The 144,179-nt window shown below is 41.8% G+C and overlaps 1 protein-coding gene across 1 annotated transcript; it reads right to left on the reverse strand.

Moving 5' to 3' along the window:
* Positions 1 to 24,103: 24,103 nt before the first annotated feature.
* LOC124722547 (bone morphogenetic protein 2) lies at positions 24,104 to 78,104 on the reverse strand. The gene is made up of 3 exons (XM_047247689.1): positions 77,917 to 78,104; positions 51,946 to 52,090; positions 24,104 to 27,421 (listed from the first exon to the last, which is right to left on the reverse strand). Exons 1-3 carry the CDS (start codon positions 78,076 to 78,078, stop codon positions 26,580 to 26,582), a joined length of 1,149 nt encoding a protein of 382 aa, XP_047103645.1. The 5' UTR covers positions 78,079 to 78,104; the 3' UTR covers positions 24,104 to 26,579.
* Between the last annotated feature and the right edge of the window lie 66,075 nt (positions 78,105 to 144,179).

Genomic DNA, 144,179 nt, shown 5'->3' on the forward strand with positions numbered 1-144,179 from the left:
GGCGTTTGCCGCCACTGGCATTGCCAGTGCCACTTGTTGACGCTGATGGGTGCGCTAGCACGCACACATGTGAGCGAGAACAACACAGTCGACCTGACCCAACCACGGAAAATAGCAGAATGAGACTGACTGCACTATGACAAGGGTTTATACAACCTCCACCCCCTCCACCCACCATTTTACCTGGGAGCCAATAGGACTGCGGCATTATGCCCTAGCTGCAGATTACGATTACGCCAGGATGGCTGCGCCAGCAGCCAACTCATTGCTGCTCGGTGTGAGCCGCTCTGCTCTGCCGGGAGCCGTAGGCTGTCTCCGCTGCTGCTTCTTCCTTGTTGGCATAGCTGAGAACGCGCAGGCAACGTCCGCCCTCGATCTGGCGTCCGAATCTGCAGCCCTCGCCTCGGAAGTCACTGGCGCGTGTCGGGAGCCGAGACGACTGCCCGCGGTCGCGAGCCGAAGAGTGGTCCATCGCTGGCTGGCTGCGGACCCTGCGTCGGCCTCAGAGGGTCGAACCGACGACCCGCTGTGGACTGGGACACTGGCGCCCCATCTGTTGCTCCGTGTAGCCCAGGGGTGTGACACGTGCCGCCGTCCAGGAGAGCTGCCACACTTGAATGACTCTCGTTAGAAAACAACACCTATTTATACTCGACTGCGTGCTTCTGTTTTCCTAACACGCCGCTTCACGTCACGTACGCATAACACTTAGGTTGGCCAGTGGTCCTATTCTGCCTGTGACTTGCGCCATGGAAACTGCTGTGTGCACCCTCTCCGGCAGTTTTATGCCCCCGCGGCCTCTATTTGCCTTCGTAATTGATGGTATGCGTAACTTACTGCAATCTGGCCCGCATCTGGCTGTAACTCGTGCTCCAAATGGTTCAAATGGCTCTGAGCACTGTGGGACTTAACTTCTAAGGTCATCAGTCCCCTAGAACTTAGAACTACGTAAACCTAACTAACCTAAGGACATCACACACGTCCATGCCCGAGGCAGGATTCGATCCTGCGACCGTAGCGGCCGCGCGGTTCTAGACTGTGGCGCCTAGGACCGCTCGGCCACCCCGGCCGGCACTCGTGCTCCGAATATCACACAAATCTAACTTTCCCTATCCTAAGCGGTGGTGCCGCTACGTTATTCCCCTCTTTGGAAAGACCCGGTCCCCGGGTTGTCCTTTACCTAACTCTTTAACTTGTTTGGATTGGCACTTATGGCGTACTTACTTACTATTAGAAAACTTAACTGTGGTCTAGTACCCCTTAAAACCATGACACGAAACAAAACGTAAAAATTCCTTACTGGATGACCAGTGCTCGATCAACCCATTACCTACTCGTCTCACGCCCTCGGTATCCAATCCAGTGGGACTTGGACTACCCTTGGTTCCCTCTTTGAATTAGCTCTCCGCCTGATCAGAAAGAAAGCAACACATAACAGTTAAGGCTGCAATGATACTTGGCACAGAGGTGCTCACAATGATCGTTATTTGCCGTTGCCTTTCCCAATACTGAGCGACATGTTGAACAAGCTGTTCGGCTGATATGCGCCCCTCTTGCTCTAAAATGAACTGGTTTACGGATCTCAACAGACCTGGCTCCAGATTTTGATTTAACAATGTCAGATTCTGCCTTGGCAAAAACTCTAAAGTGGTTTCTGGCCAGTGCAGCTCTGGCTGTGGAACATTCAATTGTGCGACTCCTGAAACTGACGCTGGCAGATGGAAGGTTGGTCCTATTATGTTACACTTAGTTCCATCGATTAAAATTCCGCTCCCCTTGAGCTCTATACGTTTCGCTTCTGCAACTACTCCCTGCTAAAAACAACTTGCTACTTCCCTGCTGAAAACAACTTGCTACTACTACCAAATTCTCGTAGGTGGAGAAGATCCAGTGCATCCCGACCCGTTGCAAGTTCAATTTTGGTTCCACAATGTCCCTTGGACAGTCTATTCCTTTTCCCCTGAGTAAAAATAAATGCACCGTGCATGTGTCCCATATTTATAGCTTCATAGATTTTCCTCCAAATTTCACTATTTTATATCCAAACTCAACACCGATTGTGTGAGTACTTTCATCCTTAAATTTACGTTGTATGAACTGGTGCAATAAACACGACTTTTCTGACCCAGCACTGTCGATAACTAAAAGTTTAAACAGGAAATCGTACGATTCTGACATCGTTCAACACATATTTATTACGGCTTTGCCGCAATATTTACTCCGACACATTTATTTCTCCATAATGCGTTCTATTTCTCATTCAACAACACTCCACATATGTCAGACGCTACACTTCCCTTTTCAGTGACCTGAGGACAGGGATCAGGACTGCTGCCTCTAGCAGGTTCACAATGCTCGAAAACACATATAAAATACAATGCCTAAGTAATCTACGCGCCCCAATGATACATGACACTGAAACAAGAAAAAACTACAAATAATCTACTACTTTCTAGATCGCAAAGCATACAGTACTTCATGCTGTACTCTATCTTCCTGGTTTTCTCCGTGCTTACCACCTCTCTTCACTCTCCTTTTCTTCCTCTTTCCTTCCTGTGACACGCCTGGAATCAGATCCGGGCAACCCTTAAATGGCCGTAGTCGCCCAATGTGTACTATCGTTGTTCTCGTTGGTATCTGAAGCTTAACATTAACGGGAGATGTTGTTTCAACAACTTGGTATGGCCCTTGATACTTCGTGATGTTTCCGTAGGTGTATGGTGCCTGCTATGTACGAACTTCAAGCCCGATAACGGTTCGGAAATAAAGATATTTTCCTAATAATCCTATAAAATGATCGTCGGCAGCCGAAAACGAATATGAAGGAACATTGACATCTTACGAGGAAATAACCATCACGATCAGTGGCTAGAGGGGATGTAACAGTCTTACTGCAGTTCACTACCGCCCCTGGTATCCTTCCTCTTGCACACAGAGGTCATGGTCCGATGTTAGCTTGTATTGCTCACATGCATGATAATAGTGCCCCTTTGCCTTGACGCCATGTCTCTAGAATGCTCTTTCCACTATTAAGGTATGTATTTGTAGCATCAGTCTACTCCCCTCTTCCAGAACACGCAATTTTATTGATTACGTTCAGTACTCATTTCGTGGTATTGTTCTTTAATTTTGTGTATTCTCAGTCGATTTCCGTAATTTATCGGGGATTTCGCGATTTTAGATATTTCATCGTATTTTCCTCAATTTTTACGTATCTCACATCAGTTTTTCATAATTACACCAAGTTTTTCTCGAATTTTACTGACTTTATGTAATTTTTCATGTGTTTTCCACAGTTTTCCATATATGTATGGTCATATTGCTGACATACCCACGTGCTGTTTGATTTTCTATCAAAATATTTGCGCGTCTTATACACCACCCAATCCTAAGACGTGTCCTCTCCCCGATGATCTACATGCATGCATTTTGGATAAGATGAGCGTGAAAAGTATAGTAACAGTCGTACCTATATGTAACTCATATTTACATACAAGATGTGACAGAGAAATGGAGTATTTCACATACATCTTTGTTCGTCTGGAGGAGCGTGTTGAAATAGGCTGTTAACGATTGCAGGTAGATCCCGCTCTAAGTCACACACAGAATACGCAATTGAATACCAGCCGATCGCAAGTTATACCACATAACTGATGCATCCCGAGAGAACAACGAAAAAATGATGAAACTCGTGATAAGTGACTTGGAGCAACATATCCGTCTCAAGGATGCAACATTAGTTTACCATTAAATCGTGCCTAACTACGACCCCTCTCTCCATCTACTTTCTATCATCCCTTAACGCTGATCCCTGTCAATTGAGAGAAAGATGGTTCTCTTTTCCATAAAAGCATCAAAGACAGCAGTCAACTTGCATGTATCACTTTTATCTCAATATACTTACTGTAGAATGTTGTTAAAAGCCATATAGCTACTGTTGTGTAAGGTGCTTGTTAGCTGACACCCAATGATTGTGATTGGTGGAGTGTACAGAGAAGCACATTGTAAACACTGATTGTTAGGTTTTAAAACACCTGAACAATCTTGCACAGGGCCAAACACGGGATGCATTCTGCAGTTGTATATTGCAGTCGCCCCAGCTGGTAATGCAACGCTATTTAGCTAATGACACTGAAATAAAAATCTATAAAGTGGTTGCCGATAACTTTGGGATCACACCTGGGCTTGTGCTCCGACATATATTGATTTATTGCTCTACATCTGGTCGTCATCCACGTTAAACCTTCTATTCCAACCGTCTTACCACTATCGACGAGAAATGACTGTTTCCCTGGTTACCACTGCTTCCATGTAAATTTTTTCTTGTATTCCTGTTGCTGTCGCATTAGCGTTCCCCTGTACAAGAATTTTCTTCCACCAAGCAGAAGAAAGGCAATTACTCCCTTATTCATCCTCAATTTCCCCCGCATTTTGGCGTATTTTCCCTCAGTTTACATGTTTTTTTTCATCATTTTTCGTTATTTTATCAATTTTATGTCACATTTGCACATGTGATCATCACATCACTTGTTAGCACATATTCTAAAATTACTTGTAAGTGTAGTACAGCTGTCAACACCTAGCGCAATGCACTTTTTTGTGGTTGGACAGTATAGCATAGCACTGTACTCGACTACATCCAGTCACCTCCAACCACTTATTTCATACTTGCTGTGCATTTAATCTGTTTTCTGTATTTCTGTGTCAGTGTTTGTGCTGCAGATGGCTCCCATGACCTAGTCCTCCCGCTGTTGGATCCACTTTGAGACATAGAACACATCTCCAGACTTAACATCTGGTAAACTTCGCAGCCCAGACAAGAAAAAGAAATTCAACGCCACTGTATTGCTGAGGTGATTACAGCTGCATTCATCAGTAAAGATTTACGACCCTGTGCAAATATGCGATGTATATGTCGGACAGTTAACTCCCTGCACATCTTCTGAGACAAAGTCGGATGGATGTACCACGCTACAATCTATCTTCGATCACAGACCTGCAACACTTGACAACGAACTTCGTTCTTTTAGAAATACTGAGTGACCAAAATAGCACATCTCCATGTGAATGCTTCCACCGTCGTCAGCTGGACAATGCCACAGATCTACTGTCGCGATGTCTGTCCATAAAACACGTGTGCTCATCTCTCCTATAATGACGTTGATCTCAGTGGGTCACATGTGCCCATGTTGCTAAACCTCAAGAGACAGTAACATAAGAAATCCACTGGAGATCTTGGATGTCCTACGTACAACGTAAATCAGTTGTCCTACTTTTCTTTGCTTCAAAGAGTAGGTCAGCGGCTAATCAATACAATATTCTGTAATTTCCTTCCTTTTCTAGTTCCTCTAATTCTTTATATTTCTCTTTCATCCATGTCTTCGTGCTTATTCTGTTTCTCTTCTTAATTCATTATTCAGCCTTCTGTACATTATTTTCTCTTCGTCTGTCTTCCATTTCCTTCTATCTTCCATCCTACCAAGCATTGTGTTTGTTACTCACTCTTTCCTTATACTTTCGGATTTCCTTACCCCTACAATTTCTTCTGCAGTAAGGATTTGTTTCATTCTCTTACATTTTTCATTTGCAAGTCTACCTGGTTATCTGAGCGGTAGCGTGTTTGCCTAACATGCAATGCGCCTGGTTTCGATTCCTAGCCAGGTTGCAGATTTTCTCTGCTTGTGGAATGGTGTTGAATTGTCCTCACTGACACCCAAGTCGCTCAATGTGGCGTCACCTGAAATAAGAGTTGCAACTTGGCGACCGAACTCTTCTGAAAGGGGACTCCTGGCCATCAATGCCACATGATCATTTCCTTTTCTTTCGTTTGCATTCTGTTTCTTGTGCCCTCTATCCTTTTTGACATCAAAATGGTTTCTAGCTCAACATCCTTACATTCTTCCTTTAGCCTTTGTAGATCAAATTTCTTTCTTAGTTTTTCTCTTATCATTCTCTTCAACCTTATTTGGAAGTCCGCCACCACCAAGCTGTGGTCTGCATCTGCGTCTTCTCCAGCTCCTCCAGGGTATGCTCTGGCAATATTTACGCAGTTTTTGTACCTATTGTGAACTATAAGGTACTCAATTTGGTATCTGTCGTCAGTCAGTCTAAGTACCCATGTGTATCTTCGAATTCTGAGATGTTTGGACAATGTGTTTCCAATCACAAGAGAATTTTCTCTGCAGAAATTAACCAGCCTTTGACTGCTGTGATTCCTATTTCCCAATCCAAATCTTCCAACCACACCTTCTTCTCATCCCTCTCCTACCACTGCATTCAATTCGCCTCTTACGATGATTCAGGCACTTCATTTTTCTTTACCCATAATTTCTTAATTATTTTCATAATATTCCTGCACTTCCTCATCAGTGTGTTGACATCTTTGCGTGTATATTTCATCTGTGTACTCCTCTTTCGATACGTTTTGCATCAGCCATTTTCCTATCACAATTACCACACCACACGCCCCTTACTTCCCTATCACACTTCATACATACATAACACACACATCAAAAAAAGTTTCGAGTCACCTCGGTTCCGAGAGTTCCGGAACCTGTACAGAAAATTGGAATAGAGATCAACATAAACTTCGTTTCCGCCCCTTTTACTGCTCATGAGAACTATACATTGCACGTTGTACCACCATACAGCGAGACCTTCAGATGTGGTGGTCCAAACTGCTGTACACACCGGTACATCTAATTCCCAATATCACGTTCTGTGGCACTAATACATGCCTGTATTCGTCATGGCATACTATCCACAAGTTCATCAAGGCACTGTTGGTACAGTTTGTCCCACTCCTCAACGGCAGTTCGGCGTAGATCCCTCAGAGTGGTTGGTGGGTCACGTTGTTCATAAACAGCCCTTTTTAATCTATCACAGGTATGTTCGATAGGGTTCATGTCTGAAGAACGTGCTGGCTATTCTAGTCGAGCGATGTCGTTGTCCTGAAGAAAGTCATTCACAAGATGTGAACGATGGGGCCGCGAATTGTCGTCCACATACTGCCGATATGGTTGCACTATCGGTCGGAGGATGGCATTCACGTATCGTACAGCCGTGACGGCGCCTTCTATGGCCATCAGCGGCGTACGTCGGCCCCACATAATGCCAGCCCAAACCAGCAGGGATCCTCCACCTTGCTGCACTCACTGGACACAGTGTCTAAGGCGTTCAACCTGACCGGGTTGCCTCCAAACACGTCTCCAACGATTATCATGTCAAGGCATATGCGACTCTCATCGATGAAGAGAAAGTGTGCCAATCCTGAGCGGTCTATTCGGCATGTTCTTGGGCCCATCTGTTCCGCGCTGCATGGTGTCGTGGTTGCAAAGATGGACCTCGCCATGGACGTTGGGGGTGAAGTTGCGCATCATGCAGCTTATTGCGCACTGTTTGAGTCTTAACATGACGTTCTGTGGCTGCACGTAAAACAGTATTCAACATGATAGCGTTGCTGCCAGCGTGCCTCCGAACTATAAACCGTAGGTAGCGGTCATCTACTGCAGTAGTAGCCCTTGGGCGGCCTAAGTGAGGTATGTCATCGACAGTTCCCCTCCCTCTGTATCTCCTCCATGTCCGAACAAAATCGCTTTGGTTCACTCAGAGATGTCTGGACACTTCCCTTGTTGAGAGCCCTTCCTGGCACAAAGTAACAGTGCGGACGCGATCGAACCGCGGTAGTGACGGTCTAGGCATGGTTGAACTACAGACAACACGAGCCGTGTACTTCCTTCCTGGTGGAATGACTGGAACTGATCGGCTGTCGGACCCCGTCCGTCTAACAGTCGCTGCTCATGCATGGTTGTTTACATCTTTGGGTGGGTTTAGTGACTTCCCTGAACAGTCAAAGGGACTGTGTCTGCGGTACAATATCTATAGTCAATGTCTATTTCAGGAGTTCTGGGAACTGGGGTGATGCAAAACTTACTTTCATGTGTGTACATACAGTCCATTTTTCATCTTTCCCCGTTTGGCATTTTCCAGCTTACCAGCCAGTGTCAGCACATTCCATGTTCCAATCTTTAGCTTCCCGTCCTTCTTCCTGCTCCATTTCCTCTTTCCTTCTTCATCCTCCTCCAGAGGTTCTGTATTTCATCTCGATATAAGCCGCTCCCACAGATCCAATTGAGGGCAAGTTTGGCCCCCGAATTCTTTTACAAAGGGAACCATACCATGCGTTCCCTGGGAAAAAATAATGTGGTAATATCCCATACTTGCCACATAGTCAAAGGGCTACCCAGCCGCTCAATATGACTCAGACGCTGTTTGTACCCGCCTCTCTGAGAACTGACATTATAATTTCCCTCTTCCATGCTCGACGCCGTACCGATGACCATCATCTCCTCCGTCTCCGACGTTAGAGGTAGATACTGATAGTGATAGTGGATTTCCGCCAGTATTATGACTGGTTTGATGTGACCCGCCACATTTTTCTCTAGCGTGTTAACCTCTTCATTTCAGAGTAGCATTTGCACCAAACGTCCTCAGTTAGTTTTTGGATATATTCCATTATCTGTTTGCAGTTTCTTATTATCAGTATAAACCAAGTTGACTATGGACGGGATGGCTGTTGGGAGCGCCGGCCGGTGTGGCCGAGCGGTTCTAGGCCCTTCAGTCTGGACCCGCGCGACCGCTACGGTCGCAGGTTCGAATCCTGCCTCGGGCATGGATGTTTGTGATACCCTTAGGTTAGTTAGGTTTAAGTAGTTCTAAGACCTCAGATGTTAAGTCCCATAGTGCTCAGAGCCATTTTGAGCGGTTGGGAGCGACCGCGAATGGGAAATGAATTTACAATCGCTTCCATTAGCAAACGCGCCGAGTGTCAACTTCGTTTGGGTGGATAATAAACTCTTCAGCTGCATCACATAACATGGAAGTTATTTCTTCATGTCTGATCAGTATCCCATCATCCTGTCACTTCTTCTTGGCACTGTTTTCCCGTTGCTCCTCTCATCGACGGTTCTGCACGGAACCACCTTATTTCTTATCTCAAAATTCTATTTAATTTTCAACAACCTTTATGGAAGGGGAATGATGTGTAAAGTGGCCACTCTAACGGAAACTGATTTTCACCAAACAATGGTAACTGATACAGGTTTGCCTCTTACGCATTTTGAATCTGTGTATCATGAAGTATCACATCAAATTTTTTAAGTAAAAACGAAAAAAATATATAGAAACTGTACACATTTTTCTGAAGTCTTACATAGTGGGCACTCTTCCGTACGAAGGGCGATAATGTGGCCAGTGCCATTGCAACAGTTTGCCCTGTTTGTTACTCTGATTTCTGGGTGCATTTTCTAGAATTATTGATGTTCTAGTATCTGAAACAATACGAAGCGATTGGAGCAGACGCCTTCCCAATAGGATTTTTGTGTTTGTCTAAATATAGGAAAAAAAGATGATTTTAAGTAATATACATTAATTAATTAAGATCGCCACAAATGGACAGCAAGACGGATGATAACTATGTATGTAAAATGGTATAATTCTCAGTATGATTTCTAGTGCTATGCATGATATATTGAAGTAACTTACTCTTACTGGAGTAAGAGTAGTGTGGGTACTTTTCTCAGTCAGAAACCATTTCACCATTAATGGATCTCTGATGAAATCATCAAACCAAAGGAAACTACAGTGAACCAAATTTGTAGCCAAAATACATTGTTTACACTTTGAACAACTGAAAGTCCAGAAAGGAATTACGACAGTGTTAAGAAAAGGATAGACGACTTCTACTCAGTTGAGTTGCAATGGGCTATATGATAATACCGCTAAACATTTAAGCTTCTGCCCAAAAGGCCTTCTTCAGAAACAGAAAGCAAACACACACTCATACAACGACAACTCTCACAGACACAACCATTGTCTACAGCCACCGTGGCCTGATTGTCAACTGGAGTTGAATGTCACGTGAACAACGATTGGGGTTGGTGGTAGCTGGTGTAGGTATGTAGGAGGCATGATACAGCAAGGGGAGGGATATCACAGTAGGTTCGTGTACAGGAACATGGTGGTGACAGGTTAGGGCTTGTTAATGCAGAGTTGGAATGCTGTGCTTGGTGAGGGTGGGGGTGGGGGGGGGGGGGGTGAGAGGGGGTCACAGACAGAAAAAGGAGAGGGGATAGGAGAGAAGTAGAGAAAGGGAAAACACTGGTGGGTGCATTGGTGGAATAGGAGGTGTGTATAGTGCCGCAGTGGGAGCAGGGAAGGGGTCAGGTAGATGGAGGACTAGGACAAGGAAGACTGAGTGCATGGGGACGCAGGTTAAGTCATGTATTGTAGGGGGCTCTCACCCGAGCATTTCAGAAACGCTAGTGTTGGTCAGAAGGATTCAGATGGCACACGCTGTGAACCTATAACTGAAGTGAAGACCATCATATTGGACATCATATTCAGCAACTGGGTGGCCTAGCTGTCTCTTGGCCACAGTTTGGCAGTGGCTATTCATGCAGAGTGGCTGTGGCTTAGTTTGTAGATTGCGTGGCAGCTTTCACAGGTAGCTTCGCCTTTGATGGGATAGGAGATGCTTATATCAGGACAGGAATAGGCTGTGATGGGAGGATGTATGAGACAGGTCTTGCAACTAGGTCTATTGCAGCGATATGAGCCTTGAGGTAAGAGGGTTAGGAGCAGGCGTGGTGTAGGGATGAACAAGGATACTGTATAGGCGTGAGAGGGACAGGAATACCACTGTTGGAGGAATGGGGAGGATACTGAGTAGATACTTTTCACATCAGGGCATGACAAAAGGTAGTGGGATCCGTGGCAGAGAATGTGATTAATGGTCTTCAATGCTGGGTGGTACTGAGTTGTGAGATGTGTGCTTCTTTGTAGCTATACGCTGGATATGTGGGAGGTGGTAAGTGATTGGAGAGACAAGGCATGGGAGATCTGCTTCTGTGCAACGTGTTGTGAGGATAATTTCGGTCTGGACAAACCAGTTGCTGAACACGCTGCCCAATACGTTGTGTTCCACTTCAATGAGTGCTTCACAGCTTGTGCGATCTGGGTTCTTCCTGCCAACACCAAATATTTTGAGCTGTGCAGGTGGGAACTCTTCCTACAACATACCCTTCGTTCCCACGACCTGTCTGGTCTCAACCTTCACTAGTCCACTCCTCCACCTGTCCAACCACCTTCCTGCTCCCTCTTCAGCGTTATACACACCTTCTGTTCCACCAACACAACCAGCAGTCTGTTCGCCTTCTCTACTTCTCTCCTGTTCCGTCCCCCTTTATCTGTACTTCTCCCCCTCCCCCTCCCAAACCCAGCACAGCATCATAAATCTGCACCTAGCAGCCCTATCCTGTCCCCATCACGTCCCTGCCCGTTCTCATAAGCAGCAAAACACCTTCCCCCATCCCTATCCTGCTATCCTGACCCCTTCTCTCACTATGCCACCTCCTTACCACAAATACCACCCCAGATTCCTGCTCACAACACATGCATTTCCAATCCACAGTTATGCTACAATGGCTGGAAACAGGGACCATGTGTGTGATAATTGTGCTTGCATGAATCTGTATGTTCTTTCTATTACCAGAGAAGGAGTTTTTGCCAAATGCTTAAATATTTCGTACTCTTTTCATTCTTCCTTTATGTGACTCAGTGCCTCACTAGAACTAGCTTCCTCCGACAAATTCACTGACAACAATGACTGTATATATCCGAACTAGTGTGACTGATTCACAGCAGGCAACAGAATTGTTGAAGGAAAAAAGTAGTCAGTGACTACTCTTCCCACCCTGGCCACATTTCTCCACCTTCCACATACCACATCACAAGCCCTCCGATTCTTTTCTTTTCCAGTTATCTCTCACTCCATGATTCATTTCTATAAAATGATATGCTCCAAAGTACATTTTAGAAACTCATTCCTCACATTAAGACCGATTTTTGTGGTGATAGGATTCTTTTATTCAGGAAGGCCCCCTTTCCCAGTGCTTGTCTGCTTTTTATTTGCTCCCTGCCTACTCCGTCATGTGTTACACTGTTCCCTAGCTAGCAGAATTCCTTCACTTCGTGGTTCTCCCAATTTAATGTAAAGTTTACCTCTAATCTCATATCTGCTACTACTCACTGCTTTCTTTTTTCTTCAGTTTACTCTCAGTCTGTAGTACATAGTCATTAGACTCGTCATTCTATTCTACAGGTCCTGCAGTTCTTCCTCACATTCACTGAGGATAGAAATGTCTTCAGCGTATCTTACAATTGACATTCATTTACCCTAAATTTTAATTTCAGTCCTGAACCTTTCTTTTATTTTCGTCTTTGATTCTTCAAAGTACAAACTGACGAGAAGGGGCGAACTCTACATCCTTGTGTTATATCCTTTCTAATCCATGCATTTTCTTCTTGGCATGCCATTCTTACTTTTACTTCCACCTTCTTGTACATTAGTATGTTACCCAGCTTACCCTAAAGCTTTGACCTAATTTCCTGAGAAATTTGAAGACTGTTTTTCACCATTACAGTATTCTTTACTGACATGTGCAGTAACCACGAATCTAGTATCTTCAGTTTAAATTCCATCCATTACATACCAGTGGTGGAAGTGACAAACGCTGACTTTAGCTGTAAACGATCACATTCTTTTTATTTAGTTTATTAATGTCGACATCTGGTATGTTTTCGGAACCTTTAACCACCTGAAAATGATCTAAGCTCGAAATTGTAATCGTGGAAATTTTAATAAACAGTTCAGACTGAAGCAATTATGATGTCATTTAAAAATTTATGAGACAGTGATCTCACAACAGATATAACTGAGTGTTAATGTAACTGAAAACTTAGTCATCTGAAGATGAGCATGATAGCTTGAAAGTGGCTATTGCATTAAAGCAAAGCTTTTAAAAATAATTTGTGACTGGTTGTCTTCTTCACCAACAGGAGAGTTATGAATTATAATGTGGCAGAAATAAAGTAAGGCACAATAAATTCAACATAAAACCAAGACAAAGAACTATAGAAGTTCCTACATATATATATTGTCAACATATTTCATAAACACTGTACAGCTTACCACGAAATATAATTAAAAACCAAAGTGTAAATATAATTATGTGAAAGTTTCTCAGCTAACTGATGTATCATTTTGTTATTTAGTACCGGAATATTCCCAACAACCCTAAAAAAATCAGTAGTAATGCCACTTCACGAAAACGTTAATACACAGAATATGAAAAATTTTAGATCACTCCTGCCTAGATTTTCTAAAAGAAAAGAAAGACACTTCATACGTTTTTAATAAAAATAAAATTATAGTTAATGCTTATAACAATGTCAGAAAAAATGAAAGTACTGAACAATTGTCTTTGACCTCTTGAGGCAAGCATGAAATTTATAGACTAAAAATAATTTTACTGCTTCTAGACCTGTCCAAAGATCGTGATCCGAATAATTATGGTACATGGCTTAGGAAATCTTATTGGTTGAATAAACAAATAAATAAAACAAAGAAACCTAGTTCAAGTGTACCTCTCTGAGTGGCAACGAGTGGTAGAAATATGTTATTAAAGTAAAAGTTAAATTTTATGAAACAAGAAATTTAATTGTGGAGTGCCTCAAGGCTCTATATTAGCCCCTCAGTTCTTCTTCATTTTTTAACTGTTTGCCGTACCACTTGTTAGCAGAAGCGTCAGTGTTGTTTACAAATGATACTAGAATTTTTATCGAAGGTTACAGCGAATCTGATTTCCAGCTCTGTGACGAAGGAATAAACAGGATAATGATTGAGAGACGATTTCATGGTGGTCGATGCCCACAAAACAGCATGGATGGACTTTAGATACACAAGAAAAAAAGCTGGAACCAACAAAATCCTAGAATTATGGGAGGTAGCATTGAAAAAATAAGTTACATAAACATTCCAGGAGTTTCATTTGATGATCATTTAACACTGGAAAAAAACATATTGAACTATTTAACAAATGACTAAGTAAATACTACTATGTCTTAAGAATGCCTAAAGAGTTCTGTAACACTGAAATAATAGTGTGCACTAATCATGCAATGCGCATAGCGTAGAGACTGTTACAGAGTGGTCTGATGTCCTGGGAAAATGCAAGTTTCGGGAAGGGGTTGGAAAAGGTGTTAATGTCCAACAGCTTTTATAAAATTGAGGAACACAAAAATTATTCATGGTAACTCATGCCCGCCACATCGTTCGAGAATAGACATGACATGTTTTACTATGACTTTCACATGAAGAGAGTTTCTCCTGTTGCTTCTCTCTCCTGATTTTATGCAACAGTCAGGCACCCGAAAGCTGTTGAAGCGAGCTTGGCAAAGAATGATAATAACTGCATGTATGAAGTGGTTTCGGTGGTGTGGACTCAGTGTTGTTTGTGTGTGTGTGTGTGTCTGTGTGTGTGTGTGTGTGTGTGTGACTCGAGAAGTGATAAGATATGCATTACAATGTGATATTTTCGAAATATTTGTACATTATTAAGACAAAAGATTGTTTCCATATAATCTTATCTAAATTCTGTATCTTTCCTCCCATGTGACTTCCCCCTATTACTCTCCAAAATTATCAGATGATGAATAAAAATAGTAGTAATACCACTCATTATTGTTATGTAGAGGAATATCTTCAAATGTAAGAAGTTTAAAGCAAACGGCAGAAACTGAAATTTTTTGGGAATCGATTCCAGGGAATACTTTCGACAGATCAGTCAGATAATATGACAACTGCATTGAAATGGAATTTGCTAAAGTAGACGTTTGTTAAAACACCTGAGGAAGTAGTCAAGGACACAAATAAAGTGAAGAATAAAAATAAATGACTTACTAAAGTAACGATATAACTAACTGCGAACAGAAAAGTACTGAAGTTGAGAGGATTACAAGGAACTCCACAGTACCGCAAGTTGCCAGTGATAACACAGAGAGGTTGCCTAAGGGCCAAAAATAATTATATCAATGAAACACGTAAGATAACTGAGATTTTTCCGGGGTTGTAGTGAAACAAAATGCATTGTCAATTAAATAAAGAAAGTAACTGAATCCCTGAAACCAAAAACATCGTTTCTAAGAGATGAACTAATATAGAACTAGGTGCTGATCGATTGAGAACTCCTACAAGCAGTAAACGGATAAAAATCGACAACTTGGTCGCTTAAACACACCAGTAGAGAAGGAAACTACCACCTTAAAATAAGAGGTCCGAAAAACTGTAGCTGAATTGAAAAATAACAAGCCATCTGAACCTGACCTTATTACCGCTGAAACGATCAAAGCATGCGAACATTTAAATTTGTAAATCATGCTTGAAACGGATAACAGAATATAGAATAACGGAATAGGGACAGAAGACTGAACCATGTCGTCAAGCTATGATGTGGAGTTTTCAACAATTGCAGAAGTGGTCCCTGTTTTATTCACAGGACTCTACTTACACACAATATTTGTGGTACCTAACAGATAAGCTGCCAAAATTATTGAAAGGCAGTACACTAGACGTAAGTGGGTGCATGTAATACCATCCTAACAGACGGTCGTTTCACACCGATAATTATAGATCTTTTTAACAGAAAATTCGAAGATCGTTGAAAAGATCTTTAAAGAACCGTAATACACTCTGACGCTCGCCAGATTTAACTATACTGTGGGGAGAATCCAACGAAGATCCCTAGAAGGAAACACCAACAATTACCGGAAGCGTGAAATACCGTCTAACATGAGGCTGTGGTGGAACAAGTCTACATAAAAGCCGGCCGGAGTGGGCTAGCGGTTCTAGGTGCTACAGTCTGGAACCGCGCGACCGCTACGGTCGCAGGTTCGAATCCTGCCTCGGGCATGGATGTGTGTGATGTCCTTAGGTTAGTTAGGTTTAAGTAGTTCTAAGTTCTAGGAGACAGATGACCTCAGAAGTTAAGTACCATAGTGCTCAGAGCCATTTGAACCATTCTACATAAAACTCGACGTTTAGTATTTTCCTTTTAGAATTCCTTTGTAGCATGTATCACTGCTCCTTTTGAGCACTCAAAGTAAGTGCCATGATAATAAACACACGAACCGTATCTGATTTATGTGTTTGCTAGCATTTGTAACAACAGAACGGACCACTGAGGGACCTCATCTCCTGACTTCCGGGACAGTTGTCTGTAACGTTGTTATCATGTTAGTATTTCACCAAATTGCACAGAAAAAATGTCGTCGAACACCTCTTTGAAAGCTCTTTCCTGTGGTACACAAAAACATATATAGTCCCAATAAAAAGACAGTTGGTGCAATAAACGTTAAAATTATTTCATAAGTCAAAATATTTTTATAGTGTCCACTGCAACTTATCGAAAACCGCATCTCGACATGTTAACTCGTATTCGATACATTTGGAGTGACCCATCTTAGGTGCCTCACCCTGCATCTGCCACATACTATACACCCTCGCATTGCATGAAGAACCCGAAAAATCCAGTGACAAATAGGCAGGTATGAGTAGGGGAAAGCATTGAACCTAGAAGATATTGCACCTTGAAGCACACGGCGTCTTTCATGTTTTTAAATCATGAGAAGGAAAGCGTACTAGAGATCGCTATAAGCTATTCCGATATTTTCTGCAGTTTCTGTTATCGTTAAATATGAGTTATGTTTTGCAAAGCATTTGTAAATATTTAACTTCTCACATTTAAATGCTGTAGAATACGTTAAAGCTAATTGTAATATATTGCTAACGTTAAGGTACAGAACTTTATGGTGAGTAAAATGCTATATATTTTTAGAACTATTTCCACACATCAAAAAAAGTTTTGCATCACCCTGTTTCCCAGAACTCCTGAAGATAGATGTTGACTGTGGATATTGTACCGTAGACACAGTTCCTTTGACTGTTCAGAGATGTCATTAAACCCGCCCAAAGATGTAAACAACCGTACATGAGCAACGCCTGTTAGACGGACGGGGTTCGACAGCCGATCAGTTCCAGTCATTACACCAGTAAGGATGTACACGGTTCGTGATGTCTGTAGTTCAACAATGCCTAGACAGTCAATACTGCGGTTTGATTGCATTCATATTGATACTTTCTGTCAGTAAGAGCTCTCACCAAGGGAAGTGTCCAGGCATCTCTGAGTGAATCAAAGCTATTTTGTTCTGACATCGAGGAGATACAGAGAGACAGGAACTGTCGATGACATACCTCGCTCAGGACGCCCAAGGGCTACTACTGCAGTGGATGACCGCTACCTACGGATTATGGTTCAAAGGAACCCTGACAGCAACGCCACCATGTTGAATAATGCTTTTCGCGCAACCACAGGACGTCGTGTTACGACTCAAACTGTGCGCAATAGGCTGCATGATGCGCAACTTCCCTCCCGATGTCCATGGCGAGGACCATCTTTGCAACCACGACACCATGCAGCGCGGTACAGATGGAAGCAACAACATGCCGAATGGACTGCTCAGGATTGGGATCACTTTCTCTTCACAGATGAGGGTCGCATATGCCTTCAACCAGACAACCGTTGGAGATGTGTTTGGAGGTTGAACGCCTCAGACACAGTGTCCAGTGAGTGCAGCAAGGTGGAGGTTCCCTGCCGTTTTTCGGTGGCATTATGTGGGGCTGAAGTACGCCGCTGGTGGTCATGGAAGGCCCCGTCACGGCTGTATGGTACGTGAATGCCATCCTCCGACCGATAGGGCAACCAGCATATTGGCGAGGCATTCGTCTTCATGGACGACCATTCGCGCCCACATCGTGCACATCTTGTGAATGACTTCCTTCAGGATAACGACATCGCTCGACTAGAGTGGCCAGCATGTTCCCTAGACATGAACCCTATCGAACATGCCTGGGATAAATTGAAAAGGGCTCTTTATGGACGACGTGACCCATCAACCACTCTGAGGGATCTACGCCGAATCGCCATTGAGGAGTGGGACAATCTGGACCAACATGCCTTGATGAACTTGTGGACAGTATGCCACGACGAATACAGGCATGCATCAACGCAAGAGGACGTGATACCGGGTATCAGAGGTACCGGTGTGTACAGCAATCTAGACCACCACATCTGAAGGTCTCTCCGTGTGGTGGAACAACATGCAATGTGTAATTTTCATGAGCAATAAGAAGTTTGGGTATGATGTTTATATTGATCTCTATTCCAATTTTCTGTAGAGGTTCCGGAACCCTCGGAACCGAGGTGATTCAAATAATGGTTCAAATGTCTCTGAGCACTATGAGACTTAACATCTGAAGTCATCAGTCACCTAGAACTTAGAACTACTTAAAACTAACTAACCTAAGGACATCACACACATCCATGCCCGAGGCAGGATTCGAACCTGCGACTGTAACGGTCGCGCGGTTCCAGACTGAAGCGCCTAGAATCGCTCGGCCACTCCGGCCGGCCGAGGTGATTCAAAACGTTTTTTGATATGTGTATATTGTTGATGGACAGTTACGCTATACTTCGTTCGTTGTTTACCACCTTGTACCTCGAAACAGGAGAAAGTTTTCTATCATGGAACACATAATACTTGCATGTGAGCACATTTTCCTTACTGTCCTAACAGTTTTATCTGTCTTAAAATGGAAATTTTTGTTAATTTCCTATAGCACCTGTTTCAATATATATATATAACTTGTGACTGATTTTTGATGACACATCCTCTAAATTTGATTTCGTTTGCTGATTATTGGTTTGTAGTAAAGGAAAAATGTAACAGACAGAATATTAATTACAGTACAGACAAGATTTTATCGAATGCAGTGCTTTTAAATATCTGTCGAATATTTGCTTCTAGGTAAATGAGCATGTTGTACCTTGGAAGATGTTACATACGAAAAACCTTAATTTTCCAGAGCAGTTTTTGTAATTTCAGAAAAAGACTGCAGCACATAAATACAGAGTGCCATCATTTAAAAACAGAATATGAAAATATATTACATTTCTGGTCAGAGGCGAGAGCCTGAAAAGTGTACTGACGTACAACACTCTCCCCTACTGTCGAACAGTTTAGTACATCATGACTCCAAAATACTAGCACGAGTTTTTTGCACAATAATAGAACCACTGGGAGTACCGACGAGGAACCTAACGAAACATTTGTAAAGATAATTAAAAGTCAATTCAGCTACACAGAATGGATAGAACCTTTTCAAGTGATTATGATATGAGAAAAAAACGACAATGTTAATGCTGTTTAATCGAAATAAATCAAGCGTTAATAAGTGGATTCCATTACGAAATAAGAAACCAACAACAGTACAAGAGCTTTGCTATTTGGGCAGTAAAACAGCTGATCATAGGAGAAACCAGGAGGTCATAAGATGCAGGCTATCACAATGTGAAAAGTTTTCCTGAAAAACGGGCAACTTATATAAAATCTAGTATTACTTGAATTGTTAAAAAGTCTTTTCTGAATGAACTCTTGTTCTGTGGAGCATTAGGCAGAAGTCAAACGTCGACGATAGAAAACAGAAAAGAAGAGAATAGGGCGAATTTAATTGTGGTGTCACAGAATAATACAGAACAGAGTGTCAGCAGGTCAGATAACTGATAAAGGCATACTAATTCGAATCGTGGAGAAAAGAAATATATGGCACAACTTGACTAAAAGTAGGGATCGGCTGATAGGACACATGCTACAGCGCTAAGGAATAGCTAAGTTGCGAATTCAGCACATGTGACCGGTTTTCGGTTATATTATTTGGTGCCATCACATGTTTCAAAAATGGTTCAAATGGCTCTAAGCACTATGGGACTTAACATGTGAGGTCGTCAGTCCCCTAGACTTAGAACTGCTTAAACCTAACTAACCTAAGGATATCACACACAGCTATGCCCGAGGCAGGATTCGAACCTGCGACCGTAGCAGCAGCGCGGTTCTGGACTGAAGCGCCTAGAACCGCTCGGCCACAGCGGCCGGCCATCACATGATTATTAATTTCAGATTCATCAGTAGCATATTCATTTTGCTTCTGTGAGTTTCTAACAATTCACATAAATCCCTTGTTCCATGCACTGTATGCCAAGATCCTCAACCAAATCTGTTCACCCGGCAGTGCTATTCTCACGTATGCTGCTGGAAAATCTGTGGCCACAATGTTTGGAAATCATGGGGGAAACATCAGTGATAATGAAATATATAGTCAGTAGCTGCATCCAGATAGACTACTAACAGGAGGTGGGTGACTGGTGACGTAAAGCGGGAAACATGGGTTAATTTTTTAAATCATGAACACATTTGCTTTCATTGTACCTTTACTGATTTCGTACTAATTTATTCCATATTCATGTCATTTCTGCGAGTTTATGTCTACCATTCTCAAGCATGGTGCAATACTTTAACAAATATTGGTACAAAAAAAATGGGAAATAAAGAATTGTAGGGCTATGTGGCTATACGAGGATAAATGATCAAGAACAGACAGTAAATCGGTTTAATTTTAGCCAGAATCAGTCTGTAACTGACATCTAATACAATAATTACATCTACTTGCAATTTGGGCACGGATCTCTACAAACAATTGCACATTAAGTCAAATATACTACATATTGCAAATTCACATTGCGCAAGCAGTAAGTAAAGTCAAGGAGAAATTTGGAAAGTGGTTTAAATCTCAGGGAATAGAAAGGGAATTTTGAAGTTTGTTGCAGACATTGTAGTTCTGTCAGAGGCGACCAAGAATTTAGAATGATACCTGAACAAGTGGATAGTGTCTTGAAAAGAGATTATGAAATGACCTTGAACAAAAGTAAAACAAGGGAACAGAATGTAATCGATTTGAATCAGACAACGGTGAGGGAATTTGATTTGAAAATCATACTCTGAACACAGTAGATGAGTTTCACTGTTTGGGCATCAAAATAACTAATGACGGTCGAAGTAAAGAGGATATGATGTGTGGACTTGCAATGGCAAAAAAAATATTTTTGAAAAAGGTACGTATGTTAGCACCGAATGTAAATGTTAGGTAGTCTTTTCTGAAGGTAGTTATCTGGAGTGTAGCCCTGTACAAAAGTGAAAAGTAAAAGATAAACAATTCAGACAAGGTGCTATAGAACAATGCAGAATGTTAGATGGGCACATCAAATGAAAAAGAGGAGTTACTGAAACAATGTGGCAAAAATATTTATTACAAAACTTGACAAAAAGAAGGGATCAAGAGTTTAAGACACATCGTGAATTAGAGTACACGCTGGCGATTTACAGTTTTTTTTCTGCAAAAATGACCAAATACTTCTTTTAAAAATTGCTTTGTTGTATAGAAGGAATAGTTCAGAAGAAACCTCATTATTTTACATTTGAAAATAATTCTGCTATCTGTCAGACATGTTATTTGCATGGTTAGATTGTCAAACGGTTATATAGCTGTGTACTTCACCTCTTTCTGAGCCAAAAGATAATTTTTCCTTCTGTTGTTGTACCTGTGATTATCTCTGTTAATCTGAAACTCAGATGTATTGTTGATAACAAATTTCACTATTTAATAAATGTACTGTGAGACTGTGGTTAACATTTACAGCTGCTTAAAGAGTTAACTGTAAGATACTTGTAAGTGAATACCACTAACAGTTGTCATTGCATTATTTTGGATAGCGAATGCTTTTTGCTTAAGTAAGGAATTACCCTAGAATATTATCCCAGTTAATGACAATATAAGTAAATCATTTTAAGTTACTTGTTTCTATACTCCCAAAGTTGGCAATTATTCTTAGAACAAAAGCATTAAAATCTAAAAATTTAAAGCATGTCTGCTATGTGGTGTTTACAGTTGAAGCTTTCATCAATGTGCACACTTAAGAACTTAGTATTTTATACTCTGTTGTATCTTCGTTTTTAGTATACTGCTTAACGTGGAGGTGGATTATTTTTTTCTGTACAAGAATGGATGAGCTGCAATTTTTCAAAGATTAAGGGGTAATCGATTTGCTTTTTACTGATTTCTTTCTTAATGCTTCTTGTTGTCATCAAGAACGGAAGTGTGAAAATAAAATTTGTAGAAGGAGAATGAGGCCTGAATTCATTAAGCATGTGCAAATGGATATAGGACACAACAGTTATGCAGATATTTGCATAGGACAAATTAGCTTGGAAGACTGAAGACAAGAACAAAAACAAGAAAAGATTAAACATAAATAGAAGTAAAGGATATTTAGGACCCAGGAACCAGGAAATTGACATCACTTCAGTACTGACCGTCACCAAATTAATACTCGTTCAGAAAGGAAGTTCAGGTGCAGGAAGAAGTCTGCTGTAGAGCACTGAAGAAGTCGAAGAATACCTGAAGATTCAAAGAAAACAGTTTAAGTAGTACAGACAACAGTCCTTGACATGCAAAACCTATGTAATCAGCTGGACAAAATTATTTTGATGACTGCAGGAATGCTTAGTGGCACTTCAAAAACAAGTCAGTCTCTTGGGAATATTAGGTGCATAATTGAAAAGAAAGGAATATTTAAGTCAGAGATTTCATAGTGGGAACAACAAGGTTTTAAATGCAGAGTTGTGTAAGTTGACAGGAAGGATTTAATGAAACTATTTACAACAGAAGAGTAACAATAAAGTGAGAGCTGCACTAGAATGAAACAGCTCCATAAAATACCAGACACACAGCATAACAGGAACTGAGTAGTTGGGATGTCCTTGAGGCCTGAATGATATCCTCCAAGCAGGAAGAACTGACATTTGGAATGTAAGCAGAAAATTCCATCATGATGTGTAACGTTATGGCACAGCTGAAGTGTAGAACACATGGATTGAAGAGAATAAAATTTTTGATATTCTATCTTCATCAGCTGAAGCAATACAGTGTAAATAAAGGATTTAAAAGTAACAATAAACCTACTGTAAATAGAATAACATTTGAAATAACAAAAAAGACCATACTTTAAATCTTCCACAACCCTTAGTACTATATGCTAAGGTTCTTAAGACAAAAATATTTCCCTCCATCTATTATTCACTGACATTATCCTTCTATACAAAGTAGATACCAAAACTGATACACATATAGCACTGAGCTATCAGTTGTATCTCTCAATTTAATAAACAACACATGAAAATAAATTAAAGTATAATGTTTTTAGCAAACCAAGATGAAAATCAGTCCACAAGAGGAAATGGTTTCCAAAACAAATATTCGACACAGATCAATATATATAACTTTTATCAGTCACATATCTGCCATTTATTTTCTGCTTTAAAAAATGTACTTCATATCTTATGTCAGTGATGTAAACCTAGAAGTAGTATTAAGCTAATGAAGAGTGTATTTGTCAATAACATAGACTAAATTATTCCAGCCAAACAACAAAAAATTGGTTTTTATAGATGCCTTCATCTCTTCTTTTTTTGCATCCATACAAGTGGCACATCACAACAGCAGTGCAACAAGTAAAATCCCAAGGTATTTCTGAAGAAATTCTGCTGTTTTCTGCAGTGTAGAACAGCTATAGGAAATATTTGAATAAATTAATTAAGCGCTCAGTTCTACACATAAATCTAACAAGTCAGATCTAATGACAACTGATCTAATAGGGACAGATAAGATCTTTAAAAAACTCCAAGTTTAATACATGCAGCAATTTATGTGGTGACAAGGACCTTATCATCAGTAACTATCAGCATCTGGAGACTGATACCCTAGAGGACAGACACCTGGGAAAGTAATGAACCTGGGTTTTACACTGGTTCTCTACTTCCCTGTCTATGCAGAAAAAGATTTAATTTTTGTATCATTTCTGTTTTCAAAAATAATTCCCAGTGATGAACTTTAAGTTACTTTTTATTTTTCATGTTCAGCTATGTAATTTCACTTTGAAAATAAAAAACTGTTTCTAGTTTTATTGTCAGTTTACAAATACCTCTGAAGAGTATACCTTCACTGTGCAGACAATATGTTCCAAAGTTTTAAATGTATCAACATGACTGCAAAGCATAAATTGGAAATGGATAGGAAAGGTGAGTACTGTAATAGATAGTAGAGGTGGATACTGTAGTTAATAACTGCAGAAATATTTTGTAGACATTCAATCAATAATTTATTAAAATAAATATAATATCAGTATGAGGAATAAAATTTATATATCATCTAAACTCGACACAAATTACGAGAGAGCAAGAAGAGTGCATCATAAAAAGTAGTAAACAGTCTTCTTTCATTAAGTTATATTAAAAAGTCCTGTGAAACACATTACATTTTAATATCTTATTCACAGTTCCCATCAGTTTGACGGGCTTATACAACAATTTCTAACAGCTTCATATTAAATAAATTTATATAATTACTAAAACTGTTTCACAGGACTTTTCTACATTAAATTCTTATAACACATTATCTTCCACATCACTAATTCTTACATTTCTAATTTGCGTAGTGCACAGATGTACACGAGCATTCTTTCAAAGAACATCTTTAAATAAATCAGTCTGCAGTAAACATGTTTTCATTAAAACAGTTATTACTCAGTAAAAATGTTATAATAATATTTGACTGAATGTAGAGTGGAAGTTATGAAAATGTTGGACTTTACTGATCACATTCATCATTTTTGTCATCTCTTATATCTATTAATATACATAGATCATTATACTTAAAATTATCACTATCACTTAACAGTAATGTACAGTTTTTGTTGTATATAAAAATGATTCAATGAAAAATACCTTAATGTGGAGGACTGAAATAATTGAAATAAACTGGGAGAAAACACCTGAAATTATGTGAATATTACTGAAAAATCATTAGATACAACTTGTAAAATTTTGGAAATATAGCAGGACTTTACTGACCCCTATTTTAAATTCCTTTATAAATACTTGTTCATTAATATGTGTATTTCTCCGGAATGTAATGTAGTATTTCACGAACACAAGAGAGTTTAAATCATTAAATAAATGTTGCTTGCATGAGATCTAAGTTTAAAGAATTAGTCTGGGTCTTCTACATATTGTACTGTGCCATCTGCCCTATTCTTTTTTATAATTATTGTATTTCAGGGCAAGTTCTCCTGAAGACATGTTTTATTAAGAAATAGTACCTCCCATGGTATGATGCTTAGTCTTATACAGAACTACAGTAGCTCAATGAACACCACTATCAGTGGGTAACTTCGATGACCTGTCTTTTGTACTACAAGACCTGTGTTGCTGAATGGCAGTGCAGCAAAGCCATAAGGTGACATTTTCTATATTTGACCATAATTCTGTTACTAACATGATTCAAATTTATGTAAAAAGTATAAATCGTCATAGATCAACAAAAACTTTTTTGGGGTTCATAACCTGTTTTTGCTGATGCAAAAATTGTTTCTATGATCTTTCGTATATTTTGTGGTGCAGTCAAAAATGTATTATTTACCACCAACAGATAGGATTTTCTTGATATAGCATGCACACTTTTGAAGTCTGTTTCACTGCATGAATAATTATATTAAACCCACTGTTTTCGTACCGTATATGCAAAAGTTTTGAAGTTCTGATCAAACAGTGAAAATATTGCCTATCGCTCCATCCAAAATTTTGAGAATTTTCTTGCAATTCCCTGTCGTTTAGGAAGCACTACGAGCAAATATACAATATCTGTGGAAGATCACATGACACGCAGTTGCACATAAAATTCCATAACCACTCGTTGTCTAAACCAGCCATACCTCTAGTTAATTTTTACTGCTAACATAATTATCTCGAATTAAACTAATTTTACTACACATCAGCAGCCACTTTAAATCTTCGATAAGCTATGCAATGTGTACACAATATGCTTCATAGAAACCTTGGATAAATTTCGCTTTGGCAATGATACAGGATTATGTTGACAATTTTATTATTTCTGTAAAATTTTACTAGAATAATTTGGAATATGAGCTCAGTATGACTTCAAAAATCTAGTAAAAATTTTCAAATTCAGTAATACACAGCACTGCATACTAATAAAGAATTCCACTGCCAGCCGTTTCTCAGACATGTGCTCTCTGTCCACAACTTCGTGTTCTGAGCAGTATCTGTGTTTTATGGTCACAGATATTGTTTCACTACGAATTTACTAAATACGAATGTATGGAAGATGACCGGTTTTTATTTGAGAAAGGAACTTAGAGACGTTTTTAAAGAAACTGGTGGTGCAGAGAAGACATACAGTATCACTACAGACGCCGCTACAACTTATAAATAATAATGGCAAGATATGTATAAACGTTCACCATAATAAATCCTGGCCATCTTAAACATTATTTGTAAACAGTTAACGCGTAAACGTATAGTGTCGCTATTGCATTGTGATCCATTAAAGCTTACTACGCAAATATCACAGTTAAGCACATTCAGTATATTGAGTTATAGGTAATTTTTAATTGAACTGACACAATTTTGCAGCTGTCAGAATAACATTAATATTAACAGACTATTTACATCGCTTTTCGTAACTAATACATTATCGTAAGATACAAAAATTGTTAAAAAAACATATAGTAAATTACAACCCGTATCGACATAATTCGTTTCTGAAAACAAAGAGCCTCAAACGAACGTATCCACAAAATGAAATCTTTGGTAAGAATCACTACTACAACACAGAGCAGTGTGAGCTTCAGTCGCTGGCGCCAGCGCCGGTTCGTTCACGCGCACGCGCACTCGATCACTCTCATATCGTCCCAAACTACGCGCTTCAGTTTCTTAGGATCGTGCTCGTCCAAGTGCAAGATCTCCAAGGGTTCGAGTCTTTTAGGCGCGCAGCACGGCCGCGGCACACCGTACTTGTTATCGTGTTTCACTTTCGACCAGAGAATCGACTGAAAGAAAGCGTGGTTGTTCACTGGATTGAACTCGCGCGGGCACCTCCCTTTGCAGTAGCCCAAATCGAAAGTGAGCGGCTGGCGGATGAATTCGAATCCGATGTCCTTGAAAACGACAGGCATAATGTGCCTGCAGCAACGCGGCTTCTCTTTGCGGCACTTCACCTGCCGGAAGTTGACCTTCTCGTACTCGACGACGTTGCGCTTGTGGCGCGCCGACGCCCCGTCGGGGAAGACTTCGGCGAGGATGTGGAGCGCGGGCGCGTCGTCTCGGAGCACCCCGAACGTGAGGTTGCGTTGCGCGCAGCCGGCGCACTCGAGCTGCAGCCGCGCGTCGCTCTCGCCGACCTCGAGCCACGAGGCGGCGGCGTGCGTCACGTCGAAGTCGGCCCACTTAGGCGCGTCGGCCGCCAGGTGGACGCGGCGCTCGTCGAGCAGGCGGCGGCGGCGCAGCGACGGCGCCAGCTGGTAGGCGCGCACCGTCACCGGCTGCCCGTCGGCGGCGGCCGACTCCGCGGCCCGCAGCAGCACGTGCAGCGACGCGTGCGACACCACCGCCGTGTGCCGCTCCGGCAGCGAGAACTGCAGCCACGCCTCGGACGACGACACCCTCCGCCTGCGCTGGTGGCGCCAGCGACGCACGGGGGGTTGCACGTCGCCGCCATCTGTCCGACACAGAAATCACTCTCTTAACAGAGCCCACACAACCGGTTGTAGCAAAATTTGGCCAGGCGTCATGCTCGTGCTAAGCTCGAGACTCTTTAAAGAAACGTGATTGTGCACCAGGACCTTTTTTTCAGGCGAATGAAACAGAACAGTTACGGTCACAAAATGGTTCAAATGGCTCTGAGCACTATGGGACTTAACATGTATGGTCATCAGTCCCCTAGAACTTAGAACTACTTAAACCTAACTAACCTAAGGACATCACACAACACCCAGTCATCACGAGGCAGAGAAAATCCCTGACCCCGCCAGGAATCGAACCCGGGCGCGGGAAGCGAGAACGCTACCGTACGACCACGAGCTGCGGACTACTCTCACACGTTAATCACTTAGAATATAGAAGACTGACGGAAAAGGGAAGTGTTACACTGTGAAACACATATGTTGTGAGTAGGCTGTTTAGGTTTTTATGTTGGTAGTAAGTAGGCTGTTTAGGTTTTTATGTTGGTAACGTCACCCCAGCTCTGTTTGAAAATCACTGGCTGTGCTGTGTGCAGTCTGTGGCTGGTTGGCATTGTTGTAATATTCGCTATTGTAGTGTTGTGCAGTTGGAGGTGAGCCGCCAGCAGTCGTGGATGTGGGGAGAGAGATGGCGGAGTGTTGAGAGCGGATTATCTGGACGTGTGTCCATCAGGGACAGTAAATTTGTAAGACTGGATGTCATGAACTGATATATATATTATGACTTTTGAACACTATGAAGGTAAATACATTGTTTGTTCTTTATCAAAATCTTTCATTTGCTAACTATGCCTATCAGTAGTTAGTGACTTAAGTAGTTAGAATCTTTTATTTAGCTGGCAGTATTGGCGCTCGCTGTATTGCAGTAGCTCGAGTAACGAAGATTTTTGTGAGGTAAGTGATTCGTGAAAGGTATAGGTTATTGTTAGTCAGGGCCATTCTTTTGTAGGGATTATTAAAAGTGAGATTGCGTTGCACTAAAAATATTGTGTGTCAGTTTAGTGTTGATCAGAATAAGTAAAGAGAGTAATGTCTGAGTACGTTCAGTTTTGCTCAGCTGTTTGAAAAGCAAATAACGTAAGAGGTTTATCAGCACAGTAATTCACTAATTTTTCTAAGGGGTCGTTTCATAATGTATCAAACTTTGTGGGGATATTCATCTCGTAACGGCTATTAAATGACTGAAATTTCATTCCGTTCGATACTAGTATGGGTCATCACTCCCATAGGCACGAATACACTCCTATATTCGTTGTATCACGGAAAGCAAACAGCTTACCAGTGTCATCGCGACAAATATTTCTTGGCATCCCTGACACACGTGCTATGCCAGTTCCTGAACATTGCCAGTCGGAGACTGGTATGCAAGTACACTTCTCCTCACTGTTTCATTGTGTTTCATTGATTTTCTATGGGTGCCAAGCCAGTCAGGCTAGTCAGGGATCCGTACATTCTTCGAAGTGTATTGTATGTGAACCACAGTGTGGAGTCTTGCATTACACTGCTGGAATATACCCTTTGGTTCCTTGGTCATATAGGGCACGACAACACGTTTACCATTCTCGTCACACACTGGTGGCCATTCAGCCTGACTTCAACAGTTATACAATCAGTCCTGTTGTCATATAAAATTGTTCCCCGCGCCTGGATTCTAGGTATTGGTGAGATCTGCACTTCGAGAAGTACTGCTTCCTTTGACCTTTCACTATGTCGTCTACGGACAGACTGGCGTCCATCTGACCACCACAAACAGAAGCGAGACTCGTCGCTCAGCATCACAGGATCCACTCAATGTTCCAGTTGACTCTGGTCTACAGCACATAAATCTCTCCTGTCTGTGCAAGTGTGTCAATGGTGAACGATGCTTGGCAACTCGAGGTCTGACTACAGCTTTCAGCACTCTCTTCTAGGTCACAGGTGATGACACTCTGCTTGTTAAATGTTCCCCGATTTCAGGTATTGTCACTAGTCTCATTGTCAGAACCAGTCCGACGATCTCGTAATGGTTTAATCCTTCTGAATGGACCTGTGTCTACTATCCTTGTCACACTGCTGTCCTGAGCCCACCTCGCCATCACTTATTTTGCATTCACTGAACTACAGCCAACTGCCAGTAAGATGAAGCTCCCAAGTCCTGCATGTCAGTGATCCGAACTTTCTCAAATACCGCACGATAGCAATAGGCTTCATGCGCACATTTTCTGGACATCTTGTGTTGCTATCTCCACTAGGGAAGCTTCAGTAACGTTAGACATACCCAATAGCCACAATGTACTCACAACGTCCTTTATTTGCAGGACGATTCTTTCTACACTGAAAGCACAGGAAATAAGCTCGCATGAGGATGAAATTATAATAAACGTATCCAACAGGCATGGAAATACCGGCGAATCAGCTTGTTAGCGTTCACTCAAGCTGTTCATGATGTAACACTTCCCATTTCCGTCAGTATATTACGCTAAATTTTATGGTACACCAAAGAATACACTTGTAGGCGAAACGAACAGAATAATATCTCTGACACTGAGAACACATTATGTTGCTAAGCCGTCACGTGCAGCAATCAGGACCTCGAAACGTTGCGACATGGAATGAAACACAGGCTTGTTACGGTGCTCCAGAACCTTCTTCCATTTGGTTTGTGGTCGTAACCGAGTCCGCAACTATCAATAGTGATTTCTGAAAAACAATGATGATCTAATTTCTAGCTAACCAAAGTCTAGAAATATCTTCTCAGCAGGTGCAGTTGTCGAACTGTACATGGAGGTAGTGGCGTAGAAAGGGTATGACAGTACGGATACATGCCTTGAGCACCGTTCCGTCAGGGCGAATTTTTTGACAGGCGAAAACAATGACGACGAGGAAAAGAAAAGGGGAATGCAGAGGGCGAAGTAGAAAGGGAAGAAATTGTAAGTACGGAAATGATTGGAGGGCACCAAAATGGGGAGAGGCCATACATGTACGAAAGGAAATCACGAGGAAATTCGGTTAGGAGTAGGTTGTGCTACAGTTCCAGAAGACTTATTTCTCCTTATGGGTACTAAATGGAGTTACTCACGTTATATCAAGTGAGCCAACGCAAGGCTGTTGTAGAGAGTAGATTTCATTTTATCTTTTATTTATTACGGCTTTCCATCGACCGATAATGAAACAATGAAAGAGCAATCGAGTTTCTGTTGCAAGCACCACGTTAGGATTGTGTTATTCAAAACTAGTTATTGAGATGTACCCCTTTTAGTCTAATTTGAATTCGTGAAGACCTCAATAAAAGAATAAAGAAGCTAAACAGCGATTAGGATTACACAAGAAATGGACAGTTCTCATTTAGGGCAGGGTTGGGTGTAAAGTCGAAAATTTCCCTTGTTACCCCACGTTTAAGAAAGTCATTTTGAACTAACTGACTTCTTGCGACTTGCTTCTATCCACTGTTTATACATAAGCCTGCCAGTCAATGCAGTATATCCTGTGCGATCCTTAATATCGCTATATGAGAAAAAACATTTCCCGCATACCAAACACCGTATCTCATTCAGAAGTGACTGACTCATGGGTTTTGCTTATTTTGACCTCCATAGGGGACGCTGGTATTTTTTTTCCTACATTGTTTGACGGCTCGTATCTTCCTGAGCTTGGCATAGCATTGAGCCATCTGGTGGCAAAAGGCAGGGTGTTGTTACGCTTACGTGTAGACCACCACTTCATTGGCCATTCGTTGTTGTATACATTCGCTGTGTTTGGATTCAGTCGGAAGATTGTTTCTAGGAGATCAAATTTTAGAAACGTGCAGTTGTCATCTAAGCATTTCCAAATGCGAGGAAGTGTTATCCGATAGAAACTGCACTAATTTCTTGTTGGATATTGACTAAATATCCGCCTGATGTATCATCCACTTACCAGCTTTTAATACAGAGCCATGTAAAGCTCTACAGTCTTCTAAAACTATAATATGTGGTAGCCTTTGATTACAATCGTATCATATGGTTACCTGATCATAAAAATTTCTAAGAGTCTGACTGATGCCCATTTGTAGGTAAAGTGGAAGGAAAACTTGGTAGGATAATGAGACACTGGCTTGTCTTAAAAGAGTTTCCTTATATGAAACTTGTACGGGTGTTACTTACTACACTACTGCTCTAGTGTGGGTTTCATATCAGGTCACCGTATGACCCATATGGAAATTGCCAGAGCAGATACTCGCAGTCTTAAATGTTTACGTACCTTAACTCGTAGACGCTCGTACGAATGCGCTATAATCTGCTTATAAAATTCGAAGAACTGGCCTTTAGTGCAAAAACTACGAATACCCTTCAGACCTCTATGTACAGATCCCATAGACATCCTGTAGTTAAACTTAGGCAAGGATCAGCCAGTTCGGGGGCGCACATTAAAATATAGTTCTCATGGTCGGTCAAGCAGCGGAACACAAAGACGGCTTAGTAGATTAAAAATAAGTAGTATCGTTCTCCATGCTCTTCTAAGTGTCACGCTGTGACTGCAAAATTTCTGGGGAAACACATAGGATGTTTCAGAATAAAACGGAAGTATGACAGGAAACTTTATCAAGGAGAAATATGCTTATGTTTCATTGTTAATTTTATTTGACAGTTAATTTTCAAAAACGCCTCAATCAACTACACTGTTGCAATTCATGTAAATTGAAGTAGTGTCCATATTCCTACAATTCCTCTAAATTATTCTCTAATGGATTCCGGGGCAACTGTGTAGCGCTGTGTACTTGGGAGGAGCCACTATTTGCCCATTCGAATGTGTTTCTCGTGGTCCTTTTATAATCTTATAAAGCATTCGCCGAAATCGCTCCTTTCAATAAGAAACAGCCGATTTCCTTGCTAGCTGTACAGCTGCATCACTAAAAGATGTCTAACCATATATCTCATTTATCGTTGTAGTCTAAATGTTCCCAGAGATGCCCCTGCTGTCTACTGTCTCCAGTGCCCATGGTGATGATGATAGTAAATTGACAAGTCATTAATTTTTTCATTTCTTTTTACAACTCATGTTGAAACACATTATAGTAAGCTTCAGTAAATGTTAGAGTTCATGTTCGCATATATTGTGATGCTAACCATATCATGTGAAGTGTACCTCACTCTTTAACGCATACGAAACCTTCAGTAAAAACGAGAAGGTTCTTCCCCGTGTAAAAAACCCATGAAGTAGCTCGCCAAACCCAATTTCACTTGGCGTGTTCTTTTTGTAACAGACCATATAAAACTGTGTTTATTTACACGAGAAAAGTTCCATTAGTTACACAGAGCGTTTCTCCTGCATCACGAATCCACGAATTTTGTTTATTTAATTGAGGTGTAGCAGCTATTGACGAAGGGAATGGTGACCCATGCCCCTACAACGGTGACACTTTATTGCATTCGATGCTGAAATATCTGCTTTAATCACAAACGTGAAACGAAATTTTACCATATTATTGCAACATTCTGAATAAAAAATGGTTCAAATGGTTCTGAGCACTATGGGACTTAAGTTCTGAGGTAATCAGTCCCCTAGAACTTAGAACCACTTAAACCTAACTAACCTAAGGAAATCAAACACATCCAAGCCCGAGGCAGAACTCGAACCTGCGACTGTAGTGGTCGTGTGGTTCCAGACTGTAGCGCCTAGAACCGCTCGGCCACCCTAGCCGGGCTTCCGAATTAAGAAAGACTATAGTTCGTACATCGTGTGTGAGTGAGAGAGATTGTTAAGGATAGTGGTAACATTACACTTAAAATCCTCTAGCTGCTCGCCTTCAGGTGTGTGCTATGCTGTACATTTTATTTTCTCAATCCCTTTCATACCAATGTTGGTAGTAGCCAGACACAATTAATCGTTTAAAATTCGGCTGTCGCAGTCAACTATAGCATACAGCTATGTGTATAACACATGTTACGCCAGTTAAGATAATATAGGTCAACTTTATTAAAACTATTTCCATGAAGACAGCGCGCAGTTACTGCAGTGTTCGTATCAGTCACTGACAAATACCTAGTACGTTAGAACATAAAACTTAAGTGTACATGGATACGTGGAGAAATCGAAACGTGTAAAGAAATGATAAGCATTCAGGAATGCAAAACTGAAATGTCTAACCGATCACATACAGTGGTATACAGAAAGCTGTAAGATGAGAGATGAGATACTGGGGCAGTGGTAAACTGTACAATTTTAAATCTATAACTACTAAAATGGAAGTCGAAGATAACGAAATGGAAGTCGCTCGTAAGTATATATGTGTGCTTCGAAAGATGTACTGTTAAATGCTGGGCAAGATGTAACAGGGACCACTGTGTGACATGAGAGGTTACAGAGCGTAGGTTATCTGCACAAAGGAGCGACCAGTGGACTGCTGATGCGTATCAAACTGCCTTTTAAAAAGTTTTATCGAAAGAACCTAGCCTATTCGAAATTACGCAGAGACTCAGCACACAACTCTACGATCGTCATCAGTTCATTGTGTGTTCCACTTTTTCGAGCTGCGGAAATGCTTTAGACTCATAACAAAAGCAACAGTACTGCGTCACGGGCTTGTTTGGCGTCTGATTTCAGAAGACATTCATATGACAGTTAATCTGCGTCAACAACTTGGCCCACTCCGCAATCAGTTTCAACATACTGAGATAAGGCGGCTGCCAATGATCCTAGAAATTGTTCACTTGCCCCTACTTAACTGACACATTGGTGTCCTCTCAAATGTGAAAAAAATTTCTTCATATAGTAGTATTCTCTCAAACAGATTGAGCGACGCTAATAGTATTTGTTGAACAGGCAATGTCTCGCAGTAACTGCTGCCAAGCAATGTATATCATATACAGAGAACCACACGTGGAATACTATGGACCATTAGTGACAACGAGCGCGAACAAATCACGGCCTTGGCCATTTATTCTTGAGGTAGTGAACTTGTTCCAAGCTGTTTCACCCCAGCGGAAACTCAAATAGCGATCGTATGTGTCATCATTTTTCAAATCTATTGCGGGAGACACTCGACGAGCTGAACTGTGCTTTACCTTATCTTCATCACTCATCAAGTAACAAGTTTTGTTTTTGAAATTCACCAACAAGGTGACAATTTCCACAGAAAACTTGTGGCTACCTCTTAAAATTTCCTCTGTTTCCGACTGTATTTCCCGAAATGAATTATTTAACTGTTGGCTGTTTAAATCGGTTGAAAATTTCGCGTTTCTCATTATTTAGAGTATTTACCATTCCATGGTGAAGTGCTACAGGCAGTTGTCAACTGACTTCTGTATACGTCATTCAAGAATGGCGGTTGTTATCTAAATGTTTCCTTCAGTGACCAAACTTGTGTAATGCGTAAAACGAAAGTAACATTTGAATCTCCACTGTATGTTAAAAAAAAGAAACGGTCGTAATATTTATGTCGGACTATGTGGTACTTGCTATTAAAAATAATTTCTGATCCAGTGTTTACTTGATAACTATAATTCACATTTGAACCTCACATGAAGTATTTTTGTTCACTTTCATTACAATGGCGTAAGCGACTGTTGTTAATTATTAGGATGAAACTGTTTCGAAATGGTCCTCCACAAACAAACCATAGTTTCAGTTCTAAAGATAAAACTCAACGATATGACAAGTAATGACCCCTTCATCGTAAATAGAGTTGAAATATTCCAATAGCATAATCAACGAAGGTAAAATTGAACTACGAAACTATTTGAAAATGATCTTCTGCTAACAATTAATGAAATGGGTTATAACATTAAGTTCAAGGGTATGACAAAAGATAACCTCCTCAAAGTAAATAGACTCGAAACTATTTCATCAGATTACATGAGTCTTAGAAGTACAATTTATGTTCAACTGATTTATTGTATTGTATGTGTAATGCACTGTATGTAGTACACTCTTCGCCCTTCTCAAACGGACGCTTGGAATTATTCATCCGAGAATGATTGATCACTGAATGTAGACAGAAACACAGGGAACAGAAGTGTATTACGTCGTATTTAACGAGCCTGCGTAATTGGAGCGCGCTGCACCATAAGGTCGAGACTATTACAAGCTTACGCGTGTTCTCACGGAATGAACAACCGCTTTAAATTCATTCTTTATTCCAGAAACAGGTTCTCGGGCATGTTCAGTAGGAAAAATCACGTTGACCGAAAGGGAGAGAATGCGGAGCTGTCAATTAATCAACGCGATGAGGAAACAGAGCTACTCAATAACAAATAACGCCGAAATTACGGCGGAGAAACGTTGATGGATGGCAGCTGTCGAGTAAGAACACTGGGGATACGGTACATACAGCTCGTTCACTCATTAAACTTGACTAACACACTGGCACAGTTGCGCAACTCGTTGCGAGAAACGAAGTTGCGTGAGATTCTGGTAACAGGGGCTGACAGTAACAGGTCGCTTTTGCTGCCAGTCCTTTCTCAGTAAAAGCTTGACGCGTTTTTCTTTTCGACTGGCTAATATTATTTGATCTGCAATTGCCAGAGTCAGCTCTTTAGTGCTTAAATTCGCCTGGCGTCAGCTACAGCATACTCAGGAATGTTTGCATTTGAGAAATGTTCGTAGGTGATATCAGAAGCATGACTCATGCAAATTCATTATTGCTCAATAAAGTAGCCTAAATTCAGGACTACAAGCATGGGCATTCGAGTTCTGAGAGAACCGCAGTAACAATGTATTAGCCGGTTCAGAAAGTGTTAGAATATGCGTACCACTGTCAATTAAGAGTCTGGGAAATATCTCAAAGGTTCAGTTTACGATTCACATTTAGTAAGTAAATTCTTTCAGGTGATTGCTTTTCAGCGCTATTTATAGTTTTATACGAGAATCACATTACAAATAACGCGTGACGCGGGCGCCTTTAATAGACGTGGTGAGTTAGGTTTGCACTAGAAACGCAGACGCATTTAATATATTTACTCGCACTAAAATACTGTGTAGTCCTTATGAATCTGGTTGATTACAAGATGTTCACAACAATATCCGCAGAGTAAACAAGCCACTAAAATCGTGACATGTAACAGAGCAAAAGGGCCCAAACCTCCGTCAGCCCATCCAAATTCCAGTTCTACAAAGTTGTTTTTATTCACTCTACATAAGTTAGAATTACTTTCTTCAGTATGATCGCAATGAATTTGCTCTCTAATGAAGCTTGGTTAATGTTCCTTCTCTGCAGAGAGGAAGTTAAACACAACTGGTGCATTGGTTAACGTACAGTCTTTGCGGTTACTAAAACGGCGTTTTCGAAACGATGAAAATACGATACCAGGAGAGCGACCCCGATCAGCTAGAAAGTCCATGACTAACTGTCTGCAGTGGGAATGAGCACGATTATTTAATGTGGAATCACGTAAGGGACTACAGTAAGTCTCTCTGATACAAAGCAAACTGTCTGTCGACAATACAAGCGGAGATTAGATGAAACGCCCCTGATGTTAAACATGAATGTCAGGTAAATGGTATACGTTATTTCATGGCTGACATTTTCTCCATTGCACATTACGTGTTCCAGCACGTCAATGGTCAAAATTACATGGACAGTATCATGCCACGGTGCGTGTGCACTTGGTTTCATAATTCATCAAATGTCACTTAACACCATCACGAACATGAACCGGCTACATATTTCGGGCTGTGTAGCAAGGACTCGTAACATATGCAACACAATATTGATTTGTATGTCGTAATCTATGTTCAGTTGACGCCTACCTGTAACCACTGGAGTATTTAACAGGTCGTTACAGAAGGGAAAACGCAGCACGGCTAATTGGAGTAAATGCTTAACAGATGAACACAATTAAAAAATCACGTCAAGTTAAAGAGCAGATGCCATCATTTGGTGAAGAACGTCTAGTGAGGTTAATTTCGATGTATATACGTTTTTAACACTTCCATGCCAACCCGTTACTCGTTAAGGTAATTTCCCTTTGTATGCTCCTGAGTCAAGAAAAATAGTTACAGAAAATACTTTGACTGGTATAATTTGTTACCACTTCTTATCTTGATATAAAGTGGTTGAACAAACAGTTGGGAAATTTTTTCTTTGTTTACAAAAGAAAATTAAGTCCTCATGTTGAACAAAACCTTGAAAGATGGAGAAATTGGTTTTGGTAACCATGAACGTGATGTACATTTCAAGTTGTTGGAACTGGCCAGCCATTTCAACACATTCAGTAGTTTAACATGGAGGACTCTATGTTACCTCTTTTCCTGTAAGAACTCATGTTTTACGACCCACGAAACGACATATGTCACTCTTTGGTATAATAATCGTCTACGACAAGTTTCCTCTTATTGCTGATTGCCTGATTTGCAATAATTTGCTCATTACACAGACACTATTCTGCCGGAAAAATGACCGAACGGTGGGAGTTAGAATAATTACAAAATTAACACGAAAAAGATGCATGGAAGTTCATCATGAATTTCCTTAGACACAAAAGCTGTGCGCTAGACAACTATATGAGCTCTTGTGTTTCGCGGAAATTGCTCTTACCGGACAAGCACCCGTTTTCCAAAGACAACACAGTTTCTCCTGCACATCTGGATGGCGAGAAAGAGAATTAGAAATAAGAGTAAGAAAGAATGAGTGGTACAACCGCTTAACACCAGACTCGGTTGTCTCTTACTTTCTGCAGAGAAATGTGTGCTGCAATGGAACTTCCTGGCGATCCAAACTGTTTGTCATCGGACCTTTGCTTTCGAGAGTTTCTTTTAATTTTTTTTTCACAGAATGAGTTAGTTACCCACTTTCTTCGTTGTATTGATTTAATATTTTCTTTCTTTTTTTTATCGAAATCTACCCATTAGGTTGGCAGCGTATGCCACTGTCCGCTGCATGTGGCAATTATTTTGTTAATCTTTAGATCAGACAGCTTCATCGCACCGCATGGATTCAGAAATGCTCATTCCTTCAAGCTAGACTATTGATCGTATTTGAATCTACATAATCCCACATTTTATTGAACAGTAATAAATATTTTGGGATTCCGCTAGTTACATTTCAAAGCGTATGTGTCATACTGCGGCGTGGCGCTGCTACGGTGATATCTTAATATAAACCACAAGCCTTCGTACGACTTCGCACTGTCGTCAGATGCGATATAATTATCAACAGAGGTTACTGTAAGCTTTCATTCGTCTAGCTTAAAATTTTTTAGATATGGAACTACTAACGATATTTCTTAATTAACCTAACTTTAAGTTGTTCAGCTACTTTAGAGCGCAGTTCAGTAAATATAATACGAAGAATCAGTACCTAGAGTCAAACTGGGGCGTTCCCGGTTACGAGTCCGTATTTCTGGCGCAGTGCCACGGACCGTAAGCAGTTGGATTTTCCAATGGACCTTCTCTGCTACCAGGAAAAGTACGGGCATAAAGCTGAGCACCTAACGTCAACTGACATACGGCTCAATTTTTTTAAGGAGCTAGAGTCAGGTTTTCTCTTCTTACGTCTCCCGGGAATGCCAGTAGAACTCAGTTTCATCTGTTCTCTTAACGAGCTACACATAAGAAACAAATGCACTGCTTGTTTTGCACGAATGCAGACACGATGTGCAGCTAATACAAAATGCAGATTCTACCCATATCAAATTATGTTCCTTTACTAAAATAAATTTTCTCAACACTGTTTAAGAGCTCTGGAGCAGCATTACGAAAACGGATGTTTTTAGTGAATAATTGGTTCTGTGTATACCGTCCATCGACTATTCAGTACTTTTTAAGGCGAAGTTCAAATGCTGCCTTAGGTTAACCGCGTGAATTAATATGCATTGTGTAATATCTCACGCATATTTCACTTGTACAAATGAGGAGCATAACAAGGTATTCACCAACAATACAAAATGTTTCTTCGTCTGTCGGTTTCCCTATTGCCTCTGATTTCTTTTTCATTTATAGTGCCACACTTCATGTTCGCAAAGGAAATGAAAATTTTTAACTACTTTCTTATTTATGAATTAGTACTGTTGTGTATATGTATGTACCCTGTCATTGTTCTGTTACTTTTGATAACAAATATGTTCAACGCTATGTTCTTCAGTGCCTATATGTAGGAGTGTGTGTGTTTGTGTGTGTGTGTGTGTGTGTGTGTGTGTGTGTGTACATTGGCATTCAGATATTCTACCGTGTTCTATTGTGCAGGGGAGAACAAGAATGTTGTGGTAATCTGTACTGATGTCAATTGAAAATACAAATTACTCCAACTAGTGACTGGTTACACGAATTAGTATCTTCAGTTTATATTCAAAGTATTCATAGTCGAGCCCAATGTGACTTGAAGTGTTCTGGTGTGATACAGTTGCTCACTTCCGTGAACAGTGTTATTGATGAAGATATTATAAATGAAACTTCTTTTAGCTCTAGACTGTATGAGACTGAATAGACACTTAAGCGTCTCAAGTAGCTTAATCAAATGTCGGGTAAAAAACAACAAAATGTGATGTAGTATTTTGGCCGCAACTGATGCTGCTTAGCGATTTCTCTTACACATTTGTAAGTCTCATTTATTAGTTATGTACGTCTCGGGTTCTGTAATCAGATTTCTTATTAATTTCTACGCAATGACTTTCCTCAAAAACTGTGTCAAGCTGTAAGCTTTCTTACCAGGAACAGTATCAAATGCGTGTGATAGATTTTATATTTAGAAAATTAGGTTTTCCTTCCCTCCTCCGTTCATGAGTAACTCAAATACCGACCAATTTCTAGCTCGGAACGGCGTGGGTGCTGCGCGACGACCATGCCGTTTTCATTGACAGATTACCGTTAATTGTATTAAAGTTGTGTTGACATTAGTTACGTCACAGTTTTACCAATTATAGCATCTGCTATCAGATATAATTCGTAAGTATTGCTTTTACAGCTTGCCTTCTAGCAAGATACATTGTCATCTACGATGCATAACGTTTCCTGGTATTTTTACTATAGTCAATGTAATTCGTCAGTCAGTGGCTGAAAGCCAAGAACAATGGCGGCAACGTGAATGTGACGGACGAAACAATTTTTGACGCAAGCGTGTTAACACTGTATAATTAAAAGTATCCGGACAACCCTATGTAATGCCGAAATGACCACTAGACGCAATGGGAGACCGACCCGCCAGCGGAAAAAGGAGGCACGGAGGATTGTGTTGTCAGTACAGAAGCAGTAACGGCACAATGGGTCGGTCGGTCAAGAGAGATCAGTGACTTCGAACGTGGAGTAGTTATGGGATGTAACCTGAGTAACAAATCCGCCAGGGACATTTAAACCCATGTAAACCTGCCAAGTCGACTGTTGCTGACGTGATCGTGAAATGGAAACGATAAGGAAAAACCACTGATAAATCGAGACCAGACATACCTCATCTACTGACGGATATGGAAAGTAAGACTTTGCGGAGGGTGGTAGTAGAAAGACGGATAGGAGGGTGGTAGTAGAAAGACGGATAAAATAACAGTAAGGAATCACTCGTAAGTTCCAAACTGCTACCAGTGGTCTATCTAGGACAATGACTGTGATCACGGAGTTAAAAAGAATGGGGTACAGAGATCGAACTATTCCTCTAAATCTACATCTTTCTGCAGTGAGTGCTAAGCGACGCTTGAGGTGATGTAAAGAGTGATGCCACTGTACAGTGGATGAGTGGAAACGAGAGATCTGGAGTGACGAATTACGCTATATCCTGTGACAGTCCGTTCGAAGGATTTGGCGTTGAGGAATGTATGGAGAACGTTACTTGCCCTCATGTGTAAAGTCAACAGTGAAGTAAAAAGGAGGTGGTGTTACAAGAATGAGGGTGTATTTGTAGTTAGTGTGTGGTCCTCCGACAGCGCTAATAAAACGCTAAATACGGAAGATTACGAAGGTAATTTCACAGCATTGTGTACTGTGTACATTAGAAGAACTGTTCGTAGACAATAATTGGTTGTATGAGCTTAACGATACAACCTCTCAAACCCATCACAAAGCAGCATCTATGATGCAAAAGTTTATGGGCAAAAACATTCTTGAAATGGACTGGCCTGCCCAGAATCTCGATCTGAACACAATGGAACATCCTTCGGATGAGTTAGGACATCGAATTCTCTCCAGACCCCGGCGTGCAACATTACCACCCTCTCTGATTTAGGCTCTTGAGGAAGAATGGGCTGACATTCCTCCATAGACATGCAGACTTCTCACTGGAAGTGTACACAGCAGATTTCAAGGCATAGTTAGAGCAAAGGGTTGACATGCCCCATGCTAATTTCAACTAATAGGTGTCCTATTACTTGTCATCACATAATGTGCGTGGCTGGAGGCGGGCAGTGGGGACGATGACATCGAGAGGGCGACCGCACCGCAGTAGCAGCTGATGAGACACATAGACGCTATTAATCAGACTCCCACCTCATATGTGCCTGTAACGTAAACCGGTGACACCACATTTTATTTTTTGCAAGGTTGTGCCATTATACGCCACACTTCTTCGAACAGAATGGAATAGACAAGTTATTTGTTGACAAATGGTACAAAGGAGTAACATAGCCTTTTCTGGTGCACTGTAAATACACCACTGGAAATGGAGTGCTTTGCTAGGATACGCCAGTGCGATTATTCGAATTTCGCAGCCAGTGCGATTATTCGAACCTCGCAGCCAGTGCGATTATTCGAATTTCGCGGCGATGTACATCACATAAGGGATACCGACATCAGTATGAGATGTGCTGTCTCTGTTGATGAAGATTTGCGGCTGGAGGCTTGTATGGAAGTAGATAGCTTCCCATCGCATCCTTGACGTGATCTATAGGTTAGATATTAGGGGACCGAGCAGAGCGCTGACGGATCTGTACATTCCTCAAGGTGTTTGCGGCGTGTATGGGGTCTTGCATTATCCCGCTGGAATATGCCATTTGGTACCTTGGTCATGAAGGTTATTACAACAGCGTTTATCATTCTTCCCACATACTGGCGAGCATTCAACTTCACTTCAACAATTATCGAAACAGTCCTGTTGTCACATCCAATACCTCCTTACACCTTGATTCCAGACGTTGGTTGAAGTATAAATCTCGAGAATTGCTGCCTCCTGTGACAGTTCACAAGGTCGTCGAAAGATACGTTGACGTCGAGTTGACTCTCAGAAACAGAAACCAGGCTCATCGCTGAACATCATAGGCTGACGTTCAATACCCCGTTGACCTTGGCTCTACACTATGCAAGACTCTTTTGTCTGTGGTACGGTGCCAGCAGTAAACGTCTCATGGCAACTCGAGATCTCAAACCAGTTTCCATTTATCTGTTCCCTTCAGTTTGAGATGGCACTTCGCCTGTATCTTACGTCGGTATTCCATCTATTGTCTTCTATCTATTCGTCAGATACACTCGGAAAAAAGCTACAATATTGTCGTCGAGTAGCCCTTCTAGATGGAACTATGTCTACCCCTCTTGACAGACTGCCGTGGGTCCATCTTGCCACCGCTCGCTCTGCAGTAATTGAACTACAGCCGCCGGTCGTAGTGGCCGAGCGGTTCTAGGCGTTACAGTCTGCGGCCGCGCGACCGCTACGGTCGCAGGTTCAAATCCTGCCTCGGGCATGGATGTGTGTGTTGTCCTTAAGTTAGTTAGGTTTAAGTAGTTCTAAGTTCTAGGGGACTGATGACCTCAGAAATTAAGCCCCATAGTGCTCAGAGCCATTTGAACCATTTGAACTACAGCCAGAAAGTAAGCTCGTATAAGGATGAAATGTTAATCAACGTATCCCGTAAATATGGAAATAGTGATGTATCATTTTCGTAGCGTTCTGTTGCACAGTCCGTTTCTGTCACCATATTTTTCTCACTGGCAGCGCTGGATTAGCCGAGCGGTCTGAGGTGCAACAGTCATGGACTGTGCGGCTGATCCTGGCGGAGGTTCGAGTCCTCCCTCGGGCATGGGTGTGTGTGTTTGTCCTTAGGATAATTTAGGTTAAGTAGTGTGTAAGCTTAGGGACTGATGACCTTAGCAGTTGAGTCCCATAAGATTTCACACAATTTTCTCACTGTATTCGACTTCGAAGCATAATAAATCGCAACTTCCCTTGTCTTACAATTTGTCTTGCCACCTACGTTCTCCTAATTATCTCGATTTTCAGTTCACCGAGTAACTTTTGGTTCCACATAGTACACATAGCTGATGTGCAGTAGATCTTCAGTTGTGCGCTTACTGCATTGCCAAAGGGCTAACGTTGCGTAAAGAAGTAGTAAACCGCATGACGCAGCAAAAGAAAAAAATACAGCGGAGCGACTGTGGAAGGTCGCGTGGCGGATATTGGGCACGCGGAAACCGCCGGCGAAGACTGACCTCTGCGTTCTCAGAACGCTCGTATATCGAAAGCGGCCGCCGGACCACACACTGCGACGCCCTGTCCTTCGACTTATTAACATATCACCAGATTCATAAGGTCGCTGCCGGGAAGTCCGCCTTTGTGAAATAACGTCAGCACGCAGCTGGGTCCTTATTGATGGATACTGGCTGTTCAGAGTGCTGCCGCTTTCTCTGTATCCTTTTGAATGACTTGTGCGCGTCTTTCCACCGCCGTCATGGGACGCGCAGTCTAAATTTAAGGCGGCCGGAGTAGCCTGTGCGAGTCACCAGTACAGCCGCACTCGGTCGAATTTGGAGCACGCACGTGTCATTCAGGTGCACCTCTCGTTGCTTTGTAAATAATTCACCCAATGAGGACACTGGAACATTATCGACTGGAATGGATTTGTATTTGGTGGGGGTAAATGTGAATAATGACAAACACATTTAGGTGCCAGACATTACTTTGTTATTGAACCATATATATTAAGGTGTCTCCCCGATGCATTCGTAAATGAACATATCAGGAATAATTACATATAAGCCTTTGCGTGCGCTGTTGTCCCTCTATTTATATCTTAGCTTGTGACAGAAACGTGGAGTTCTCAAGACGATTCGTAATTTCTGTTCTCAAAACTGGTTCCAACAATTTTTATAAGTTGGTTTTCTCGAGCAACTAAGCATCCTTATTGGAGTGACTGCTAAATTAGATTGTTCTGTGTTTCTAGTGCAATCCCCCTAAGACAGTGACCTTTCACGCTGCCCTTCTTGGAGCACTCTTGATTCCCCCATGCTGTTCGGCTTCATATGGATCCCACAAATCTGAGATGCAACGGCTATTAACAGTGCTTTTGAGAGTGCTTTCGTTAGCTGTCCCAGATGAGAGCAAATGTGAACTGAGTTCCGTATCTCCATTAAGAGTGTGTCGAGTACCATTTTTCAACTATGGCAAACCCTTTAATTGCGCGGCCACCAAAACAGTTGTCTGCTTTATACATTAAGCCTCTAGAGAAATAGGTGTAATGAGCTACATTCAGTTCCACTGGCATTATTAATGAGGCTCGCAGATAAACTGAGTCGTCTGGCTATGGTTGTAGGTGTTTCTTTTACATCAGCTTAAACGACTATTGGGGACTTGGTTGTTAGCTTCGCTTGGTAAAAGCAACAAATGAATTCAAAAATACATAAACATAGAGGACGTATCCTATCATTTCGAGGTATTTTACGGTTTCAACTTATATAGAGCACTCTATTATATACCTGGTATGATCTTCGTGAATACCGAAACGAGCAACGACTTTCTACAGAGTTCTACAGTTGCGAAACACAACATGCAGAAATGGTTAATATGCCACATAAAACTTGATAAATGCAGAGAAATGAGGAAAGAACCTAAATGACGAAGGATATTAACACATTTACAAAAATAAAAACTAAAATAATTTGTTCATATCGGAAATGTTCCCTGAAATATAACTGAGTCCTTTTACTGAAGAGCCAAGAGAATAGGGTCGCACTGACCCACCCTCTGTTGAACTATACTATTTTCAAGAAAATGCGAGTTCAAACCTGGAATCACATAATCAACCAGATATCAAAATGAGAGAATGTTGACACAATTCAGAAACATAATAATATTTATAGTAAGGTAAGTTGTGTCGCATTTTAGGCGGAAAAATCCGTCAGTGTTACATTCAGCCATCTATTTGGAAAGTTTTTGTTTCGTTGTGCTCATTAGAAGCCTTCCTTGACAGAACGTAGTGAAGAGTCTGACGTGTAGCTGTTTACTGCAGGTGTTTATAGAGCACGCACGCGTTCGTATGTATGTATGTATGTGTGTGTGTGTGTGTGTGTGTGTGTGTGCGTGTAGTGTTATATTTTTGTTACTGATACAGCCGAGAGAAAAGGGAGAGGGCGAATCCACGAGTTAGCACATTACGTGCTCCTCATGAATAGCCCTGAGGGTGCCACCGAACTTAACACCGAATGGAACAATGCACACAAAAGACAGTGAACATTAACCCTTAAGTCCAAATCGGACTTTGTAGGTACAACGAGCAGCTACAATGCTGTGATTGTATACGGAAACTTCCAGCACGGAGTGGAATTCCTGCAGTGAAATGAAATCCGCCGGACTCTTTTTCTTTCACTGCGGATGTTCGTCCGGCCAGCGCGATAGGTGTCGTATCAGAGGCGGTCGGACGGGGAAACGGCCGACGGCAGTATATCGATTGTAGTAGGCCACGTGCGGCGCCACTCTCATGAATGGAGCGTGCGTGGCACGTGGCGTCGCTCCCTCCCCCTCCCCCGCAGACGCACGAGCACGCACACGGGAAAGCGGCCGTGCCTCCATTCCGTAGCAGGCGCCGCCGGGCCTAAATATAGCGCGTGCAGCACACGCCCACTCGCCGCGCGCCACCAGCGCGTGAAGGCGGCTCCTAGCGGCCGGTTATTTTGAAAGCTCCGCGGAAATACCGTTCCGCAAATCTCTTAGCCGGCCACCGGCCGCTGGCCGCCACTGGCCGAGAAGCCAGCTCCCCCGCCCGGATCTCGGCTACCGGTCCACCCGGCTCGTTGGAAAGTAATTTCGACGTAATTCCCATTACACAGCGTCGGACCCGCAACTGGTAATCGGTGCTCTTCTCTGGATACTGCTTCGTCGCTTCACTCTCTTCCCGAGGAACGTAGATTGTAACTTGCCTCCGAGGTTGCATCCTAGAGCAGTAGAGCTCTATAGGGAGATTCCCTGTTCGAATTCTGTCTTCGAGAAAGTTTTCTTCGCCAGTATTTAGCTGCTAGGTAGAAGAATTTCTGGGATACGAATTAAGTTACCAGATTGTAATTCAATGTCTTATGTTGAATCTCAGACTCCTTCGTAGATTCTTATAGAACTAGGGCATGTGAACCGTCCGTGGAATGAAAGGTGTACAGGAGTATAAACTCCCGTCAGTGTCATTGGATACGAAGTACATACTCCGACTTCACAAGGATGGGAAGGAAGTCGTCCACGGCTTTACTTAAGGAATCACGTGGGCATTGGTCTGAGGTGAAGTCCAGTTGTCGCCGTTGAAGCGGAGTAATAGCGTACGTGTGTAGATGTATCATCTTTTCACTACCGTAATCTCCGCTAAAAGCATAAACACAGTACTATACGCTCTACAAAACGAACATCAAGTTCATCCACAAGACACATACTAGGTGTTAGGGTATAAGTGCAGATTTTTTTATTGGTGACAGAGGACGGTATACTGAACAACATTACATCAGTATTTACTTCATTTGCAGACATAATTACAGCTTTTAGCCTAGTATAGGTGGCAAGAGCAAGCCATTAATGCTTATCTTTCCCTGGGCAGTAGGTCAACTGCTGAAGTCTATACTGATATGCGTAGCGTACTTATTGGTGCAGTTACGAGTGTGCAGAAAACGTCAGGTAGTGAATTATGTGATGTATTTGTAGGAATACTATTAGACGCAGAGAAAAGAAACTAACACACTGAAGTGGCTGCACATTAAGGTACCAATGATCACAATATCTGCACTTATATCCGATGTCATACACTATATTCGTCATACAAGAGAACCCTACTTCAGGATACCTGCACAGCTCAGGAACACTCATAAAATTAGGCCACAACACACGGATGCAGATAACAACTAACTCGAACAAGGTTTGCTCTTATTTAAGCGTCGTTTAGTTTTCCCGATTCTCATTCAACATTTGTTAGAGCTTTTGTTTGCACTCTTCTAACACGCCATCTACTTTGTGAGACCTACTTTGTGAGACCGAGTCCACGTAGTAGCTATACTAATGAGTCAAAGCATTATGACCACAGCCCACCGCGAGACAGAACGCTGCCTTGTGGAGTTTAGGACACAAGACGCTGTAAGGAAAATATATAAATCGAGCAGAGACGAATGTGGGATCTTTCTAACCGCGAAACGGGCCGCAAATTGGGAAATCCAGAGGTTCAGGCGACGTTTAAAAAAGACAACTTACTAAGGCCCGGTGCCTCGGAACGAGCATTTCGGAAACGGCGATACTGGTCGGCTTTTGGTGTGCTACTGTCGTAAGCATGTATGAAAAGTAGTTGAAAAGACAGTGAAACTACTAGTAGGGACAGGTTGTTGGATTTCCTTGCCTCGTCATAGAACGGGAATGTCAGATGATTGCCCGCTCTCTGAAACAGTGTAGGCGGCGATCTGCGGCAAAGCCGACGACGCCGTACAACGATAACGCAGACAGAAATGTTTCGGAGAACGCCATTCAGCGTACATTATTAAACATGGGGCTACACGCCAGACGACCCCTATGTGGTTCCGTGTCGAACCAGCGACATCGTAAATTACGACTGCAGTGGGCACGAGACCATCGAGACTTGACCGTGCATCAATGGAAAGGCATTGCCTGATCGGATAAATAACGTTTCTTGTTACACCACATCGATTGTACTGTGCGGGTAACTCCATCTGGCAGCCGAATTACTGCTCGAAACACGCACTGTGCTATGGACGTTGGTCAGTCGGGGGAGTACTATGCTACGGGGAACATTCATCTGGGCTACCATCGGATATGTGGCGGTAATTGAAGACACCATGACAGCTGTGGACTACGTGAACCTTACTGTCGACCACCTGCACCACTTCACGTTGATGTCTTCCCAACGGTGACGGCATTTTACAGCAGAATAACTTCCTATGTCACAAGGCCAGAATATTGGCACAGTGGTTTGATAACTGTGATTGTGAACCCACTTTGATGTGTTAGCCATCAAAATCACCTGACAGGAACTCGATGGAACTCATCTAGAACGCCATCAGGCGCTAGCTCTGCGCTCACAAACCGCAACCGCTAATCTGTAATATGCAACGGAGAATCACAATTGTTTTGCGCTCCAAATGTGGATCAACGCGCTATTAAGCAAGTAATGGTCGTAATTCCTTGGCTCATCAGTGTATCTGGTATAGTGGAATTCATTCTTATGTCAGTATAACTAAATAAATGAAGGCAATGTACACCGAAATCTTGAGATGGAGCACTAGTCTGTCACATAAGTATAGGGAGAGAGCCAGTTTTTATCTTGTGAAAGATATGATAATGGTAATTGCCTAAAGTTGGTTAGAAAAAGAAACGAAAAAACTGAATCAGGATGAACAGAGGGGAAATTCCTCATTACAGCAGTTCCAGTGTTGTTGTTCATGTGACGGTGAATTAGAATTTAGAGAAGATTAATAAGAGAAAATAATTGTAATTCTGAGGAATGGAGTGACAAATCGGCGAAGCTATATCAGCATGTCTCAAATGGGATACGAACTTTGCTCCCAGAGAACATGAGATCAAATCTTGACCGCTGCAGCAAGGTGTAGTGAATTTGTCTTTTTCTGAAACAAGGTGCAACTTGTTTTTTATTTTATTTCCTTTCCTTACTTACTTAATCCATTGCTTACAATCTCACAGTAGGTACTTGGTCTCGCAGAGGCCACGTTGCTGCTCTTTAAACTTTTATTAGAATACATAAAAAATACATTGGTAAAAATAAGGTAATGATCTAACCCATGAGGAGTTGGTGTGTGTGATCGTGACATCTATAAGAATGATGGTGCTGTGGGCTTCTGGTAACATTTTCTTGGTGAGGGATTTGGATGCAGATGGAACAAAATAGAAAGCGATATGAAGAAGCATATGTAATGAGACTTGGGAAGAATCAAGAGATCGAATGTAGGTAATCGACGGTAGTTATGTGCAAAGGGATTGTTTGGAGCCTTCATTTGCGACAGAAACAGTTGGATTGTTAGTAGCTGATAGGTTGGGTAGATCTCAGGAACGAATTCATGATCTTCGAGGTAACTCGATCGAAAATACCCTGGGGGAGGACAGAGAGTGTGTGAAAATTTAAGGAACATGAAACGTGATGATTGGTTCAAAAATGGTTCAAGTAGCTCTGAGCACTATGGGACTTAACTTCTGAGGTCATCAGTCCCCTAGAACTTAGAACTACTTAAACCTAACTAACCTAAGGAACTGCCGGTTGAACTGTGAGACAGATAGGTAGAAATGGAAACTGCATGTGTTTTTTCCTGTATTTGTTGCCTTGATTTTTGCACCTCTGGTGCCATGAATATCGCGGCGTCGGCTTCTATTGTCCAGAAACCAAAACGTATTAGACTGGAGTGAGCATATCAATGCCATCGTTAACGTACGGGGAGGGTAAATGTGGAGTCGTTGCACGGGTTTCGCTGTATCCTGCTCTAAACTGATGACCTCAAACGAGTTAGGCGCTACCTCGACGACCGCAGTCTGGCAGCCTGCAATGTTCAGCACAGTAACGGATTGATTCCAAGCGCAATGATTTGGGATGCCATTGTAAACAACATTTGGTCTCAGATCCTCTATTGTGGTCACTGTGGGCAGCACTTTGTAACTTAGTAATATTATCATCCGGGATACTAAATCTTCTGCGGGAAACTCAAAAATCTGAATGACACACTGACGAGGAATGGGAAGACTTCTTCGAAGAACTTGGACTATAACAGCTTTTCTGACCCTCATATTCGCCTTACATGTAAACCACTGAACATATCTGGGATGTAGAGTGTTGAAACCTTTTTCGCCTATGCTTTGTGGACTCCGAAACTAAGCTGCAGAGAGAGAGAGAGAGAGAGAGAGAGAGAGAGAGAGAGAGGTCCCTCTAACATATCTAGGGCCTAGATTATTCCAGGCCATGACGTCTGCAAGCTCTAATTGTTACCTGTACGTTAGGGTTTCACACTACACAATGATTCCTGATTATCTCGCCCACCACAAATAACTTTTTGTACAGAAACAAAAATATGCATCAAGCAAATATTCTTTAGTTAAAAGGGGACCTTAACCAATATAATGACTTTCTTATATCTTTGTTCGTTTCAAAGATACGAACAGCGATACATCTTTTTTAAATAGTGCTTTACATTTTTAACTTGGTAATCCATTTCCTCTCCTCAAGATCTGGTAAACCTGAATCACAGAGTACCACTCACGTAAACACGACGTCATTAAAAATGTAACACGAAATTGACTCTGAGTCTCTTGTGCTAGCACACACTGCAGGCACCAGGGATAACGTAAGTCGTACACTTGCTGGTGTTGTCGTAAAGAACTGGAAATACAAGGAAGATTACTTTCTCCATAGATGAGCAGCATATCTACCTTCTCTTCACTGGTGTACATTGTACCACAAACCTTCAATTGAAGACGACTGCCTGAATGACATGTGTGCATTTTCCTTGTTTTTCTGTTTGTTGACTCTTAACTCCATCGAATGGAGAAGGTACGTCATTCCGTGTAAGTGAAATGCGTGCTAGCACAGGTGAGTGAAAGTCAGTTTTGTTTTACGTTTCTAATAACATCATGTTTATGTGAATGGTACACTGTGATGCGTTTTTGAACTGGTCTTAGGAAGAGGTGGTGGATTACCGAATAAAAACAGTGGATTGTTACTTAAAACAGAAGTGCTATTGTTAATAAATTCGTAACAAACGAAGATAAAAGAAAGGCCGTCTGCTGATTAAAGTCTCGCTGCTAGTTAAACAATATTTGTTTGCTTTTTTTTCATTTTGCCTCTTGACAAAATGTTGCTTGGGGTGGTCAAGATAAAGGGAACACCCTTGACTGAATTCTCAGGGTCAGAGATCATTCAGATTTCTGTAACCCTAACAATGAGTGTACTCTCAAGTAACTGGCCTTTAGTTTAAATTTAATTCAATCATACATGTCTTTTGCGTTGTCAATTACACAAACGTCAGTGTGTTATTATTTATAGATTGTTATTAAATTAAGTTTAATACCGAATCGAAAAACAAGTACCGCATTTTTCCTAAATGCCGGTGAGACCCCATTCTGTGACACATTTGCAAGAAGTGTTTTAGTAGCTGAATGAGACGCATAGTAATGAGATGATAATTATTAGTAATATATATATTTGTGAAAATGTTCTGAGGCGCATATCGTACACTTACTTTGAACAGAATGAACTGTCACCGTATTTCGCTTTTGAACTCTAGGTGATGGCTTCAAGACAAGCGAGACACCCGGAAGCGATTTCCGAGAGTGTGCGTACGTTGGTGCGACATTCAGCAAGTGAGTTTCGGTTTGAATGAGCGAAGCGAGCAGCTGGAGTGAGTAGGCGTGGCCCGGCAGTATTTTGAGGCCAGAGTGACTCACCGGAACTGGTGTAGGTGAGGAGCTGCAGCGCGCCCGGCGCGACCTCCGCCGCCGCCTGCCGCCCCCGCCGCGTACGACGGTTCTCCTCGACGGTACGCAGGTACACGCCGTACATGTGTTCGTACTCCTCCCGGCTCACGTTCATCTGCCAACACACAGCGCAACCATCACTTCCGTCCTAAGGGGCCAGAAAAGTTCGCCAACGGTGTGATTGAAGAAAGAAAGTTTGCTGACTGCGATGTTCGTTCCAAACTCATTTCACTCTCATCTATCCACACAAACACACACACACACTCACTCACACACTCACTTGGTCCGCCAGAGTACTGTGAACGAGATGAAATGTTTCTCAATTAAGAGTGGATTAGATGATTAGAATGACTAAAACTGTTCGGACTAAAACTGTTCTACCCTACCCATTTGAGGAGGAGGGCGGCTGCACGAAAAACCTTTAAGATTCGCACTATCCAGCGACGTGATGAAGTTAATGATACCTCTTGAAATGTCGAGGCCACATTCTTCCCGATATTTGTCCTATTCCGCACTTAAGCTATACCTCTTACAAGCTTCTTATTTGACAGGTCATTATATCTCTATCTTTCTTCCGTTCTTAAAATGCGCAGCGTGTTAATCTACTTATCACCTAAAATACAGAACTTGTCCTCGATTAGATATAAGGGAACCCTCTTGTCAGCAAGTAAAACACAATACATAGAAATGTTTCATACTTAAAGCAATACGCAACCAATACCGCATATTTCGGGACAGGACCAAATATGTGTTCACTTGCGGGGCACCAAATTTCCTAGTGCACGGTACTAGTTAGAATAGATATGTCAAATAACTACTATCACTCTAAAAAGAAGACGCCATAATTGTGATCTTACACAGAGTGGCGGTAACAGGTCTGTCCTAATCTGTCATTTCACGATATTGCTGGAGGAGCATGTAGTTAATACAACGCTACCTGACCGTAAACATCAGCTTTCGAAACCTCTTCATCAAGTAGCTTATTATTTTCCGGTAGGAGGCAAAGTGGAGCTCATTCTACTCCATCCATCAAGGAAAGAAAAATCTTTGCCATCGCCGGGGATCAAATCCGGATTCTTCGTTTGACTTGCTGACCACCCAAGTACGTGTACGATAAACACTGCCTAACGTCGAATTTTAAAATTCGCATGAAACAAAATATCAGTCTTGGGATAGAACCTAGAGTTCTCTGACAAGGTGAGTCGACTAAGGTAGGCCAGTGGTAGAAAACTGGGCTCGCATTCGGAATGGATGCAGCTTAAAATATCGCCCCAACATGCTTCTAGAAGATTTTAACTGTTTATCAATATTTTCAGCTGAATGCCCGAAGGATTCTCCAATGTCGTCACAGTACATTGGTTGCCCTTTACTGTCCTTCGGCTTGGTGCTTAGCTCATGACGTCGTTGCGACAGGGTGTTAATCCTAAAACTAAACTAACCACTAAAAAGATTCTTCGAATTGTAGTATGTCCCAAACTTCTTCAATTGAGACGAATTGAGGTAACAACAAACGAAATGTTAAAGCGATGCATTCAGTACGATGGATGTAGTTCGACGTTACTTGGACACAAAGAGGAAAAGGTTTCAATTGTAGCCTCACTGTACAAATCATGTTGGAATTCGTCTAGAGTCATTCAGTGAAATGAGGTAAAATGTGAATAACACCACTCGGGTGCAGTTTGAGTGTATATTCCCTAAAGCTTTGTGTACACCCATGAAATTCGTTTCACACCATCATTAATTGTACTGGGGGACATCAAGGACCTAGAATTCTTTTGGACATACGACTTAGAAGTATCTTCACCAATTTTGCTCCAGCCATACACATCTTTCCATTCACGCACGACATACGTTGTCACGTAGAGGGAGATGAGAATAGTACTGAGAGTATTTACGCCACATATAGTTCTCCATGCCGTGTATTCTTAGAAGAACTGCTTGAAAGGGCTTGTGCGATAAATACCGCTCTCAGACTAGACGAAGAGAAGCACTCTCGAATTCCATCAGATGTCAATTTGGAACCCAGCCCGCATGTGACTCACAGGCAGGTTTCTACGTTCATCCAGATGTCCTGACTCATGTGTTACATTTATAAACGCGCACAGCGCGTAAATTTTCGTTTACACATATCATAAATAGATGAGAAGTATTCGTAATTTTCTTCGTAAAACAAGCAGTAAGTTAACGTGGGTTAAAGATGTGAGACATTTAATTCTAAACAAAAAAAAGGAAAAGGAAAAACAATCCTAGTCTATCCCCCGACTAGGACTAAGACAAGAGCAGAACGATTTTTTTTATCGAAATGATACAGAACGAGCCACCTCACAGGCTATATATACCTGATTAGTGTTAACATTAATGAACTTATTTTAGTTCTACTTATGCAACTTCACTTAAAGACTAGTTTTTTTGATTTTTTACAGGCTACTAATTTTTAAATAGAAATTGTCAATGACATAGAAGTCATTGTTCAAGAGAAATGATTTTAGGTTAGATTTAAAACTTGATTTTTTACTTGTCAGACTTTTAGGCTTTGGAGGATCAATTCTACTTCCAGTTTCTTTTGTTTCTTCAACGCTTAAGCCGAAGAAACTGTCACGTGCCGATAACTGTATAGGGCGTTACGTAAAATCAACGTGTAACTGTTGTGCAATGTCAGAGCAAATATCTGTGAACAATCATAAACTGAAGCCGGCATTCTTAGGAGTATGGGACAAATACATGGATACATCGACGCCTGCAACTATATCACTCTGGAAGAAGGCTCCAGTGTTAAGACCGAAATATTCATACGATACAGGGCGCTAGATCAAATATTTCTAACAGCATTTTCGATTTTCGCAGTCTACTAGTAACACATATCACGAGTATGGTTGTATAGTTACAACTGTTAATATCTGAAAAACGTTTTATAGCTGCTTGTTTAACAATACTAATCATTTTTGTGACTACTCATCGTCGTATAAGGCGGTGGGTAATTAGTTAGAACTAAACATTTCACATAAATGTTTCATCTGATAATCAGCGGTGAGGGAATTTCAGATTTTACATCGGAGACACTACAGAATTACCTTTTTAATAGCGTGATTCTGTCGTGCAAAGATAAATCCCATATACCATTCTTAGAGGAAAACAGCCTCTCTCCGAAAATTAGCAAGTGTTCTGGATAAATTCTCACGCGATATGTAGCTCAAAAATGTCTCGCAAAAAGCTGATGCAATTGAAGAGACAGATTCCAGCTACCTAGATTTCCGAAAGGCGTGTAAAGACTTGCCACCCTGTCGACTGTTAATAAAGACACCATAACTCGTAGTACCTACACCAAGGTGTGAAGCATTTTAAATGATAACATACAGTACTCTATAGTGGTAGGGAACTATTCAACAGAATCGGAAATAACAGACAGTGTTTCTCAAGGGCTCGCAACGGGACTGCCACTATTCTAAGTATACACGATTTATCAAATACGCACTACGACACACTAATTGGATTTACTACTGATAATGTCTGGAGGCATATATAGTCATCAGATGATGGTCTTGAAACGTAGAACGACGTAGATAATATTTTCACTTGGTGTATTGCATGGCAACATTTTTAAATGTAAGTGCAAGACAATTCCCGTCGACTGTTTACGGATATGAACGAGGACGCGCATATGAAGTCAGTGGCAGGGAAGGTGAACAGAAGATACAGATCTGTTGGGAGGATCCTGAGAGAGTGCGGTGCATCTGTAAATGTAACTGCTTACAAGATGTTAATGGGACTTATTTTATAGTACTGCACCAGTATTAGAAATCTTCATGAAATAAGTACGACGAAAGATGCTCACCGTTAGGTTCGTGACAGGTTCCTATATGCCATACTAAACAGAGATGGAGACGCTCAGGGACAGGAACGGGTATCCTGCGAAGAAGGGCGGCGCTGTTTTCATCAAGTCCTCTTGAATAAATAAGGAGAACCAGTATTCGAGGAAGATTCTTCAGCAACGCTGGTAGCTTCATTGTAAATGCTGCATAGAAACCACCAATTTAAGATAAGAGAGACTATGGCGCGTACCGATGCATGCACATGCTCATTTTCCCTTCGCTCCCTACACCAGTCCAATAGGACATAAATCGATAGTATCATTACAATACACCTTTTATTATTCACCGTACAGTTGCTTGCGACATACTTACGTGACAAATAACTAAAAAAGCTACATTTGCACTTTCGGAAACGTGCTATCAACATAGTCACTTGACTAAGTTTAATTTTATATTATGTAAAATACAGAGATAAAAACGACAGTCTTAGGAAGAAAAAGTAACGTTTGCTCGCTAACAGAAATAATTGACTATCACATTCAGTAAACACTGTATAATTCCTTAAAACGTATTCAGTGTAGGTAAGCTGACCGATATAGGTCTAAAACTTCCCCGGCATACAGAGTATTTTTTGTCCCGAATTTCTTTCTACAGTAGATACAAAACTGTAACGGAAATGCTAGAGAAACACAAACAGGAATCCTTGGAAGAAAGATGACGTAGATTTCTTGAAACACTGTTTTGTGTGTATTTAAAGAACAAATATTCGAAGAAGACTGTGTGACCATTATGTTACCCACAGCCTATACCTCGGATAGGCATCATGAGCAAAAGAGAAGGGAGATGAGGGCGCAGGGGTCGTGCATAGGCAAGTACACTGTCAGTTCTTACCTCGCTGAAAATTAAAGTAGCTCACGGCGTATATATATATACGTAAAAAGTGTCAGAGGCTCTGAACACAGAGCAATAATAAGTATACAAAAGAGTACAGTACTAAATATGTTGATCTTCTATTTGGAGAACGCTCTGATGATTCCATGTGTAAGTATCTTGCTTTCCATGAGCTATTTCCTTCTTTCCGTCCCTCTGGAAATATGTTTATCACAACTTCGTCATTCAGCAGGCAGTAACTGACCCGAGCATCAAATCACAGCTTTCAGTACCTTTAACACAACCAACACTTGATGATGCATGCTGAATGAGAACCCTTCGGCGCTTCCTGTGTGGTGCGGTTAGATATTTATGGCAAGTAAACAAAGGTATGTGATGGAACACTGTTGTTAATTAACACTACTATATCTCCCTGAAACAAATACGTGATGAAGATAAAATTCACTTAGCTACAGTGAATAACTATCTCAGACGTCACTGTGGCAATTCGTAACCCCTATAACACTAGAGAAAATAAAAAAAAAACAAATCTCATGGAGCTAGGATTTTAACTGGTACTATACAGAGCTATTAAGTGCCTGAAACAAGTTTCCGGAGGGGCTCATCTTTGAACAAAATCCCTAACGATGAGGATGAACTGGTGCATACTCCAAAGAGTTTAAGCTAATGCCTGTCCCGACCGCCTTACGTAAAGGACCTTCTTTTCTATCTCATGAACTTTAACATCGTACTTTCTGTTTGCCTCTGGAGTTCATTGGATAACCGTCCCACCCCAATAAATATCCGAGCATTATCAATGACGCGCAGACGTAACTTACACTGCAGTGTAGGCAGACAGAGACCCCGTACCAGCGCCACATCCTTCTAAGAAACGTTCTTGCTGTTGCGTCTTGCATAAGATTGACGACGAATTCCTTACCGCAAGCGGCAGGATACCTTTCCACTTATTCATAAATAATCAGTTTGGAGAAGATTGCATTAGACAGCACTTTGAATTTACGTACTCGGGGCATCACGTTGTGCTGGCACTGCAGGTGTGTGTCACGGAGAGCAGAAACTAGCCTATAGCAGAGTTAGGTCCTGCATCAGTAACTGTTCGCACACACCACCCCAATGCAGGACAAGTCACGGAAGCCAGCGTGCGCTCGTGTGCTCGACAGTTCTGCGAAGTAGCAGAGGCCAGAGAAAGTAGACAACCGTGCCAGTACACTCACATGAGTCCGGTTCAAAGCTCATGGCTGCATGCCTGTTGAGGGCAACTTGTATCTGCCAGTCTGGATCCACAACTCCTATTGAAATCATAACCATGTAACGATTTCAAAGATGAAATATAACATAACCTAAGAAAGTAATGTTTGTTACGGAGGTAGATATTATACATACAGTCACACGATTAAATGCATTCTAGAATTAAATAAACATATTTTTATTTCAACAATTGGAGCATCACAAATACCTTAGAAACATTTGGCTAATAGGAGCGTCGACGGAAGAAATAAGTGTAACACGTAACCTCCTAAGCTTACCAATGCTTGGTAGTTTATTATTTCCATCTAAAGCCATAGCACTGCAGAAATCCGGATATAGAATTCGACGATATAAGTGTAGGACAAATACAGCTTCACGTCCTTTGGACTCCTAGGTCATCAGAGAGGAAGCAACATTGGAGATGGACAAGGATGGGGAAGAAATGCAGAAAACTGGCTACGGCTTTGCTCAAAGATCCATCACTCTATTATTCACAAGTAGCGTAGAGAACCGATGGTAACCTAAGCCAAATTCATTAGATGGCTATTTGAATGCCTCTCCTCCAAAATAAGAGGCCATTGTCTGCATCTCCTCGCTCGGTTGCAGTATAAAAATCCTCAGAAAACAAATCATATATTCATTGTTATAGGACACGGATCGTAAATCATATATCAATACGGTGAAATAGTGTCAGTAGATTGGATACAGTTGTTATAGGCGTATACAGTACACACTAAGTTTTATACAAACGTACCATGTCTGTAATTAACTTCCTAGCATTAATAATTTAGAATTTAAATTTTTATTCTTAGCTTTAACACGAGTGAGGGTTAAATTCATTCGCATTTATGTATCTGCATATCAGCCTCAGTTAACTTTAATTTCCTTTTTCCTCTAGGTAACGAATAGTTACGTGATTACATAATCCTAGGAAGTCAAAAAAAAAAGTACGCTTTCAGAAACTCACCTACGAAAATCAATGCCCTTGAAGTTTCACTATGCTGTATCACATGTAAAGTACACTAAACTGTGTGAATGTTTAAAAGAGTTCCGCAGTAAAGGCAAGAGGATAATGTGATGACGACAGATAGCTGGAGAGGTTCGCATTCGCCCAGTTGTTCATGTCTCAGCGATGCCACTTTCCCATCAAATAGCGTCTTACCACTAGTTCCTTAGTAGCAGTTCCTAGTCCAGTGCCGTCCTGCGCCACCTACTTTTGAATACGAGTTCTTCATCTGATAGTCAGGCACGCTGATCAGACAGATACGAATACGAATTAGCGAAGCCATGACTCCCATAACAATAGAGTATGCTGTATAATGTGCTTCTAGAATAAAAACGTGCGTACCACTGACCTAGTCATCCCCTATCAGTCATGGTAATAAAGTGCCTGAAATGTGCTGGAGCCCAATCATCCACGTAAGACGTGGTTCCTCTTAGTTACACACATTGTGAAAAGTCTCAAAGAGTGTCTAATTGATGTTCTTATAGAAAGCACATATCAGAAGTGCCGCTCGAATACAAGGGTTTATGAACACGATTCTAGCCTATAAAATGAATTTTAACCTACTGATGCTCACTAACCCGAACTGTAACACGAAGAATTTAATCTGCCCAATAGTTTTGTAGAAGTGCATGCGTATTCATATGCTTGCAGGAGGCAATTTTAACAACTGTCATGAGTTTACTCGTTTTGAAAACTTTGCAAAATTTGCGATCATTAATAAATCAATCACTAAAAATATTATGAAATGCGTTTAGTTGGCCCGTTCTCTGCTTTCGAGAATCTGACGTCGAAGTTGGTGAATCTATATGCCACACACGATATATAACGGTATCTATTAGCGTAGCTTCTAATGATATTCTTTAAGCATTGACGAATTTTTGTGTTACACTGTGCAGTATCAGTGGCTAATTTGAACGGCATACATGCCAAGATGAAAACGAAAATGACAGAAAAAAGGTCGTAATACATTTTCAGCATTCGCTGATGAACGTAGTGGCGCAACCATTGACGCACTATTTGACGCTGATAACTTAAGAACAAATCGTGTGAAGAGCTGCCTCTTCTCCATATTCATTCAGACTTAGACTGACAATTTCTCATAGGACTTGACGTATTGGAAGTATTAAACAAAACGACAGTTTTAAAAGTTCTGCCAGTGGTTTTATAACGTAGTGGTACATGTTACGATTTCTTGTAACTGTAACACCTCAAGTCGAACCTCTGACTCTATCGACTTATACGTCAACAAGGAAGCAAACTAAGTTTTCTTTTTTTTTTTTCTGGTACAACAACGTAACCAACAGTTAGTATATGTTATCGACTGCTACAAAAAATACATCAAAGTATGAAACCTCCTGTCCGCAGCTCGTGGTCGTGCGGTAGCGTTCTCGCTTCCCGCGCCCGGGTTACCGGGTTCGATTCCCGGCGGGGTCAGGGATTTTCTCTGCCTCGTGATGACTGGGTGTTGTGTGATGTCCTTAGATTAGTTACGTTTAAGTAGTTCTAAGTTCTAGGGGACTGATGACCATAGATGTTAAGTCCCATAGTGCTCAGAGCCATTTTTTATGGAAACCTCCTGTTCCGTGTTTCCTAGGTTTAAAGCAGTTAAATTACTTCTATATGGCGGTATTTTGCTGTCATGTAATATCGTAACATATTCATATTCTCAAGTGAAGCACTGGGCCCGGCAGACAGAAACGAAAGTACTGCGACACTATATACAGAGTGATTCCGTGATGATGTTACAGATTTTCAGGGATGACGGAGAAGGGTAAATGTATAAATTTGAGGTAAGGGACCCTGGTCGGGAAACGACCGAGTCGAATGCTGTAAGCGAAAACCGTTCTGACGCCTCTGACAGTGGAATACACGTGCCGGAATTAATGTTGCTAAGATTGTAGGGTAGGCATCTTTCAGAGGTGGTTGTATGGACCAAAAGAAGAAGAATATGCCAAGTAAACATGGGCTCTAATATGTATGTATACCTTAAGAGCTGTGAGCACTTGTTCATCTTCGATACTGTGAAACACGTCTCTTCTACTGCGAGTTCTTTGATTGCCATATTTTGAGAGGTGACAGTACGGATCAAAACAAGAAAAAATGTCCAGTAAATAAGCGCTCTAAAATGCATACCTGAAGGGCTAAGGGCACTTATTCAGTTGAAGACATCCGTTCCACAGCAGCGCCGGTGAACTAGTGCTCATAGCTATTAAATTATGCATTTTAGAGACTTTTTTCTCTTTGGGTGCATATTACTTCCTCCAGAAATATGGAATTCAAAGAACCTGCAGTAGAAAAGATGTGTTTCGCAGTGTCTAGTGCGAACAGGCGCTTACAGCTCTTAAGATATGCATTTTAGAGCTCACGGTTACCAGACCTTTTTTTCTTGTTTTGGTCTATACTACCACCTCTTAAAGTTGCCTATCCTGCATTCTGAGCAGCAACAGTACCGGTATCAGAGGTAGTATTACAATTTTCGCCGGCCTCTGTGACCGAGCGGTTGTAGGAGCTTCAGTTCAGAACCGCGCTGCTACTGCGGTAGCAGGTTCGAATCCTATCTCGGGCATGGATGTGTATGATGTCCTTGGTTACTTAGGTTTAAGTAGTTCTAAGTCTAGGGGACTGATGACCTCAGATGGTAAGTCCTATAGCGCTTAGAGCCTTTTGAACCATTACAATTTTCGTTTATAGCTTTCGATTCGGTCGTTTCCGATCAGGGCCCCTTACCTCAGAATGAGGCATTTACCCTTCTCCATCATCCCTGAAACTTCGTAACGTCATTACGGAATCACCCTGTGTAGAGGCTGATTGACACGTTGTGAAAAGCAAAGACACGTTTTATTTTTAGTTAAAATTAAAGATCAGGAGCCTATGTTGTTCAAACCCACATTCCAGTAGGTCGTACTGCAGTCATTCACATTTTGCAATGGTAGTTTACATAGCTCCAGTTGCATTCCAAATGAGTACATATTTACTGCCACAGTACCGTCGCACAGCTATTAACATTAAATTGAGGTTCAGCCATTAAATAAATTAATTTACAGATTACTGCTGATTGATCTAAAAGCTACGGGAGATAATGGTGTTGTAACTGCCCAAAAGGTAATCCGTAACTTCCTAAATAAGAAAGTATTGTGGGATCGCCCTTTAAAAGGGCTTTGAATGCGGAATGCGTACAGAATGCGTCACTTTCGATCGTGGCCACAGTGAACTGTCTGTTACTTCCGCCACATCACCCATTAAGAGTTTTGTCTTGCGATTGAATGTAATGTCCTAGAGACCCAAAGGAAAAATTAAATACACTCCTGGAAATGGAAAAAAGAACACATTGACACCGGTGTGTCAGACCCACCATACTTGCTCCGGACACTGCGAGAGGGCTGTACAAGCAATGATCACACGCACGGCACAGCGGACACACCAGGAACCGCGGTGTTGGCCGTCGAATGGCGCTAGCTGCGCAGCATTTGTGCACCGCCGCCGTCAGTGTCAGCCAGTTTGCCGTGGCATACGGAGCTCCATCGCAGTCTTTAACACCGGTAGCATGCCGCGACAGCGTGGACGTGAACCGTATGTGCAGTTGACGGATTTTGAGCGAGCGCGTATAGTGGGCATGCGGGAGGCCGGGTGGACGTACCGCCGAATTGCTCAACACGTGGGGCGTGAGGTCTCCACAGTACATCGATGTTGTCGCCAGTGGTCGGCGGAAGGTGCACGTGCCCGTCGACCTGGGACCGGACCGCAGCGACGCACGGATGCACGCCAAGACCGTAGGATCCTACGCAGTGCCGTAGGGGACCGCACCGCCACTTCCCAGCAAATTAGGGACACTGTTGCTCCTGGGGTATCGGCGATGACCATTCGCAACCGTCTCCATGAAGCTGGGCTGCGGTCCCGCACACCGTTAGGCCGTCTTCCGCTCACGCCCCAACATCGTGCAGTCCGCCTCCAGTGGTGTCGCGACAGGCGTGAATGGAGGGACGAATGGAGACGTGTCGTCTTCAGCGATGAGAGTCGCTTCTGCCTTGGTGCCAATGATGGTCGTATGCGTGTTTGGCGCCGTGCAGGTGAGCGCCACAATCAGGACTGCATACGACCGAGGCACACAGGGCCAACACCCGGCATCATGGTGTGGGGAGCGATCTCCTACACTGGCCGTACACCACTGGTGATCGTCGAGGGGACACTGAATAGTGCACGGTACATCCAAGCCGTCATCGAACCCATCGTTCTACCATTCCTAGACCGGCAAGGGAACTTGCTGTTCCAACAGGACAATGCACGTCCGCATGTATCCCGTGCCACCCAATGTGCTCTAGAAGCTGTAAGTCAACTACCCTGGCCAGCAAGATCTCCGGATCTGTCCCCCATTGAGCATGTTTGGGACTGGATGAAGCGTCGTCTCACGCGGTCTGCACGTCCAGCACGAACGCTGGTCCAACTGAGGCGCCAGGTGGAAATGGCATGGCAAGCCGTTCCACAGGACTACATCCAGCATCTCTACGATCGTCTCCATGGGAGAATAGCAGCCTGCATTGCTGCGAAAGGTGGATATACACTGTACTAGTGCCGACATTGTGCATGCTCTGTTGCCTGTGTCTATGTGCCTGTGGTTCTGTCCGTGTGATCATGTGATGTATCTGACCCCAGGAATGTGTCAATAAAGTTTCCCCTTCCTGGGACAATGAATTCACGGTGTTCTTATTTCAATTTCCAGGAGTGTAGGTTATTATATATGAGGAAAGTGTTTGTACCACTTCAATTCTGTGTCATATTACATTAATACAGATCGCAATCTAGTATTTTTCTACAAAAGAAGAATGGGAAAACACACATTCGTGGGTACAGTTTCACCAATGTGTAGTTTTTAGGTGTGCATGCATCGTTCTTGCTTTCTGTACCTTAATTACAAGATACAAACACCTTTAATTAAAATATATTTACGAAAATTTGTTAAAAAAGTGAAATAATTCCGTCTCCAAATTACCGAACACTCTGTGATATAATATGGCTATTCTCATAATGTTTCATCTTTCGGACTTACAACTCGAATGACAATATTATAGCATCAAAATATATTGGTGCTGCTTGACCTTTGTCAGATAACATAGAAATGGCTGACGCAATGTATCAAGCTTGCCTATCCTGCCCATTATTTCGCCGCAAATTTGAAGATCTCAGAGAGTGGCAGCATTATTTTACAATATATTAAATATTCCTTCCAGATGAAAAGCGAAATACAGATTTTGCGAGAGAAAGGGAAAATGTGAGAATTGTGTTATTAAGGTGAAAAAGGAAGCTGAATCATTATTCGATTTAGTGCCTTTTTAGATAAATGGCATTTGCTCAACGTTTCAACCGGGCGCATATTCTGCACCTGAAGTAAGATTCTGGAAGTCTGTGAACTTCTCATAAACAGCTTACGAGATCTCTTTATTGATCTCTAAGCGCCCTCCATCATCACATTTCCGCAGGCGAGGAATTATGTGATAGTATGAGATACGATTTAACCTACGGCTCATTTTCTCGATGTTCTCACTTCAGTTTGCAGTTAATGACGCCCTTAAGGTGTACCATAGCGAAGAAAAGTGCAGCCACGTTACAAGTCAGCTACCCAGTTCTTAACGTTTGGAAACAATGGAGCCCAGTCCATGTAAGCCATTACTAACTTTAGATTAATTTTCGAAGGCGATAAATCGCCCACGAAAAGAATATTATGGCATCATGGTATTGTAGAAGATCGACATGGACGAGAAACACTCAACAAAGCTGCTTAAAAAAGCAGCACTATTCCGCAGACCAAGTTGACACTTGACGAATGTTACTGCGTAAGATTTAACAATGTTAGAAAATAAAATATGATTGATATCAACTTCATTTTTTCACTGCTAATTCGTGTGCGTGACAACGACTAAAGTAGATGGAATTAAATCTATTGGCAAAAGTAACTCCTGTGTTAAGAATTTGAGGAGCTGCAAGAAGACTCCCTGCGTCATCCTGTTGTCACACTTTCGATCAGGAGATTCTGTCGCATTTCCATAGGTCATCACACCGACGTGCTAGCACTAGAAAGTCGATAAATATATATCGATGGAACATTTCCTAAAACCGTCTTTGATCTGCGGCGTGGAAGGCGGTCACCTGTGCTGCCCGAAGCTCGCACATCAGCACCGAACCGCGCTGTTTCGCCGGCGCAGTGACACGTAAAATAAGTTCCCAGTAAGCCCAAGTACTAGCGCGGAGGCAGCCGGGCCGGATCATGTGGCTCACACCTGCTACCGAGAAGCTGGCAGCGGCAGCGGCACGCCACGGCAAACACATCCGCCCCCGCACTTGCGCCCTCGCGCGCCGCTTCCCCGAAACTGACGCAGCGTACTGACTACCGGCGTATTCTTTTGCTGCTAGGAGCGCGGACTTCGCAGAAGAGGGTATGCGCGTGGGCTTAGTCATTGGCCTGTATCATCGACCGGCCGCTTGTATTCGGGTCAGTCGGTGCTCTTAACCCTCCCTGCGAGCGTTCGCCTTGGCGAATGACGCAGCGCCGCCGCTGTTTGCTCTTCATTAGCTGCCCGTTCGCCTTATAGCACAGAAAGCCATATAGTGTCTCACGGAGCAAACTGGGGCGTACATTAGCTTAGAAAAGATTTTGATTTAACTGATTGCCTTCCTTATACAGTATTTAAATAACTTACTTAGTTACCCGTGTTCACTGTTTTATTACAAAGGTCACAGATGCGAGTTGTCTATGTGTCTATAGCTATGTGACACTCTGAGTAGCCTTGGCAGTGGGTGATTCCGATGACACTACCTCATAATCCCACCTCCGAATCGCAGTTTGCAGTACTAGCAACGTACTGAAGAAATGGCTGATGCACAATCCACAGTGATTCCAAGTAGCTGTTATGACAGTATTTTCCACAGTTGTCACGCCACAATCAATGTATTAATGAGAAATAATTCGTGTTCCGATTTTCGCGAAATATCTGCCTTAATAGTGATGAATACATATCTCTAGATTGACTACAACGCCGAACTTGGCACTACTTTATACGTATCTTCCTGCTAATTAAAGTTTACTTCTCCAACCATTCATCTGGTTGTATAATGTCCTACGTCTACATCTACGTAGATACTCCGGAAGCCACTGTACGACGCGTGGTGGAGCGTACCCTGTACCACTACTTTTCAATACGACTACTGTTCATTTCCTTTCCGTTTCCACTCGAAAACAGAGCGAGAGAAAAATAACTGTCTATATGCCTCCATAAGAGGCCTGATATGTCGTATCTTATCTTTGTGATCCTTATGCGCAATGTGTGTTGGCGGCAGTAACATCGTTCTGCAGTCAGCTTGAAATGCCGTTTCTCTAAATTGTCTCAACAATGTTCCTCCGAAAGAACATCTCCTTTCCTCCAGGGATTCCCATTTGAGTTCCAGAACCATCTCCGCGTGTTGTTCGAACCTACTGGTAACAAAACCAGCAGCCCGTTTCTGAATTACCTCGATGTCTTCCTTTAATTCAACCTGGTACGAATTCCAAACGCTCCAGCAGTACGCAAGTACAAATCGCGCTAGCATCCTATACGCGGTCTCCTTTGCAGATGAACCACACTTTCCTAAAATTCTGCAGTTCTCACATGCTCGTTCCATTTCATATCTCTTTGCAACGTTACGCCCAGATATTTAAATGACGTGACTGTGTCAAGCAGAACACTACTAATGCTGTATTCTAATATTACATGTTTGTTTCTCGTACTCATCCGAATTAACTTACATTTTTCTACATTTAGAGCTAGGTGCTATTCATCACATCAGCTACAGCGTAATAGTCAATCCCATACTCAGGAAATAGGACTATGTAGTGATTCCGTGTGTGTGGGGGGGAGGGGGGGGGGGGGTTGACGTGTACAGTTATGAACTGTGAGTTGTGTATCTGTACCCTGTGGATGCCGGTTATGAGTGATTTGCTGTGTTTCTGTTGCTGTAGTTGAAAGGAATGAGCAACGTGAATTATTCCGGTGTCGGCTCGTAACCGATTTCTTTCGAACAGCATTAAAGAGAGCCCAGACGACTGTTCAACAACTGTGTCACATTCCCATACTACATGAGACACTGCAATGAGGTCTGGAATTCCGCCCGATGATTTGGGTTAACGTCTGGTGATAAGAAACTTTGTGCCACCATCTCTCCTCCTCTTGCTGGCCAAATATTGGCGATGAAAATTTGTCAAACACCGGGATTCGAACCGGCTAGCTTTGAGTTGAGTGAGGTTATACAAGCGTGCTTTAGTTACTGTGGCTATGGAAGAGGGGTTTAGATCTGTACCCATTAGAAACGTTTCAAGCCAACAACTTACAGGATGACCTCTACGACTAAAGCTACAGTTGTATTTTAGTTTCCAGCCTGAGCACATGTGTTTACCAAAAAAATAGCATCGGATATGCCCAGATGTTATTTTCTTGCTAAGAATTACAGAAAAACAGAAGTGGACTTTTTGTATTTTCTGGATAACAGTATGTTAGTAAGTGTCAACGTGTTTCCCTGTACTTGGTACTACACTCCTGGAAATGGAAAAAAGAACACATTGACACCGGTGTGTCAGACCCACCATACTTGCTCCGGACACTGCGAGAGGGCTGTACAAGCAATGATCACACGCACGGCACAGCGGACACACCAGGAACCGCGGTGTTGGCCGTTTATGGCGCTAGCTGCGCAGCATTTGTGCACCGCCGCCGTCAGTGTCAGCCAGTCTGCCGTGGCATACGGAGCTCCATCGCAGTCTTTAACACTGGTAGCATGCCGCGACAGCGTGGACGTGAACCGTATGTGCAGTTGACGGACTTTGAGCGAGGGCGTGTAGTGGGCATGCGGGAGGCCGGGTGGACGTACCGCCGAATTGCTCAACACGTGGGGCGTGAGGTCTCCACAGTACATCGATGTTGTCGCCAGTGGTCGGCGGAAGGTGCACGTGCCCGTCGACCTGGGACCGGACCGCAGCGACGCACGGATGCACGCCAAGACCGTAGGATCCTACGCAGTGCCGTAGGGGACCGCACCGCCACTTCCCAGCAAATTAGGGACACTGTTGCTCCTGGGGTATCGGCGATGACCATTCGCAACCGTCTCCATGAAGCTGGGCTACGGTCCCGCACACCGTTAGGCCGTCTTCCGCTCACGCCCCAACATCGTGCAGCCCGCCTCCAGTGGTGTCGCGACAGGCGTGAATGGAGGGACGAATGGAGACGTGTCGTCTTCAGCGATGAGAGTCGCTTCTGCCTTGGTGCCAATGATGGTCGTATGCGTGTTTGGCGCCGTGCAGGTGAGCGCCACAATCAGGACTGCATACGACCGAGGCACACAGGGCCAACACCCGGCATCATGGTGTGGGGAGCGATCTCCTACACTGGCCGTACACCACTGGTGATCGTCGAGGGGACACTGAATAGTGCACGGTACATCCAAACCGTCATCGAACCCATCGTTCTACCATTCCTAGACCGGCAAGGGAACTTGCTGTTCCAACAGGACAATGCACGTCCGCATGTATCCCGTGCCACCCAACGTGCTCTAGAAGGTGTAAGTCAACTACCCTGGCCAGCAAGATCTCCGGATCTGTCCCCCATTGAGCATGTTTGGGACTGGATGAAGCGTCGTCTCACGCGGTCTGCACGTCCAGCACGAACGCTGGTCCAACTGAGGCGCCAGGTGGAAATGGCATGGCAAGCCGTTCCACAGGACTACATCCAGCATCTCTACGATCGTCTCCATGGGAGAATAGCAGCCTGCATCGCTGCGAAAGGTGGATATACACTGTACTAGTGCCGACATTGTGCATGCTCTGTTGCCTGTGTCTATGTGCCTATGGTTCTGTCAGTGTGATCATGTGATGTATCTGACCCCAGGAATGTGTCAATAAAGTTTCCCCTTCCTGGGACAATGAATTCACGGTGTTCTTATTTCAATTTCCAGGAGTGTATATGTACTGCATTGAAGCGAAGCTTTACAGAATTAATACTGTCAAAGACAAAAAAGAAAATACCAGAAAACCATTACGACAAATAACAACTGAGAATGCAGCTGCTGCATGACTTCGCAGGTAGTATTTCTACCTGTAATGGGATGCATAGAGCGAGTGGTCTTCACTAATTTTGACAGAAATCCATGTACTGTGAAACAAGATGTCTTCAGTTTGATCAGCACGGGGTTTCTCAATGAAACGTGTCAGCAGTAATAGAGGCTACTTCTGCCACTCCACAGCACCTGTGCTCTGCCGAGGCTACAGGTGTGTTCTCCACCCCCCCCCCCCCCCCCCCCACCCCGCTCCCTCTGTCAATCCCTCTACGAACAGACGAACAGTTATGTCTGTATGTCTGAAGCAGAAGCAGGAGCTGTGTTTTGAAAATATCACTGTCACTATTCAGTGTCATGCATATTGTCAAGATGAATCTCTTCGTATTTTTCAGAATATTTTGAAACGAAAGCTAATTTAACACTTATAAGGACGTGGTTGCTAGCGAAAAATCATTCGTGAAATTTCTTTTCTTCTCAGCTGGATAGTGAAACGCCGTTGTCTCTAATGGTGGGATACATTTACTTCTCTCTGAAGCTGTGTTATGGCGGAAGGTGGAATTTATGCCATTTTCCGACTGCTTAATCCTGTTCTGCATCTGTGCATTTAGTTAAAGCAAGTTATGAAACAAGTTTGTATACGTGAAGCTCACAGTGTTGTTATTACCACTTCGCACTACTCGTCCCTTACACACTTCTGTTTAAACTAAACGATCTCCTGCTAATAAAATGTAAGTGAATATTATTATCAAAATTCGTCAACCTTGAAGAGTGTGCGATAAATCCAGTGGAACAGTGCAATGCGCTTGATAGCAACATATTACCTTTTATATTGTGATGCCGTATGTTCGGACGCCCCGAAAAACAAAAAGGTTGTGACCTGAAATGAAATACGAGAGGGAGACAGGTAAGTATATAGGTAGACAGATAGATATATAGATTGGGAGAAGAGAGAATCGGCACCACATATCTCTTAACATGCGTGTAGCGTCCGTTTTCACCTCACCTGTAAAGATAACAAAAGGCGAAAAAAGTGTAATTCACAGTTGAAGTTTAGTGGTGTTCCACACTAACTATAAACGGTTCCATGCATTGTCACGTGTCTAGTAGACTAACTGCATATTTTCCGACCTCTTCGAAATCAAAACCAATAACATTATTTACATTATTTTTCTCTCACTACAAATATTGAGCACCGTGTTCTTTAATTGTGTCAGAGTAAGAGGGAAATAGAACATTTTTTTCCCAGATTCTCAGCACATCAGAAAATAGCTTGTCTCACACTCTCGTGTGAAACTGTATGTTTTGACGTAAGATGGTGTAACAATCTTAGGCACTAAAGAAGCTTAATATACAAAGGCTGTAACCAATCAATGTGTTCATTGCCTTTAGTTTTAGTGATTACAGTACGCATTAATATGGTACATCCCGAGCATGTTATCGCTGGCAATAAGTTTGCTACGTACAAACAATCGCGGATCTTCGTAACATGAAATGGGCACGAAACAGCCTGTTGTCTGGACTCTGTTCATTCTCCAAACTTTCCGCTCTTCCGGCCATCAGATCCACGATTTACACATCAGTATAATGCCGTCACACTACTTTAAGTTCTCGTTATTTCGTTATAAGAGCTATTTATTGAACAATTATATAGTGCTCATTCGAAAAAAGTAAAAATCGATTTGGAAGTTATTAGCGCAAAAGGTATATAGTCGTGCTGCTTCATCGTCTGTTGAAAGAGAAATAATATGACAGGCTCCATCGTGGAGAAATAATTAGTCAGTTACCAAATTTTAGCGAGAACTCATTGGTCATACTAACAACTAAGTGTTTTCAGTTAACTGTCCGTAAATACGTGCGTAGCATGCTGGATATAGCCGACAGCGGAAAGAAGCGTTCAGCTGACACAAAAATACGTGTTGGACCACACCAGTTACAGCCTACGTCGTTGTTTACTTATGAAGATGTGAATAAACAAACAAATACTGCTTTAAGCTCCGAGTAGACGGAGAGTTGTTTTCATTTAGCACTTCTCTCCTGATGCTCTCAGCTCGCCGAAGACGTGGTGCAAGAAATCAAAGTGAGACATCGCTGGCATGCACACACATTTCTACATACATTATCACCGTTATAGAATTATAGAAGGAGGAGCGCGAAAAACATTGCACATGAACTACGTTCAGAAGTGGCAATAAAACGTCTCGGTATTCCATTAACATTTCTCTTCGCAAGAGTAACGCCTCATTATTTATGACTCGCCGTCGGCTTGGCACGATTAAAATATCTGTTCCAGGTCGTTAACAGAAGTGAAAGGCCGTGAAGACGTCTGCGGGCAGTGAGCACGGATACGTGAAGATAAAATTCCTGGTCAGCAATTGCCGCCGTGCGTCTGGGCCAACTGGGCAGATAATGATAACCGGAAATGAATGGACCGCACATAAGAAAATGGTACGAAAAGCAGAACAAAAACCGAAACCTAAAGTACCAGACGTGTCATTAGCATTCCACACGGAACACGCCGCACCTGGGTTTTTCCGTATGCTTTTTAAAATGTTGAATCAGAAGTGGAAAAGAAGTCGTAATCCGGTTCTTTTGGTCAGTGGAATAACTATTTGAACCTCATAATTATTCTGTGTAGAATAGCAGTTACGCTGTAAAGGCCTAACAATGTCTGGAAAGCTTACTGAACCAGAGCAAAAGGCTTCACTGAAGCTTTCCAGCCTATTTCAGTTTCAATCTAAATTCTGTATGTCGTTAAAGTGCGCTGATGGAATACTACATATATATATGGTACGGAATATAACAGCGAATTAAATCGGAGGTAGCTTACAGGAGGCAGATACAGATAACATTTCTGTTGAGTTATTTCAAAAAAAAAAAAAATGAGGGAACAAGGTAGCAGACTCTTGACCCATGTTCGGGAGCAGCATACTCCAAATTCCAAACGACCATTCCACTTAACATTTTTCTGTGGTTTCGCTAAATCACTCTTGGATGGTTTCGTCAAGAGGACCATGTCAATACATGATGAACTTACTTGTACTTTGTCTCCGATGATTTCGATGTCGACGGAACATTCAAATCTAGTGGTCGTTCCTTTTCTCTCTCTCTCTCTCTCTCTCTTTCACAGTCAAACATTTAAAACCATTTTTATCATTGCATGATCTACATTCGATAATAAATCATCTAATATGACAACAAACTATTTTTTACAGTTGGAAATGAGATTTATATTGTTGGATAAATCAGATAGCACTTTCTGTGAGGCATGAAACTGGGAGAATTTTTTTCTTATTTGATGCGTGAAGCTCTAAATTCCGTATAGATGAGAAGTTTCCCTTTATTTTTGTAATGCTCCTTAAGCAGCGCAATTTCCAGACTCCCGAGGAGCACGCGTTAACACTTGTTGCGTCGCAAGCAACGCGCAAGCTCCAGCGTTAAAGGGTAACATAGATAGCGCGTTCTGCAGGATTACATTTGCCTTCCTGCTTGAGGAATTTTGTCTAATATGTTACTAACCTAAGAGCGGTGAATAAAAGTCACGTAGCATTGTCCAGCTGTCTCTGATACGGACGACAGGTAATTTTTAGAATGTAAAGTCATGAAGCGAGTAAAGCTTTGCAGTCTCTACAATTATAAACAGCACTTGCAGGCTTACCATATCATTTGTGGAAAACGTATTTTTGATTAATCTCTAGCTTAAATTACAGCACTGGTTGAACTAATCTAAACACAGAATAAGAAAAACTGCACGAAGAACAACACCAATCGGGTTATGCAGATAGGTAAACTGTGGAAAAAAGATAGAAGACTGGAGAAATGTTCAAAATGGTTCAAATGGCTCTGAGCACTATGGGACTCAACTGCTGAGGTCATTAGTCCCCTAGAACTTAGAACTAGTTAAACCTAACTAACCTAAGGACATCACAAACATCCATGCCCGAGGCAGGATTCGAACCTGCGACCGTAGCGGTCTTGCGGTTCCAGACTGCAGCGCCTTTAACCGCACGGCCACTTCGGCCGGCTGGAGAAATGTTAAGTCAGAGAACAGTTAACGAGTAAAAAACCTCGGAGAAGGCGCCAGGAGATCGCCTCAGCATTGGAAATACGAGGGAAAAATACCAGGACATCACAAAAAATGTGTGACTCCGCATACGTTAATTCTACACTACCTCCGGCAATATGCAGAGATTGTGTTTACATTTCTGCAACTAAATATCAGTAGATAGAAAGTCTTTTATTCAGAACAGGAAGGGAATTATGACACAAACACGATTAGCGGGAAATGTTGTACAGCTATGGACTGATAAAACACGAGCCGAGAATGAGCGAGTGCGTGCTGTTAATGTTTTACGTTGTCTTTAACCGTTTCGGCTCAATAGGTTTTCTGACAAGTGCTGACTCATACGGTGCAGCGAGCTGTTTCGTGTAGACCGCTACATGAAACCGTTTTCCGACGAGCTGTGATGAAATCCTCGGTAAATGGATTCAGACTATAGGCAACGGATATATTGCCGAAAGCGATGTCTCTATAAATTTCACACACTAGTTTACAGTCATCGTGGACACCAACTCACATCCGTTTAACTCGTTTCAAAATGTCTAATCGATAATTAATTGAATTCGAAATCAAAATATCTCCAGTCTCATTTTGCTTCCAGTGCGGAATATCACTTTTCCCATCGTAAGCGCAATATTATTTTCTTCAAATCTATCAGTAATTTCGAATGTGCTATAAAATGGCAGTTTATCCATCATTCGTGTCGTCCGTCAACCCACACATTGTATGTACGGTAGATAGACAAAACGTACACTTCTGGACCATTCCTCTCTTACCAGACATCTTTAACGATCTGTATCACGTCGGGCTATTTTGTGCAAACAGAAAAAATAAATTTTAAAAAAGTAGACTAAGACGAGATCTTGTCAAAATGTTTTCGATGATCAATATTCATATTACAGGAAACAAGTCAACAAATGAAATTTGTAGCGATAATACATAGTAGCTTAGTATTTACTAACGGTACCTATTGTTTTCCTTTCTGTACTCCACCGTCAGATTAAAAACTGGAAGGAATCGCTAAGGAACAAATTTTTGTCTATTCATTTGGGTGTATTATCATTCATCAGTTTAACATTTTCGGGCAGAGTACTTTAAATCAAAAGGCTAAATCGTCCCTCGCACTTCACATAATGCTGCGGTGTTATAAATAATTGGTAGTCAGATCTCTGGTTGAGCTTTAATGAGACGTTTAGTGCCCACGTGTATTCTGCGGATTACAAATAGCAAATATGAAAATCGAATGAAACTATTTGTGTGTTAGATTTGAAAGTAGAACACATTCCCTTTCATTTACGTTTTCAATCCCGAGCTTCAGAAGCCATCTGGCAGCAACCCACGGCACCGAGTTTCCGCACCACTGGTGCGGAAGAACCTAGTTTTTCAACTGTAGGGTTACTATGCCAGCAGCCACCACTTGAGGAAACACCTTCCTTACAAGCCTAGGTTGATAGTGTTGCGCTAACCGCAACAAATCACACACTCATTACGAAGATTAAAAGTCAGAAATGAAAGAATGAGAATCTGCTACAGTACGTACATTTCAGTCCATACATTGAGACAGCTTAGCATACCCTTTTAGTGTTTTACATCACCACTTGTGGCTCAGCAGCTCAGTTGGCTCAGTCTCTCATTAGCAACCAAAGATAAGCGGTAGATTCCAAGTCACGTGAGTAGTCCATAAGCTACCTTTCGTTCACTAATTAATACTACGATGTTTCCGCTATACAAGGTGACTTGGTCCCTCACAAAATACTTCGTGTATACGAACAATAACAAATCATGTAGAGGTTCGGATTCAACCGTATACTGTATCTTCCCACAACGGGGTCCTTTGTACTTCCTAAATCGAAAGTTTACAGAGCATACCAGCTTCAAAACGATCAGCACTATTGATTTCAGACAATTGTTTTTTTCTTTCATGACATCCCGAAAGCCATTATTAACTGCAGTTGCTTATTAGTGGCATCGAAGAAGACATAGAAAAAGCCAGATTACTCACATTACTAAAATGCTACACAGGCTGTAAGAATACTACGTTCAGAAAATGTAGCAGCGTTGCCCCCTCGGGTGGCCATGAATTTTGATGTTCACAGGCGGTGAAAACTGCCGAGTGATGAATATTGCTTTAAGGCAATTGGTAAAAAAGTACGTAAGTCCACAAATGGCATATGTGAGCTAGTGACTGTCTAACACGCTCAAAATAACCAGTTGTTTCGCGAATTGTGGTTGAAGCTTCAGCCAAACAGGCAACCAGGTCATCTGGATCAGTGTCTCGTACACCAATCTCTCCACCTCCCCTGACAAAAATAAAGACATACGATGTCAGCATCTCATCTAAAACAATATGCATTGTACGGTAGTTTGAACACCCTCTCTTAAGATCATTAGAGTCAAAATGTTCAGACACACCTAGAGGGGAATACGTGCCCCTGTGACATTTCTGTGACGTAAGAAAGTATTTCTTTTTGTCTCCTCTAAATACTCTAAAACTTTATAGTTTCTTTAGACACTATATGTGGTAGTGTATTAGTGAATGACTGGTTTTAGACCTAGAACTGCGTTCATACTATGTGAACAGTTTTACTGAAATTGATCATTAGTGTTACACAATCAGTCTTCTGCATATGTATTCTTTTGTCGACTGGGAAGGAAGAGCGGTGGATTTGGTGTGCAGGCTCACGGATAATGATATATGAAAATGTTATGAGCATTGTACGAAACGTATGCATACGTGTGTGGACCGTAACGAGTCTTCCCACAATCAATTGAACTTGCATCTGCACGTATCTGCAGCACCAGTCTCGTTGAGTTTGTGTCATACCAAGAATTCGATAATTTCCGGCAAGCCGCAGAAACACGTCTGCAGTAAACAGCTCGTACACTGCCGATGATCTGATCTATTTTTATAAAATTTGTCACAGCTGTAGGACACAGTTCACGATCGAGAAGCGGGCACACAGTAATACGCAACAAAAAGTCATCGTTTGCTAATGCGTGCTACGCCATTTCTTTTCTGTCGATTAGTAGTCATAAATGTCGATTTCTAGACAAGCACAATTTCAGCGCAACAAGTGCCTAACAGGGTATTATAGACTTCAACGGTCCACCAACGTCGGGTCATTACACAAGAAGCATTAGCTGAGTCGGGCTAGGGTGTTGATCATTTGCAGTTGTAATCATCCGAAAATTCGCCTGAATTAATTTATGGAGATTTTAATAAAGGTGGCAGAACAGTATTCGATACTGGCTCATTCACAGTATGAGTCCTGTGTCTTATCCACTACGCCAGCAACCTCGGTGCCCGTATCTAACGTTATATCGTTGTTATTAACGCCATTATGGGTAGTACAGGTGCAAGCCTTTATAATTCTTCTGAAAATGAATCCAAATTCCGATACAAATAGCAAGAATACGAATTCCTTTTCACAACATGATGTACCACATTAAGACTAGGGACTCCCAGGTACTATTCTACAGTTCTCAGTGTTACTGATAGTGGAAATGTGGTACGATTTAGTTTAACTTGCGGTATGAAATCGCACGGAACGCCTGTGACCACTGTAGGGTCACTGAACATGACCTTATTGCCGCTAATATCAAGACCCCTTTTGTTAAAACTTTTTAATTTACAAGTTTAGGGAGTGACCTCATCATCATCCGCCTAGAACTTAACAGTTCTAATGAAAGCACAACTTATAGATGACATATTACTGGCAAACATACTTAAGTTCGATGAACTGACCGTGTGTCTCGAAGTGGTGATGTAGCTGTATTAAATCGAAACCAACGATTGTGTCAGACAGAAATGGAACGTCAGCGCAAATTCTGGTTGCCACGCCGAAGTAATCATTTAGGTTTCAGGAAAAAGTGATGGAACACTTCAAAGCTGACAACTGCGTGCAGTGACTTTCACGGAAGTCATATATGAATAATGGTTAACCTTCTGGTACGTTTCGTGTTTGTAAGCATCTAATATGTGTCACTTTGGTAAAATAAAAATCTTACACGGTGAATACTGTTCAACTTCATACGTCCCAAACGGGAATCAACAGGAAGGAACGAACGTTAAGAGTTCCATGTCGCTGTATTGTCGAGGTTATTATAAATTAAGCATAAAATCAGGTAGGACAAAATTTGGGAAGGACGTCGGTCATTACCTTGTTAACTGAATCATACCGACGTTTGCCTAAACGAATTTAGCATAACTGTAAAATCTAAATTTAATCATCACTCCACTCGAATGCGAATCTATTATCGTCATCACTGCACCACCGAAGAACTATCTAACGGCGTGTAATGTACACAAGACATCTCACATTAAGTGGGCAGTGGTACAGGATCAAGTAAGTGCCCCTGACGCTATATAATGAAACTTTCATATCTAAGCACTACGTTTCACTTTTCGCAGATGGGTTTCGTTTTTCACAGTCCAACGTCACTGGAGCAGAAGCGGTATACAGTCAGTCCACAATAACGTCAGTAGGTCAAAAACTACCGGTGTAGTAACAATAACAAGCAAAGGAAAATTAAAAGAAATATTTCACTGCTTCTAATAACTTTTAGGTGCATTTAGTTCCGTGCAGAGGCATCGAGAGCGGTGAGAGTAGTTACTGTACTCAATGAACGCTGGCGGTACTCGAATGCCGGCGAGTTCGTCTAAGCCGGACCTGTGGCCCGAAGAGAGGTAAAACGTCGAGACCAGTCACTCGACACTAACTACACACTTTTTGAATGAGTCGGCTGATTTAAGCAGGTGACGGGAGACCGCGGGAACGACGGGCGTACGTACGCTAGCGTTCCGGTTGCCCTCTGGCGGCGGCGGAAGAGGCAACAAAATGAAAGCGTGTGGTTACCTTGGTGACGTCGGGCACGGCGTCCAGGCCGAGCCCCGCCAGGATCCGCCTGCGCAGCCTGTCGACGGCGGGCGTCGCAGCCGCCGCGCCGGCAGCACCGGCCGCTGCCGCAGCCGTCAGCACCAACAGCAGCAGCAGCACAGACGAGTGTGAGCTCAGCATCGCTCACAGGCACCAGCTCATGCTGACAGCTGCCCACTCCGCCGACTACCGACACACTAAAAGCCCAGCCCGACACTTGTGACCGCCGCTAGGCCGCTCAACATACTTTATATAAAGATAGCGCGGCGTGCTCTTTTGCCATTGGCCAAGGGGCGGTCCTTGTGGCGCGCGCGCGCGCGCGCGCGCAGCTCTCCGCTACTGGCCGCGGCGCACGACACGGCAGCGGCAGCGGCAGCGGCAGAGGTGGCCGCGTGTTGCCGGAAGTCCCAGAGGCGGCCGCGGGCCGGGCTTCCAGGAAAACCGGCAGCGCGCACGCCACCCACCCCTCGCTGGCCGCTTCCCACGAAAGAAACAATTCCCCCATTCCGGAATGCGCAGAATCATCTGCTTTGCTTCCGTGCAGTCGGTGCTCGAGTAACCAAATGACGTGCCTGCCGGTGGTTGTAGCGTTGTCCACCGCAAACGCATTGTATAGGGCATCGACACTGCACCTGCTTGCGTAACTAAGATGCACCTTTTCCACGAGTTTTTATTACCAGTAGGCAAAATTGCTGTACTTTGGTGCACTTTCGCTTCTAGCCAACCCTGGAATAGAAGTTTAATTTATTTTCCTCTTCCATTTTTAGGGTTGATTGCCTCAGTCAGTAATAATGGAACCCTTATAGGATCACTTTGTCTTTCGTCTGTTTGGATCCCTTTTTCTCGATACCGGGTAGAGGTACCAAGTTGACATTTATGTCAAACACTGAAATCTTCGATCGCTTGGTGGTGAAAAATATTTAAGCTCTTAAGATACTGCAGTCAATAGGGAAAAGCATTACATGTCACATATTTCGCTTCTCGCAGACTTACTCCTCAGAGCGTGTAGGGAACATTTGGTTGACACTGGATCATGAAATTTGGCAAGAAACGAGGTTTGACAGTACAAGTGAATGAAAAAATCCAAAAATGGTTAATTTGTATATGTTGTTGTTGTTGTGGTCTTCAGTCCTGAGACTGGTTTGATGCAGCTCTCCATGCTACTCTATCCTGTGCAAGCTTCTTCATCTCCCAGTACCTACTGCAACCTACATCCTTCTGAATCTGCTTAGTGTATTCATCTCTTGGTCTCCCTCTACGATTTTTACCCTCCACGCTGCCCTCCAATGCTAAATTTGTGATCCCTTGATGCCTCAAAACATGTCCTACCAACCGATCCCTTCTTCTAGTCAAGTTGTGCCACAAACTTCTCTTCTCCCCAATCCTATTCAATACCTCCTCATTAGTTACGTGATCTACCCACCTTATCTTCAGCATTCTTCTGTAGCACCACATTTCGAAAGCTTCTATTCTCTTCTTGTCCAAACTGGTTATCGTCCATGTTTCACTTCCATACATGGCTACACTCCATACAAATACTTTCAGAAACGACTTCCTGACACTTAAATCTATACTCGATGTTAATAAATTTCTCTTCTTCAGAAACGATTCCCTTGCCATTGCCAGTCTACATTTTATATCCTCTCTACTTCGACCATCATCAGTTATTTTACTCCCTAAATAGCAAAACTCCTTTACTACTTTAAGTGTCTCATTTCCTAATCTAATCCCCTCAGCATCACCCGATTTAATTTGACTACATTCCATTATCCTCGTTTTGCTTTTGTTGATGTTCATCTTATATCCTCCTTTCAAGACACTGTCCATTCCGTTCAACTGCTCTTCCAAGTCCTTTGCTGTCTCTGACAGAATTACAATGTCATCGGCGAACCTCAAAGTTTTTACTTCTTCTCCATGAATTTTAATACCTACTCCGAATTTTTCTTTTGTTTCCTTTACTGCTTGCTCAATATACAGATTGAATAACATCGGGGAGAGGCTACAACCCTGTCTCACTCCTTTCCCAACCACTGCTTCCCTTTCATGCCCCTCGACTCTTATAACAGCCATCTGGTTTCTGTACAAATTGTAAATAGCCTTTCGCTGCCTGTATTTTACCCCTGCCACCTTCAGAATTTGAAAGAGAGTATTCCAGTTAACGTTGTCAAAAGCTTTCTCTAAGTCTACAAATGCTAGAAACGTAGGTTTGCCTTTTCTTAATCTTTCTTCTAAGATAAGTCGTAAGGTTAGTATTGCCTCACGTGTTCCAACATTTCTACGGAATCCAAACTGATCTTCCCCGAGGTCCGCTTCTACCAGTTTTTCCATTCGTCTATAAAGAATTCGCATTAGTATTTTTGCAGCTGTGACTTATTAAACTGATAGTTCGGTAATTTTCACATCTGTCAACACCTGCTTTCTTTGGGATTGGAATTATTATATTCTTCTTGAAGTCTGTGGGTATTTCGCCTGTCTCATACATCTTGCTCACCAGATGGTAGAGTTTTGTCATGACTGGCTCTCCCAAGGCCATCAGTAGTTCTAATGGAATGTTGTCTACTCCCGGGGCCTTGTTTCGACTCAGGTCTTTCAGTGCTCTGTCAAACTCTTCACGCAGTATCTTATCTCCCATTTCATCTTCATCTACATCCTCTTCCATTTCCATAATATTGTCCTCAAGTACATCGCCCTTGTATAAACCCTCTATATACTCCTTCCACCTTTCTGCCTTCCCTTCTTTGCTTAGAACTGGGTTGCCATCTGAGCTCTTGATATTCATACAAGTGGTTCTCTTCTCTCCAAAGGTCTCTTTAATTTTCCTGTAGGCAGTATCTATCTTACCCCTAGTGAGACAAGCCTCTACATCCTTACATTTGTCCTCTAGCCATCCCTGCTTAGCCATTTTGCACTTTCTGTCGATCTCATTTTTGAGACGTTTGTATTCCCTTTTGCCTGCTTCATTTACTGCATTTTTATATTTTCTCCTTTCATCAATTAAATTCAATATTTCTTCTGTTACCCAAGGATTTCTATTAGCCCTCGTCTTTTTACCTACTTGATCCTCTGCTGCCTTCACTACTTCATCCCTCAGAGCTACCCATTCTTCTTCTACTGTATTTCTTTCCCCCATTCCTGTCAATTGTTCCCGTATGCTCTCCCTGAAACTCTCTACAACCTCTGGTTCTTTCAGTTTATCCAGGTCCCACCTCCTTAACTTCCCAACTTTTTGCAGTTTCTTCAGTTTCAATCTGCAGTTCATAACCAATAGATTGTGGTCAGAATCCACATCTGCCCCTGGAAATGTCTTACAATTTAAAACCTGGTTCCTAAATCTCTGTCTTACCATTATATAATCTATCTGATACCTATTAGTATCTCCAGGATTCTTCCAGGTATACAACCTTCTTTTATGATTCTTGAACCAAGTGTTAGCTATGGTTAAGTTATGCTCTGTGCAAAATTCTACAAGGCGGCTTCCTCTTTCATTTCTTCCCCCCAATCCATATTTACCTACTATGTTTCCTTCTCTCCCTTTTCCTACTGACGAATTCCAGTCACCCATGACTATTAAATTTTCGTCTCCCTTCACTACCTGAATAATTTCTTTTATCTCGTCATACATTTCATCAATTTCTTCATCATCTGCAGAGCTAGTTGGCACATAAACTTGTACTACTGTAGTAGGCATGGGCTTTGTGTCTATCTTGGCCACAATAATGCGATCACTATGCTGTTTGTAGTAGCTAACCCGCGCTCCTATTTTTTTATTCATTATTAAACCTACTCCTGCATTACCCCTATTTGATTTTGTATTTATAACCCTGTAATCACCTGACCAAAAGTCTTGTTCCTCCTGCCACTCCTGTATATATATCACATAAAAATGCATTCTTTTGCCATTTGTTGTCCGTCAGTCTCTCCGTCCTTCTGTTAGGACATCTTTTTTCTTAGGAACGGGTAGATGTGTGAAGTTGAAATTTATGTTAAACACGAAGGTCTACAGTCCATTCCCGGTGAAACAAATTGAAGTTTCTAAGCCAGTGCAATCAATAGATATAGATATTCATGTCACATATTTTGATACTCGCAAACTCTCACCGAAATCAATAGGTGACATATCTATTTCCTATTTACTTAATTACGTTTCTTCGGTACCCTCAGACCGAGAGGCCTTCTCGCACATGTCTGGTTTTTAAATGACGGCAGTCCCCTTGTTATGTGCTGCTGCAATTTTCTAAATTTAGCCGGCCGCTGTGGCCGAGTGGTTCTAGGCACTTCAATCCGGAACCGCGCTGCTGCTAGGGTCGCAGGTTCGAATCCTGCCACGGGCATGGATGTGTGTGATGTCCTTAGGTTAGTTAGGTTTAAGTACTTCTAATTCTAGGGGACTGATGACCTCAGATGTTAAGTCCCATAGTGTTTAGAGCCATTTGAACCATTTCTAAATTTACAAACAATTCTCCGGGACACTAGGGTTTTTCCAAATGTGAGTACATGTTCCAAGGTACAGCACGGTCATCTACTTAGGAACAAATATTCTGTTCAAATTTAAAAGCGTTGCAATCGAGAAAATCTTGTCACTTCTGTATTTCATCGTCTATTTGTTATATTATTACTCTACTCCACACCAGTAATCAGTAAGTGAAATCAAATCAGGTAGAATATGCGGTTTCTAAGGTTTCTCAGCATTTATTACATTCAACTTAAAACTGTAAATAATATATCATATAAAGAGCAAACAGGATATCCTACAATTGTTCAACGTGACCACCATTCGTCATACATTGAGTCGATAGGCGAGTTCTTACCAAACATCGACCAGTGTGGCTGGAGTAATTATCGCAACACTGCTGTTTCAAAAGTGAGGTAGATCATCTTCTAGCGGAGGCACATGCACTTTATGATCCCCCAGAGGTAAAAGACGCGTGGCGTCAGATCGTGTTTGAAAGAGGAGGACATACAAGCTCTGTCATTTGGTGCCTTAGGGCCAATCCAGCGGTCTAGTACAACGTCGTGTAACCAATCGCGTACTGAGTTATGCCACTGAGGTGGCGCACCATCTTCCTACCAAATAAAGTTCTGTTGTTCAGCTTCTTCCAACTGAGGAAAGAGCAACAGCTGTAGCGCATCATGATAAGAAACACCAGTTACAGTCGTTTCACCGAAGAAGAAGGGCTCATAAATTTTCCGCCGGGATATGGTACAAAAAACATTCATTTTGTGGAATCTGGTAGCAGCTGTACCATCACGTGGAGATTAGCTAACCCCCGCACATGCACACATTATCTGTGTTCACATTTCCACTCAGATGAAATGTCGATTCATCACTGAAGACGACGCGATCCAGCAAAACTACATTGTCATGCAGCAACATTTCGTTTCCGCAGTTTGTACGTAAGTAGTAGTCTGTACGCCATAGAGATTGTAGCAACTGCAAAAGATGAGGACATAGCTGCAAGCGTCTCCTTAAAAGTTTCCAAACATACACACTATAATTGGTAATATACGAACAGATTTCTTGGGGCTACCCGTGAAAGACTTTAACTCTTTCAGCGCATTCTTCAGTCACCCTTGACCGTTCCAGACTCTTCAGTATGAGAACGGGTATACAAACAAAACTATTTGAGTTGCTCTTACATTTGATGTATTATTTACAACTGCAAGTTCAATGTAATACACGCTACAAAGTTTTAAAACCCGTACATTGATTTTGAAACGACTGTATTTTCAAAAGCCAGTCCCATGTTAAATACACTTTGAAAGAGAAGCCATTGGAAACTAACGCCAAATCCCATTTTCAAGACACGTAAAACTGTTAAGGCTTTAAAGAAGCTCAGTTCATTTGCAAGCATCACATGTTCTATGGTAAAAGATCTAGTGTTTTAAGGTACAAAATGGTGCACTACCGACGACGAAGTATGGTTTAACTGTCCACATGTTATACAAGTAATTGTAAAAATGTACAGCATTTTACTCACCATAAAAATCTTTAACTGAAGAACTAACAATATATTGCGAATAGCATTAATACAGTACGCAGCAGTGAATGTGCTGAACGCGAAATTTTTACAGATATTGCACAAAACACAACCTCTGTCTAAGGACAACAAAAAGAACTGTAGAGAACGGTGGAAACTGCTTATGGCTGTCTCTAGTGTGTATTCCTTCATGCGACTCTAAAATCAATCACTAGACTGAAGTATCGACCAAAATACATTATGTGTTCCTAGGTACACTATCCTGGCCAACATTTGCGCTCCTGGAAAGCTCTCGCGCTCCATGAGTGCAGTCGAGTCTGCTCAACACTCCGGCTTCCCCCACCACTGCACTATTCCAAGCAGATGTGTGAGTGAGAGAGCTATACGGGGAATTTTTTCACCCTGTACAAACTCTTAGGATTGATCGATGCCGGTCAGGGTGGCCGAGCGGTTCTAGGCGCTACAGTCTGGAGACGCGCGACTGCTACGGTCGCAGGTTCGAATCCCGCGTCGAACATGGATGTGTGTGATGTCCTTAGGTTATTTAGGTTTAAGTAGTTCTAAGTTCTAGGGGACTGATGACCTCAGAAGTTAAGTCCCATAGTGCTCAGAGCCATTTGAACCATTTTTGATTGATCGATGTAAGTATACAGAAGAAAATAAGGTCTAATGGACTTACGTCCGGAAATGCATTTATTCAATCACACATTGTTACAAAGACTGCTGTCTAATACGCGCTGTACCATGCAGCCACAGTTACAGTATGTGTTGAACATAACTTCCATGTGCCTCAACGCATGTGTATACGTGCCAAAGCATGTTTTCTCTCCCTCATTCACAACAGCCAGGCTGCATCCGAACAGTGTCAAAGGCAGTATGAATACGCTGCTCCAGTGTCTCCACATCTGGAATGGGCTCTGTATACACGATACTTTTTAGATGGCCGCATAACCAGTAACCGCACGGGTTGAGATCCGGTGAACGAGCAGACCACGCAACTGGACCCCCTCGTCTGATCCATCGACCAGGAAAGACACGATTGAGATGCGTCCGGACGTTAACGGCGAAGTGGGTTGGAGCACTATCATGTAGGAGCCACATAACTCTTACAATCATCAATGGCACTTCTTGCAGCAGGGGAGACAAAGTCAGTCGCAATGATCGATGATTGTTCCGGCCTGTTAGGCGAAGTGGAAGGAAGAGTGGTCCCAAAATATGGTCGCTAATTATCCCGGTCCACACATTCTGGCTGCATTAATGCTGATGATTCGCTGTCACCATACCATTGGGGTTCTGCATACTATCCCACAGATAATTGTTATGAAAGTTGAATATACCACTCCGCATAAAAGTGGCCTCATCTGTGAACAGAGTGAATGACACAAATCCTGGAATCGTGGTTGTCTTGTGAAGAAACAAGTGACAAAACTGCTCCCGATGTGGAAAGTCTGTCTCTAGAAGCCTTGCACACGCTGTGAGTGATAAGGGTAGCAACAATTGTCATGGAGAATGCTCCACACGGACGTCTGGCTTACGCAGTACCGGCGAGCCAACTGCCTGGTGCTGACTCGGAGGTCGCCTTCCACAGTGTTAATCACATTTTCCTCCAAGTCTGGTGTCCGAACATTTCGAGCACATCCTTCATGATCTTCTGCTTCCTGAAAAGACCCTGTCTCAGACAAACGGCGAAACACTGTTGCATACATTGAATGCTGTGGTTGTTGTCGGCGGGGATAGGTCTCCTGATGCAACCTTTCTGCCCGCCATCCCTTGTCATTTGCCTTTCCGTAAGCAAACACCATGCCGACAGGCTCTCGATTTGAATACGCAACCTTTGTGTACAACACTGTATCACATCCACAGTTAGGTGAATCAGCAAGAGAAGTGAATCGAACACAACATTACCAACTGCAATGACAGGAGCCGCGCCGGGTAGCCACTCGGTCTAGGGCCCCCTGCCGTGGATCGCGCGGCTCCCCTCATCGGAGGTTCGAGTTCTCCCTCGGGCATGGGTGTGTGTGTTATCCTTAGCGTAAGTTAGTTTAAGTTAGATTAAGTAGTGTGTAAGCTTAGGCACCGTTGACCTCAGCGGTTTGGTCCCATAAGGCCTTACCACACATTTCCACTTGCAGTGAAATTGGGAGGGGGGAGGGGGGGGGGGGAGGGTAGCACTAGGGCAACGTATGAGGAACAGTACCACCTCCTAGGAGGAAACCATGCATGCTGTAACTATGGCTGCTTGGTACAGCGTGTATTAGACCGCAGTCTCTGTAACAAAATATGCTTGAATAAATGGTTTCTAGCACGGAAACCATACATTTGCGGACATAAGTTCATTAGTCCTTTTTGTTTCGTATCCTCTCATCTATCAATTCCTAGAGTTTGTACACGGCGGAAAAAGTCACCCTGTATACTGAAGGTTACATAGGAGAGAAACTTAGGAAGACTTGTTTGCAGCAACTCGGGGTAGCCGTGCGGTCTAGGCGACTTGAACGATTCGCGCGGCTTTCCCCGTCGGAGGTTCGAGTCCTCCCTTGAGAATGAGTGTGTGTGTTGTCCTTAGCGTAAGTTAGCTTAAGTTAAAGTAAGTAGTGTTTAAGCCTAGGGACCGATGATGTCAGCAGTTTGGTCCCATAGAACTTACCACAAATTTCCAAATTTCCAATTACTTGTTTGCAACAGAGTACGGCTACTTCCAAGAGACGAATATCGCAGGAAACTTTCGTAAGTAGGCGTTTATCACGTGTGTTTGTTTTCAACTCTTTATTTCCATCAAGGCAATTACCTTTATTATTCGATTAAGTAAATACATTGTATAGTGCTAATACGGTGATCAGAAGTACGAAAAAGCGTTACATACAGGCATTTTACATTACGTTGTGTTGTTTATAAACTTATACACATTTCGATTTTATAATCTGTAATAATTCTGGAACTATTTGTCGTGGTACAGTTAAATCCATGGCGTTACGCACATATAATCTCTTGAACCCGAACACTGATGGGACTCACAAGTGAAGAAAAAACGTTCAAACACATTGTTGAACCAAGCATTGAAAAAACTTCAGCAGCTTGCCTATGCAGTTGAGAATTTTTCTCTTGTTGTAACATTTTATAAAGGTCTTTTAGATTCCTGGATTGAACAAACAGACCATTGAACCAATGTACATCTATCTCCTTAAGTCTGAAGTAATGAGGTATATTGGCTGCGAAATCCGAAAATGGTCTGAGAAATAAATCTACATACATCTTCAGTAGTGCAATGTCTTGCAATTTCTTTGAGAAGGCGTGAGGGAATGTTTCAGTTACTGAAACGTATTCAGCCATGTCTCATCCACAAACGACTGCCTTGAGTTATGAGAAATATTTCGTGTCATGAGATCCAAGCTCAATTTTCCAACGGATTTATTTTTGTTTGATAGTATCAGTCTTGTCCACCACATCTGTTACCAAATGATTCTCCCCAATCATTAAGACACTTAAAGAACTCAAATAATTTTTGATGACAACAATAAAAGATTTTATCACGACTCTGCTTACACTTAGCTAACTTCTACTCCATAATGACCGCTTTCACTTCAGCCAGCATTCGTCAGAAAAGAAGTACTTCATATCATCTTTTTGGCTGGTGTTGTTATGTCGGCCGGAGTGGCCGAGAGGTTGTAGGCGCTACAGTGTGGAACCGCGCAACTGCTACGGTCGCAGGTTCGAATCCTGCCTGGGGCATGGATGTGTCTGATGTCCTTAGGTTAGTTAGGTTTCAGTAGTTCTAAGTTCTAGGGGACTGATGACCTCGGAAGTTAAGTCCCATAGTGCTCAGAGTCATTTGAACCATTTGCTGATGTTGTTATGACGTTACAGTTAATATTTGTCCAACTCATGAAAGTGCAATGGCATGTTAAGCCCTTTGCTTGGTCTTTAAGCAATATGAAAAGTAAGGCAGTTCCCATAGCCTCTCCACTTTTCCTTTTTTTGTCAAATGCGTAGATGCCATAGCACTCCTAATGCAGAACATAAATGATATTTAACCCATGTACTACGGTCGACAAACTGCTTAGTGACTGACAAGTTGAGTGTCCAGTTCTAGCGGCGTCTGGCTGCAGACTTCATTGTCCTCTTCCTCCTTGCCCCTCGAGCACATTCGCAGCTGCGCACGGAGGGCTAGGCGGGAGAGCGGCTAGAGCGCTGGCGCTCGTGAAGCGCTTTTTTGCCAGGCTTGCTCTAGGTACAACACTCTCCCATACTCCCTACATTGGAACTGGAGGCAATGTTACCCGAAGAAATACGGCCACCAGATACGTTTTATACAGCTCCATTTGTGCCGAGACATGTTTTGGGCTGTCATCCACCTACATTTGGTGTAATACATTCGTATCATCACCAATATACAAGGAATTTCATGAACATTCATGGAGCTTAACCACTATTAGGCAAATCTTTCATCAACCTAAAGGTTGGTTTCACACCACAGGATCCTCTACGCCCTTGCCTTCTTCCGTTCTTAAAACTGACTTACTCGACTAGCTAAAGAGGGAATTAAAGTTCAAAGTAGAATCCGAACGACAGTGCAACCAAACATTTTCACTTTAACGTCATTGCCAGAGGGGAAATGAGTGTTAAATGAGGAAGAAGAATCGTAGGATAGAGCTTCGCCTGTTAATTACCATTAACTGCACTTGGTCTTTTTTTCATCTGTCTAAGCAGTTTCTGGAGACTTCACGTATATTGTTTTATGAGAAGTACGAACGTGTCTAAATTCTGCCGCTTGTTTCTATACCGTCGATAAACGGGAAATAGATTCGTAAATTTCAGACTAATTCCCATTAGAGATAGACCAGTGATTACAAAGACTTTTATGAATGCACTCTGATGCAATTCATTCATGTACAAGAAACACAGAAACACTACTATTTTTAAAAATGTTTTGTAAACAAATCGATTCTGTAGGTCCAACTGAAACACTTCCACTACTGCTGTGATGTAATGGAATCATCCTTGCACTTGCCTTAAGTGACTTAGGGAAATCATATAAAACCTAAATATGTATGTCAGGACGAGAATTTGAGCTTCTGTCCTGCACAAAGCAAGCGCAGAATAGGTGATGGAGACATGACTGTCAGCCTGCGACACTAGTTGATCAGAAGTATTCGGACACCTATAAGGGAATCTCCATATGTGATGTGTCCACCCTTTGCCTTTATGATGGCTCGAACTCTGCTGTTAATACTTTCAATAGGGCGTCTGAATGTCTGTAGAGGAATAGCAACCCATTTCTCCTCAGAAGCCCAAACCAGAGAAGGTAATGATGTTGGACACTGGAGTCTGGAATGAAGTCGACTTTCTAACTCATACAAAAGGTATTTCATTGGGTTCCAGTCACGACTCTGGGCAGGCTAGTCTATTTCCGGAATGCAGTTGTCCTGAAACAATTGCCTCACAGATGCTGCTTTATGTCAGGGTGCAATGTCATGCTGACATACCCATTCATCATCTGTGAACTGTTCCTCTGCTGGACACAGCACCCATTGCTGTAAAATGCCTTCTTGTCCTTCCACATTTAGCGTTTTCTTAAGCGCGGTAATCGAATCGTACCCTAACCACGATAACACCCCTGTACCGTAACACCTCTTCCTCTGTATTTCTCTGTTTCCACTATACATTATGGCAACTGATATTTTCCAGGCATTCTCCATACCCGAACCATTCCATCGGATTGTCACAGGAAATAGCTTGATTCATTACTCCAAATCATTGTTTCCAGTCATTCACTGTCCATTGGAGCTGCTTCATCACCCGAATTCACGAGTGATTCCTTCCAGTGATTTATGTGAATTCTTACAACCATCTTCCGCCGTAAGCGATGGTCACTGTTCATCAGTACATGAAGTCTGCTTGGTCTTGGTGTAGCTGCGGTAGTAGAACGTGGCAAGCAATTTTGCATGCGTTTTTCATTCAGTTCGAAGTTGATTAGGTAATTAGAAGGAGATAAATGTGCAGTTTCCTTAGACAATCTTTTTATTTAAAATATATCGAATGACAGTGGCTGAATTTTCTGCGCTCTTTCTATGTCCATTTCCCAGGATTCGGGGATACTTGTTTTCTGGATGATTTTTGTGGCCGTGGGAAAGCACAGCACATTGGCATTGAGACAGGTTGGGCAGAGAATGCTACGAAAAAAGCGGTACTTTGCCATCTGGGCAGCCTGAAGCCTAATGGGTCTGTCTTCGCGGAAGTCGGGACGCCAAGGGCAAGTTAGGGGACTGCTGGGTATAGTGTAGGTTTGGACCAGCAGCCAGACTGTGGCCGGGATGACATGCTAGCAGCAAAAGAGCACCACTTCCTCATGTTTTACTGAGAGCTTGTAGCTGATAACCATCGCTCACTTTCCAAACGAAACAGAGCTTGCAGAAAATAATGGCCTTGTCACGTGATGTGCTTTGCAGATTCAGAGGACCTCTGATGTGAGCCTAGTGCTGGGTGCAAAAACGGGCCATTAGTAAATTAATCAGACAGAGCTGCCACAGCCATTTTTGTGAAATGGGAAGCCGTTTTGGCACTGTTTGTCTTGGCTGGATTTTGTGTGCAGTAAGGATCCACGCTATTGTGCCAGCGTGACTGCATTTTTCGCTATTGGCAGGCATGCAGTGTTGGGAGGGAAATGATTGCACGGCTTAGGAATCAGTGAAAATTAGTCGAGTCGTTCATTAAGTATGTGGGAGCGTGGATCGGACGAGACTTAGAGCTGTCCAAATCTTGTGAATGTCAGTCATGTATGTTACGGTGATCATAAGTAGCAGTATCAGCGAGATAGGACGTCTCTTGGTCTGCACTTGGTAACATTGTACGATCCCCTGTCGCAGGTCCACCGCTGCTGTGTTCAGTGTTTGAGCTTTTTTAACTAACCATCGGGTTTACAGTTTCTGTTTTGGATTGGGAGATCAATATTGAGATTCATGTTCATGTCAATACGTCCTTTAGGTAAGCATACTTTTACCATTCAGTCAAGTAACACTGCGATACGACAGAAATTCACTAATTAGAATTTGTATATATAGAGTTTTTAAACTTTTCCACAGTCTTTGGTAATCTATTCGATATGAATATGTTTACTGAATAAATCAGTGTGTTAACTAAAAAAACTGCTTGCGTCAAACACCTCCCATTCATATTATTCTATGTGTAAGTCACTACTTTAGGATCTACAGCCAGTTCCTTAAAAATCGCTTTATCCATTAAAGTTGTACATATTAAAATTTATAGCTTAGAGTTTAAAAGCGAGGCTGGCTCACAGTCAGTTTTTTGGATCTGGGTAACTTTTTGCACGTAAGGGATGTCACAGTTGTTCCTTCGTGTTTTCGTTTCACATTCACATCACCAGCAGTCGACTTGGGGAGCTTTAGAAGTGTTGCGTTTTCCCTGATGGATTTGCTACTGAGATGACATCCAATGACTAATCCACATTCGAAGTCACTGATATAATTCTGATCGACCCATTCTGCCGTTACTGCATCTCTACCAACAACAACTCTTCGCTTCCTCTGTTACTTGCGGGTTTGTCTCTGGTGATATCTAGTGATCAATTCTGCATTACATATGGTGTCCAGAAACTTCTGACCAGATAGTGTGCGCGTCACAACGATTTGAAGCTACTTGCGCGAATAGACGACAGCCCGTAGAGGCCTGTTTGTGATAGAGAGTATTATTTTCATGAATCGTGGGTTATTAACTTCCACAGGTGCCGAGATTTTGTGGCTGGACCTAGTGATCAGAGATATAGCACGAAAATATGCAATAGTTCCTGAGGTGGTGGGCTTGGGAATAGGTAACTGAAATTGATCTTTTGCTGTCAAAATCATAAAACATTAAATTAAAGAGGGTCCATCTTCTTGCATGAACAGAATTTTTGAATTGCTTAATCCTTAAATATGTCTCACCATAGAAGTGGCATATTCAGTGAGTTTCACTTCCTTTTACTGTTTCTGAAATATGTACGTGCAAACATTATGTAGATTAGGAATATGTTGACATTAAATTTTGTTTTTGTTTAGACTGCATATGTACTTTACCTTTGTTTTGACATTAAGTGTGCTCTGTGATTACCAACAAAAATTAGCTAAAAATCTAAATTAATACATCATCTGCAACACCTTGATGTTAGGGAAATTTCTGAATTGAATATTTCGATTACAATATAACCTTTAACCTTATATTGCGGGAAAAAGCAGAATACGCCCCTTTTTTACGCTTACCGTCGCTTTAGTTCGCCTTTCTAAGCCCCATTAGATTTTATTTATCTACTAAATATGTTACTGTTACTGTTTTTCTTTTTAACATAACCTGTAGATATCCGTAAAATTTAGTGGTGTTTTGGTTAGGAAAGCTGTTTGGTGTGGTTTGCTGTTTACACATAGATTGTGTTGAGGATTTTATCGGGCTCTTTGACGAATTTTGGATGTTAATATATGTTGCTGTCGGCTAGACACAATTTTTGCTGCACATTTACGTATCAGATACGCTATTGACATTTGCCTTTCCCACTGATTCGTTTCCGATTCGCGGCCACAAAGTCTGAATATGTTCCGATATATTTTCATTTGATTTGAGTGTGTTTCAAAATGGTTCAAATGGCTCTAAGCACTATGGGACTTAACATCTGAGGTCATCAATCCCCTAAAACTTAGAACTACTTAAACCTAACTAACGTAAGGACATCACACACATCCATGCCTGAGGCAGGATTCGAACCTGCGACCCTAGCAGCAGCGCGGTCCCTGACTGAAGCGCCTAGAACCACTCGGGCACAAAGGACGGCTGTGTGTGTTTCAGCTTGCGCTCCGGTTTCCCAAACCTGCCCAAAGGCTAGAGCCACATTCAGTAGCTACTGACTATTAGACATTGCATAACTGAGTAGTCATGTAACATGATTTCCACGAGCGCTTGTTTCTTTGTGGAACGGTTTACCCGTCCTACAGAATCTCATGTACACTGTAAGGTCACAGATACCTCAGTCTTCGAATCGTTAATTTCCCGCATATTTCGTTCCTTAATTATACCTTCCATTTCCGGATGACATAATGCAAACATGATATCATGTTCTTCCAAAAACATTCCCCATCATTCGTGAACATACACACACACACACACACACACACACACACACACAAATACACACACATATACACGTACACAGAAAAAGAGAGAACTGTCAGCAGCTTATTTGATACGTTAATGTGCAGTGAAAAGTGTGTCTAGCGTACAGCAACATACATTAACATCCAAAATTCAACTATAAACCCGATAAAATCTGCAACGCAATCGACGTATAAACAGCAAATCACACCAAATAGCTTTCCTAACACATACACACACACACACACATAAACACGGTTCTCAGCAAATGTCAGAACATAGAGGGGAAAGTATGTTCTTGTTTGGTTAGTGTTTTAATGCTTGTATCTACTGCGATATTGAAGTAAGTGCTTTTTAATGGAACCGTATATTTTCTATAAACTGCATTAGATACTCTTGAGAAGATAATTAGAGTGATATAGCGTTTGTTAATGTTGACGTTGAAACCTGTCACAAAAAATTGGAGAAATGTCCTATAATGTGAAAGCACGGTGGCCAGATTCGGCATTACTGGTGCAAACATTGCCAAGCAGGCGTCTTGGACCAGGCCGCGTAACTGTAAACCGTAAGGTAGACCTGTGCTACGAGGATGAAGTTTTATTTCCCCTTGATCCAGTTTACGATCTAGGTGCAGGTTCACCTACGAATGTTCTGTATGGAAATACGACACGGGCTTGAATCTAGCGTATCACAAAGGGCTTAGAAAAACTGCTTCACATTTGGTTATCCTCTCAGATTTACGTGAGCTGAAACAGAGAAATCAACTGTTCATTCTTCAGAAATAAAGAGGTCTTGCACGCTGCAAAAGGTAACTATTGAATTAAATACCTAAGTGTTTAAGTGTTTGAAGGAAGATGTGACATGAGGTCTTGGGCGGTGCAAAAAGCAACTACTGTATTCAATATCTAAATGTTAGAAGGAGGATGTAGCGTATCATTTTCTATAAGTATCTGTGTGCTTGTAAGAGGTAAAATATCGGACAACTGTCTCTATCTAAACCGCTCTAAATTATATCATATGAGATACATTCGTTGAACCAAACATTTTATTAAAAATGCTTTGGTGACCACCTGTACACGGCAAAATAAATATTCTTCTTAACGAAGTGTTGTTTCATGGTGAACGTAAGCTCGTAGTGACAATGTTACCAGCTACGTGGAATACACACTGTCGACTTATTTGACACTGCAGTGCAATTTCGTACACACATAAATGAAATAAACACCTTACTAACAATGATTTGATAAGCATCCAGATCACATAACATGAATTTTGTCTTCCAAGAAAATAACTTTATCTTTTATTTAAGCATGTGTTCAAACTGTTGACCATGGCCTGAAAGGCACATCTGCGATCGCCGTTCGAATAAACGACCAACAGATGATATGCTAGAGCATGCATTGGCGATTTGACAACACATATCGTCTCGGGTAGTTGGGGCTTTGTCGCCTGTGAGTGCTCCCCAAAGAAAGCAATTAACACGCGTCAGATCGGGGGGAACTCGCAGGCTATTTGACAACAGAATTTCGTCCTATCCAAAGTCCAGGAAAGTTCTTATTCAGTATCTGCGTTTCAACACGGGACGACTGAGCTGGACAACGGTTGTGTTGCAGCCACGTACACAGACGAATATCCAGTGGTAACTCTTCCGGAAGAACGGGCAGGATGTTTTTCAGACAGTGTGTGTACAAATGCCCTTTTAGAATGCCTGAGATGAAGTTAGGTCCCACAATGTAGTTTCCTGTGATGCCGCACCATATGTTTATGCCCCACGGCCTTTGATGTTGCACCTGACGAAGCCAGTGTGGATTTTCGGCTGCCCAGTAGTGCATGCTATGCAAATTTACTTTAACGTGATTAGTAAACGTTGCATCATCAGCAAACAGCTAACATGAAAAACGTAAGGTCGTCTCTCGGTTGCTCAAGAGCAAGCCGACAAAATTCTGTACGACGTTAGAAACCACGGTCGTCGACCGCCTGATGTAGTGACAGATGGTACGGATGGAACTTCTGTCGATGCTGGATGTGAATTACACTCGTCCTGTTGATTCCGCGTTACTTGACAATATGTTTCGTACCACTGTGCGTATTCATTAACGTCATAGCCAGAACTGCTTCTTCGTATCCTCTGTCAGTTTCAGTCCTCTTCCTTGTCCTCTTTTTGACGTTCACGCAGCCTGTACGGACATCGGCGATCCGGATAGATGCCCCTATACCGCTGCACTGCTTTTACTTCAATTCTTGTACTTTCACTATATCCAACTTCTCTTCACTGGTGTACGAATGTTGAAGCAGAAATGAGCGGCCTGCAGTGCAGACAAGTAAACTTGCAAATGTGTTGACATACCGACACATTGCAGCACGAGAGCTCTGCTTGGCGGTGTTCGCACCGCTATTGCCGATTCCGCCGACCGTGCTCTCAAATTCTAGGACGTTTCTCGAATTTTTTGTACGACAGGTTTCAACGTCAACATTAACAAACGCTATATCACTGTAATTGTCTTATCAAGAGCAATCGCAAGCAGCTATAATTAGTATATGGTTCCATTTAAAAAAAAAAAGTACTTGCTTCAATACCTTCGTTGATACCAGCCCTAAAAGTATTAACCAAATAAAAAAATACGTGCCCCTCAAAGCTTTAACAAGTAGGAAGCTTATTCACAATATAAAACCACCAGATACAAGTCTTGATGCATCTGGTATTTACAAAATTACCTGCAGCCAATGTAATAAATATTATATCGGCCAAACAGGCAGAAAGTTCAGAACCCGATTCAAAGAACATTTAGACCGCTACAGGCTTGATAAATGTAACAAATCAGCCGTAGCAACTCACATTAAAGACATCGGCCACCCTTTGAAAATCGAAGACAACCTCGAAATTTTACACAAAATAGGAAAAAGTAAAAGAATGGATATCATGGAAGAAATGGATATTTCCAAACATGACACAAAGCATGGAGTTAATATTCTTAATGAAATAATCGTATTCAAATACTCAATATTCTTCAACAGTCTTAAGCCAGTTGTAACTCAATAGATTCACGAAATTTCAATGTAAATAATCGACTAGAACCAAGAATATCGATACAAAACCTCGATAATCGATACAGACTCACATGCTACAGTCCGCCATCTTATGTTGTGTGTAGCAATTTGTGCAGTGGCATTCAGTGACAAAATATAATGTGCAATAGTGTAATGTCAAGCAACAGCTCCGCCATTACACCAGTGATACAAGTGAAGCAGCAAGAAGATGCAACTGTAAGTGATCAACTGTCATATAAAAGCCTTTCACACTATTTTCGTAACACACAACTGATGGAAATCTATCTGCATCCGATACAGGCTGTGATATACATAGTCGACATCAAAGAAGAAAACCAGCAGAAGACTCACTGACTTCGAATTCTAGATATACATTGCCCCCATCCTTCCCCCCAAATGCCACACCAGCAGCTACAGTAAAAAACAAAGTGTTCTAAATTAATCTAGTTTTAAAATGTTTATTTTCAAGTAACATTTCCCGATGTATGTATGTATGTCCAAACGCTTGAAAATGAACAAAACATATTCGAAACGTGTTGGATTATTTTAGATTAAGCATGAAATAAAAAGTAACTGGTAGCGGAAACTTGAAATAAATAATTTTCCCACGCAGTTACGGTTTACAAACATAGCCATTATGGCTGAAAATAATTGTATCTGTTACTTAAAGGAAAACCCAGAGTATCGAGCCTTGTATGGAAATTGTTCCTGTCATCCTTATAAATATTTGGACTTGTAATGTCATAGATAACTCTATAAGTATCTGTCTAGCATAGTTTTATGTGGTTTACTGGAAACTTCTTTAATATGTATCCACAATGGCAATTGGTAAGAAGAGTTTCTGAAATACTGAAAATGGGCATTTGTTACTACAATGGTTGTTTCAAAGACTATATTAAGTTTGTTCACTTCAATGTCAACTAAATTTTTGATAAAAATTAGACTCATTTGAAAATTTGATTTGTCATCTGACGCAGCTGCTAAATGTCTGTCTTCCCATGAGGTTACTACCTTATTTCCTGCGCCTTTCGCACATTTTACATAGTTTTTTCGAACAGATTATTATTCATCAGTTTGAAAATGTTTTTCTCAAAGTCATAACTTGCGCTGATGCATGTTTTTGCGTTAATATCAGTGTATGGTCTCATCCAGGGAGGTTGTGTATCAGGTAATATTCGATGAATCCTTTTTTAAAACCAATTTTTTTAGATTTCTGTAGTGAGTAACATGTCTTCTCATCATATCAAGTCGAAAATAATATCTTAGGTTTCTTATTATCAGATGGTGGTGACATTTTCTGGACATAAGAGCAAATATGAATGAAAATCAATATTACTCTTGGGACTTTTATGATCCACTTCTAAAATGTGTGCTATGTTGGAGTCATCTGGTATGCTACCCACGTCAAAAATTACAGCACTCGCTGGAGAAATCTACACAAATCCGTACAAGAACAGATACTGCAACATCACCCAGCTATAATCATATTCGTCAGTTCTTCACCATAACTCGTCATGATTTTGTTATTTGCAACGGCATATCTGCAAGAAGACTGGTCAATACGCCACTACTGGTTCTCTCTACACTGTGGAATTGTTCAACATCGGTAATAAGTTGGAACTCCGCTCTAGTAACTTTTGGCAGAGCATCCATGCCAAACTAGATAAATTAATATAAAGTACAGGATCAAATTAGTTGTTTTAAGGCATAGAACATGAAAGTTTTCAAACTCATCTGCAACGACAGCATGCCAATTTTCAAATTTAAATCGGAAAAGTCTCCAAGAGTTTTACTTAATAATGTATTCCACACATTGCAAGGTTTTGGTACTCACCTTCTGTTATTGATTCACCATGTTAATAAACTTTTAAGCTTCTCGATTGAGGATAAGCGATTTCCAGTAGAAACGATTCATGATCATATAGTCATAGAAAATAGTTCACTTCTGATGAATGGATTAAACTCTTGATCATGATGAGAATATACCCTCATTATCTTGAATTCTTCGGATTTGAAATATGATGCAACCTTTCGAGTAAGTACGTCACAAAAATTTAACAGGTCGATAAATCATAAATATATAATGCAGTGCCTCTCCTGGAGCAATACCGCAATATTCTTCGTAAATAGTTTATGTTTTTCCGTATTAGGTGGTAGAAGAGAAAAGAAATGGATTTAATTTAATTTCTGAACTGGGTTTCACCACGAAAAGTGGATGTAAAGTGTGTCAAGTTGCAGATGAGCCGTTCTGCTACGGGTTGCCGACTGCAGAAATCTTGTGTGTGGCAGCATACAAGTCGTAACAGCTCTCGCAGGTTGCGGAAAGTCCTTAGACGACACGCTCAGCCGTAGCAGACCCGTTATGTCACTCGGCCACCACGGCAGCCACCTGTTGGCCGCCACCGCGTCTAGTGGGTCTTCTCCATTGTGCTTTGAGGCACTCGGTTCAGTTCAGCGCACCACTGTAGGACGCCCAGCAGCTGGAATCGGCTGACCTTGGCCACAGCACTTGACACCCGGACGCTCCCCCAGCTCGCCTGCTGCTCGCTGTGACGTCACTGCCTCCGCTGTAACTCCCTTCGATTGTGTCAAGCTACCAGCGTGTACCACGATGCCAGCGCCCCCATTTCTCATCACCACATGATCCTGCACAATCCTTTTTGAACAGGATTTATTATCTACTACATGTTAATAAATATTTTCTCAGTTCCTGAGGATTTTTTCGTTCACTCGTTGCAACTATAAGAAAATGCGTGTTTGTTTCACCAGACACGTTTCGCTTTATTGAGGTAAAGTATCATCAGTGGTTTTTAATTAATGATATTTATAATTTGATTTGTTTTTAAGATCGAAAAACAGATAGTTAACAAATATGTTGCTTTTTACTTACGGGGCCTAGTGAAAAAAAAAACGCATTTTCTTGTGGTTGCAACGACAGAACGAAAATACACCAAGGAACTGTAAAGCAGCTACGGACAATATGGCCACACAAATGAAGAATTTTCCTCACCATTTTCTGTGATGGAATGACTTATCGATGAGATGGAATAGGGAATTAATTGGAGCTTTGCCATCTGCATCCCCTCCGTGTCCGCTGCCTAGCACCCTATGCGTAATGAAACCGATGTCCACTACAGTCACTGCTTTCTTGCAATGGTCGGTTTGCGCCCATTAACGTCGTCCAAGCCGCTTCCCATTTAAATGTCGATCTCTTCCTTCCTCTCTCTCCTCACATTCTATTCGCCACAGGTGTTCAATCTACATTGTGAACTTTTTAATATTCTTCTTGTTTCTCCCTTTCGGTACCCATTAAAATTTCTTCGGCAGCTTACTTTTGCATAGTCAAATGATTTCGGTGTCGCAAAAAGTTTCGTACAGGTATAAATTTTTCTCCGTATGTTCGAGAAGTACTAGAGCTGGAGTTTCGAGTCCCGACTCCTTTAACGCCGATAATCATATCAGTTCTTCTTTTATCGCATTCTGTTTCGAACATGTACAGTAAATGTTTAGCAGTTTCTGTCGAAACTCCACTAATGGTGAACATTTTGTAAGACAGGTATCAGCTTGTTCAGTGTCTCCAGGTCGAGATGTGTCTCTGCATAGTCATTGTCGGCTCTTTCATCGTGGTGGGAGTCAATGGTAAAATTAATGTTCCGAAGGCACCGCGTGTATTGAGAATCCATCGTCTTTAAATTCGGTGAGCCTACAGAGCAACAGGTCCTTCTCGCAATCGATGCTAGCTTGTTCTTTCGGTGCAACTGTGGCATGTGCCTCGCTCTTCCCTTCCGTATTTTCCGTTTCAACATCCTTATGACTGACAGCCCCAAGGTCCCTTGGGATTCTGCGCCTCATATCTTGCGGACATTCACCTTTGCGAATGTTCAGCAATCCGTTACATTCGTGTTATCTGTAAGGTACCGCTTACCGCACGTCTTCCCTATCTCCGTTGTTCCGTATTCTTCCACATCCTTTCCTCCTCTGGATTCACAATGGCAAAAGCATTACCCTGCGTTCGTTCGAAGATTGGAAAAGCTGCATTCCTGTGGAATTTTTCAAGGCCACGTCGTGCTTTGCGCCCATGGTGTCTGGCCCCGTGACTGATGCATGCCTTCATCTAATCTTGCGTCTGTACCTCTCTCTAATTGATCTCTAAGCGCCACTGTCTTGACTCCCAAGCTTTCCCGAGCTTCTAGTTACTTTTCTCATTTTTCGATTGTCTTCTCTAATTCTGATAAATCCTCGCGACTTAATGTTTCTCTTCTTTTATTCTCTTCCATTGCTTCCATCGCCTTCCTTTCAGCTTCCCGTGTCTTATTGCGCACTTCCTCTGGTATCATATTCATTTTCTCTACCAAATTGCCCATTTTTGTGGTTTCTTCTTTCATCTCTCGAATCTCCTTCCATAAACTTCTCTCCTTGTTTCTATTCTCTTCTCTTTTCTGTTCCTATGTGTCTCTATTTTCTTTCCTTATGTCTTTACTTTACTGCCTGTTCTGCTCCACCATGTCATTATTTTCTCCCCACAACGCACCGAGCGAGGTGGCGCAGTGGACTCGCATTCAGAAGGACGACGGTTCAATCCCGCGTCCGGCCATCCTGATTTAGGTTTTCCGTGATTTCCCTAAATCACTCCAGGCAAATGCCAGGATGGTTCCTCTGAAAGGGCACGGCCGACTTCGTTCCCCATCCTTCCCTATTCCGATGAGACCGATGACCACGCTGTCTGGTCTCCTTCCCCAAACCAACCAACCAACCATCCCCACAATGCCTTTAAAAAGTCTGTGATGCAGAATTCATTATCTCCTGACTCTTACTTTTATCTGGTAAAGATGCTCTAGAATGTACTGGGTCGATCTCATCTGCATCCTCATTTGCTTTGCTGTTATTTTCTTTCTCCTCGGTAGAAATTATTCCTGGCTCTGGCTCTCTTTGCTCCTCTTATTCTCTACCATGTACTGACTCCTCATGCACCAGCAGATCGCTGTGGTCTGTGGTACCCGTTTTGTACAGACTTCCTTCATCTCCTCCTGCTCTACGATTCTTCCTTTCTTCTTTATCGCCTCGTAGTTCCACCTGTTTCCAACGCTTCTTGCATCACTGAGTCCCTCTCGCTGCTCCTGGTCTTCACAGTGTACCCGTTCGAAGCTAATTTGACCTTCACGACTGATGTAAGTTGCTTTCATCTCATACATCTCGCCTTTAATTTTTTCTACTTCAGAGGTGAATGTATGCGGTACATCCTGCGGTTTCACGCAGGCTACGAAATCACACCGCATTGCAACGCACGTAACTTCACAAATAACGTAACCGAGACCGAGAATTTTGCTGCCATGATATTTACCAGTCTCTTTAGTGTAACAAAGTGCGAAACATATGTCGCCAAAGATTCACATCCCTTAAATTCCTGTATAGCAGTTGCTTTCATATTCGTTTATGTGTTTACCTTGACTTAATGATGCCAAGTAAAAAATTTTAAATTTCCCTCACTGACCACGAATCTATGATCTCCAAAGTCCTTAACGTTCCCCCTTTGTATCACATTAAATATTCCTCGTGTTCTTCTGATTATGATACTTCTCTCACAAATAATAACTCCATCCAAAATCTGCATCTGCTAGCTATCACTACACCACGCTTGCTGCTCCACTACTTCTTTTTCCATACAAACAACCATGTTGAGCTCTCGCAATCTTTTTCATAGCGTCCGTATTGTCTGCATTTTCCACAGATTACCTGTTTCATTTGGCTGCATGATGCGCTGTCCCCCTTCAGATTGCACTGGCTACATTTCGTGGGACGCAAGTTTCCTGATTACCAAGAGTTTCCACTGAATTAAAAAAAATCAGGTTCCGTACTTTTGCTACTGATGTGTCAGGACTCTTTATGCTTCTCAGACACCTACCACTAAACTCCACACTCCAACAACGGAACACAAAAATCCACGTTCGACAAACAACGCAACGACAAACTTAAAGTTTCCATGACAGTCCTGGATATTCAACATATAGTGAATTATTTATAACATGTTATACATATTGAACACATTCAAAATATCCACAACGCTGTCTCCAACGCAGGTGTATCGTCAGATATAGGAAAGAATACACAAACATTAGGTAATTGTGCCATCGGGTACCACAACCACCGCAATACGATCTGTTGTCTCTTGTTTCAGTCACCTACGCGTTTACGGCAAGTACCCAAACTGAAATTTCTGTTACTCACAAATTACGCCAACTCTACTATTAATGTCACTGAATATTTCCCAGAGAACCGAAGCTCCATCCTCGCATATTTTGTCAAATTATCCGAAATCCCTTCGTGGTTGAATTCTTTGTCCATTAAGACTGTGTGCAGGCCAGGTCTTTAAGAACGATTCTTTAAAATTTAATTGTTCTCGAAGTTATGTGGATAACGCGAAATTACGTCCATAAGCATCAAGTAGGGAATTTGCAAAAACCTTTATCTGATGGACGCTGTCTGTCTGGAAAAATAGTTATTTGAATGTGATTTAATATGATTGAAACTATCTACCCGAACACTGATATAACTTAATGTAAGTGAAGGTACCAAAAAAAAACGCTGATTAGTTAAATACTCAGATTTATTCGCAAACGCATCTATTAAAACGACATCGTACCCGGATTTGGTGCTGACATCTCTGCGCCCTAAACCAAAAGTGATGCGGAAAACTACACATCTTAACCCCAAGTGATTCTCTTGTGACACTCGCTTACACTTTGCTAATTCCTTTCTACTGCACAACGCCAATTGTCAATTACAAAATTAAGAAGCACTGCGGCCTAGTCGTGAGGTATCCCTCCAACTATCGAACCCCGCCAAAATAGAGCGTCTCCTTCAGAAACCTATCACCATATCAAAATCTCCCATAATACCAAGGCAAAAAAAAAAAAAAAATATCCCTCGCGCTGTACTCTTGGCGTCACATGCCATTAGGCCAACCGCGCGTTTTCCCGCCTATGCCATTTGCCTTGCAACTCAGGGCTTGAGGAATAAAGAAAGAGCCGCTACACTACGAGGCTAGATTTTGTTTCCTGTAGTCCATGCTTTGTACATGCAGTAGATGGTTATCTTCAAAGGTGTTCCGTAAAACGAAACGGCACCCACGGCTCATGCACTAAGAACCTCATTGTCCTCCATCCGGACATTAGACTGTGCAGATCTGCAGGTGGACAAAAGTTTGCCGCCCCTCTGAGCTTTGGCAGGCCTCTGTTTGAAGAATTCGCCACCCTGGTCTTTGCTACCGGCTAGTCCCATTTGGCCGTAGCGTTTCTTGTTTGCCCCTGTCTCATCCAACGGGCTGTGTATCCGCATGCCCGCCAGAAACCTTAACGAACCAGTGACCCCGTCACCATATTAATAAAGGAAAGAAAGGAAAATTACATAGAGCACCATACTGCCAGTCATCACGTTTCCATATCATTGGTAAAACATTCTCATTTCGATTTTCTCTGTTGTCAGTCTCTGAATTACAAACTCGCACTCTAATTTTGATGAAAACGACATGAGAACCGCCTACGGCATTTCAGACAAATATGCATTACACGACGAAGGGAAAGTAGTTGCACTGGGATAAGTCAAACAAAATAGGTACAGTGTATCCCAAATTAAACGCTGTAGAAAGAGAACCACTGTTCAGAATGACGTCAAATTTGAGCCGCATATTTTTGAAACAGAGGGAAACGAAATTAAAAAAAGAAAAAGAAAAGAAACGGAAATGCTATCAACGGATGGAGCTGTAAGCGTCAGTATATGCACACCAACAGAAGTGTGGTACATACTGTTCCTCAGTTTGCGTTCGAGAGACCCAACATGATTGCCTCTATGAAGGACTGCGTGCTGTAGATAAAGGTCTTTTACCAGAACGGTGTCTGTGCGCCAGTAGACCTGCAGAAGTTCCAGACTATCAAGGGTATAGAAAAAGGCATTGGTCCGATCTCTGCTAAGAGTCTGGAGAAATTACAAAACTGGAAAAGACCGGTTCTGAGTACATGAGTCGTGGGTGCAGTGTGACAGAGGAAGAAAAGCAGTTGATCCGACGTCTGTCGAACATATGGCTACAGCATAGTAGGAGAAGTGGAGCGGTGCTGTGCAAACATGCAGTGCACAGAGAATTGCCCCAACGTTGGACTGGCCTGCTAGCCCGATGCATAAAATCCCACCAAACATCCTGCATTGCTCTCCATACAAAATCACCTATATTGAGGAACTGCTTCCTGCTGACCTGCCAGCAAGACAAACGTTCGCTCTGGAATTTCTTGATCACATAGAAGTGGATAAATCATCGGCAGTGTTCCTTAGAAAGAAAGCATAGTTAAGCAGACCGAAAGTGTTTCTTCGGTACCTAAACTGATGAAAGCAATAACAACTGTCTAATAGAGGATCATGTAGTAGAAAAATAAGTAAGTAAAAGTACAAGGAATTCGAGGTTGCGCAGGAAGAGCTCACTCTATAGTGCATCACGAATCGAGTGAGTTTGATAAATGCAATTCCATTCTTAATTTAATTCTGGTGACATTCTTGACCTCCAGTCGAAGCAAGTGAAATTTAACCACAGCAATTCTCGCCATCTCGGTAGTCCTTTCGGATCACGAGAATAGTAGACGTGACGTACGTTTCAAATCTAATGGCTACACGGTAAGGACCTTATGTATTTGAAAGTCATTGAAGCACATTTACTGTGAAATAATTATGCTAATCAGTGCTACATACAGGACTAGTCACGGAGCCGGTCTCTGTGATTATATTGGGAGCTGTCAGCTACCAGCTTCTCTTCATCAATGGCATCGTTGCTCTGCTTACCATGAAAACAGTCTTCATAGATTACCAACGACCAACGAGGTTTTCAACATCCACGCAAAGGAAAGACTGATACCATTCCCTGTGGAATATGTTACAGTTGTTAGTGAAGGCAGGCGTCGTGCAACGAGCTAATTACTGGAAAATTCTGATTTATTGGTACTTTATGAAGTTGAGGAAGGACTGTATTTCGGACTATAATTTGAAAATATTACGGCCAGAGGACTTCGTGAAAATGCAAACAGTCACGTCTGGACACAAACATCATTCATTACAGGAGAAAGCCTGTACGGTGGCATGTCCATATGTCTACTGTGCTGCAGATCATAGAAGGACTGATATCCTCAAAAATTAAGACTGTATTTGTTAACAACGTGACAGGAGATGTGTTCCCAATTGATGAAAATCCAGGATCAGTCATCGCACATAACTATTTAATCGAAGGGAGCTCCTCCGAAGAAACAGTGTGAATATATATACATCCACTGCATGAGAAAAAGTGAAGCCCACAGAAAACACTGTGAAGGACACGAAGATGCCACGTGCTCTAGTGAGACAGAGTTTGAAAGTAGCCTCATTGTAGTTTTCCATTCGGGTGGCTGGTCGAATAGTGTCTCTTACACATTTTTGGGAGCTTCGAATGTGACAGTGGCCCATTGTTGGACTACATGAGAATGTGAAGACAGGCATACACGTTGTCAAGGTTCAGGTCGACCACGTTTGACCGCCACGAGGTAGGATTGCCATATTGCGCACCAAGCACATCATAAACCCTCCACATCTGCGACCACCCGTGAAAAAGTAATGGACTTCCTACAACATTCCGCGTCCTAACGGCAGCCAGACTAGGAGGTCACCGACGCATGTGTAGGCTGCCGTAATACCACAACACCAACGGCTGCGTTTGGAGTGGAGCCATCACGTGGAAGCAGGATGAATAGCTTCGATTGTGTTCAGCGGTGAAAGGCAGTAATGCACTATCCCAGATGACTATCGACTGTGAGTATGGCGGCAGTCTGGGGAGAGATTCCACTATCCAATGACTAGAGAGGCGTGGCGGTGTTACTCCTGGCGTCGTGGGTGGGAGCCGTCGGATTCGACTTCAAGTCACGGCTGGTAGTGATTGAGGGAACTGTGAGTAGTGGCGTGCGGTAACATTTGAACAAAAAAAGTCTTTGTTTCTAGGAGAATTTTTTAAGCAAATTACACGTTAAACTATTTACTCTCAATTAATCATAAATTCTAAGTTGATGTTTGCAAGCTATCAAATAGCTGGGAGGCAGATCTGAAATAGGACATCAGTGATAAACACAGGGTGGCCCAGAGAACATTGCAGCTGCTAGAGCTGCAATCGAGAGAAGTCCTCGCCGCTCCGTTCGACAGCATGCATCTTCGCTAGGCATTAAGCGACGAAGCTTACAAAGAATACTGCACGAATTAGACTTCCATCCCAATAAGTTGCAGATTGTGCAACACTTACATGAACGAGACCCAGCGTCACGTATGGAGTTTAGTAGCCAGATATTGGCTAAAATCAACGAGGACGCGAATTTCCTTGGTAACTTATGGATATCAGAAGAAGCCCATTTCCACCTGAACGGTTTCGTGAACAAACAGAATTATCGTTATTGGGCACAGGACAATCCTTGTGGGTTTCACCAGCGACCACTACATAGCGCCAAGGTCAGAAGATGGTGTGCTGTATCATGTCATGGTGTTATCGGCCCTTATTTTTTTGAACGTGAGGATGGTAGTGCAGTGACAGTAACATCCGCTCGATATGTTGAAATGCCTCCAACATTCTTTACACCGAGACTGTGCAAGCTTAATCTTAACGTCGAAAACGTGTGGTTTCAGCAGGACGGAGCCACGTCACACACTGCTCGACAATCGATGGCAGCAGTTCGTCAATTGTTTGGAAGACGCATTATTTCACGTAACGGTGACATTGCATGTCCTGCGAGATCCCCTGATCTTAGTATGTGCGACTTCTTCCTGTGGGGAAAGTGTACCGTACACGTCCTGCAACAATCCGTGAACTGAAGGAGAACATTGAAAACGAAATCACTGCCATTCCCCAAGCTTTGCTACACTGCGCATTCCAGAGTTTTCATAACAGGCTGTTAGAGTGTGAACACCGAATGGGAGCACATCTTTCCGATGTCATCTTTAAAAAGTAAAGAGACACTTTTGGACATTTTGATTGTAAGACATAGTGAATAATGGCATACTGAATACATTCACTTTCGTTAATAAATTACTAGTTTTATGAATTTATTCATGGAAATGACGTTATTTCGAAATTTCCCGTTTCCCTGCGCCACCCTGTACATGCTCTTCCATATGAACTTTCTAAAAGATGATAAATGAAAATTACACCCTTGTCTTACTGCGTTTACTTTACCTGAATGCCAATTGAGTTCTTCATTCCTTCCGGTTAAGATCTTCCATTATATGCCTATAGAACTCTTCCTCACATTCAGCTAATTATGTTTCAGCAGCTTCATTCCTCTTGACAGTACTGATAGATTCGAGAGTCTTTGTTGCCCTTTTGAGTTTCTGCAGTAACTATGAATTATGCGAAATGCAGAAAAAGAAAATTCAACTCCTACACTGGTTGCAGGTATTGTCAACACAAAGGCACAGACCTTATAAAGATCAGTGAATGCACAGGATAACAAACCAGTAATGCTCAAGTAGGGAAGAAGCTGGTTCAGTTCCATAGAACGTTTTCGTCCATCGAATATGCCACAATGATTTATCTTCTGAGACGACAAAAATCAAAATTTTGGCCATATTAGCTTTTAGCGAGCCAAGACGTTCTTCAGGAAAATTCTCTTATTTTACTGTGCAGCATATTATAACTGAAGAAATTTCAGTTTTTCAAGTCCTTCAAACCGAACTTACATTTGCCAATTTATGATATCGCACATTACATAGTATAGACGTCGGTAGTTGGTTCTGGGGTCAGATTACTGATAACAACGTGTCTTATTGGGCCCATCGCGGATTTCTTCTCAACTAGACCAAACTCAATCAAACCCATCTCTTTTCTGGCGAACGTACAATTTAGTTTCTGCTATCTTAGCCATACGAAAGTTTACATCCACGATTTTACTTTGCAGAATGTCAAGAAGAATATCAGTCATCCCAAATACTTAAAAAAATATCTCAAGTAAGAACTGAAACTCAAATTCTCGAAGAACATTAGTGAAACCTCGAGCTTCATGGTATATATCACAGTCCAGTTCGTCAGGATCGTCAAAAATGCTGTCAAGCAGTTTTAAAAGATCGGAACTATGTTCTTTAAAGATTTGCTCTAACCTTCCATTATAGATCCACACTATGTGACAGACGTTTGGAAATCGTTTTTTAAACACCCTGTTCAGCGCAGCAGTTCTCTTTGTAGAGTTAGAGAAAAAGGTTGTAAAAGTACTTAGTGTGATGAGATATATTTTTCATTCCTTTATAGTGGGCCGGACTAAGAAAGTACTAGGTTTAACCTATGAGCAAGACAGTGTATGAAAATTGTGTCAGAGTAATTGTCCTTTACTCTCTTCTGAAGGTCATTCACTTGTCAAGACAACACAGGGGCCCCATCGTAGTATTAAGCTACTAGTTTCGGACCACATTCATTCTTTTACAGTGTAAGGTACACATGATCTCACAGAGCAGTTGCGCCTCGCTCTGCACTCTAGGTCAACATCTCGCGCGAACCCAAAACGAAAGTTCTTGCTTAGCGAGGAAGATAACTACATCAGTTTGTTTTGTTTCACAATCTCATGGTGTTTAAGGATGTGTAATTTACGCTGCTGATCCAACTACGAATCAATTCTTGATGTACCAAAAATTCTGAAAAAAATTTCAGCCCTTACATGCGACTGTGCTTGCTCATGACGATCTGCAGCTTTTAGAAGACTGTTGATGTCATCGAATCCTGGGGAAGGCCACACACAGTTTTCATTTGAAAAAAGCACGCATGGCCAATAATATAATTTCTATGTCTTTTTGCATTTTGATAACCACTCTATTTTACTGTCGTTTTCGGCACTAAAATTCTGAACACATGTTTTTGTTATTGTTTTTGTATTTGGCAATGTAGGAGTGGATTTTCCGCCTGGAAGTGTTTCTTTCTTCAAATGCCGCCTTTCAAAGGCCCGCGTACGAAGACCCTCCAGTACGCGCCAGCACACTTAGCGGCTCTCACCGCTTGCAGCCATCGTCTTCCCTTTTCTCGGTGGCAATTACGTTTAATTACAGAATGAGTGTTGGCAGTCCATTCCCTCCCCGCCTCTGAGCGCCTAAGAGTAAACAGAAAGAAATAACTTTCAAATGAGAGGTGTTTTTCTGGTCTAAACACAAAATTATATTAACAGATATATTTATGTATTATATACTTAAAGAAAATTACGCAGTGTTCTTTGCCAATGAAAATAAACACAAGTAAAAAACATCCACAGACCTACCGAAAACTGCCAGTCGTTAGAATGCTTTAGGAATCTCGTTTCGTAACCCTAATAGAACCGAACTCGTCGGAGGTGCTGTGGAAAAACAACGCAGCAGTACTAGCAGTGTGCAACGAAATTCTCGCGCTAGACTATTGGATTACAACCGAAATGCTGCCTCCATTATTAAGTGATCTTTATAAACTGTTCCCGCTGTTTGTTTAGAATCCTGAGAAGAGCTTCGAACGCACTGAAACCAGTCTACCGTTAAAGCACTCAACGACACAAGGGTATCCATACATATTATAAAAATGGTTGTGATTACGTATGTACGTAGCCATACATATTACAAAAATGAACGTACGTATATTTATATGTGTATAGGTTCCACACCTCTTCCTAAATCACTGGACCGATTTGAACCAAAGTTGTTACATATACCACTTACTGTCTGGAGAGAATCCATGTATGGATAAGAACCACCTAACAATAAAGTGGTCCAGGGCGGGGTGAAAAAGTAGTATAACACAACGCCTGAATTCACAAAATTTATTCATCCAGTATTTGAGAATCAGGGCACTTAGTAGCTACCAACAAACTTACATATAATTTCAAACCATTAAGAATTTTTTTTTCTGACAACCCCAAAAAATAGCGAAACGAAATTTTTATCTCTTTGTACATTTTCGCTGTTCATGCAATAAAACTGCCGAATAAGACATCATGTTTTTTATTGTCACTTCTTTACTGCTAACTGCATTCGCAACAATCGATATTCATAAGTACTATTGAATGTGCTTTCAAAATTATATCATTCTACGAGAAAGAGTTCGGGAGATATTATGACATCTACATCTACTAACCGCCACGGGGACCTTTGGCTGTTCAGTTTCCCGCCTGGCCCGGTGCACCCCTCCTTAGCTAACCTGGTCGCCCAAGACTCATCTTAAGCGACCATATTGATGGCGATCTCAGTGCGGACGCCAGTTCAACACAGGATGCTATGAAACAGTACCCCCATCCTCAGACTATCCACTGCACCCGGCCTCCAGGTCGCTAGATTACAGGAGCACGCCACCACTCCCAGCCAAAAATACTGAGACGCTTAAGAAAACTGCCGCATCATGCATGACGTAAAAATTTATTTCTTCTTTGCTACTAACTCTATTCACAACAAAATCCGAAGACAATCTCCACAAATGGTACTGAATGTATCTACAAAATCATATCATCGTACGACACAGCTCAGGAGATATGACGTCAAATACTGAGCTGCGCGACAGAGTGCCTCTTCATTCAAAAAATGTTCAGATGTGTGCGAAATCTTATGGGACTTAACTGCTGAGGTCATCAGTCCCTAAGCTTACCCACTACTTAACCTAAATTATCCTAAGGACAAACACACACACCCATGCCCGAGAGAGGACTAGAACCTTCGCCGGGATCTGGCGCACAGTCCATGACTGCAGCGCCCTGGACCGCTCGGCTAATCCCGCGCGGCCCTCTTCACTCATGACATTTTCATTTATTACTTCTTTACTGCTAACTCCATTTCCAGCGCATTTCGATCGGGAGATTTCACTTGATAAAAAAAGAGATGAGAGAGAAACTGTTGCATCATGCATGAAGTTTTAATTTATTACGTATTTACTACTAACTCTATTCGGAGCATATTTCGTGCAGAGTATAAAAACATACCACTGAATATATCTGCCAAGTTATATCATTGTACTACACATTGTTCAGGAGATATGGCGTCACAAAGATTGAGTTGCGTGAAATAGAAACTGCAGTACGAAACCCGCCACAGATACAGGTGAAATATGTGTACAAATAAGTATGAAATGCGTTAAATATTTGTCAAATATATGTGACATGTGAATACTTTGGCAAAGCCACGGCTCGACGGTTTCTCCTAAACCGTCTGATCGATTTCTATCAAACATGGTACACATACTACTACCTGGAAAGAAATGCTGTGGAGATAAGAACCAGCAACCTCCTACTGGGCTGGGGATTAGGACTGTTGAAATTTAAAAAAAAAAAACACTTAATGTGAATATTTGTAATTTAATAATGGGACTTTGTACAGATATATTCATATTACAATACTTTTCTGCTCGACTGTTGTGTTGTTAATTAACAACTGTGTACATGGTGCACCGTCATGCAATATTTCATTCCAGTTAACCTCTCATTCCTTATTTTCTTAATTTGTCATTGGCTACATGTCGAAATAAACCTTTGTCACGCTGATGTACGGTATTTCAAAATATCTTACACAGTGCTTTCGTTGCAAGAAGAAACTTTCGAGTGTTCCATCGAGTATCCTCATGTCTGGAATGTAATAGGTAAGTTTGCCTTTTCGTCATAGGGATACTAGTTTTCAAAAACACATTTATCATGTAATAACTGTGTCATTATAGGCACTTCTTTTTTTGTATTCTTAGTGTGTCAAAATTTAAATTTATTTTATAGTGCTAACACAACTCTCATCATTTACAGATAACCGGTTGTGTAAGCAAAGCACAAAAGCAGTACCGCAACTACAATTATGTAATTTGAATTATTTGTTGTATAATTCTGCTGCGGACTATTCTAAGTGTGGTTAACTGATACAGATCGCAGATAAACCTGAATCATTTAATTTTCTTATTTAAAAAGAAGAATATAGATTCACATTTTATTTGTGGAAGTATTCACTAATCACTATCATCAATATCACTGTAGAACAAATTACAGGCCTACTTTTGTATTTGTCTATGACAGTTAATAGATAAATAAGGACGTAATGAAATAAATTAAAATGTAAGATTACTGGAATAATTTTTATTAAATAATTGCAGTTACACATTCTAGTATTTTTCAGGAAGTATTTTTAAAAACAGCCCTTGCGTAATATGTTCAGCTGTTTGGCTGCTCCTATTTTTAGGAACTCAAGGATTCAATGTCGAAGCAATACGTTCAAAAGCAACTGATGTTGCTGAAGAAATCATGTGTTTTAAAGCTGTTTCTGACAGCACTGGCATAAAATTCTTGCTTTATGTCTATAATTTAAGGGCATTGGTAGCTATTGAAATATTAGGCCGATCTAAATATTGCCTCAGTTACGCTGCCATTGTACCAAAATTCTTGCTAAGCACTTCATTTGACACATTTTTAAGTGTATTTTTTCTTGTCTATCCCAAAGGGATGATCTGGTTTCTTCCACCCCACAGGGAGTAGCTCCTACAGCAGGTAATAAATTTCCTTTCTTTTTACGTTCCATGGTAATTTCATTGGCTAAATCTGAAATTGCCTCAGAAACAGCTTGTGTCAACTGAAGTGAAGTCTTTTGAAACGCGGATCCTTTACAGTGGCTTTGGTTAAAACAAGTTGTGTTCCAAAGGCACCAGTCGGTTAATTGTGCCTTTAATAACTCACGTTTTGCACAGATATTCCAACTGCGTACTCCAGAGTGTGTACTGTGTTGAACTTCATGTCTCCGAAAAATTGGCAAGAGGCATAACTAAACTAACTGTCACATATTTTTCTGCACTTCGTTTTTCTGTCGAAAGAAGCTCAACTAAATCACATAGCACAGTTAATTGTGAAGTTGTCGCCATGTCTGCAAAATTATGATTGCTTCATCCTGCTAACACTTTTCCGACAGTTGAAGATAGTTGCAAAAACCTTTGTATCATGTCCAGACATGAGTTCCACCGAGTGCTTACTGTTTGAATAAGCATAGTAATCGGCCTTCTTTTTTTCCTTCTCCTTCTTGCTCGAATCTGAACTCATCGGAAGCGCCAAGACAGTGCTTAAAATATCTCACAATTGTTTTTATATGGACAACCAAATTTGAAAAACTCGGATTAGTTTTCATAATACCATCAATTATCAAATTAATGCCTTGAGCAACACAGGGACTCCTTTCACCCCCCCCCCCCCCCCACCCTCCCAAAAAAAAAATAGCTTTGCAGCAGTCATTGTCAAAGGTAATATTTATAACTTTTTCTTTATCATTGGAGAACTTATTTGCGAATTTTTCAAATCACTGTTTGATATATTCTCCTGTGTGTCCCTGAAAAGCAATAAATAATTAATAACATAGCTAACTTTATATTACCAACTTCTTACATAGCATGACAAAAAATATTCAGAACTAGCGTTACCTGAGTCATGTTATGAGCAGTAAGGCAACAGCTGCTGAGACTTGCATCAATGACACAGACATAGTGGATAGCCATAATTAAAAAACTTCAGGTGGAATTTGTCACTGTAACAATATTACTGCTTACTGCAAGGAGCCTTACTTCTAACAAGCCACTCGAGAACAATGTTTTTGCAGCGCTGTATTTATCTTCCTCCAATCCAGTTACCTAAAAATCATCAATTGTTTGAAATTAGCCTTGAATTCCAAAGGTATATAACTAGCAACATTTCGTAAAATAAAAATATTAGATGATTTAAAGGATTTGCCTTGAATCTTGATGGTAATTTATATCGAAGACATGTTTCATGAAGAAATTTTTGCATACCTTCCTTCTCAACACAAGAGAAGGGTAAATTGTCCTTAATAATCATATACACTAATGATTAAGTAATCGTAGTATTGCGCACTACTCCATCTGAAACTGGAGGAGACACTGTAAGAAGACCGCGAAAAGATTTAGAAAATATAACTTACTGTGTGTAAATAAATCATGAACGGAATCCACTCACATATAGCTTGTGATACAAAATTTACTCGTGTGCAGTGTCCACAACTGCGGAGTAATAAGCGAAGAATACAACTGATCTGTTGCACGTATAACTTTCTTTGTTGCGATATATGGTATTTATCTTTGTTGCGAAAGATCTTTCTCCCGTCCCATTGTTGTCGTAACATCTCTCACTACTTAACTTACGAGTATAATGACACACTGCTACGTTTGTCTCTCTTTTCTTTCCAAATCACGCTATGCCAGATATTGTACAATCCCAGTAACTGGAAACAGATTACTTTTTTGGTATTTGTACACAGAAAATAACACTGTTTGAAACTATCACCGAAAAACAGTTCCTCTGGTAACAATCCACGATAAAGTAACATTTATTACGTAATTCCGAATTTTGAGACTCAATTCGCTTTTATATTAGCGTCCATTGCGAATTTTTCGTGCATGACGTTTCAATTTATTACATTTTTACTTCTAATTCTATTCGCAACACATTTCACAGACAGTATCCAAATATACCACTGAATGTATCTGCAAAAGTATGACATTGTACGACTCTTTGTTCAGGAGATACGACATCACAGAAATTCAGATTCGTGAAAAGAAACTTCCGGGCGGAATCAGCACCAGATACAGATGAAATATATGTACAAATGCGAGTGAAATATGTTAAGTACATGTTAAATATATGTAACATGTGTGTACTCTGGCAAAGTTGCACGTGAGAAGCTCCTCCTGCAACTCCGGATCGATTTCAATCAAATTTGGTACACATTGTAGTTACTATCCGGAAAGGAATACTGATTGAGTAATAACCAGCCACCTCCTATTCTTATGGGGAAAGAAGAGAGAAAGAGAGAGAGAGAGAGAGAAGGAAGATATGGACACATATATGAAGAACGAGAATATGGACAAAGTGAGGGGGAGTGCTATGAAACGACAACGTGCTTGGCTACAAATACACATTGATCGAAAAGAAGTCGCAGTAACAAGAAGGAGTTGTCCGACATAAACGGAAGCTGAAAGATGATGTCTACTCACATTTCGCACTAGTCGCATAAGAATGTGTCACCAGGAGCGTCACTGTGAGAGTGCAAATCAGGTTTGCTTTAAATACAAGCTGTAACGGTGGCGCGCATTGTTTCCCTTTGAGATTGGACGTTGTGAGTTGATGTTAGTCAAGAAAGCCTTTTAGGAGACAAAGACGCTATTATGAACAAATCATTGAGTTTGAACGAGGTCGTGTAATAGGGCAACGAGAAGCTGGATGCTCCTTCACCGATGATGCAGAAAAACTTGGGAGGAATGTATCCAGTGCACATCCTTGCTAGCACGGTGGTCACGAGAATAAACGGTCGTAAGAAGACCAGACTCCGAATGAGCACGCGGCGCTACCAAGAGGGAAGATCATTGTGGTCAGCATATGGCTCTGCCACATCGTACTGCATTCGCTGCAGCAATATGAGAGCAGTTGACACCACAGTGATACAGTGAACTGTTACAAATCGGTTACTTCGAGGACAGCTCCGAACCAGATGCCCTATAGCGTGTGTTCCACTGATCCCTGACCACCGCCATTTGCGACTTCAGTGCTGTTAAGCGAGAGCTCATTGGAGGGCAGGGTGGAGGTCTGTTGTGTTTTCTGATGAAAGCTGATTCTGCCTCGGTTCCAATAATGACTGTGTGTTGGTTAGAAGAAGGCGAGTTGAGGATCTGCAGACAATCTGTCTGCATGCTACACACACTGGATCTACGACTCGAGTTATTGTCTGGTGTGCGATTTCGTATGACAGTAGGATCATTCTCGTCGTTATCTCACGGATCCTGACCGCAAAATTTGTACGTGAACCTGTTGATCCGACATCTCGTACAGCTGTTCATGTACAGCATTCAAAAATGGTTCTGAGCACTATGGGACTTAACATCTGAAGTCATCAGTCCCCTAGAACTTCGAACTACTTAAACCTAACTAACCTAAGAACATCACACACAACCATCCCCGAGGCAGGATTCGAACCTGAGACCGTAGCAGTCGCGCGGTTCCAGACTGAAGCGCGTAGAACCGCTCGGTCACAGCGGTCGGCGAACATCATTCCAGGGGGAGTTTTCCAACAGGATAACGCTAGCCCGTATACCGCTGTTGTATTCCGAGATGCTCTACAGAGTCTTGACATATTGTCTTGGCCTGCTTGATCACCAGATCTCTCTCCAGTCGATCATATATGGAACATCATCGGACGACAACACCAGCAACATCCACATACACCATTAACCATACCTGTATTAGCCAATCAAGAGCACCAAGCATGGAACTCCATCCCACAAACTGACACCCGGCACCTGTACCACACAATGGATGTACGTTTGCATGCTTGCATTCACCATTATGGCAGTTACACCTATTTTATGCATCTGCGCTTCACATTTGGAATGGCTTCCCTCGCGTTTACATCAACCTGTGACCTTGCAACGTTAATCACTAAAATATTTTAGCTAGAAAAATATATTCCAGATATTTCATTACTCTGCATCAATTACTTTTTGCGATTCTATTTCCGTCAGTGTAGTTCAGAATACAACAAGGTCGTCCTACGTGAACAAGTTAAGTCCATTGTAAATACCTGAAGGAATGAAACCATAAGAACAGCAACAGCCTAACAGTTTATCAAATGTCGCGATTTGAAGACTTCAAGTGTCAACAGGGAAGTGGCAGAGTACAGAATTTCGACAGAGGCGCACGCGTTGTATTCTCGTCTTGCGCCGCCTGTGGAGCCGCAACGAACTGTGTTTGCTTACCATCGACTTAATCTCGGAATCCGTATCGATACTGCAAATTTGCAGTGAATTAGAATCAATGTTGGATACAGAGCAGTTTGTCTTCCACCACAGAAATCTGACTGCGCAGGTCCATAGAGATGATGATGTTGTTGCTTGTGTAATACATTCGTAAGAGGAATAGGTGACTGTTACATCCTAAAAGACGATAACAAGTGTAGTATCGTGTACGAAAACATTAGGGATAAGAAGGGATTAGCTCGATATCGGGACTTGATTTCCTTCCCAATGACGCTCACGGGAGGCACTTTGTCCTTGCTGTCCTCCATCTGGAGCTAAATATACACTGTTAATCAGCTAACCTGTTCACTTCTCTTGTTTCTGGGCCAATTAAGATAGTCAGAATTCTGTTTTCACTCAAATACTGCAAAATTCATTAAGCGACGTATGGTGTCTGTGTCCTCGGAGTCTTTCGCGACGGCATTCATGAATAAAACGTTCTCGGTTTTCCAGCCGCGTCAATTCAAATAAAATGCTCGAGCTTTCGATGGCCATCTCCGCCATCAGGAGTTCACTGACTGCCGGGGCTGTTACGGTCTCTCGCTTGTATAGGCACGATGACATCATCAGCAGCCAATCAGATCGATCCAATGAGGCGCGCGCGCGTAAGTCGACCCGGGCAGCTCGTGGCAGCACCGGTGACGTCAGGTGGCGCCAGGGGGAGGCGCCACATTTGAAACTGCCGCTCCCGCGTCGCGCATCTGTCTCTGCTTTCTTTCGATGTCCAACGCCCGTCCCCATGCCCTGCTGAGTGTGTATCCCTGGTCTCTATTGAAATTGTTTCTGTTTAAGCGAATCTCGGCCGCTTCCTTTATAACGGAGTCCCAATATGTAGAAGCATGAGCCAGCACTTTTGTATTTTCGAACTGCATCTTATGTCCGTTTTTTAGGCAATGCTCCGCTATGGCCGACTTGTCAAGCTCCCTTTGTTTTATATGGCGCTTGTGCTCAGTACAACGCTCCGCAACCGTGCGAATTGTCTGTCCAATGTACATGCTGCCAAATTCACAAGGTACTCCATACACTCCGGACACTCGGAGAGCAATGTCGTCCTTAACATGGCGTAACATATCTCGTATCTTGGGGGTTTTAGCCCATGTTTCTGCAGCAGACGTCCTAACTTACTGCTAGTTGCTCCACAGTATGGCAGGAATACAGTCCGTTTGGCCTCTTCTTCTGACTCACCAGCTGTCTTTCGTCGGCGGCCCTTGAAAGCGTTTGCGATGCCTTATTTGCTATATCCATTTTCCCCGAAAACACGTTTTAAGTTCTGCAATTCAGATTGTAGGTGGTCGTCGTCAGAGATAATCTTGGCTCTATGAACCAACGTGTTAAGGACAGCTTTCTTGTGTACAGGGTGGTGGAAACTATTGGCGTTCAAGTACCGATCAGTGTGTGTAGGTTTCCGATACACTGAGTGACCAAGCTGGCCTCCTGCCTTCCGCTCAACCAAAACATCCAAGAATGGTAGCTTGCCGTGCTTCTCCATCTCGACAGTAATGTTGGGATGGATACCATTCATATGATCGACGAACTGCTGTAGTGTATCTTCACCATGAGGCCATATCAGGAAGGTGTCATCAACGTATCGTAGAAAGCAAGATGGCCGTAATGACGCAGTTTGCAGAGCCTGATCCTCAAAGTGCTCCATGAAGAAATTTGCGACTGCCGGAGACAGTGGTGATCCCATGGCTGTGCCGTCAGTCATCTCATAACAGTCATTGCAGTACAAAAAGTACGTTGTTGTTAGGATGTGATGGAACAACTTAATGATTCCAGATGGAAAATGTTGAGTCAAAAGATCCAGCGTATCTTGTATTGGCATCCTCGTAAAAAGTGACAAAACATCCAGGCTAACCATTAGGTCGTTTGCGCCTATCTTCATTCTCTTGAGTGTCTCAACGAATTTCTTCGAGTTGACATCATAGTGTTCGCAATGTCCCAATTGATGCGGCTGGAAAACCGAGAACGTTTTATTCTTGACGTATGGTGTCTTTCGATAGCTATATTAATCGCAGAGATATTGGTGTCAGCTTCGCTTTTGTAATGGAACGATAGTAATTTCTACTGCTAATATCGTTGTTGTAAGAGCGATGAACTTAACGGTATTTCACTCTTAACATGCGGTCAGCAGTTTCGAATACAGTACTTAGAATTTTGGATGTATCTGGTCTGAACATGAAACCGATTTTGTGTTATGCGGAAGTTAGTATTGTTAGACGGAACTGCCGTGTCAGGCTCACAGGGCGCTCCAGCTTGACGTAGCTAAGAGAGTCTAGCCGGCTGGTGTGGCCTAGCGGTTCTAGGCGCTTCAGTCTAGAACTGCGCGACCGCTACGGTCGCAGGTTCGAATCCTGCCTTGGGCATGGATGTGTGTGATGTCCTTAGGTTAGTTAGGTTTAAGTAGTTCTAAGTTCTAGGGGACTGATGACCTCAGATGTTAAGTCCCATAGTGCTCAGAGCCATTTGAACCATTTTTTAAAAATTTTTTTTTGAGCTAAGAGAGTCTGTTTACAAAACAGGAATGAATGGATTGATTTACTTAAGTTGATATAATTCTTTGCCGCGGAGGTGCTTGATAATTTACAACTGTCTTTCACTATTTAAGCATCACTTGATCCATTAATTAATAAACTCTTCTCTTGAAGTACAATGTTCAGCATTTACAGAAGTACTTTTCCGTCTGAGACTTGAATAACTCCTTAAAACTACTCGGTAATTTTGACTGCTTCGACTTAGGTAATGAACTCAGAGCGCTTCCAATCTCGATTCTGTATTGGCCTCCACGTGAGGGTGCTGCCATGCTGAGGGAGAGGGCGTGTCTTCGTCAGCCTCTCCCATTTGTCGTTGGAGATTGCGTTGAGACATCGCTAATGTCTGTGACACCAATGTGCGTTGCCAACATTCGTGTGACAGGGTGATCTTTGGACGATACCACTCAGTGTCTCACAATGTTATCACTGACTGAAAGAAAATTTAGATAATTTTAAATGTTTACTCCTTTAAAATATTTCCAGAGGCCTTCAGGGCGCCTTGTGTTCTTACAGGCTTAGAAATGGACATTATAATATATGATGTGTTATTTTCATTTACAGTGAGTCCAAGTTTCACTTTTTCTGCTCCAGTTATTTCATATATTTCTTTAAAAGTGTTTCTATCTCTAGTCACAATCACAGCATCATCCGCAAATGCTCATATCTGACGAAATTTCTTTATTGTTGTATCCCTATTGCCTGTTCTATGCATCAGAATATTTCAATGCTAAATGAAACAGGACTGCGAACTAAGCAATGCCCTGTATCACTTCCGCTTTAATGTTAACGCTGTTGGTTATTTTGCTAGTTTTCTTTGATTTCAGTTGGTGTCTTCAGTGTAATGTGGTATTTGTCAGCTCATTGTGTACTTCACAGTTGTGCCAAAGATATTTCAAGGTTACAGAGAACTATTTACTCGTTAGTGTCTGTGTGTGTGTGTGTGTGTGTGTGTGTGTGTGTATGATATGGCTAAACAAATACTAGAACAGCTACATATTCGGCACTGTATGTTTTCGAGTTTCTCATGGCTAGAGAAGACGCTACAGTGAATAAAGTGAATAGTAGTTTCATTGTCACGAAGTAACGCCATTATTAAAACAAAGCCTGTCGTTTTTCCGTTGCATGACCAGACCGTTCATGAAATTTGAGCTGACTGTTGCCAATGGTATTCATGGGCATTTCATTCTGAGTTAAGTATGCATTTCCTTTTCAAGAGTCGTACCCCTCAAAATCCGCCGCCTTAGGTAGCTGCCTATCCTGCCTACGCCAAAATACGCCTCTGATGCAGGCCGTACAGAGGGCACGGCGAGGTAGGCCCCAGCCAAGGGCGCAGGCCCAAAGGCAGCACAAAACTGACCAGTAAAAAAAAAAAAAAATTAACCGGGGGAAATACGTGAACTTTCTTGTTCCCAAATTCATCTTACCTGAAGAATCCTCTCCGACGGCCGGTGACTGTAAACACATGCTCTTGTACAATGCCAGTTTTACAATGTCATTTCGTACAAGTAGCATCATGAAGAAACGACTGCTATCTCAAAAACGTCTATCGCTGACTTTGTTTATGCGGCAACAGCGCGGTTGGTTCACACAGTTACCGCGTACACAAATCGCTCGTGTTGAACAATGGAGCTCTTGCTACTACTTCGCTACGCTGCGGTAGGGATTCACAGGTCGTCGAGCGGGTGCTGAAGGAAATATGCTAAATGACTGAAGGCTTCCGGTTCTTGCCGTCTGAGGACTGGGGTGAGACTGTCAGAGCTAGAATACTTTTAAAGTACTTAACAAAATAAGGGATGCAAGGAAAACAAAGCTCACAACATCAAAATATTTCATCTGACATTAATTTCCTGTCCAATGAAGGCTGTGTGTCTTCTCTTGAAAAATATACAGCCAGTTTCGCTGCCAAGTGTAGCAGAGATATTGATATAGCGTAACTAGTTAAAGTAACTGCTGCTTTCAAGTTCTAGAAGGAAGATCATATTAAAGTCTGGTGGATAATTTAACGTATACACTCCCATTAATGAAAGTAACAGCCCAAAATGTCAGCCTACACCATGACTCTTGCTATGCCTCCATTAGGTATAGGTTACATCACGCAATACGTATATCCATTTTGCGATGAAATCATGTAGCCTATATTTGAAGATGCAATATTTTATTTTGCCACTTCATATTATTGGGTCCAAGTGGCCTCCCTTGACACTGCACATTCATGTTGCGAAAATCCGAGAGACGTATTAATACGAGTACATATAGCTTTGCAGTATATCGTCCTTGGAGCTATGCGACCTTGACTGTTTACCTAATATGTCTCTGGCAGTCGTGTAGAAAGATTTCCAATTATTCCAAGAAATCTAGTCTGTAGCATTATGTAAGAGCACTAAATCCTCAAGTTTCCACAAGGAGTGTTCGTGGAATGGCAAGTGTTCGGCAACATTTGAGTTGTGAAAATTTTTATCTCGCTTACCCAGCAAATGTTCATTATATCCAATTTTAAAAGGTTTCCCTGATTGGCCTGTGTAATAAGTAGGACAGTCATTGCACAAATTTTATATACATCTGAGTTGGTGAATAGGTTTTCTTGTACTTCGATTGTGTGGATTAGATTTTATTTCAAATTATTAGTAACTGAGAACGTGATTCTGCGTCAACAATATACTAAATCTATACAATGCATTACCTGAAAACGGTACTGAAAGAATCTTCTTGTTCCCTCTTTCTATCTTCATATTGCTGCTACTTAAAGATGAACATTTACTAGCTGTTTTTTTCCTTAAGATGGGATCAACTACATATGGTTGGTGTCCATTATTAATTGTGATCGATTTGATCATATTTATTTCCTTTAAAGAACTCTGCTTGGCTAGAAGTGTGCTCAATGAGCGATTCGCTGTGGGGTGAAAAAATGCGGCTTCTTGGGCTTCCATGTGGCAAGAGTGGGCAGGAATTATATTCACTGCATAGATGGATTAATAGAAAATAACGATATTGATTTAATATGCTCTAAAATAGTTTCAAATCTAAGAATTAGTTCCCTGTTTTTATTTTGCAACTCTTTAGCAAATCTGATTCTTTTGGAGGTGGTTGAATATATGGAACTTTTGCTGTAAATCGTTGTCAGTACCATCGAAAACCACAAGTAGGCCCATGTCACTTAGACTGATGAACCAAAACATTATGACTACCGTTTTTGGAACGAAATACATCACTGATTCTGCGTATCAGGGATCCGATAGTTTGTTGGTAGGTTTGTGGAGGTATGTGGCATTAGATGTCTATGCACAGGTCATGTAATTCGCGTAAATAATGGGGCCGCCCATAGCGACCCAGATGGATTCCGTAGGATTTTTATCAGGTGAATTTGGTCGCCGAGACGTCAACGTGAGTTCACTGTAACGCTCTTCAAACCACTATAGCATGGTTCTGGCTCCCAGAACGGACACTTATACTGCTGAAAGATGACATGGTCGTCGGGGAAGACATCAAACATGAAGGGATGCAGGTGATTCGCAGCTGTCAGTGTGTCTTCGGTTAGTACCACAGGTCCCATGCAAGCACAGGAGATTGTCTCCCATAGTATAATACTGCTCCCAACAGCCTGCGTCCGTGGCACGCTGCACGTTTCGAGCCACTGTTCACCTCGATGAGGCGTTTGTGAAGACGACCACCGATCTAGTGTAGCAAAAATGTGATTCACTCGAAGAGCCCACACATTTCCATTAATCGACTGTCGAATCCCAATGGTCACGTGCCCACTGCAAACGTTATTGACGATGTCGTTGGGTCAAAATGTGAACACGTAGGGGTGGTCTGTTGCTGAGCTCCATGTTCAACAATGTACGATGAACGGTGTGCTCCGAAACAATTGTGCGTGCATCAGCACTGTGCCACAGATCACCATCTGTCCTGTTTTACCGAACAGACAAGCCTCCGACCCCACGTTCTGTGAAGAGTTGTGGACGTCCAACCATTTAGCTTCTGGCGGAAGTTTCACTGTTCTCCTACCTCTTTCCGTAGATGCTCACGACAGTAGCACGTGAACATTCGACCAGCTTCGCCGTTTTCGAGATACTCGTTCGCAGGCTGTGCGTAATAATAATCTGACCTTTGTCAGTCTCGTTTATCTCAATGGATATCCCCATTTGCAGCTCATATCTTCTCTAGGGTGATCCCCCATCCGTGCCTGCCCCGCTTACATACTTTTGTTACCGCGTCACGTTACCGCAACGCCACCAGGCGCCATCCAACGTCGCGGTGGGCAGTGGCCATAATGTTTTGGCTTATCAGTGTACATAGCTATCGTAAAAAGGAATCTTACTCTTTAAGTCAGAATTGTTCCTGAAGAAAATATCTTCTGTTGCATTTACGAATATATCAGCTAAAATCCTGGCCAACGAGGATCCCATTGCTAACCCAAATGGTTGTTCACACTTTTTACCACGGAACTTGATATGTTTTTTCTTTAACACTACATACTATAAATTCATAAGCTCTGATTGTTGCACTTCAGTTAACTTTTTATGAGATAGGAGATTTTTCAATAATCTTAAGAGTCAAGTCTATAGGAACATTTGCGTAAAGTTTCGTAATTTCAAAAGGAACCGGCTTGCTGGGTAACAGGAGTGGAAATGTATACAACTCAACTTTCACCGAACGCTTCCTACTTCCTGAACAGTCGCTGTGGGAACTTGAAGTTTTAGTGCTCTTACGGAAGGAAGCACCCTACGGACTAGATTTGTTGGAGGAATTAAAAATCTTTCAAAGTTTCGCTTACCAAGACAGTCTCATTTTAAATGAACAGGGGCAACTTAACAGCAGGAATTTCTTTAGACAGTTTCGAGCCGTATTTTTGAGAACATAACAGGGTGGCTCCTACTCATGCAGGCTATAATGAAGAAGGATTCGAACCTGCGACCGTAGCAGTCGCGCGGTTCCGGACTGAGCGCCTTAACCGCAAGACCACCGCGGCCGGCCGGGCATGGCCGTGTGTGATGTCCTTAGGTTAGTTAAGTTTAAGTAGTTCTATGTTGTAGGGGACTGATGACCTCAGAAGTTAAGTCCCATAGTGCTCAGATCCATTTGACCCATTTTTTTAGACTACTCATTACATAATTGTTGAAATTCGTGGATACGTTTTTTATTGTATTTTGTAAAAGAATTTGGTTTATGTTCTGTGGTTTTTTCTACGAATATGTGACGACAGTTGCCCCGTAGCTAATTAAATTCTCCCCTCTCCCTCCCACATTTCAGTTAGTCCCCCCTTCCTTGCTTTTTCCACTAGTAAATGACGTACTTGAACGAATTTATTATTTGACTTAAATCATTAATTTCTATAATTTTTTTGAGCAGTAACAAAATAAAAGGCCGTTTGTTTGTCTTTTATATTACCGTATGGGAACTAAGTCCCTCTTTTCCCATATCAATATTTTAATATTTTAGTCGTTTTCTAGCTACTTCAGTACAGATATTTTCCATACTTCTGCGCACTTATTCTGCGCATACGGGTCCTAAAATTTCCATACCTCAAGAGACATCGGCGCGATGTCATTCACTAGTTACATTTGTGAAGCACATTCTAATGACAGTCGGCATGATATCTTGTGGTGTTATAGTTATGGAGGTGAGTCTGATCTTCAATTGCGCATTATGGCTGTTTATTTAACGTAACCATTAAATGTAAAAATTCTGTGTAAGTCAGTGACTTGTTTTTACTTTTGCTTATCTCTATATTTTAATATGTATATAATGTTAACAATTTTAAGTGTCAATCAGTCATCATTCTGATGAAGACATTTTGAAGGCATCGAAACCTAGTTCAAGGGGTTTCAATATACCTTGTACTAATGCAACTGATTTGGCTGTTTTTTCACCTTTTCCTCACGAAGAGTACGTTACAGTTGCTCCCTTCAGTCATGTTAAAGTTTATACTACTACAGTGATATATTTAATTAGCTGTATGCAATATTTTATTTAAGTACTGTTCAATTAAATAACATTTTCCATCATTGCATAGTTTTTATTAAAACTATGTGGGAAAAATGCTGAAAATTGGCTTTATGATTGGAGCTGGGTGGGGGTGGTGAGTGGGCGGGGGGGGGGGGGGGAGGGGGCGCAGATTGGCATGATGCCAAGGGCGCAGGATCACCCCTACAAAGCTCTGTGAGGATGTTCAGGGTAGAAGCGGTGCTGAGATGATGTATATATTTTGAGCAACAGTCAACAACGATTAGCTAAGCTGAGGTAAGTACTTGTAAAGTTTACATGAATCCGTTTCCAAACAGTTCCAGTCTGAAGCCAGGATGAAAATAATTTTGGAGGCGATGCCTGCTGTTGACACGCTGTTGGGACGTGAGGGAGCGAGTGCTTCGATGTTGTTATCGATGGTCAGCCAGTAAGCATGATGACGGGCTAAGGTCTTCATCAGCATGGCGCCACAACGACCAACAAGAAGCAGGGAGAAGGCATGAGTACAAAGAAGGTGCAGGATCACCAACTAGGCGAACTCATTTTCTGTAGCGAACAGGAATATACCTTTCTGAGCTGAAAATTGACTTTTTAAGTAAAATAGCATCATGATGCTGCGTATGGTATCGTCAGCCCTGCTTCACCTAATTGAAAGCGTGGTGCATAACTAGGGTTGTTCCGCGATTCTGTTGCAATGGTTTCTGCGTTAGGGCCAGGTAGGAACCAGCAAAAGCGTCTGTGTTTATATGCTGACTTGATGGTGTGTATGAGATGGAATGCTGATATACAAATATAAAGAGAACTCACCCCTGTAGGCGATGTGCGGGTCTGTCAGGCAACGATGAGTGAGGCCGGAATAAAGTGAGAAAAGCCTAATGATACGTGACTAGGTGGAATTTTATCCCATATAAGTAAAATTTGTGGATTGCATAGATGATGATGAGAGCATATATCTACACCTGTACATAGTTCCGTTGCACCTTATTTAACGTTTTGGAAATTAAATCTATTATTTATTCCAACATATTCAGTTCTTGGAGCGGAAGAATGGTGCCGATGCCATGTTGAGAGGCATCGATGTTAAGAACCAAAAGATTCCTGTGTGAACACTGCACTAAAGAAGATGCCCTTGACAGGTCATGTTTGAAACTGTATAGTACCATTTCCGTCCCTCCTTTCGTAGGGCATTAAGGGGTTCTGCAGTCTGTCCTATGTTTGCTATAAACTTTCCATAGTAGTCCACCTTGGCTGTAAATGACTGTAACTCTTTTGCAGTGCGGGGCGTGGCAATTACACTGTGGCCTGTACATAAGCTTTTGTTGAAGGTATCTCATTTTCGTTTATAATCAAACCCGGGATGAACAGTGTAAAATACTAGCGGTCCTTCTTTAAAGCTCAAATCCTCTAATAATGTCTTCAGATACCCAGTCAGAGGAAAAGCCCAGAGACAGTCCCAGTTTGCAGCCTAGGCTGACAATGAAAAGGTAGCTGGTGCATATCTAGTGAGCATTCAAGAATGTATACAAGACTGAGTTGTTGTTGCTGTGTGGGTAGATTTTTTTCAGCTAAGGAAAGCATAGAATAACGCCAAATGACATGAAATGATGAGAGAAGGTATAGCACCTGGTTATTGTTGTTTACTCACGGCCAGCTGTGAGTATGTGGCGTCGCCGGTTGCGGCAGGCAGTACAAAGTCTCGCTCTCCGAGTCGCTGGCTTCAATAGTGTGAATGTGAATCTGTGAATGTGTAGATTTAGTACATGCACTGCTTTTCTGTGTGATGCCATTTGGAAATGGGTGCTTAAAACTGAATGTGACGGATGAAATAGCTCTTGATTTTTAATGCAGGTAAGAATTGATTATGTCGTGGGAAAAAGTGATTGTGGCACTAACCCATTGCACTCAGTTGTTCACTGACAGCGCAGATCATAGTCTCTTGACGAGGAGAAGCACTCAGTTTGTTTTGTTCGTTTGTTCCATGAGAAATAAGGAGGTTGCCTCATTCGATACCAACATAGCTCATAATGCAGTCAGTTAGGTACTCCATTCCTACAAACATATCCAGAGAGGTAATCAAGTATAGCTTAGTCTTAGCGTTATCAGTGACTTGATAATGTTGATAAATAAAAGTTTGTGTAGAAGTAGTGTAGGATGAACTGACATTGTAGAACAATAACATAGAGCTTACCTATTCAACATATTTCTGTCTATTCACCTCACAGCACATCTCGATAGAACTAGTCACCTTATGATGTTATAGTTCAGTACAGAATGCTTTGTCAGAAAATTATTTTTAGCAGTTAATTCAGGAGTCCACTCGAACTGCAAATGATCCCGAAAACATACTGAACCTCTTAGCAAAGAATAATCACGAGCAAAAAGGGAGCATCATGACAGATATAGGGACTAGTGACCACAAGATTGTTGTAGCTAGACTTAATTCAGTAACATCCAAATGCACCAAAAACAAGCGCAAAGTCTGTTTATTAAAAACAAACAGATAAAAATTCGCTTGGCGCCTTTCTAAGAGACGGTCTCCACTCCTTTCGATCTGACTATGCAAGCGTAGACCATATGTAGTCAGAATTGAAAGAAATGGTATCGACGACAACTGAGGGATAAATTCAAAATAAATTGATTTTTCATGGTACACGGACTGGGTCAGAACACTGGTGCAGAAGCAACGGAAACAGCCTACCATGTTTCGAAGAACGCGAAATCCCCAAGATTGCATAAATATGTCTTTATTTACAACATGCCGATTCGATAGACTTTGCTGTCACCTCCAGGCCTTTAAAAAGTTTTGTTATAAAACATATTCATTTTGCGTAGGAATATCGGGCCAAGTTGTCTTGTTCGTTGATAAAATGTAGCACATTATACAAAGGCTTCTCATAAATAAAACACTTAAAATCACAGAGCACCTTGTGTGCATGGCCATGTCCATACAAGTAGTGTTCTTGGACAGGTAACGAACAGATAATGAAGGTATCATAATAAAGATTAATATATCTTATCTTCATAAACTGACGTGACGCAGTACGTATAAGTACAATTGTTACAAGGGTCAGATCATGCTGGAAAATGTAGGAACTAAAATTAAGATTAATATATCTTATGCTCATAAATTGACATAATACAGCAACCATAACTACTTTTACGGCGTAAAGTCAAGCGCCGACACGCTAGGCGGGAACCACGGGGAAGAGAAGGCTGTGAGAAGTCAGCCAATCGCATGACGACCACATCTCCCTCCAGGACGACAATGCGACAGCAGCGGCCCTTATGTGGAGATGACATAATCTCCGCGACCGACTGGTGACGGCTAGTTCAATTAGTGACTTGTATAGAAGCGTCAACGCGAGTTATTTCGCTTGTATTCTTTATGTAGCACAGACTTGGAATTGATTATACTGAAAAAGATTTATTATTTTGTACGTTGCCCTTTGCTTGCGACACATCTGTGTTATTGCAAAAATTAAGTATTGTCTCTTTTGTTTTTGCAATAAAACTCATTAGTGTGATTTGTTTGAATATTTGTCTAGCGAACCTTGTGAGGAGGCTTCCTAGACACCACATATTTCACGACGAACATAGAGACATAGTAACTACAATTGTGACATGTCTAATGCAGATCTAAGCTACATCTAAAGTGTGATGACGTAAACAAAACTGCCAGCACCAAGTACATCCCAAGCTTCAAAGTACGTTTGTAGGTACCATCTGGACTATATTATTATTAATACCTTAATAATCCACATTTGACACGCCACTTATAAGAGTTCACTCTCTGCAGTAGGTAGTTTGCGAAAGTGCTCAAAGCCCTAAACTATCAGCCAATAAATAAATTTCTGCTTTTGTGCAATCAACAACATGAGTTGCATGTGCAGAAGAAAATCATATTAATAACTGATTTGATGACAAAAGCATTAAATTTTCTAAAACTTAACTCTGACTAAGTATGCAGCGTCTAATATTATATCCATATTAGTTGCTTAGTCATATTACTCTTGTTATACTTTGATAATTGCCATGTATACTTGGCATGTGTCCTCATTCCTGTCTTTTTACATCTTTATGATCCGTTAAAATGCTGTGCATGTAACACCAACACAACTATACTGTCCGATTTTCTGGTAATAACATCTTTTTCCAACACCAGTTTAACCAAAATCCTGAGGCATAGAGCCCCCTTGCACTTCAGCCTACTCCCACAAGTCACCAAAGTTAACCGAGTGAGTACAGAATGCATCATATCATTTTGTGTCATAAAAATTTTTGTAACCAAACTGAGGGTCACTCAAAATCGGGGACAGTGTCTCAGTTGAAACCTCAGATTTTCCTGGAAAAACTGTTTGCTTGTATTATGTGTTGTAACAGCCTCGTTCTCACTGAATGTTCCATCCAGTATCTAAATATAGCATCTAATATGAATGCTGCGTCAGTTTACTTAGGATACACTATCAATGGGCCAGTGATAGAGGATCATTGGTACCACCTACTTCATTAACACTACAAGCTACCCGAGTTGATGTTATAAAATGTGGAAAATGATTGGAACTTTTAAAACGCTACCTGTAACAGTACGTGAGGAGAATAATCATACTGGAATCAAGAAGAGGTCGTAGAATGAGCCACATAACGATAGCCAGATCATTAGGTCGGTCCCTTTATTTCATTTGAATGTAGTTAATTCAACTTCTTCACGTCATCATTCTTCAGACTTATTCGATACAGATGCTACGAATTCTTCTCTTGTGCTAATCTCTTCATCTTAGAGTAGCACTTGCACACTACGTCCTCAATTGTTTGTTGGATGTATTCGAGTCTCTGTCTTCCTCCAAAGCATTTGCCTTCTACAGCTCCCTTTAGTACCACGGATGTTATTTCCCGATGTCTTAAGATATCTCGTATTATCCTGTTCCGCCTTTTCTGTGATTTCCATGTGTTCCTCTCGTCGCATATTGTACGGAGTACCTCCTCATTCCATATCTTATTAGTCGGCCCAGCTTCTATATCTTTCTCTAGCATCACACGCCAAACGTTTCGATTCTCTTCTTTGCCGGTTTTCCCATAGTCCATGATTCATTATCATACAATGTTGTGCCCAAACGCACATTCCCTTAGATTCCTTCCTCAAATTAAGGCCTATGTTAGATACTAACAGGCTTCAGTTCATATATACCCGCTGAGGCAGGGAAGCCACAGCACTGCATCAAATCAGTTCTTCCAGTGGCACAATTTCCGCACACCCCGTGGAAGAAACTTTGGTTGCAGTGTTCAGAAATGCTAAATGGAAGCATCAGCAACTACAGATGTTAGAATTAGGTCTTGAAGCTCGCTCAAATGGTTAAAGCGATGAAGAAAATCTGGGTTGACTCCCGCCCCGGAACAAATGTAAATGATTTCATTTAACTATTTGCCATTATTCGGAATACTAGTGACACATAGTCATGCTGTCAAAGTCCAAATGCATTATCAATAGTCAATTCACCTTTCGCAAACTGCAGATATTGGCAGAAAGTCTTAAAATTTCACATAAAATTGCACTACATAAAAGTGATGAAAAAATCATAATTCCATAAGCATCGTACATTATCAACATTGTTTACAAACTATCACTCGACACTTACGATTGACATTATCATTTGGCAAATGCTTCTTGAATATAGGGCGCATAACAATAATAAGACTTACATTAACGAGATTTTTTCCTACCGGAGCACAATGACTCATTTATTTTAGAATATCGTAAGGATATACCGTCGTCAACAAATCTGGGAATAACAGGCGACTTTAACCGAAGCTTACAAAATAAAATGAACAGGTGCTATTGTACCATAATTATTATGTGCGTAAAGCGGATACCAGCAGTCATAAACATAAGAAAACCAAATACAGAGTGAGGCGCATACTACTAATTATTAAGTTTATAACTTCCAAATTACAGGAAAACATAGTTTTCTTTTTAATGGAAATATGTACTTCGACCTGTGACATTGGAAGGAGCCTTCTAAATGGACTTCAACGACCTAAAATGTGTAGATTTTAATAAAATAGCACACAAGCTCACAGAGCAGAAAAGTAGTGTCCCGCCGCCCGAGTAAAAGCTTCCACAAACATCTGTCCCGCTGCATGAAGTGTAAATGCCTACTACCTCTGCAGATGGTAAAGAAATTGGAAAATGGTATTATAAGATTAAAAAATGTTGAGTACGTTAAGTAATTCGAAAATTAAAACGTAAGGCGGCAGTAGAACTTCATAGTAGGAAAGGGAAAGGAAGAAACAATGGCTGGAGAAAATGGACTTCCAAAGGAAAGAAAGGGGATGCCATCTGGTAGAATGCTGCGCTCAACATAATTTAAAAACGAAAACACTCAGTTTTGAGAAAGTAATGTAGATCCAGATGAAGGAATGTTGTATACATAGAAGAGACCTGGAGGCATGGGAAAAACATAATACCAGTTTTCATATTTTCAAAGAGGGCAGGTACTGATAGTTATGAACGCCACCGAAACAGCAATTTGGTAAGACATACTAACAAAACAATAAGACAGTACGTATACCGGATAATGGAAAGACTTGTACAAGCCATCCTCGTGGAAAATAATTTTTGGCTGGAGAAATATCGGAATACGCGAGGCAATACTGAACATACGAATTTTCTTAACAGATCGATTGTAAAATGACAAACATAAAAATTGTATCATTTGTAGAATTAAAGTTTTTAACAGTGCTGACCGGAGTACACTCTCTGGAATTCAGAATGTAGCAGAGATAACACAGGAAGAGCAAAAGGTTATCTGCAACGTGTAGAGCAACCAGACTGCAGTTACAAGAGTCGATTGACAGTACTTGAGAAGGGAGCGAGACCGGGATGTAGCCTAACCCTCACGTCATTCGATCTCCGATGTTATTCAGCCTGAGTAAAGAGCAAGCAATAAAGGGAACCAAGGGAAAATTTGGAAAGGAGACCTGGTAGAATTCTGCACTGAATATTATTTAATAATGCAAATACTCTGTTTAGGAAAGTAATTGTTGCAGATGTTTCTGTTGCACATGTCGTAGCTCACGTGTGTAGGCTGGCATTGTCATGCTGAAGGAGAGGGTGCTCCATGTGTGGATGGTTAGCATAGGGATTACAGGGAAAAGAAATAAAACACAGTGTTGGAACTACGTAAAAAGTATGAAATTTATGGACGACATAGTAAGTCTATCACACACGGCAAAGAACGAGGAAGAGTAATTGAAAGGAATGGGTAGAGTCGTGAAACGAAGTGATAAGTAAGACAAGGGTAACAGAATGTCACCTAATTAATTCAGATCATAAGAGAATTAAATTAAATAATGGAGTACCGAATGTAGTAGACGTGTTTTGATATTTGGAGATCAAAATAATTGACGATGGCAGAAATAAAGAGGATATAAAATGCAGACTGGTAGTAGCAAGAAAAGAATTTCTGAAAAAGAGAAATTTCTTAACATCGCATATACTAGGGCGTGCAGAAAAGTAATTGCTCAGAAGTTTTTTCCATGTTCCCAGTATCGGTTTAGATATTACGTGCCATGCATGCGTATTACTCGGATGACTTTCCCACTTCGCTGACGCAAGTTGCAACCGTCTGTCATTAGATGGCTCCGAATTGTAGGGTGTAACCTGGCAGTGTGTAAGGTAATTATGTTGGTGCGTGAGAAGCAACGTCCTGCAAGCAAGTTTCCAACCTTCCATACACGGAGCAGCCTATCAAATGGTTCAAATGGCTCTGAGCACTACAGGACTTAACTTCTGAGGTCATCAGTCCCCTAGAACTTAGAACTACTTAAACCTAACTAACCTAAGGACATCACACACATCCATGCCCGAGGCAGGATTCGAACCTGCGACCGTAGCGGTCGCGCGGTTCCAGACTGTAGTGCCTAGAACCTCACGGCCACTCCGGCCGGCGAACAGCCTATCCTTCAGTACGACAATGCCTGACCACACTCGAGCGCTACGACATCTGCAACAGTCCAACGCCTTGGGTTCACTGTCGTGCCGACGTGGCACACCCGACTTTTATCTCTCTCCAAAACGTGAAGAACATCGTCGAGGACTTCACTTTCGCGATGATGAAGCGGTACAGGCAGAAGTGAGGTTGTGGCTCCGTCAACAAAGTCAGACATTCTACGTTGACGGTATCAACAAACTGGCTGCTCATTGGGAGAATTGTTATAGTCGCCAACGTGACTATCTTAAAATAAATCTGAAGACGCAAAGAACAAAGAAGTAGAGTGTTAATAAAATTTGTTTTTTTTTAAAGATTTAAGAATTTTCATATAAAAATTCGGAGTCATTGCTTTTCAACACGCCATCGTAAACTTAAATGTTAGTTAGTCCTGTCAGAAGTTATTTACATGCAGTGCAGCTTTGTGTGGATCTGAAACGTGGACGATAAGCAGTATAGCAAAGAAGAGAATAGATGTTTTCAGAATGTGGTACTATTGAAAATTAAATAGGTGGTACTGCAAACTAACGAAGATGTGTTTCGTCAAATCAGAGACAAAAGAACGTTATGGCGTAGTTGAAGACGAGAATGATTGATAAGCATCAAACGATAGTTAATTTGGTAACAGAGTAAGGAAGACCAAATAGATATGTGCAGATGTGACGAGACTTCAGAAGCATAGACTTTCGTGGAGAGTTGTATCAAATCAGTCTTTGGAATGAAGACAGCAGCACCACCAGCACCACCAACAACAATATGCCGTTTTGTCCTTTTGTTTTCACTTCGCAAAACATGCTAGAGGAGAACTATCACTGTAATATGATAGTAAATTCTGTATGTTTAGGATAAAGCCTAGCGAGCTCCAATGAGCGCAATGAAAAATTTGTAGAGCACGACAGAAACAGGGGGGAAAGAGCTAGTAATTTATCGAATTCGTGCAGAGGAAACTGTTCGAGGAAAGTATCTCTGGAGCTAAGAGCATTGTAACTGAACTCTCCATCTTAAATATCGACTCTAAATTTTTCATGGCTTCTACAGATCATTCCGAGTTTCCTGAATGGACAATGATTACAATTTAGGGTCACCTGATGCATATCCTAATCACCGTCAACTAAAAGGCTTCATCGTAAATTCTTAGTCGGCAGTATATTTTAAACAGTCACAGAAACTGAGAAGGTATTGTTTATTATTTGTCAGTTAATAGAATTCATTGGCACATGTGATTTTACACTATCTCCTGGTGTGAGTAATCGCACTGGAACGCTTGTCATGCAGTTCTGAAGTATGAAGCAAGAACCTTAGCCGAGACCGCAGAGCTGGGATTTTAATCCTTTTCCTATCTATATGGAGTCTCTGCTTTTTATTTTAATTCATTTGAAAGATAGTTTATTATCCCAACGCTCATTAATAAAAACTATATCACTAGCTTTCTGTCAGGGAATACAAGGTGGGTGAGTTATCAGTACGTTATTGAACAGTTGAAGCAAATTGTTAAGTAAGAGAAAGGGAGTGGGCGTCGGATTGGTTTGCAGCGTTGTGACCTCCATGGTCTAGTAGTTGTCACGCTACTTCCCGGACCATCAGTGCGGAGACCGGTACGACCGAAGGCCACAATTATTTCCATTAAGCCAGCTGATGTAGTCACGTATTTTACGTGCGAAGTGTCTCAGACATGACAGCTACACGCCGTGAGGAATTTGAATACACTGTCCAACACATGCCGAATGTAATCTTAGCAAGCAGGTTGCGTTACTCTTTAAACGGCTCTTCCACTTCTGTGCTGGATCACATTTTCCACACCTATCAACGACATGAAGGTGATGCATGCTAACTAATGCGTTTGCAAACATTGCTCTAAAGGAGTATCAATGGCCTGTAGTAAGCACGTAGAGTTATATTGCACTACTGGGCATTAAAATTGCTACACCACGAAGATGACGTGCTACAAACGCGAAATTTAACCTACAGGAAGAAGATGCTGTGATATGCAAATGAATAGCTTTTCAGAGCATGCACACAAGGTTGGCGCAGGTGGTGACACCTACAACGTGCAGACATGAGGAAAGTTTCCAACCGATTTCTCATACACAAACAGCAGTTGACCGGCGTCGTCTGGTGATACGTTGTTGTGATGCCTCATGTAAGGAGGAGAAATGCGCACCATCACGTTTCCGACTTTGATAAAGGTCGGATTGTAGCCTATCGCGATTTCGGTTTATCGTATTGCGACATTGCTGCTCGCGTTAGTCGAGATCCAATGACTGTCAGCAGAATATGGAATCGGTGGGTTCAGGAGGGTAATACGGAACGCCGTGCTGGATCCCAACGGCCTCGTATCACTAGCAGTCGAGATGACAGGCATCTTATGCGCAGGGCTGTAACGGATCGTGCAGCCACGTCTCGATTCCTGAGTCAACAGATGGGGACGTTTGCAAAAACAGTTCGACGTTTGCAGCAGCATGAACTATCAGCTCGGAGACCATGGCTGCGGTTACCCTTGACGCTGCATCACAGACAGGAGCGCCTGCGGTGGTGTACTCAACGACGAACATGGATGCACGAATGGCAAAACGCCATTTTTCCGGATGAATCCAGGTTTCGTTTACAGCATCATGATGGTTGCATCCGTGTTTGGCGACATCGCGGTGAACACACGTTGGAAGCGTGTATTCGTCATCGCCATACTGGCGTATCACCCGTCGTGATGGTATGGGGTGCCATTGGTTACACGTCTCGGCCACCTCTTGTTCGCATTGACGGCACTTTGAGCAGTGGACGTTACATTTCAGATGTCTTACGACCCGTGGCTCTACCCTTCATTCGATCCCTGTGAAACCCTGTAAGTAGGTTGTTTAGGTTTTTATATTGGTAACGACATGTAGCGCTCTATATGAAAATCACGGACTGTGCTGTGTGCAGTTTGAGGCTGGTCGGCATTGATGCAATATTCGCCATTGTAGTGTTGGGCTGTTGGCTGTTAACAGAGCGTAGTGTTGCGCAGTTGGAGGCGAGCCGCCAGCAGTGGTGGATGTGGGGAAGTGAGATGGCGGGTTTTTGAGAATGGATGATCTGGAGGTGTGTCCATCAGAAACAGTACATTTGTAAGAATAGATGTCATGAACTGCTATATATATTATGACTATTAAGGTAAATACATTGTTTGTTCTCTATTAAAATCTTTCATTTGCTAACTATGCCTATCAGTAGTTAGTGCCTTCTGTAGTTTGAATCTTTTATTTAGCTGGCAGTAGTGGCGCTCGCTGTATTGCAGTAGTTCGAGTAACGAAGATTTTTGTGAGGTAAGTGATTTGTGAAACGTATAGGTTAATTTAGTCAGGGCCATTCTCTTGTAGGGATTACTGAAAGTCTGATTGTGTTGCGCTAAAAAAATATTGTGTGTCAGTTTAAGCAAAGTCATGTATAATTTTTTTTAGGGGAGTTTCAACCCTACATTTCAGCAGGATAATGCACGACCGCATGTTGCAGGTCCTGTACGTGGCTTTCTGGATACAGAAAATGTTCGACTGCTGCCCTGGCCAGTACATTCTACAGATCTCTCACCAATCGAAAACGTCTGGTCAATGGTGGCCGAGCAACTGCCTCGTCACAATACGCGTCACTACTCTTGATGAACTGTGGTATCGTATTGAAGCTGCATGGGCAGCTGTACCTGTACACGCCATCCAAGCTCTGTTTGACTCAATGCCCAGGCGTATCAAGGCCGTTATTACTGCCAGTGGTGGTTGTTCTGGGTACTGATTTCTGAGGATCTATGCACCCAAATTGCGTGAAAATGTAATCACATGTCAGTTCTAGTATAATATGTTTGTCCAATGGATACCCGTTTATCATCTGCATTTCTTCTTGGTGTAGCAATTTTAATGGCCAGTAGTGTACTTCAGTCTATGCTAGACGACACTGGTAAGTGTATTTGAAATATTGCTTCAGAATGAGGAAGTAGCGTATTCTGGGATATGTGTTATCGCTTTGGGGTTGATATACTTGTATATCGTGAAGACTTGCGTTGGAACTTCTTACGTACCTATCACGGAAATCAGCCGTCGTAAATATCGATCGAACTAAAGCAAGACATCCACTCCATTGCTACTACGGTACTGATGTTTTCGTACTGCTCGTCTACTTCCATACGCGTTGTCACCATCAGCTCTGGGCTCTTTCCTCGCAAAACACGTACAACATACATGTTGCTCTCTCACGATGCTTACGGTTAAACTCTCCAGGGAAGGTTAACACAGGATGTGCCTAAAGTCTTTGTACAGTTATCAACATTTACTTTACAAAAACCACAGAGCTTACAAATTTGTGGTTTTTGACCAATGAAACAATAAATCACCAAGTTTTTGTTCCAATGTCAATTAACTTTAACATGTGCGTCATTTGTTGCTCGAAGAATATCAACTCTATATTCGATTTCACGCCATACAAACTTCGACTTGTGCGCCGTTTGTTGCTCGAAGAATATCTACGCGATATTCGATTTAACGCCATGCGTGTGACATCATACCTTGTGTAATACTTGCAACAGCATCTGTTATCGTTCTTCTTCATGTATCTAGATCAGGTACTCGTGTAGCGTTAACTTTTTCGTTTATGTAGCCCCACAAAAAGAAATCTAAAGGCGTTATGTCTGGTGATCTTGACAAACAGGCAGTGGGACTACCACTCATAGTCCAATTGCCTGGAGCTGTTTCGCTAAGAAAATTTCTAACGTGCAATCTCCTTTGCGATGGTGCAACATCTTGCCGGAAAATCAAATCGGGTGCAAGTCTCTCAGCTGCAGTTGCTCAAACTGTTCTAGCATATCCAGACAGATGTGAGCTGTTGCTACAAATCGCCACGAAAGAAACAGCCAGTGGCAATGTTGTGCATTAAATCACACCACACATTCATTTTAGGGGAATGCTTAACATTATCTACGGCAGCATGTAATCTTTCTGAATCCCATATTCCCACACTATGCTTGTTAATTTTAACTGACATGTGGAGAGTATCCTCATCCAAAAAACAAATTCGTTGAATTACTGTTAATTGTCGATTCATTTCAATACCTCAGTCACAAAAGCTGCTCGACAAGTCATAAGGCGTGTTTTCTCTGGACCTTGCGTGCATACAGGTGCAACCTGCTGAGTCGAATTCTTGGTAATGTGGCCTTAGAAATCCCTAACTCACGAGATGCGAGTAGAGCAGATTTGGAGGACTTCTTGAGAACGCCTGTTGCACCGCTCCGACACTTTGTTCACCGATCGAAGGCCGTCCTGTTCCTGGAAGATCCAACACACTGCCGGTCTCTTTGAACTTCATGTACCACGCAACAATGCTCCTTCTATCAGGTGCTTCGCCTCCGTCTTGTCTTCAAAAATTTCGCTATGCAGTAATTAGACATTTTCTTCCGTGATACCACGGAACACATTTGGTCTTGTCCACGCGTGGTACCATTTTACAACTGCAATTTCAGTGCTCTCTACTCAGCTTCTATCTGCAACAAAGATTTGCAAACAAAATTGGTTATCTGGTCTTTCATTTGTCACAAACCACAAATTTGTAAGTTACATAGTTGTTGTAAAACAAATATTGATTACTGTACATCGATTTTAGGCCCACCCGGTATATCTGTTAATATTGTATAGTGTTCGCTGCTTACTCTTGCGTTCGCTGGAAACAAATTCACCGAGGTCACTACACTGTTTATATTTTATATGTTGCTCAAATAAAGATTAGTAACCAGGACAACGAACTGCAGTTGAGGTACGAATAGCACGCCGATGTAACACAAGGGAGCAAATAAAATCTGGTACGCTATTTTTTATGAAGATATGCAGCACTAAGACTAAACCATGAAATAATATGGAAGTAACGAGACGGTCATAGAAAAGTAGGGCTTGTAGATAATTTGTCGGGAAAAAATTAGCATATCCTTTAGAGGTTTCTAGTTCGCTGAAGATTTATTGTTGCAACAGTGCATACGGAATACATGAAATGGTTACATCTACAGATCAATAGCACAAGCGGCTCTGAGGTATCGATCCACACTGAAACACGTATATTAGTATGTGACGTAGCCTCCATGGGCGGCAATGTATGTGCATTCAGTCGGTCGTACAGATGGCGAACACTGTCCCCAGGGATACGTTACGCCAAGCTTGCTCGATCTGTTCACGTAGTTCTGTAAGAGTTGTTGGCTGACGAGTCGCACGAGTCACTTCTCGTTCCATCATATCCCACACATGCTCGATTCGAGGCAAGTCCGTTGATGGTGCTCGCCGGAGAAGTTGCCACACACCTTGCCGAGTACGTTGAGTTTCACGAGCAGTATGTAGGTGAGCATTATACTGCTGGAACAACACATCACCTTCCTGTTGCAAGAATGGCAAAAGAACGGGTCTAACAACATTCCGCACGTACCATGTGCTTGTTAGTGTCCACTCCAGAAACACCAAAGACAAATGTGACTTTTAGCTTATCGCATCCCAGGCCATAAGTCCTGGGGCGTGGCCACTGTGTCTTGGACGAATGCACTCGATGAGACAGCGTTCACCAGGTCGGCACTTGCGTGCAGGCAGAATTTGCTTTCATCGCTAAAGACTATGGTGCGCCATCCCATTTTCCAAGCGATCCTCTGATGGCGTGACTGGAAGACGGATGAGAGGTGCACGTGCCCGTGGTTCCACTGATAATAACCGATTTGCAATAGTTAGTGCTGACACGTCTGGGCCTACAAGCGTTCTTATCTGTGCTGTGGTAGCTGTACGATCTGCCACTGCTGTCCTTACAATATGACGATCCTGGCTGCGTGGACGATCAGAAATTCATCTACAGGTGTGAGAATGTTTACGTGAGCACTGATACTAGCATTGTTGCACGTCCAACTTGTGTGGAACTTCTCCGAAAGGACCATACAGCCAGTCGGAAGGACACAATTTGACCCCTTTTAAACTCACCCAGTTGGATGTAGGAAGCACAAGTACGTCTCCATGGCATGATTGCCCGCTTTCTTCACACGTGTGCACCACACTGAACCTTCTGGCTGTAAGCATTCACTATTAAAGGCTAGACACAGATGGTGCTCTGGTAGGTATGCTGTCCAATCTGTTGGCGGACGACGCTGAAACCATTATTAGTCGGTACATCTTTAAACTTTAAGAGCGATGGTGAGCACAAGTGATGTTTGAATATGCTAGTCGTATGTACTTGTGAAAATAGCCATTTAACACTCTGAATACCATGACTTTCTGATTGTGAGAGCGGAAAATGTTCCATTATAAATCACAAGATCTCTTCTACCGAGCAGAATGGCACAGTTATTAGCACTATGGACTCGTATTCGGGGAGACGACGGGCCAAATACTCGCCCGGCCATCCATATTTAGGAGCTCTGCGATTTCTCTAAATCCCCCCAGACAAATGGCGGGCCGATTCCTTTGTTAGGGCACGGCCGATTTCCTTCATCATCCTTGAAACAATCCGAGATTCTTCTCCGTCTCTAATGAGATCGATGTCGACGGGACCCTGAACCCTAGTCTTCCTTCCTTCCTTTAAGACCTCTTCTATGGCAAGGACGCCGTATTAATAAGTTAAGTAGTTGACTGGAAGCCAACAATTGCCATACGCCTAAATGACGTTTCATATGCGGTAGGGTAATGAAGCTACAATAGTAATGAGTCTATCGTAGGTATGCAACAACGACAGTAGTATGAATCGTGGACTCGATAGTAGATCTCATAAGATTTTAGCATAGGACGACAGTAAGATTATTCATGTAATACTAACGAACATACAGCACTATCGGAGCATTAACTCAACGTCTGGAAACAGCTGCAGGTGACAACATACCGAGGTTCTTATCACCTTCACAGGAATTGGTTTTAGGAACGATATTTTTATATACCTCTGTAAATTTATTTGTGTTATACTACCGCTGTAGACGATAGGTATTTACATACACAATATTATACCCAATATAGCGGAAATAATGCTTGCCATTTTTTGCAAATTCTACTGGGAAAGCTGGAATGATGTTTGCAGGACGAAATGACACAGCTATGTTTACCGTACCATGTATGAGAAATGGTTCAAATGTCTCTGAGCACAATGGGACTTAACATCCGAGGTCATCAGTCCCCTAGAACTTAGAACTACGCAAACCTAACTAACCTAAGGACATCACACACATCCATGCCCGAGGCAGGATTCGAACCTGCGACCGTAGCGGCAGCGCGGTTCCAAACTGAAGCGCCTAGAACCGCACGGCCACACCGGCCGGCCCATGTATGAGAACAATGGCTGCCCATACTACGTCAAAATTGGAATCACTCTGGCTTTAATATCTGGAACACGACCTGAAGGTCAAATTCAAAATATGTCTATCCGCGAAACATATTTCTCCTATGGACCGTAGTTCCTAAAATTTCCAAGTGGAAACAACTATCTAAATTTCTAAGTATTAAATATCTCTCAGTTATCGTCACTGAAGCTGAATGCGGAATTTCTTAGTACAATGTCGTGAGAGAAAACTCGTTTCTCATTGTGACACTTAGTTTAGTATAAACGAAAAATTAGTGAAACATACAAATATGATAATTTAGTAATACTTTTTAAACATTTTAAATCACTTTTTTTTTAATTTTTTGCATCAGCCTATTCGAGAGACTGATGAAGCGTTAGTACTTCTGTCTACAGAATATGGAGTGAAGTAACTGAGACAGATCACCGTGAACGTATCCAGTTTAAGTAATTATTTCGAGATGCCGTTTATGGCAGACTATATGGCGAATTTTCTGATGTAAGAAAGTAATTTTTAACTGTATAGGAGCCGAATTATAACAACAGCTCTGTTTTTTTCTGAATCGAACAAAATGTTTTTTCCGCAGTACTGTAAAGAACATTCGAACAGGACGTCATCGTACGTGGAATACCATAACATAGTAACAAGGTAACAGTACCACAAACGCCGTCAGCAGAAGAGTTCCCGCAAATGCATACGGCAGTCGATAATCTGGATATAGATTTAGTACATGGCGAATGACATTTTGGACATTATAAAAGCACTTTAAGAAACTGTAAGTGTGAAGAATAACGAAAATGAAAAGCAACTGGTAAGAGAAATATAAATACTATCTTAGCTGCGGTAACACACCCTCTAGATGACACTACAAGGCAGCTTTAATGAGAGAGTGGGAACAGCGAAAGGAGTGTTCTGACGATCCTGCATTCCAGGGCATTTCATTCCTTGCAAATTTCTCTACATCAACAGTATCACGGTAATAACTTTCAGAATCGGTTAGAGTTTTCGATTTTGTTTGTGGATGACGTATCGTTTACAAACCAAGAGGAAATCAATCTATACAATATACGCTACTGCTCAGCTGAAAATCCATGCTGGCTGAAAGAAGTGGATAAACAACGATCTTAGAAAGCCAACGCGTGGTACCAGCTTTTCAAGAATCAGATCAATGGTTCTTGTTTTATTAATCGGCCGGTAAATAGCCACAGGAATCTACAGTTCCTAACAGAAACTCCACCACAGTTATTGTAAGGCATACATTTACGTAAGTCTTTCCACTATAACCACTATAAAACAATTTAAATAAATAGATCATATATATATATATATATATATATATATATATATATATATATATAAAGGCTTTATGAGGATAGAACAGGTGGCGGCCGTGGACTACACGAGTAGCGTCGGCTGTGTGACGTCGGCTGGACGGTTTTTCGGTTTTTAGGTTAGAAAGTCCCGGGAAAACGACACAACGGGCTTCAGTCTCAAAGGATCAGGTCGAACACAGGAAGAACGTAGAGCTAGGAACCATCGGTACAACAGTTTGTAAGTTGTCGCTGCTGTGTGGGGAAAGTACCAGAGCTCCAAGCGCTAATAGAAAGCTCTTCCGCTCAAATCGTTATAGGCATTGAAAACTGGCTACAGCCGGAGATAAGTTAAACCGAAGTTTTTGCGAAGGACCTAACGGTGTTCAAAAAGGATAGGCTAAATACAGTTGGCGGTTGTGTGTTTATTGCTGTTAGAAGCAGTTTATCTGTTATCGAAATTGAACGAGATAGTTCCTGTGAGTTAATATGGGTAGAGGTTAATCTTGGCAACCGGAATAAATTAATAATTACAATATTTTACCGACCTCCCAAGTCAAATGACACAAATGCCGAAAGGTTCAAAGAAAACTTGAGTCTAATTTCAAACACGTACCCGACTCATACGATTATAGTTGTAGTGGCTTCATTTTACCCTCTATCTGTTCGCGAACATATATGTTTAAATCCAGAGGTACGCATAAAACATGACCAGAAATTGTGCTAAACGCATACTCTGAAAATTACTTCGAGAAATTACTTCATGGGCTCACTAGAATAGTAAACTGTTATAAAAAACACAAATGACCTCTCAGCAATTAATAATCCTGAGCCAATAACGAGCATCAAAACGGATAGACGGAAAAGTAAACACGGGATTGTCGTAGCGAGACCGAATACCGTAACGACCATATCTACCAAAAGGAAACGAAAAATTTCTTCATTAACAAAAAAGCAGATAAAAATTCGCTTGACGCCTTCCTCAGAGAAAAACTCCACTCGTTCCGAATTAACAGTGTAAGTGTAGACCAGAAGTGGCTTGAATTCAGAGAAATAGTATTGACAGCTAATGAGAAATTTATACCAAATAAATTAACAAACGGCGTACCGATCCCCCATGGTACACAAAAGAGTTTAAAACACTGATTCGGTAACAACGAAAGAAGCATGCCAAATTTAAACGAAAGAAAAA

Source organism: Schistocerca piceifrons, chromosome X (assembly GCF_021461385.2).
Source record: "Schistocerca piceifrons isolate TAMUIC-IGC-003096 chromosome X, iqSchPice1.1, whole genome shotgun sequence".
Taxonomy (NCBI): Eukaryota; Metazoa; Arthropoda; class Insecta; order Orthoptera; family Acrididae; genus Schistocerca; species Schistocerca piceifrons.

Excerpts from the sequence above, each read along its gene's own strand:
- LOC124722547 (XM_047247689.1), bottom strand. The coding sequence starts at position 78,078 with ATGCTGAGCTCACACTCGTCTGTGCTGCTGCTGCTGTTGGTGCTGACG. Across the intron at positions 52,091-77,916 it reads CCGTGCCCGACGTCACCAAG|ATGAACGTGAGCCGGGAGGA; the intron begins GTAACCACACGC and ends GTGTGTTGGCAG. Across the intron at positions 27,422-51,945 it reads CCTCACCTACACCAGTTCCG|ATGGCGGCGACGTGCAACCC; the intron begins GTGAGTCACTCT and ends TGTGTCGGACAG.